Consider the following 144,179-nt stretch of genomic DNA (forward strand, 5'->3'; position numbering starts at 1 on the left):
CCAGTTAGTTTGGAGGGGTCTATTTTATGTGCTCGAAGTCCGAGAATATCGAATACGATATTCTCGACTCGAGTACACCGAAAGCACAAAACATCGAAAATGTAAACTGAAATCTCCATAGGTGGAGATTTCCATTTACTTCAATGTAGTGCGATCTCGGAGTTGGTATATTTAAGTAGTGGGGGGTGTGGGGGGTACTGCCCTTCACATGGGGGGTGCAAGAAGGCTTGCCCCCCTGCCTACATTAGTTTAAATTTTTTTTGTGAATTTTTTTTTTTTGGACTTCGATTGTTTAATAGTTTGATGCATATGGTTCGATCCATATGCATTCGAGCTATTAAACTTTCTAGGTCCTAAAGTAGACCCAGTTTGGAGGTATGTTTTTAGAACCTTCCTAAACTGGGCTAGAGATATTGTGGCTGAAATATTAGTGGGCAGAGTGTTCCATTTCTTGGCTACAAAATTTGAATATAGAGAGGCTCCTCCAGAGTTGTTGGGTTTAGTGACTTGAAGGAGAGGTTTGCTGTTAGAGCGCAGAACTCTAGTACTGGAGTAAGGATGTATTAGGTTTTGTAATGCAGGAGTTTTACCTGGGTAGTAGAGAATCTTATGTTTTAGTATAAGCTGGTTATAAAGGAGAAAATGGAGAAGTTCAAGTCAGTTGAGTTGTTTAAGGGGTGAGCAGTGGTGTGTTTGATGTGGACTATTGCTGGAAAACCTTGCAATTTTGTTGTAGCAGGCCTCAAATTTAGATAAGTATGATTTTCTAAAATTGGTGAGAATTGGGGAAGCATAAAGAAGTGTAGAGATGACATGTGTTTGTGCTACTTTAGCCCTGGTGGTGTTTGTGAGGAATTATTTATTTCTATATAGTGCCCACAGCTTTTCATGAACTTTCTTTATGGTGAGTGAAATGTGGATGTCAAATTTCATATAACAGTCGATTTCAACTCCTAGGAGTTTGGTGGGAGTAATTGGCGAGATAGTTGTCTTATTGTTAGAGGTGATAGAAAAAGTGGGCATGGACGTCAAGGTAATCTTAACTGCTTTTCTTTTTCTGCGTGTGACATTACTGTTAGGACTAAACTCCAGATTTTTCTAAAATCTGCTATTCAAAAGAAGTCTGATTAAAAACCATTTGAGACTTACTGTTTAATTTTCTAACTACTGAAGTACTATGCATGTAAACTTTATTACACTTATTAGGTAACTCAGTCTGTAGCCAATGAGGATTTGGTCAAAGGAATATTTTTTAAACTTTGGGTAAAAACTGATGAAGCTGTAGCTGTTGGAACAGCTTATATGAATGATATAAATCCTGTTTTTCTCATGGAGGTTTATACAGTCTACCGGCATGTTTTGGTGTTGCAGAATGAGAATCAGGAGAACAGTATTCTGCCTTCAGCACATCTGAGAATGAGTAGTGACGTGAAGGGACGACTGTTCAGTTTGCACCTGAAAGTCTCAGCATTGCTCTTTGGTGCTGTCATGAGGAAGAATTAGTTACAGGCCAATCAAAATATCCTTGCATAAGATGTACAGCTTCCTTGCCAACAGAGAGAGGGAGGCTAAGCCCTGAAAGGGCAAAACAAGGAACAACAAAAAATAAATGTCCACACCCTGGCATAAAAAGCACACCAAAAAATAAACGAGTTGGAAGGGGAAGCAGCAACTGCAGCAATGATCATTTGAAGATCTAATGTTATGGTAAGTTTACTTACACAACTGTACAATGGTCTTCATATTGATCAATGCTGCAGTAGCCTTATGCTATTTGGGTATATTACTATAGCTAACTACATTTGAGAGGTGGAAGAAGAAGAGCCCAGGAGCCCCTGGAGAATGGTCCTAGCAAAATACAATCTGTACCTAGAGAAGCAATAAAGCTTAGAATAGATTCTGCACTGACTGGAAATATGCATTTGTTAAAGTAAGGAGATGATAGTATATTGGGATTTCTTTTTCTTTTCTTTTGGTTCAACACACAGTCAGTCTGAAAGAGGCAAACTTCAGAGGTGGGGGGTCTATTCTAGGATCTGCTACTTTTACTTTTATATGTACAGAGGACCAAGTAGCAGCTCCAAGAATACTTCTAAAATCCAACCCTTTCCAAAAAGTCACAGATGAAGCCAACGCCCTGGTAGAGCGGCCTTTGACCCTACCTGCAATAGCTTTGTTGTGATGAGTATAACAAACGTTAAAGGAGAACCACACCCACAGACTCAAAAAACATGTTTATTTCATCACGGTTTGGTGTGTACTACAGATTTTTAAATATTTTATACATAATTTCTGAGTCTGACCACATAGGGTCTGTCATCTTGAAGTAATTCTGATTATTTAGTCTGCCTCTATGTATCTCACAATGCAGTGCTTGTCTGTAAAAAATTTACATCACGCAGGCCTCTTTCTTCATAAATCTCCTGTCACTGCATTGACTTTACATGCATACACTGCTGTCTTTCACTCAGTTTTAAGTAACATTTCATGCTGTTCAGTGACTACTTAAAACACAAACAGTGCAAATGCCACAGAACAGACTTTCAAAGTGCTTTTACTGCTGCTGCTTTTTAGAATGGCTAAATTGCAGATTTTTGTGAAGCCAGAATTTTACTACTTTGACTCATCTCCCATCCCCCTTCACACTTAACTTCCCTAGCTGTCAAAGTGCTAAGGGTGATTTGAGCTGTTACCTGCTGTGATTGACAGTTCACAGCAGGAGACTTGACTCATGTACTGTTTCCTTGTTCTAGCCTTTACTTTCTGTATGGGTAGGGGAAGGACCAGGGAGCTGTGACATCATAGCATGGGTGGGTTTTTAGGACGGTCATAATGATGTCAGTTTGGGGAGGTAATTGGCCACAAAACTAGCTGAATACATTAGCCTTAATGACATCAATGAATTGGAGACTGCAGCAAGCTTTTCCAGGGTAGGATAAAAGTTTTGTGAAAATAAAACCAACACTGTACGGTAAGGTACTGTTCTAGTGGAGAGAAACAGTTGATTTAAAATATTTTAAATGCTGCATTGTTGTTTATTCATATCAGGGACTGTAAACAGGGAGAAAAAAGGACAGAGAAGTTGAGTATTTAATAATAGAAGCCTGTTGCTGTCCTTTAATAGCCTTAGGCAACCATTTGGAAATAGTCTGTTTTGACAAATGTCCCTTCTTACCTTCACAAGAACTTAACAACTGATCCGAAGATCTGAAGATATACATCTGTCAAGATAGTACCTGAGATGTCTGTGGGTATCCAAGGTATGGTGTTTCCTTTCTCATTTTTAGGTTCAGAAAAGAAAACAGGGAGATGTATAGTTTGGAATAAAGTAAACTTGCACAAACTTAAGGCATGAAAGAAGGATTAGTTCTCATAGAAACCCTGTCCTATAGAGAATGAGATAGGGTTGACTCACCACAACATCTTGCAACTCAGATATCCTTAATGCAGAGGACAGAACAATCAGTAAAACTGTTTTCCGTGTTAGGAACCTCAAGTCAGCCACATTAGCTGGTTTAAATAGAGCAAATGTTAGCTTCTCTAACACAAAAGTAAGATCTCAAGGGGGGGCACTAGTTTTCTTTGAGGCATCTTATGCAAAATCCCTTTCAAAAAATGTTGGCATGAGACTGCACTGAAAGAGTAGAATCCATTGGTAGGCATGCTGGAATGTTTGAAATATGAACTTTAAAAGAGGAATAAAAAACACAACAGGATAGTAATTCATACAAATATTGTAAAACCGGAGAACAAATAATCCTGAATGGGTGCTGGTTATGTTGCTGGTACCAACTAGAAAACCTTTTCCATTTCTTAATATATGGTTTTCTAGTAGCAGGCTTTGTTGCTTCCATCAGTACCTGTTGTATGTCCTCAGTAAACAGGTGCCTAAAAGGAATTAAGACCCTATCATCAAGGCAGTCAATTGATGTTGACTGATGTCGGGGTGTATCAAAAACCCCTGTTCTGATGTGAGTACATCCAGTCTTTGAGGAAGTTTATGGTAATTGCCCTTGGCCATTTCCAAAAGAAGGGAGAACCACAGCTGCCTGGGCCAGAAGGAAGTCACCATAATGATCCTGGAGAATACCTTCAGAATCTTCAGAATTACTTTGGATATTAACGGAAATGGTGGAAAAGCATACAGGAACATTTCTGTCCAAGGAAAGAAAAGGCATCTGTCTTCCAGGCCTTGTTGCAATGAGTCCTGGAATAGAATCTTGCCAGTTGATTGTTCAGAGAAGGAAAAGAGGTCTACTTGAGGAACTCCTTACAGATGGAGCAAATCTTGAAAGACGCCCCTGATTTAGTTTCCATTCGTGAGAGCCTGCCCTTGTCCTGCTCAGCTTGTCTGCCACACAGTTTTGCTCTGACAGCATGTAGGATGCCTGTAGAGTACGACTGTGCTGTGAAGTCATATCCCAAGCTAACAAGACTAGTCTGCAAGGGGGGAATGACCTGGTTCCGCCTTCCTTGTTGATGTACCCTATGACTGCGGTATTGTCTTTAACCTCTTTGTGAACACTCTTGGTGCAGTGGCTAGGCAGCTAGTCCAAAGGGTAAGGCAGAGAACTGATAATGTGATCCAGACAAACAAAGCCTTAAGAAATACCTGAAGTCTGGATAAATAAGAATGGGATGATAATCACCTTTTAAATCTAGCATTGCCAGTAAACATGAAAGAGGAAGAAGTGACAGGCTGTGAAGTAACATCATTTTGAATTGGGGCACTATCACAAACAGGTTTAGGAAAGAAATGAACTCCAAACATCCTTGAATAAAAAGCCCTTCCATATCTGGGAAGACAAAACTGGTTTTATCACTCCTTCAAATGGCATTTGATGAAGAACTGGTGAAAACAAAAGACTCTGATCTGGAGGATGCGGAATAACCCCTAGAAAGGAGGAATTTCCTCCCACTTGAATTTGTAACCTGGATGAATGATTTTCAGAACCCATTTGTATGAATTTATCTGCTGCCAAAGAGAAAAATGGAGATTTAGACTTTCAGGGAGAAAAACAGGGCTAGGGTGGGACAGGGTCACAATGTCTCTTGAACAGTCATTCAGACTTGTTGGATTGTCCTTGGTTTTAGTAAGTTTAAGACTTCTTTTTGGACCCCCCACTGCCATTTCTTCTTACTGCCTTGCCATTTATTCTTAAATGTTTGTTTACCTGTATTTTATTAGGGCTGTTTATTCTACTTTTTGTCAAAACTGGATGAGGAGATGGAAAATTCCTCTGAAAATTTGGAAAAGGAGGGCTCAAAAAAATTTAGCTTCCCTAGATAAAGTTGCCCCTTTCACCACACTATTTGATCATTTCTGCAGCAGAGGGGCCAAACAGTGAAAATCTATCCAAGGGTGGATTTAACATCTCATTTTAACATCATCTGGGAGATTCTGAGAAAGCAGCCATGCAAACCTCCTCAAAACAGTACCAGTGGCCAGATGAAGTATCAACAGAGTCATATACACGTAAACAATGAGTAGTGACCTGTGCAATAGAACAAAGTAAGTTATTTAAAGCAAATTTTTCCTCACAAGAACAACTACAGATAAAACATTCTTCATACTTTCACAATTAGTCACAAAAAACTTTAACACATGAGCCTAACAATTCAAAATTCTGAAAATCAAAGTTGCAGAAGTATATACTTTTTCTCCATTCCTACCAATAATGTTCCCATCCTTATCAGAAAGAGTAGGAATAGAATTGACTAGGTGCTTAGCAGCAGTGGGATCAACTAAAGCTATGGCTGCTGGCTCAGGTTTGGGAATAGTGTATAAAAACTTAAAAGACTAAGGAACTTTATACATTCTATCTGCCTATATAGGGACAGCTGCCTGACTTATCATGAAAATTGCTGGCAGTAACACACAAATCCACTAAAGTAGACAGAAGAGGAGACATGGGTGTAAGATCTGAAAAATCCTTCTGTGACAGTATTTTCTAGGACACTGAGAAACCTCAGTGTTCTCTCACTGATAACACTGGCAGATTCAAACAACAGTCTCAGAGAAACATAAACCCCCACAGGGAGAATCAGAAATTGAGCTCTCCTCTGAGTCTGAACCAGAAATCCTGCATCTTTTGCTGCATCTTCCTGGTCAGATTCAAAGTCTTGCATTTAGTCAGGAAAAAGGTACTCCTCTTTCTTTTACTAGAGACTACTTTACAAAAAGGATCAATAGACTGATTTAAACCCTGAACCAGGCCCAGTAAACTACTCCTATCTGAAGAACACCGAGGAGGAATCGATACATGCATATGCATATATGCAACATACAGATGTTCTGTTTCTTTTTGACAGAAAAAAAACAGGGCCAACAATGTTACTAATGATAGCAGCAGCTTCCCCAGGGATGGGCACAGCATTCTGACTCAACAGGGGATATCTTCCCTTTTCCCTGTCCCAGGACCAACAAGAGTGTCTCTCCCTTGCCCACTGGAAGACCACACCAGCTGGAGAGGACTTGGCTAACCCCAGTCCAAAGTGGCTGTTAGTGCTACACCAGAGGAATCTGGGTAAAATATATGTGGTCTCAGATACAAACAGCCCAAGCAGAGTCACCCATCTACGTCTAAGCAAAACTGCTAACCTGCTGTGGTGGCAAAGGCTGTTTGCTTATTTTTTTCTTTTTGTGGCTGGAGGAAGGACCAACCATGGGACTGGTAGCATGCTGGTCTATGGTCAAGCCAAAACTGGTTCCTCTTGCCATGGAAGGCAAACAGCAAATGCTGGTAAACACTACCAGTTTGCAAAAGTTACTTTTTTGACAGAAAAACACATTAAAAAGTAATTTAAAACACTATGCCAGCTCCACAAAAATAAAATAAATCAATTTCTCCACAGAAAAAAAAAATTTCAGTCATTTTACACCCCTTTTAAAGTGACAGAAAAAACTAGCACTCCATTTAAGAGTATGTTACAGTCTCCTGTCAGTCTGTTGAAACACACCTCTCACAGCTTTAAAAGAACTTTCCTGAAGGGGAAAGTGATAAAACATAATACAAATAAGAAAATGGAAGTTTTTTGCCCCCAAAGGCAACTTATCTTCTCAAAGGAACAGCACAAGCCCATCGTCGTTCCTCAGAAGCCTCAGAGGAGCGTATTTTTTTTGTGGCAGTAAAGCTTATAAGAGCTTGGTGCCCAAACTTGTCTTTTAGTTAGCTCAGCTCAAATTGCTTGACAGTTTGGGCATATAAAAGTTACACTCTGATTCCTTGGAGGCTGGCCTGCTGTTATACCCTTGGCAGGGCATAAGCCATATAGGTAAGGCTCCAGCAGAAGTGATCAATATGATGAATATTATAATTTCACATTTTTCAAGTTTGCCTCTTTCACACTGACTGTGTCTTGAACCAAAAAAAAAAAAACAAGAAATCCCAATATACTATCATCTCCTTTAACAAATGCATATGCCCTGTCAATGCAGAATCTACTCTTTCTCTGGAGATACATTTAAGGTCCTATTCAGCCAGTGATCTAGCCCCCTACCAGTTTTAATTCTTTCTGTTAAAATAATAATTTTCTATGTTTTTTTTTTTACTTACAAATGCCATTTATTTAAGTGATGGTTGGCATGTATGTACAAATCAACACAGAAAACGGCACACAGTTTAAAGACAGAGTACTTAAAAAATTTGGTTATTCTCAAATAGATTTGCTGTTTCAAAGTTTCTGAGACACAAGGAAGGCACTTTCTCTGGGAGTGGGGAGAGGCTGTGCATTAAATGGAGAAAAGAAAAAAATATTAAAAACCCAAATGAGAAAATTAATTAAGTCAAGTAAACAGGCATTACACTGTGAAAACCAAATGTGTTTGTTATAATATATCATCACCACGTTAACAGCAGCATGAAACTTGGTCGTGAAATGACTTATTATTTTAACTTAAAAATATAAAGTCTAAATTCCTTTACTGGCTTTTAATACTGGAAATAAATATAAAGCCAGATGTTTAACTTCAGAATACATATTTTAAAATAAAAGCAAAAAAATTTCATTTTAGCATATGACTTCTGCAAGCAATTATTCATGTATGGCAGTAAAGAGCAAATCAGAAATGCAGCTTGATATTTTCTATGTAATATTTAAAAATCTTGAGAACAAATTGCAATACAGAAAATGGCTGATCTTCCTTCCAGGTCTGAAATATTTAATTACATTTGCAAATATGTCTTTTCCATAAAGGTAAATTATTTCCATCATGCTTGTTTTCATGTTATCAGCTTTCATATTCTATGTCTTTGATGTTATAACAACATCCCATGAATTCTGGTTTACATGTTATGTTCACTCCAAGCATGATGAATGTGTTATATGGAAGTTTAATGTACGATCCACTCACAGCAATGTTTGTAAATAACACTGGGCTGATTCATATGATTACTGTCTTTGGTCTGTGAACCAACCTACCACCTTATTTAACAAAACAAATAACAGCAATCCATCTACTTATTTAGTATATGTTAGCTATAACATACAGAAATAGAGAAAATATAGAATGAAAAATAATTTATAGATTTCTTATTGCAGGTTGGATAACTCCCACACTGTGTGGTTAAAGCTGTCTTCAGCCATTATTAATTCAGTAAATGCATGTCTTACCAATACTACCTAAACATACACTGACCTATGAAGCCCTTTGATGTTATGCTTCATAGCTTCTTCCTCTACAAATTTTAGGAATCTCATTGTGAATTTACCTTTCTTCTATGGTTCTGAAGTTGTTTATCTGTTTTCCTAATAATGTGTGAAGTGGGCAGGTTTGTTTCTTCTCTGCTCTGTACCCTTCAGAGCATACCACAAATATAAGTGTAGGGTCTATAGTTCTTTTCTGTTTATTACTGAACATTTTTCAGTACTAGTGATTCTCTGCTTCATTGGACATTGATGTTGTTATATTATATTATATTATATATTATGTTATGTTATATTATATTATATTACATTATGTTATATTATATTGTATTATATTACATTATGTTATATTATATTACATTATGTTATATTATATTATATTATACTATATTATATTATATTACATTACATTATATTGAATTATATTCAAGCAACCTTACAGTGAGATGGCTATGCCTCTTCCACTATCTATATTTCGAATTCCAAGCGCTTGAAACTTGTCTCATCCAGAAATGTCTTTTCTTGCTGAAAAAAAAGAAATCCCAGAATATATTCTTGCATACTTACTCTCTGCAAACTGAAACACGCAAGCGTTAAAGAATGTACCTTCCATCTTCATTAAGGTTCTAGATCAGTTGGGGGAGTCATCACTAAATCAAACGAGAATTTGCTATTAAGCTTTCTGTCTAGATTAGTTCAATGAGATGCAATGGTTAAAATGATATTTTATATACCATAATGAGCAGGGTTGCTGTGCATCTGCAGTAATACCAAAGCATCATATCAGAGGGCATGGAAATTCAGTGCCATGTAGTATTCTAGACATCACTTTTATTATTTACATTTTATAAAAAAATGTTGTATTGATTGTGCATTAAGAATTAACAAATAGCAAAGCAAAGGCATCACATTTCCAAAAATGATGAGTACATTGTTAATTTCTAATCCACTGCTAAACTGAATCAGCTGGGATTTGCTACATAAATTAATGCACATAAAATAACAATAGCAACAAGGGTAGCTGATCACCAGAATGAACAATATGCTGTCCAATCATAATGACAGCTGCAATTACCTAAATCTCATGTACACATCCAAGACTAGAATATTTACAGAAAATAATTCATTCTACAATTATATGAAGGCATGGAAGGAGGTTTTAGCATTTTGCATTTGAGTAGACACATTGTAGCTTTTCAGCTTTATCTGGTTTTACAGCAGTATTCTTTTTGTAGAAATAGGAGGAATGATTAGAGCATGAAGGAATACTATTCCTGAGTACCGCATGACTGAGTAACAGAAATATATAATGAAAGAGTAGAGGTGAGTGATTTAAAGTGCAACCCCAACATAACAGCCCTAATTATTAGACTATTATCAGAACACATAATGGACTGGGTGATCTGGGAATGGGACTATATTCTAGTGAATGAGACTAGAATTTCAGTTGTACCTAACCCCACATAGGCAGATGACATCAGGAATGAAATCAGATAGATGCTGGCGGTATGGATGTATGGAGCATATAATATCCATATGTTCTGGAGCTGCTCAAAAAGAAAAATCCACTGGGCAGCCATAATCCAAAAAATGGAAGAAGCCTTTCAGGTAACAATACCATTAGACTGGAAGTTTTTAATTTTTGGTGTAGTGATTAAGGTTCAGTCCAGTATGCTTTTCCAATTAAAGGTCTATTGTGCCTTGGTTAACATAGTAAAGCTTCTGTGTGATAAGCAGTGGAAATAGTCAGGTGTAGTGCTGACCGAGAATTTTGGCTACTTGATGTGCAAACATCTAGACAATATTCTGCACTTCTTAAAGCTAATGGGTAAAAGAGTTTTGTATCTCAGCACTGGCAAATATTTCTTAATAGATATAGCCATTTAAGAAGCCCCATTGGTTCTTTGTGGTGGGCCAAATAGTGGTTATCTTATCTTTGGATTTACCTGTTTTGTATCAGTTACAAATGAATAACTAATGGGAGAGATGTTCATGGAAGGGAAAATAATACAATATGTGGTCAACAGGTGAGACGTGTATAATGCATTTACTTCTGGTTTCTGTTAGTTTGTAAATGTTCTTTCGGTACTTACGTATTATCGCAACCAGATTTTTTTACATTCTGTAATTCATAACGTTTTCGAGAAATGAGTTCAGCTGTAAGTACAATGACTGCCCATACTCCAAATTACTATTTTACCACATCGCTTTGGAAACAGGAGCAGGAACAAGACACGCTAGCCGGAGGTTGTCAACTAACTGCTAGCGGACAGAATTCCTCAGTCAGCACGCTTTTAAAACAACGGAGCCTACAACCGTTCTGTGTACTATTACATTGATCAGAAAAGCAGGAGAAGTGTGAACCTGTAAGTGTTTTACTTCTCTGTACTACTGTTGAAAAGCACTTCCTACATCAACACTGCCTTTTTGTAGTACTAACTGTAGTTAACATGTGCCATCTTAACTTTGCATATTTGAGACACCCTTTCAATACAGAACTGCCATGACCATGGACTTTTTATCCATCGCTCAAGTCCAATTTAGAAATTAGATTTGCAGTGTTGCATTTAATTAGGTATTGCTGTTTATAGCAGGTGTTTAGATTTTAGATATTCAGGACTAGTTGGTCATTAAACACCATTGGGAATGCAGCCGGAGATTTGAATGCGTCGTTTGATGGATGTTATCATTGATGCTTGCGACGTGTGTTCCAAAAGCAAATCAACTAACTGCTTTACATAACCTACAAAATAGAGTAAAAAATGCGTTGGAAAACAGAAGGGATGTGGGAAATCAGATCACGAGTAGTGAGGGCCACTGCAAAGACCTAATGATACAACTTCTGCCATTTTTTTACCGAAAATTTGCAGAATTACAGGATGTAAAAAATATGGTTGCGATAATACGTAAGTACCGTTCTTTCCTAACTGTTCATATACTTATGTTCGTTCTTTTGTTCATAGGTTCATAGGTTTAAGGCTAGCCATGCATACAAAATCTCTGACAATTTCTGATACCCGTGATAAGTGTAAGCATGGGCCTGGGAGATAAACCATTTACAGGTTACCTGTTTGCACCAGAGACATAGGTGCCAAACCAGGGATGAATTTCTGGTTTCCCATAAAATTGTCCAAGTTGCACTTGAATTGGATTAGGGAGGAACTCTGCTTCACATGGCTGGGGAGCCAGTTCCATAGATGGGGTAGTCTCTGGGATACATACCTATCTCTCCAGCAGGTCCTACTTATATCACAGGCAAGGTTTAAGTCTTTAGAACAGGTAATTCTGGTACTGTTTGTTTTGTGGATATGCAGGAGGTCCATCAGAGTGGGGTCTGACAATGGCCTGTATGCCAGGCATAGATCTTACCTCAAAAGCCTGTAGGAGACAGAATACAGGGATAGGGCCTTGAGGCAGTCTACATAGGACATATTACTTGCACCCTGTATTCTTTTAGTGTGGAACCTTTGTGGACATTCCAGTTGTTGGATATACCTGGTTAGGTACATACCAAAGGGGGCATTGTACTCAATGTTAGGTCTGATTAATGCCAAATACAGTGGAACAATGACTTCCTTGGACTTAAATGCCATATCTTTGTTTATAAGTTGCGCAACATAGAATGATTTCCTCACCACTGTAGACACGTGATGATCAAAGATTAGATTACTATCTATGTGTGTCCCTAAGTCCCTGACTACTCGGTCAACTCTAAGGGGTGTGTTGTCAATATGTTAGTTACCAGGGATGGATGACTTTCCAAGGGACACTATTATGCATTTCTTGGCATTTAGTTTTAGTCAATGACTCTGACATCAGTTGATTGTGTCAGCCACTCCTGAAGAACAATTGTGTCAGTGTGAGATTCAATGACAGCTCCTAATTTGCAATCATCTGCAGATTTAGTCAGCCAGAGACCATTGACATTGGCCTTGACTTCAGAGAAGTAAATGCCAAAAAGGAGCAGTCCAAGGACTGATCCCTGAGGGACTCCACTTGTGACTGGCCTCTTTGTAGAGGTGGACTCCCCAATTCTAATTTCCTGAGTCCTGTCTGTGAGCCACTTGGCTATCCACCGGGTGACATACGGGTTTGTACATAACCTCTTGAGTTTGTCAACAATACCTGAAAGGGGTATTGTGTCAAATGCCTTGGTCAGGTCAAGGTAGGCAGTGTGAACAATTTTGTCCTCATCCATTGCTTTGGTAACCTTCTCAAAAAAGTCCACCAGGTTGGGTAGGCATGATCTGGCCTTGACAAAACCAAACTGGGTTGGGTGCAACGTCTGGAGGTTTACTATATCTCTAGTGATAATCTCCATGATATTTTTTTCCATGGCTTTACATACAAGACTAGTGAGACGTATGGGTCTTTAGATGCCCACCTTTGAGCAGAGGGATGACTGTCGCCTTTCTCCATTCATGAGGCACAAAGCCTGTTTGGAGGCTACAGTTAAATAGTAATTCAAGAAGCCCTGATAGGTCATGTTTCATGCTATTTAGAAGGCATCCTGGGAAATTATCTGGGCCCATTGATGCAGTGTTCTTGGTCTTAGAGAGAGCATTAAGGATCTGTTCCCTAGTGATAGTAGGGGAAGTTATATTTGATGATATTTCCTGAAGGAAGGTTGAGGGGGAGACAGGAGTAACGCTGGAGCTGAATTTATCAGCCAGTAGGTTTTCTATATCTTCTGGCTCAGTGCAGGTGGCTGCACTTACAATGAGCTCTGCACACAATTGTGTATTGCCTTTGAGGTTGCTTTGTGGTTGTCCATGGCCTGGGAGGCCAAAAGTACCTCAAATTTGGCTTTGGTAGACTTTATTTCTACTCTGAGTTGTTTGTTTAGTTTGATGAGAGTGCTTTTATCCTGCTGGATGCTGCACCTCCTAATTTGTGCCATGATTTTCTTCCTCCTGTTATACATCTAACTGATTTTGTGATTCCACAAGGGTGGCTTGTTTTTTGAGTTAGTTCTGTACTTCTTCCTGGTGGGTACAGCTGCCTCTATGCAGCTATTATCATGCTTGTACACGGTTTCTGTGAACAGTTCTGCATAGGCAGAAGTGTTCTTAGGGTTTATAGGGGCTTGAAATGTTGCCAGTTTCTCACTTAACAGCAGGAGGTTAGCCTTGGAATAGTTCCTGAATATTCCCAGTTCAGCTGGGGGTCCAGGTTTTATTTTTACTTCAAAAGAGACCATTTTGTGGTCTGACCTTACTAGGAAAGGCATTGCAGTAGGGGGTTTGCAGCACTCTCCCATATTAGTGAGGATCAGATCCAGTATGGCTGCACCCCTGGTTGGTGTATTGACTATCTGGTCCAGGGAGTTTGTCTTTACAAAATCCAGGAATCTCTATACATGTATGTTTGATGTTGCATAGGATTCCCAGTTAATAGTGAATATGGTATTGGGTTGGATGTTTAGTCTTTCTAATAAGTGTAAATACATGGTATGGGTTTCCTGGGTCACAGAGGGGGACCTATAGCTTGCAAGGAAGTGGTACTGGATTTTATCTATGGTGATTTGAACATGGAGCAGCTCAAGTGCATTGTCCTGTTTGACCATCCTTGAAGTATATTTATTTGTGATGTAAATAGAGATACCTCCACCGTTAGTCCCTGCCTGTGAAGTAGCTGGTATAAATGTGAGGAAGACATTATAACCCTGCACTGTTGATGTGCTATCCACAACTTTAAACCACGTCTCAGAGACCACACAGACATCAGCATTCTCTAGGGTAAAGAGATCATTCAGGGAGTGGAGTTTTTTTGTTTAGGCTCCTAGCATTGAGCAGTAATATCTTTAGACTTTCTTGGTTTTGATTTACTATGTTGGAAGTACTTTCAGTTTGGCATTGCCTAAAAAAGGCAATATGGGGGAAGAGGGTCTATATTATAAAGTTCGAAGATTGAAAACTTTGAATCCATTGACCTGAGTGCATGTGTAATGTGGCGGATCCCAGCCCCTGATAAGCAACTGACCGCAACTTTCTCCTTAATCAGCCTGGTGAGAGGGACACACTGGGACATCAGTGTGTCTCACAATGGAGTCTCCAATAACTAGCCTGTTGGATTGTGTATTGGCTTGCCTTATGGGCTTAGAGGTATAGGCTTCATGAGATGTAGCTCTATGTATTGATGTGGGTGTTGTTTAGAAAGAGTGCGTTTGGGGATGCTGAGGGTATTTCTTATGTGTACATTGTCTAGGAGGTCTTTGTGGTCTAGAAAGGTTACATGTAAATGCCTCAGTATATGTGGGTCTATATGTCTGCTTTGAATTTTGCGTGATGGGTGCAGCATGTGCACTACTGACAACCTTATTGACATTAAGAGTACTTTTATGTGAGAGCTTTGCCTCCAGTGACATCTCTCACATATGGTACCATATCAGTTTGTTTGAGAATTAACTGGTTATCAGTAAACATGAGGCAACTTCTATATTGCCTCAGGATGCCCATATCCACCAAGCCAGTAATGGAGACAGTAGGAAAGTTCATATCCATGGCAACAGACCCTTTTTTATTGATTAGACTGTTGGGGTGAGAATATCAATCACTGTCAGGAGTATACGGTTTGCAACTATATGGACAGTGCTTGTCACTGCAAACTAGATGTCCCGTGTACAACTAGATATTGGAGAAATTTTAATTGTGCTTTTACAGGAAAAATGTCACTCAAGGTGTCTTGAGTCTGTACAGAGCACTGCCAAACACTTGAATGGAAACAAATACGTAGACCCTAAAAATTTAAGGATGAAGTACTTAGGCAGATATTCTGAAGTTAGAAACAAATCAAGCAGTATTTACTGAAAACAAAGAATCAGCTTGTCAAGAATGATGAAAAGAGGGGAGTCACATGAATGGCCACTGCCAGGCTATTACTAATGCTGGTCTCAGCACAGCTTCACAGCTTGTGTATGAGTGTTAACAGCAATAAACACAGTTTAAAAATAATGACGGCAATAATCATAACTACTCTGAGTGAAAGAAAACTCAGAACATTTTGTTCTACTATCATGTTGTTCAACAGCTTTATCCCACCACATGGGTCCATCATTAATTTTTAGAGACAGAGCATAGCTGCTTGAGATAACTGTATTTCAAAAAGTTTTCAGTTTCTTCTGCAAAAGTCATCCTGAAAGCATTCTACAGCTCAACAAATGAACCATTTTAGGCAACATTTGCACCTCAATTTACAGCAAACCAAACCTAAAACAAAGATAATCTATTTATTTCTAACAAGGGACCATGCACCTTTGTCAAAGAAATGTTCACTGGCTTATAAACAGGTGTGATCAAAGTGATGGGGTGTGGTAAAGACGGTGATAGAAGAAACTACATCTTCTGAACTCATACATAAACAAAATGTATCTGTAAAACATGCTTTTTCTCAAATGACAAAAATCTGGCACTGAAAAATGGTGTTAGACTCCTGTGGCAGGATGTGTTAATGTGTTTCATAAACTAAGAGCATTTAAAAGAGAGCTCAGAATGTAGATGGTATGTGTTAAAAGAAGGGCAGACAAATTCAGAGTTGAAGAAAGAGGTACTCTGGTATGCTTGTCAGCAAAGAACCACAGGTTATGTATTGCTAAGAGTCTTGACTAAGCCTTGCTGGAGTCACAGAAAACCCCACAAGAAACCACACATTCTAGAGAACAGAACTAAGGGAATGAAACTCGATGACACTACATAGAAGGGTATTTATGGCCCAGACTTGATTTATTCATGAGCTATTTGTTATTAGTAGCAGCTAATCTGAAGGAGCATGCCCCTTTGGAAATGGAAAGACCTCACACAATCCATGTTAATGCAGAAGTACGTTGCAACCAGAAGCCTCATTCAGTAATAGTGCTATTCTATTCACAAGAAAAAGAAAGCAGTGATTAAGAATCCTATGGGCCAAGGTGGATGCACTCCTTCATGGAGACTTAAATGCATGTCGAAAATTATCATGTGCTTTCAGTATCTGAAAAGTTGACTCAGGCCATACCTTTGAAAAAGCTGCCTGCACCAAAAGAGAGGGATGTTTCCTTTTCCAGTGAAAACTGTGAGAAGTCACATTGCTTTATACAAGGATCTTCAAATGGGATATTCTGGTTATGATTTGTATGCGTCGGGAAACAGACGTCAATATTCCGTGATGAAGAAGGCATCTGCTAGTAGTAATCACTATGCACTTTGACAAAGTAGCAGTAAAGTTTCCTGTATCAGTGGCATGTTTGGTCAATCTGAGCACTGCATGCTCATCCCAGAAAGACACCACTACCTTTTTTCATTTATCATGTCTCAGCCAGACTAACCATGTTATTTTTTGTATAAGTTACTGTTTATCCTTCCTTGGTTCCCTTTTGTTGTAACTGACGAATGTGTCAGGACCATATCTAGGATCCTTGTACCTATGAAACTAAGGTCCAAGTTTGCAGTACTTAAGCATTTATTCTGAGGTACAGAGATGTTGGACTTATAAAATAAGTAGCAGAGGTATGGGGGGATGCAACTCCCATGTTGGGGGGTGCAGGATAGAACAGCAACCAGCATTAGGAGATACAGATGGATAAGCCCCCTCCCCCGAGAAAAATGCTTTAATGGCATTACATTGCATTTTGAGATTCACTGCACTTCCTTTACATTTGCAACTTTTTTCATAGTTGCAGGACTCACAGTTAGGGGTCTTTTACTTTCTACACAAAACCTCATATGCTAACATCAAGCATTTTGTAGTGTATCGTAGCTCAGCTACTAACATCAATTAAATATCCTTATGAGGCATTCCTGTTCCTTACATTTCATCTTTTTTTTTCAGAGATTGAAAGTTCCAACAAGCAACTATAACCTAGTCTGATGTGTTTTATACCATTATTGTGCTTTAAAATGGTGGAAGTATACAGGGGACTTTATTTTTGGTGTTTACGATAGCTTGAGAGAAACAAAAACTAAAGGGCATGCTGCAGTAACTAGTTATGTTCTTTCAGCAATCTGACACAAGTCAATTAAGATGTATTTAAGCATTAAAGAATGGACACTTTCACAAACCAAGAACAAATAGAATTAAATATACAGCCCACAAATAAACTTAAAACATCTTAATGTAGTTTGTCAATGTTTTATATACCAAATGAATACATTTTCTGAAGCAATTACTACCAGTGCCAATAACTAGAAACATTAAAATAGCACATAGGTTTAATGGCTAAGATTTTTACCTTAGCAGGTTTAGAGTTCAGTTTGTTAAGTACTGACCTCTTTGCACTCTCAGTGTGCATGTTCTGCCTGTTCTATGTTCTAGGTTCTGTTCTAGGTGCTCTTATTTCCTTCTAACCTTGATAATATGCAGACTGAACAGAAAAAAGATCTATAATGCACTACTTCAGTTTAACTGGCATACAAAATAAATAAAAGTGAAAAATGATACATCTTAATGTACTTTTACAATCAGCAAACCAAGAGAAACATTCACTAAATGGATTTGGGTTTAGCTCAGTGAAGTGGAAATGGGAATTTTATACAGACCAAACATGGCATAATCTCCACTTATATATAGTTATGCATTTTGCAACCATTGTCAAGTTGACACTGATTCATAAAAACTGTGTTCTCTGTAGTTTTACACAGCTCCTTGCTTTAACATTTCAAGAAGTTCCAACAAATGCAGCACACTGTTATCCGAATAGAATAAAATAAAATAAATATAGATGTCCTTCCACATCACTGTTGCAGTATACTTCACCAAGGGGTTCTCTGCCAAGGGTAGCACAAAGTCTAGCCAGTATACCCAAGCCTTTTGATTTGGTAGATGTTGTACATCACAGATATGCTCCCCTCTCAAGGCATATGGCATAAAGGTGACGTATGAATGTACATACCTCACAACATCTTTGCACCAGTCTGAACACCATTGATTGTCGGTCTGAACACTCCTTCTTCTTTACTGGTTACAGAGCCACGTTTCAGATAATTGCCCCATTGGGGTCTCTTCTTATCTTTTTCTCTTTTTTTTAATTTTGTGGGTTTACATGTCACCCAGAAAGGGAAAATGTCTGTGGGAGCCAGATTCCCCATAAGGATCATCACTAGCAGTGTCTCTTCTGCTTGTGTGCTTCTGATGACCAAACAAAGTGTTCCATCTGCCAAGTGTTACTCCCCAACACCCTACATAGTCTCTCTCCTCCTTGTTCATTTACTTGGAGAACCAGCATCTTAAGTTGCTGGCACATGGGGCTATGGCAGAATCTTCCCATCCCGAAGGTCAGCCACCCCCAAGAGAAAGGCTAAGAAACTCATGTCTGATTCGGCTGCTGTACTTCCTCCTCCAGACATCTCTCTTGAGGTTGGTGAAAGCCTATAGGATCACCCAGTTATTGTGTCAGAGTCCACTGCTGCGACCCTATCAGAGGCCAGCATGGATCCAGCTTCTTGCATGTCCTCAGAGGCTCTCAAACGTCCTCTCCGGATGTTCAGGGGGAACCTGAGCTGATTATTTCAGAGGGACTGAGGGGGATACTACAGATACTTGATTCCTACAACATTGGTTGAGTGTACGCAAGATTCTGAACCTCCTAAGATGTTTAGGGCAGATGTTCCTCAAAAGAAAAAGCAAAAAAACAAGCATATTTCCACTGCTGCTAAGCATCCTTAGTGTGATTGGCAGGATTTTACCCAGGGCTTATTTAATTCATTGATGGCCCTAATGCTTCCCAAAGGAGTTTCTGTGTCTGATCCCCCTCCCCCCAGTTATCTACCTCACTCCAGAGGCTTCGATTCTGAGAAAGAATCTTTGGCATATTCCTCTCAGATCCCTTCTCCCTTGGATTATGACTCTGAAGAGGAGGAGGATTCTATTAGCTCAGATTCTCACTTGGAAGAACTTTCCTTTGGGGATACTATTTGTCGTATGATGGAATATTTAAATGGGAGTGTTCTCAGGTTTCTGACTTTCAAATGAGGTATTACGAGCTCCTCCAGATGGAGCCCACTAAGCCTTCCACTGTCCCTCCAGTCTTGATTGCCTTCCAGATATCTTTTCAGCAGCCTCTGTGGCCCCAAATTCTCAACATCCAGGCCCTAAGAAACCTGATAGATTTTACAAGGTGCCTAATGAGTGTAAGTTCCTATACAAATGTCCTTCTACTCACCTTCCTGTAATGTCTGTCTCTTCTGAAAATCTCTCTAATCTTTTGCCTTCTGCTAAACTACTTCTTTCAGACAAGGTCAGTAGAGCTATGGAACAGTTAGGCAAAAAGGTGTATACTGATGCCATCTTGGCCTTTCAGGCTATTAATTACCAGACCCATATGAGCAGGTATGTTTTATCCCTTCCTTCTCAGGCTTCTCAGGTTATCTCACATCTCCTCGATTCTGAAGGGAAGGCCTCAGCCCTCTCTTTATTGGGCTCTACTTCTCAGGTAGCTCACCACTCTATTAAATGTAGTAATGATACAGCTGATGCCACCTCCAGGTCAGCTGCTTTTGGTTCTGTTCTGAGGCATTACTCTTGGCTTTATATTCAGTGTTTGATAGTAAGGCTAAATTGTTGGATGTTCTCTTGACAATAAGAACCTGACTGGTTCTGTGGCTGCTGAGCTTTTTAAGTCTCTTCAGGATAAAGGTAAGGCCTTGCAAGAAGTGAAACATATTTTGTGTTTCCTATCCCTAAGTTCCAGAGGAATTATCATCCATTTTCATCTGCTTTTGTTTGCAGGCAGCCTCACTCTCCACCCAAAGGTAAGACGGGTTCTAGGTGGGTTCTTCCTGTTAAATCTACTCAAACTCCTGCTTCTCAGAAACCCAGTTTTCAAAACAAGTCAAGTTCTATCTGACTCTTTGCTTCCCCTATTTTTGAGTCAGGTTCCCTTATCTCTTTGTCTTTCCCTGTCACTTCCCTATTGGTTAAGGGTCATTCAAGACCCCTGGGTTCTGTCCATCAACCATTGGGGATACTTCATGGTATAGAAATTCCTTCCTCCTTTTCTGGGCATCCATCAACCTCCTCAGGAGCAGCTTCCTTTCTTCCCAGAACTGCTTGGGCCTTTTGGAAAAAGGCACCATTCAAGTTGTGCCCCCTTCCCAAGAGGGGAAGGGGTTTTATTTCATAATGTTTTTGGTTTCCAGGAAGGAAGGTACCTGGAGACTCCTTCTGGACCTTTCTCAGCTCAACACCTTTCTGAAGGTGCCTTCCTCTTGGATGTTGTCCCTTCAAACTCTGTTTCCTCTTCTTCTCCCTCAGGCTTTCTAGGTGCTTATCTTTACTTCCCAATTCATCCACTTTTCAGGAAGCTTTTGTGTTTCTCTGTCTCTTCCTTGCATTTTCAGTTCTATGCTTTGCCCTTTGGTCTTTCTACTGCTCCAAGGGTTTTCACCAATACCATGCTCCTGTGATTGCCTTTTCCAGGATGACAGGGTTTCAAATGTTTCCTTATCTGGACAAACTGCCCTTTCAAGCCTCCTCCACTGCTATCTTGCTTCAGCAACTCTAGTTTTCTACTTTTCTTACAAAGCCTGAGGTTTACAATAAACTTCCAGAAATCTGTCCTGTTTCCTTCTCAGGAGCATGTATTTCTCTGTTGCAGGCCATTCCTATGCTGGCTTCTCTTCCTCCTCCCAAGCACTTTCTCTAATCACCTTTTTTCAATCCCTTCTTCCTCTGGTTTCTATTACAGACAGGGAATTTTTCAGTATTCTAGGATTCATGACCTTCCGCGTTCCTATGCTACCTCTAGCCATACTTTATATGAGAAAACTACAGTGGTTCCTAAAGTCAGTCTGGCTCCAACACTGTCATCCTTTCTATTTTCTAGTCCCTCTTTTCCCAGGCCTCAAACTCGAGCTTCAGTGGTGGATTCATCAGCTGTCTCTCAACCCGGGATTTCCTTTTCAGCCCCCAGTCCCCCCCTCTCAGGAACTTTTCTCAGATGCCCCAGACACAGGGCAAAGAGTCTCTTTCAGTTTCCTCAAGGTCCAGGGTCTCTAGCCTCCTCATCAGAGGTCAGACCACGTCAACATAAAGGAGATGAGAGCTCTCTTTTCGGCCTTAGACCTTTCACTCCCTCTTTCTTCCAGGGCCTCTTACAGTTTTCACAGACAATACCACAGTGACGTGGTATATCAACAAGCAAAGGGGGGCAGAGTCCTACCTTCTTTGAAGACTAGCTCTTCAAGTTTGGGATCTGGCTGTCCAGTATCAAGTGAATTTTCCGGCTGTATACCATCCTTCTGAGTAAAATACAGTGGCAGACTCTTTGTGCAGGTCCAAAACACAGGCTCACAAATAGATTCTTCACAGAGATGTGTTTCTGGACATTGTCCATCAGTAGGATACTCCTAAGGCAGATCTTTTTGCCTCACTTTGAACAGACAACTGCCTCTTTTTTGCACCAGAGTCCCAAGTCTTCTGGCTTGATAGGCGGATGCCCTTTTTTTTCCTTGGAAGGAGATGTTTCTCTACTCCTTCCTTCCCCTTCCTCTGAGTCCAAGGGCCCTGCTCAAGATAGAGCAGGACTCTGGGCTCCCCGAAAATCTTGTTGGTGACACCCTTTTCTGCCAGACCCCATTGGTTACTCCTTCTATTTCACCTAGCCAGGGGCAATCACCACAAGTTACTTCACAGGATGAACTTACTCACACAAGACAAAGGGTCTCTTATCCATCCTCACTTATCCACTCTTCATTGTGGGTGATACGATTTTGATCCCTTTTAGAAGCCTTTTTTTCTGAGGATCTGTTTAACTTTCTGTAGGAGGCCAGAAACCTACTACCAGGTAATCCTTTGTGTCCAAATGGAAGAGATTTTCTGTTTGGTGCCTTGCTCATAACCAGGTTTAACTTCTGGGGTGATCCCTCTGGTTCTGTCTTATTTGTGCAATTTGTTCCATGCTGGGTTAGCATATTCTTCTGTTAAAGCTCACCTCTCAGCTATTTCTGCTCGTCTGCCATTAATTCCTCCTATGGCCTCTAGGTTTGAGGTCAAGCAATTTCTTAAAGGTGCCCTTCATCCCTAATACACCTTCATGGCACCTTAATTTTATACTTGCAAAACTGACTTAGGCTCCTTTTGAGCCTGCAGCTTCAGTTCCTTACAACACTGTACATGGAAGAGTGTTTTTCTTTTGGTCCTTACTTCAGCTAAGAGAATACCTGAACGCTAGGCTCTTATGGCTGTTCCTCCTTTTTTGCTTTTTTATAGGGACAGGGTGTCTCTTCGTATGAATCCTTCTTTTATGTCCAAAGTGGTTAACACATTGTCTTTTAATCAGTTTATTAATTTCCGCTTCTTTTTTCCTTCTCCACAGTCTGCTCGTGATAACGTTCTTCACATTTTGAATTTGCATAGACACTCAGGTATTATTTAGATAAGACTAAGACCATTCTCAAGTCTGAGCAACTTTTTATTTCTTTCCATCCCAGATTTTTAGATTTGGCTGTTTCTAAACAAACCACATCCTCACAGATCTCTAAGGCAATTTCTTTGTTACTCCTTTCATGGAAAATGCCTTTCTGCCTTGGTAAAGGTTCATTCTACCAGGGCTGTGGTTTCCTCTGGTGCCTTTTTCAAAGGACTGGCTACCAGTTCCATCCTTGAGGCTGCTACGTGGACCTCTCTCCATACTTTCACTAAGCATTACATACAGACTGGATGTTGTTTACATAGCAAGAGCTACTTTTGCCAGTGCTATCCTGAATGGGTTTCTTGAGGGCTCTTCTGGGCCTTCCTCCTCCCAAGTTTCCTCTTGAGCTTTTGTACTTTGCTTTTGGTAAAGAACACTGCAACAGTGATATGGAAGGACACAGTACACTTGTATAAAATCTTACTATAACAGTAGATGGCCTTCTCTTCACTGTCACAGTAATCACTCCCTCCCTCCTCCCTCTTCTGCTCTGTTCTTTTTTTTTTTATCTCCTTCTGGATGTACATGTTTCTCCTAATTTCTTGGACTGTTGGGGCTTTTCATTTCTGAGGTATGTATGTCTGCATGCCACCTTTACACCCTATGCTTTGAGCAGGGATCATATGTGTGACATACAATGTCTATAGAATCATAAAGCTATGGTATACTGGTCGGACGTTGGACTACCTTTGGCAGGGATTCCCTTAGTAAAGAATACTACAACAGTGATGACAAGGACATCTACCGATATGGGAAGATTTTACACAACTGTACTTTGTTTAGCTATGGTTTGTCAGACCTGTCTAGGACTTCACATAGTCCACATGTAATGTACTAAATAGTTTACTTTTTCTACAACCACTATTGTCTTAAGTATGAAATTATGAAAAGGAATACTGCATCCAGGAATGCAATAGCATTTTCCTGACTGGCAATGCTGCTATAGTTGTTTCAGGAATAAACTGGGTCATGAGATGCTGACTGAGGGACAGCACCATTCCGCTCTGCTGGAGTAGTAGCCAGTTCTCTACTGTAAACTATCTGACTACATGTACAGAGATAGATAACTATAGTGAGAGCTACTGCTGATGCAGTATCGCAGGCATGTAGAGTAACTCCAGAATAAATATGTCACCGCTCATCTCCATTGTTAGCTAGGCAACTTATCCAAGAAGTGTAACGAATCAGCTTATATACCCGATAAAAGCAGTGTGTGACTGTGTCTGTGTGTGTGTGCCTGTGTGTGCATGTTCATGTGCATGTGTGCATATGCATATGTGTGTGCATGTGTATATGTGTGTGCATTTGAGGTTCATACATTCATAGGTTCATAGGTAGGTATTAGGCTATCAACCCTAGGGCCTCTACAAGCCCAGCTATAACGATTCTCTGGCTATTGCTTCCCACAAATAGTTACTTTCCTGGACCCCTGTCTAGCAAGGCTACTGATGTGATCCCCGGGGTGAATTTCCTATCTTCCTTACTGCAGTAAAAGGAAGGTCCCAGTAGCCAAGCACAAGCCCACAAAAAGCCAAGGTGTAGTTAGTAGCTAAGTCCACAATACGAACACTTCTTTATTTAAAATGTTATTTTTGCTGTTTGCTGTTTTTAAATAAAGAAGTGTTCGCATTGTGGACTTAGCTACTAACTACGCCTTGGCTTTTTGTGGGCTTGTGCTTGGCTGCTGGGACCTTCCTTTTACTGCAGTAAGGAGTTTTTGGTTTGGCTTGTGCTTTTACCCTGAATTTCCTATCTCACATCCAGTCATCAAGGTTCCTCTTGAAGAGGGCCATTGAGGAGCTCTGCCTGACAAGTATGGGCAGCCTATTCCAGAGTATGGGGAGTCTCTGGGTCAGGAACCTATCCCTCCAGCATGTTATATTCATCATGATGACAAGGTTAAGTTCCCTGGAGCATGTGGCTCAGAGGGATTGGGATTTCTTTAAGTGTAGCATGTCCAACAACTCTGAGTTTGACATGGCCTTGTATGTTAGGCCGAGATCACCCCTGAGTAGGCGATATGCGACAGAGTATAGTTGGAGTTTCTTTAGACAGTCAGCATAAGGTATCTGCTTTAGGCCTGTGATTCTTTTTGTGAGGTATTTCTGTGGTCTTTCTAGTTGTTGCAGATGTCTTGTGAGGTACATACCAAACGGGGCATTGTATTCTACAGTGGGTGTAATGAGGGATGAGTACAGAGGGACAATGACCTCCTTTTTTCTAGATAAAAAAGCCCTTAGTGATGAAGTGTGCCACGTAGAAGGATTTTCTAACTATTGTGGCTATGTGGTTATCAAAGGTGAGACCACTGTCCACCTATGTCCTTAGGTCTCTTATCACACTTTCGGTGTTTAGTGTACTGCCACCTATGTGGTAGTTCACAGGTATGTGGTTTTTCCCAAAGGGGACAACTATACATTTTTTGGCATTTAGCTTGAGTCCATGGCTCTGGCACCAGGCATCTGTTTCAGTAAGGCCCTTTTGTAGTATATCCACATCATTTGGGGATTCAGTAATGGCTCCCAGCTTCTAGTCATCTGCGAACTTTGTAAGCCAGAGTCCCTTAGTGTTGGCCTGTACTTCAGAGAAGTAGATCTCAAACAAGAGTGGTCCCTGGACAGAACCCTTGGTACACCACTTATCACTTGTCTGGAGCTGGATTTGGAGTCGGCTACTTTTACAGTGTGTGTTCTGTCAGTAAGCCAGTTTGCAACCCATCGAGTGACGTAGGGATTAATGCCCAGCTTATTTATTTATTTATTTGTTTGTTTATTTATTTAATTATTTTATTTTACATTTGTTGACTGGGCTAGTCTAACTGGATACATGTCCATTTTCATTAGTGGCCCGGGGAGATAAGTTCCAACATTAAGGTAATGTAACAGGACTACAAATGAAAATAAATCGAAAACAGTAAATTATTACAAAGAATGAATACAGTTTCAGCTAATGGTGTAGTCTAATGTACTCAAATAGCTTCAAACAGCAAAGATTAAAAGTGGTAAAAAATTAAAATCAAAGTAAGTTTAGGTTAGGATAGAAGGAACAAACAACAAAAGGGAAGGGTAAGTGAGGGCGTTGACTAAGCAGTAGTGTGAGTAATATATACAAGAGGTATGACGTTTGGCAATAGTTAGACAAAAATAGTGAGGAAGCGGTGACGGTATTTATCTAGTTGTTATGTTAGAAAAGGTTTGCGTGTAATGTCATAGGTAGCATAAGTATTAGCAGTGACATAGAACAATATCAGGAAGTGTGAAATGTCATAGGTAGCACAAGTATTAACACTGACATAGAACAATATCAGGAAGAGGTGAGGGATTTTAGAAAAGTGAAGAGTAAGTTTCATGAAGTTAGAAGGAAATAAGAAAAACTACAGTACTGAATATGAATAGGATGTGTTTGCACCCTAGTGGGTAGTAGAGGGGGGGGGGAGTATGCTAGATGGTTGGTGTTAATCTGGGTTAGTACATGGGCATAACCAATGTTCTTTAATTTAGCTGGTGTTTGAAAAGTGATAAGGATGAAAGTAATTGTAGGCTGCTGGGGAGTTTGTTCCAACTCTTACCCACAGAATTTGAAAAGAGGAAGTCCCCGGCTTTATTAAGGGATTTCTGGGTGGTTACTTGTAATTTATTTGCTGAGTGTAGGGTAGTAAGATTTCTATAAGGAGTGGCAATGATACAAAGAATAGGAGTCCTATCGGTGTGAAAGAGAATCTTATGGGTAATTGTAAGTTGCTGAAATAGTAGCTGGTTTTGGAGTTCAAGCCAGCCTAGTTGTTTGAGGTTTAAACAATGATGGGTTCTATATGGTGAACATGTAGCAAATCTGGCAATGTTGTTGTAGGAGGTTGCTAGTTTGTTTAGGTTAGTTTTGGAAAGATTTGTATAGATAGATGAAGTATAGAGGAGAATAGACATCAGGTGAGTATGGGCAATGGTGGTTTTGGCTTCAGGGCTGAGGAAGGACTTTATGTTATACAGTGAGCCCAGTTTTCTGTTAACAGTTTTAACTGTAGTGTTAATATGTGTGTCAAAGTTGAGATTGTGATCTATTGTTACTCCTAAGAGCTTGGTGGTTGGATCAGGTGTAATTATAGTACCATTGCTGGATTTGACAGTTAGATATATTGGAGGGGACTTCTGTGTAGGAGTGAAAACAAGTAACTTGTTTTTTTGGCGTTTAGTGGGAGGCAACCTTGCAAAAAAGATTTTTCAACTGAGTTAAATACTGACTGGGTGATAGTTTGGAGCTCGGATGCTGAGGTGGCAGAACACACTAGTGTGGAATCATCTGCATATTGTATGCAGGTAGATTGTGGAATATTTAACTGTAGGTCGTTGATAAAGATAGAGAAGAGGAGAGGTCCCAGGATGGAGCCTTGTGGGACCCCAAGAGTAATAGGAAGAAGAGTAGAGAGGTTGTTGTCCCAGAGAACAGCTTGCTGTCTGTTTTCTAGGTAGGACTTGAACCACTGTAATGTCTTTGTGCTGAGTGAGTATTGTTCTAGTATTTGTAGTAGTGATTGATGGTTCACCATATTAAAGGCTTTTGATATGTCTATAAACAGAGCAGTAGAAAGCCTATTATTGTTACGATGCTTGTTGATGCAATCAGTGAAAGCTAGTAGGGCAGTAGTAGTACTGTGGTATGGCCTAAAACCATGCGACAGTCTGCTAGAAGGTTATATCGGAGAAGATGATCAAGTAGCTGGTGGTGGATACATTTTTCCATTATTCTGGCTAGAGGGGAGAGCAGAGCTATGGGGCGATAGTTAGATATTTCGGTTGAGTTACCACCCTTATGAAGAAGAATTATATGTGGAATTTTCCAGAGAGATGGGATAGAACCTTCAGTAATAGTTCTATTGATTAGTATGGAATTAGGATAGGAGCTTTAGCTGCAATTTGCAGATACTCCGCTGGTAAGAGATCAGCAGATGGGTTACATGGTTTAAGGTTCGTAAGTAAGGTGTGGATGAAAGATGTAGAGACTGGATTTAGTTGAAAGGTAGGCGGTTTGCTAGTCAAGGAGAATGGGAGGGTTGGGGTAACAAGAGGTAAGGAATTTGCGAGAGACTGTGCAGTTTCTCTAATGGAGGTATTGAAGATGTCAGCAATCTCCTTAGGTCTGCTAAGGGAAAGTGATGTAGGAGTTGGAGTCTTGGAGTGTCCTGGGTGTAAAAGTCTGTTAATAGCTGTCCAAAATGTTTGGGGGGGGGGGGGTTTGTTGATGCCTGTCTTGGAGTTTAAGGTAGTAGTTTTTTTTTTTTTTTTTTATCAAGGAGTATAGATTTCTTTGTGGTGTTTCTATGCTGTTTGAAGTTCTGGTGATCAGTTGGGCTTTTAGTACATCTCCATTTAGACCAGATCTTATTTCTTACTACGATTTTTTGCCTTGTCTCTTTAGAGAGCCAAGGTGCTGCTTTGCATCTGGTTCTAATGGAACGACTAGGGGCATGGTATTCCAGTATTTGTAAGAATTTGGAGTTAAAATAGGATACTGCTTCATCAAGGGAGAGTTGTTTTAAGGGAGACCAGTCACAGGCTTCTAGCTCTTTTTGGAAATTTATAGCATTAAAGTGTTTTCTGTTTCTTACAGTTTTAAAGATAGGTTGTTTAGAGAAGAGGGTTTTATGCCTAATTATATAAGTGAGTAAATGGTCGCTAATATCATCAGGTAGGGTGTCTGCTATATAAATGAGGGGATGGTTTCTTACTAGGATCCAGTCTAAGGTACTCTCTTTGTTAGTAGGCTTATGGATTCTTGTTGGGGAGGTGATAAATTGAGAAAAGCCATACAAGTTTATATGGATTGAAGGTTGATTGGAAGTACAGCAGTTCAGTACAGAGCTTCGGGAGTTTGAAGAGATTATATAGTGATCTTCTGGTTTGTTGGAGATTAATGTGGGCTAGCCTATGATACTTTGGGGAGAGGTAGGTTGAGGTAGAGGTGATGTTTGCATGGTTGTGGGTAGTAGGTAGAATGGTAGCTGATATTTGTTTTAGATGATAGAAGGGGTGCAGTGATGTGTGAGTTTTCATACCATGTAAGTATGAGTGGAATGAGTAGTATGTGTATTGCTGTAAGAGAGAGGAGTAAGTTTTTAAGTTTAGGTTGATATGATGCAGGCATGGTGGTATGGGGAGTGATGTAAGTAAAGTAGTAATAGGATAGATAAGAAAGCCAGGAAGGATAGAGATAGTTTAATAGTGGAAGTAGTGAGGAGGGTAATGTGAGAAAGGGAGTGTCTGTATCTAGTTTGTAGGTAAAGGTAATGGGCTAATTGGATAATTAGGGGAAGGCGAGTGTCCAATGAGGTATAAATCTAGGAGCACTGGGGGGGAGTGGGCTTAGTAAGTTTATCTATGATTCCAGAGTGGGGGATAGTGTCAAAAGCATTGGCAATGTCCATGTAGGCTGTGTGAACCACCTTACCCTTGTCCACAGCTTTGGAGACTGATTTGAAGAAGTCGATCAGGTTCAGGAGGCAAGATCGGCCCTTAATGAACCCAAACTGGGTGGGATCCAGTGTTTGAAGGCTGCCAATGTCTTTGTTTATATGTTACATGATAATATGTTCCATGGCCTTGCAGATCAGACTCGTCAGACTGATGGGACGGTAGTTCCTGGGATCCAAAGTGGATCCTCCCTTATGGAGTGGGATGACTGTAGCTGTGCGACACTCTGTGGGCATGAAGCCTGAGGTGAGGCTATGATTAAACATGACAGAGAGGTGAGGTGCTAGTTCATTTTATAGTTCATACAGTACACAGCCCAGGATGTTGTCTTTGTCCCATGTATGCTGTATTCCTGGCTTTGGAGAGTGCAGTTTTTACGTGAGTGGTCATGATTACTGGAATTTGGCAATCGTTCGGTATTGAGATGGGTCCTTTAGGGGTGAGGGGGAGTGAAGTTGGCACTGAATCTATCTGCCAGGATATTGGCAATATCCTTGGGATCAGTATATCTAGTGCCATTCTGCTGTAGCTCAGAGCAGATCTGAGCATTGCCATTTAGATTCTTGACATAGCTATAGAATGCCTTGTGGTTGTCTTTGGAATCTTTGACAATTTTGTTTTTGTAACTAGCTTTGGAAGATTTTATGAGGGATCTCAGCTTTCTACTGCGGCTGGTGAGGGAGTTTTTTGAATCCTGGGTTCTTCCTCTTTTCTGCAACAGTTTCTTCCTTCTGTTGTACAGCTTGTTTATGGCAGGGGACCACCAGATTGGCTTCCTTTTTTAGAGGACACCGTCTTGATTCTATTTGGGATGGCTCGGTCCATGCATGAGTGAATGTCCTCGCACAGCACCTTAGTGTAGGATTCAGCAGTTGAACTTCCAGTTCCCATCTGCATGGGTGCCATGAATTTGTTACTTCTGACTTGAGAAGCATGAAGTTGGCTTTGGAGAAGTTTTTAATGAGTGTGACTGCAGGGAGATGATGAATACACTGAATGTGAAGGGGGTTACTGAGATTAAGAGGCGCTCTGCTGGGGGCTGCCCATAAAAACTTGTGTAGGTAAACATTAATTTATTTTTGGGGTTTATTTATTTAATGCCTTTTAAAGCCTAAATTAAAAAGGTAACCTATTTATGAGTATCACAGTTGCTAAACCCATGTAACTGAGCTTGTATAAGACAACAGCAAACACTAATGAAGACAACACTGAGTGAGTCATGGCAGGCTGGCTCAAAATTAAATTAAATAAAACTACAGAACTAATTTATATGATTTTTTAAGATAATACACATAGCTGATCAACACTCTTGTTTATGCTTTCTTTAGAAATACACTCCTGAAATGAATCTACACACTAAATTCTTCAGCAAATACATTCCTGCGTTTAGCTTCTATAGCACAAATGCTCTATTTGCAGTCGATAACTTAGAAGAACTGCACTTTCACAGCTGCGTGACTCCAGGACTTCATAAACTGATAACACAAGCACAAAACCCTTATTATTAGGGTTATTTGTGGGGAGTCAAACACAGTACATATCAGAAGTCAGAACAGCAGAAATAGGAATGTGGTGGTAGTGCCTTGTGGCTATTCTGAGCTTTGCAGACCTGATAACTGTTCCTCAGGTGCTGTGTGTGTGTGTGTGTGTGTGTGTGTGTGTGTGTGTGTGTGTGTGTGTGTGTGTGTGTGTGTGTGTGTGTGTGTATGTATGTGTGCACATGTGAAGCCTTAGGCACAAGGCACAAGGCTTCATAACTGGCTCTACAGGAATTTATGGATACATTTAATTATGGCATGTTATCTTTAAGCAGTTTGTACCTTGATAAATGTAACACGATCCTAACTGACTTTTTTTTTGATAGTTTCTCTTTTGTAGGAAGTTGGGTTTGCCATGCCTGATATTCTATCAGCCTGCTGGGCTAATAGGTCCTTCTCTGTGGCATGAGTGTGGTTTTGGCTTTGCATACTGTTATTTGTGCTTTCAGCTGTGTCGCATCTTGCAAGCTTCATTAAACCATAGTGATGCCTATGGCCATTTCTTCTAAGACCTTCGCAGTGGCACTTCAAGGTGTCAAATCTTGTTTGCTGATAATGTACATTAATATCTTTAAAGGCATGCTACATAAAACCAATGAAATATTTAATCTTAAAGCTTACATGACAGACCAGACAACTGCATTTATAAGTGATCTCTGTTTAGTGCAGCTAAGGAGATATTAAATATTCTTCATATACTATTTATTTATATTGTCATAATACTTATATTACTCTTAATATTTCAACACCATAGCAACAAAGGCAGAACTGCTTAGTCCACAGGAAAGCTCACAGCTGGACTGACAAAATGCTGTTGACAGTAGCTTGAGTGGTTACTGAGATACTGTAAGTTGTTCAGAAAACTTTATAAAAATATCTGTGGTGTTTATGTTGACTTACTTCAGGTTTAAAACCTAGAATGTAATGAATGCAAGATTAGTTTCTGCTGAATAGTTTGCCATATACATTTCTTTAGTAACACTGCTGGTTCTAGAAACCAGAAGATTTGCTTGAACTGTGAGAATATAACTTGATTTTGTAAAAAGACTCAGGATGTAACTACTGGAAGTTAACGAACTTCCACAGCTCCACTAGTGGGAATGAGTTAATTAGTGGTTACACAAACAAAACAGGTCACGTAAAGCTTTAAGATGTACTGCACCATTTTGTATTTCTGCTTGTTTTCTTTTCCATTTATAACACAAAAGGAAGAGTTTAATTTTCATACGTGTCTCTCAACTTTTTCTCTTTCATCACATTGAAATGTACAACTGCATACTTTATTAGCACTTTAAAGTAAGGGTTTTAATAAAGACATATGTTGTCTGTGCTGCTGTTTAGCCATTCATTTAATAAGAACCCTTTTATGTAAGAGAGCAGTTTATTAGTGGTTTAATTACCTTCAGAGAATGCGCAAACTGTACATCTTCAACCTGATTGGAGAACGAACATTCTCCAGCAGGGTATTAATGTACAAGTAATGGCTGCTGAAAAACCATTCTGCTGCTTCATGGCAACATATCAAGCTGCTATGAAGCTCAGACTGAGAAAATTGAATGCCCGCCATTATTTTACGATTGCTAAGCAGCACTTTTTTTGTGTAGCAAGTTTAAAATGTGAAAAAAGAAGACAAATTAAAAAAAGAGTGTGTGTGTGTGTGTGTGTGTGTGTGTGTGTGTGTGTGTGTGTGTGTGTGTGTGTGTTTATGCCTGTGTGTGAGTATTTGTGTGCATGTCAGTGAAACTGAGAGCCAGCGAGCCGTTATTTTACACTTGCTAAGCAGCACTTTTGCTGTTTAGTGAGTGTAAAATAAGAACAGCAACAAATTTAAAATAAACTGCATGTGTGAGAGTGTATGCGAAACAGAAAAAAATGTGTGTGCATGTGTGTTTGTTTCTGTCTGCATGTGAGTGAATGCATGTATGAAAGCAGAAGAGACTGTGTGTGTGTGTGTGTGTGTGTGTGTGTGTGCGTGTGTGTGTGTGTGTGTGTGTGTGAAACAGAGAGTAAAGTGTGAAAGTGATCCAGAGATCCCCTGGCAGTGGCAGCAACATTGTTTGCATACCTCTCCACCTCAGACATATTTTTCAGCCTATTAACACAAGAAATCTGGACAAAGCCTGATATAATTGGGAGACAAATGCTAAGAAATAGGGACACATTTTAAATATTGCTCTTATAAACTCAGAAAATTGTTAGAATAACAGGATTTGTGTTAGCATCTATTTTCTGAAGGATATGAAATCTGAAACTCAAATGCATGTTATTATTTAGCAACTTTAATCTTTAGATCATCCCAGTAGTTTGTCAAAAACATATTTTTTATGAGGAACAGACCAAAAATAAGAGGCAAAATTCTGGGCATTCTGCAAAAATATGTACAGTTGAGAGCTACATCAAGGTATCTGGATGAGCTTAAAATAAACAGGACAAAGGCATTAATTACATATTAACTTAAAGTCAGATATGCCCGCTGAATCACACAACTATGCCTGTTGATTCATGTGAATCCATCAATAAAGTGAGTGAACACATTTACTGCAATTACATCCAAAGCCATAGCTCAGGCTAGTTAGGCTGATGGGTCTATAATTTCCCGGATCGGTGGACACTCCACGTTTGTGTAAGAGTGGGGGACAGCCACTGTCATCCCTTTACACAAAAGTGGAGTGTCCACCAATATGGGAAATTATAGACCCATCAGCCTAACTAGCCTGTTCTGAAAGGCCATGGAAAGGATTATCATGGACCGAATTAACAAGAACATTGGCAACCTCCAAACACTTGATCCCCACACAGTTTGGCTTCGTCAAGTGGAGGTCATGTCTGCTAAATTTGGTTGACTTCTTTGAGTCAGTCACCAAAGCCATGGATGAGGGGAAGATGGTGCACACCACCTACCTTGACCTGGCCATAGTCTTTGACACTATTCACCACTTGGGCATAATAGATAAACTCTCTCAACTAGGCATCAGTCCATATGTTACCAGATGGGTAGCAAACTGGCTCACTGATAGAACCCATGTAGTGAAAATAGGAAAAGCCACCTCAAGCAATATACAAGGAGGTCATAACATTCCTGTATTTTTCCCTAATAAGGTCCATTATTGAGTACAATGCCCCTTTCGACATGTACCTCACAAAGCACATGCAGCAGCTGGAGAGACCACAGAAGTTCCTCACCAGGAGAATCCAGGGCCTCAAATATCTACCATACACAGATAGGATAAAAGCCCTATCCCTCTACTCAGTTTCATACAGACTCCTCAGAGGTGACCTCTGTCTGGCTTACAAGGTGATCACGGACCCCACCTTGATGGGACTGCTGCATATCCGCAAGCCAAACTCCACTCGAGCAACCTGCATGCATAGCCTCAACCTGGTCTGTGACATCAACAAGACTTGTTGGCAGGTCAGATTTGTGTTCCAGAGACTCCCCCATCTATGGAATAGACTCCCTCTCCACATCAAGCAGAGTACCTCTTTACCCCTTTTTAAACACAACCTGGATAACTGGACAGGAAACAGAAAACATACCCCTGGGATTCCACCCATGTCCCTGCTGGACAGGGGCATCGGGTGCTGAGTTGTCTAAACATGTGCTAAACTCTTGGCTAGGCTTATAAGGGCCTCAAGACCAATAGACTATTAACCTCCTATGATTCTATGAAAAGTAAGATGTAATGAGAAAAGGGAAGACAAAAAACTATTATGAATTACGAGAAGGTCCAAGACAACTTATGTAGTGGGGGGGCAGCGGCTAGCCCTATGTTCACCTAAGGCAATCAGGAAGGCCAAATCTGAAGATTACATTTTCACTTCCTTATAATAACGGTTCAGAAAACTTCTTCATGCTTAACCCCTCAAAATCTAAAAGTCTCCATCAGCTGCAAGACAGACAGGGATACAGTTATGACTACAACCCAGACAACCAAGGTTCTGTTAGTAATCCCAGTGTTAGAGAAGCTGACTGGAGGTAGGATGGGAGAGAAGTGAAGCAGCTTTACCTGTTCAGCTCTCTCCGGATGAGAGAAGGAATACATGTCTAGGTAAGTGCAATTCATCTCAGTTTCTCGATGCAGACCAGAGAATCAGTGGAGACTTTTACTTCTAGGGGTAGGGGTGGGGGTTACAAGTAACTGCAAGATTATGTCACTTGTGGGGAGGATATCTGCAGGATTTTGTCACATGTGGAAGTTAAGTGATAATTATGTGCTATGCCAATTGCATAGTTGACCCTACTACTAGTTCTGCATAGGGAGCTAGGTCTTAATAATTGAAAAATCTCCTGACAGTTGCCTGGATCCCAACTTCCCCATTATGAAATAGATAGGGATAAGGTGCCCCCTTCAGAAAAACAAATCTAAATATATATCAACAGTAGCAATAGCTGACCATTCCTAATAGCTGCAAATATACACAGATTATAGTATAAAAGATGGGTCAGTTAGAAACAATAAAAATCTTAGAGTAATTCTAGTCAAAGAACTTGGCTTCAAAGACCATATTCATTCTTGCATCACAAATCCAAAGAAAATGATAGTTTTTCTCTAGTTTGCCATATAATTTCACCCTTCTGATCCAAGTCCCACCATACCTAGTACCTAAATACCCTTTGGGGCACAAGCTAATGACCATTTTCTCATCATTCACCTTACAAAATGAAAAGGTAACCTACCATAAAACTGCTAGATTTATAGCGACTGCTTTGGTAGGATGATCTGGTCTTCACTCTAATATCGTGTTTATTTAATTTCTCAGCTGTTCAAATAATTCTTTACATTGCATTTCCCACCATTCAGTGTCTGATAATACAGAGAATGCCAAGAAGAAACCAAGATTCATCTCATTCAGACTTGTACAGTGTGTAAGTCAGTGCATTTGTAAGGTGATGCTGCTTTCTTCTATTGCATGTGTGAATTCTGGTATTCACTGCTTAACAGACACCAGAAACTGCACTCATCTTCCTACATTTAAGACACTAAGAATTCATTATTGACTTTAGACAGTTGCAGATGTGGAAATCCATAGTTTCTCCCTTATACCTCAACAATCACATTCATAAACTTATTTAGTCTCATGCCTTTTCAGTAGCTCTGTTCACATAAGTAACATTCTCTTCTCCTCAGCTCAGTCACCACTGTACTTATTACTGTCTCTTAGACTAATAACATTTACTGTTTCATATCTAACTACTTTCCTTCTGTCCTCCCACCCTGTCCACTGAAGCTCTTTTCCTCTCCAGGCATGTCATTGACAAGAATTTGCTTCTCAAGGAACTGTTAACTGCAATAACATTGCAAACTTCCTATAAATCTAAGAATAAGTTTTATTATATCTACATCAATTCTGAAATTTATAGGTTCATAGGTATATACTACAGTAATGACCACTATGGCCCTTATAAGCTTAGCTGTGCAACCCAAATATAACCCACAATTTTGGTTTTTATAGGTGTGATTTACTGACTGCACCAGACCAGGGATGAATTTCTGATTACCTATTTATTGGTCCAAGCCACACTTAAATAGAGGAACTCTGGTTCAATGGATGGGAGCCTATTCTTGGTAACAGGAATTCTTTGAGAAACATATCTGCCTCTCCAACATGTCCTATTTATACTGTAAGCAAAATTTAGATATTTTAATCTAGTAGTTCTGAGGCTGTTTGTTTTTCAGATGTGCAAAAGGTGCATCAAAACAGAGCCCAGGGATGCCTTGTATGACAGGCAAAGATCACCTTTCAGAAGTCTGTATGATACCCAGTAAAGAGACAGGGCTTTAAGGTTATCAGTGTAGGACATTGTTTTTACTCCCTGTATTCTTTCTGTAAGGAACCTTTGTGGACATTCTAGTGGCTGCATGTGTCTGGTCAGATACATACCATAGGGGGCATTATACGCTATAATGGGTCTGATTATGGCTGAGTACAATGGTATGATGACCTCTCTGAACCTAGATGCCATGCCCTTGCTTATAATTTGAGCAATGTAGAAGGAATTTCTTACTACCTTGGACACATGTTGGTCAAAGGCTAGGTTACTATCTATATATGTTCCCAGATCCCTGACTAGTGAATCAGCTTTAGGGGTGTTTTATTGATGAAGCAGTTACCCAAGGTGGCTGACTTCACAAAAGGCTCTATAATGTCTTTCTTGGTATTGAGTTTTAAGCCATGGTTTTGGCACCAAGACTTGTCTGTGTTAGGCCTTCCTGAAAGGTTTCTCATCTTGGGGAGATTCTATGACTGCTCCTAGTTTGCAGTGAACGTGGTTATCCATAGGCCTTTGACATCTGAGTAGTAGATGCCAATGAGGAGTGGGCCTAGTGAGATTCCACTGGTGACTGGCCTCTTTGCGGAGATGGCCTCACTGATCTTAACCTCCTGGGTCCTATCACTAAGCCAGCTATCTAGCCAGCATTTTATAAAGGGGTTTATAACAAATTCCGTTTATTGACAATGCCCATGTGGAGTATTGTATCATATGCTTTAGCCAGCTCAAGGTAGGTAGTATGCACTGCTTTCCCCTCATCTATTTCCTTAGTAACTTCAGCCCTCTTAGTTGCCTGTTTAGTTTGATGAGAGAATTTTTATCTTTATGAGAGTTACCCTTCATAATTTTTTGCCATATTTTTTCCTTTTGTTGTATAACCTGTTAATTTGGTATGCCACCATGGCTGTTTGTTTCTGTGGATAGCCCTGGGCTTACTTCTGGTAAGTAAAGCAGCCTCTGTGCTTTCACTGACATGGTTTACAGAGTTGCTGAGAGCAATTTGGCACAGGCTGCTGTGTTCTCAGGGTTTTGAGGGGTATTTAATTTTGACAAGCTATCACTAAGTAAAAGGGAATTTGTTTTGGGATAGTTCCTAACTGCTATTAGTTTTAATGGGATTATGGAGTAGATTTTAATTTTGAAAGAGACAGCTTTATGGTCGGATGTTACTATGGAGGACAAGACACGGGGGGGGGGGGGTGCAGAGTTCTCCCATATTTTTTTTTTACTCAGGTGATTTTTATTTTAAATTTGCCATAAACGATAAATGAAAACTTATCACGGTTTACAATCAAGTTAGATAATTATTAACTATATACAAATTTACATTTAGCCTGACATTTTAAAACTTGGGTGATAACAAATTGCACAGATATAGTTTAATTAAAGTTAAATAGTACTTGCTTCATGAGGAGGTTAGATCCATTTGCAAAGTATCAATCAAAGTTAGAACTTTTTTTCCCAAGGGTTTTTAGCTAATGGTCTAGGAAACAGTCTTAATTTTTTGGTTTTTATTTTCATTAAGGCTGTCCTCTTCAATAGACATATGAAATCTTCTTTGCTAGGAGCTGTGGTAGAATTCCATCTCTTTGTTATGCATTTCTTAGCTATAGCTAGTATAGTCCAAAGTAAATGAAGGTCAGTCTTATTTGAAGAATAAGCATTATCAGTTATATTCAGTAATAACAAAGCCTTGGTCATAACAAAATTATCTGTATAAATCGCCTGCAAGAAATTGTTAATACTTTCCCAAAAGGGATTAATTGTTATACAATCGTAGAAAATGTGAGACCAATCAGCTTTATTATACTGTTGACATCTCCAGCATAACCAGTCATTAGAAGGATTGATTTTTGAAACTTTATCAGGGGTTAAAAAGGATCTATGAAGGAATTTCCAGGTAAATATTCTCCAATAATGAGAACAAGAAGTTAATTTTACTGAGAGAAGTAAATTAGATTTATTTTTTGAGGTTAACTGAATGATATATCCTTTAGTAATATATTGCCAATATGCTGGTTTAGGTTGTGTTTTGTAATTGTTTATTAGATTATATAAATATGAAGTACCATTTTCCAATTTCTTCTTATTATATAAAATTTCAAACAGTCTGGATATAAAATTTGGTGTATTTGAAAAAGAAGAATTATTTATTATCCTACATAGATCCTTGGAGTATGTCAATATATTCTGAAGCATTAACCATTCATGAGAATTCACTTTGTAAGTTGACATCATATATTGTAAATCCCATACTTGCTGATTTTTTTAGACAGTGTAACCAACAGATTAGATTTTTCTGTTCCCAAGAGAGGAATATATCTCTATGAATTCTATGAAAGTAAAGTTGCTCTTATATAAGATTCAATATCTGGGAAATGTATTCCTCCCTGGTCCCATTGTCTGATATGATGGGTATATGCAATTTTGTTTCTTTTAGGAAACCAGAGAAATTTTAGCAATATTGATGTTATTTTCTTAAGGTGAGTTTTCTCAGGAATAACAAAGTGGCTTGTACAACATACGACATTTTAGGGAGAAGAATCATTTTAATTAACTGTAATCTATCTTCAAAAACTATAAATAACATATTATATTTACCCACTAAAGAGTCTATTGTAGCTATGATCCTTCTATAATTAATATTCAATATATCTTGAATATTTTCACACAAGTCTATCCCTAAGTATTTTATTGCTGAGACATGTTCTCCTATGATATGATTCTTATCTATTTGAAAATCCTTTTTTTATTTAATAATAAGTATTTAGACTTTTGTTTATTAAATTGGAGTCCTGAGATCTTATGAAATTTCATTATCAGATTATCTAATTCATCTAATGTTTCTTTTGAATTCAATAGTGTAAGAAGTATGTCATCAGCAAAGAGCATGATCTTAGAATTATATTGACCAAATATATTTATTCCTTTTATCTTTGGATTATTTTGTATTAATATTGCCAATAGTTCTATAGCTAATGCAAATAAAATGGGTGACATATGGCAACCTTGTTTAGTGCCTCTCGTAACTTGTATAGCTTCTGAGGTAAAGGGTCCTAATTTAACATAGGTTAAATTGTTTTCATAAACCTTTTTAATAAATGTAATGAAAGAGATGGGAAATTTATAAGCTTCTAAGATTTTAATTAAATAATCCCAGTTCAAGGAATCAAAAGCTTTCTCAATATCTAGTCCAATTATTAAGGTTTCTATATTTTCTTTGTTTAAATAATCAATTAATGTCAATATTCTTTTAATGTTACCATGTGGATGTCTAATTTGAATAAACCCAGTTTGTTCATAGTTGATAATTACTTTCATATGATTTTTTTATTTTTTTAATCAATATAGACATAAATATTTTATAATCATTATTTAATCATGAAATTGGCCTATATGCGCTGCATTGACTATCATCCTTGTTTTCTTTTAAAATGGGTATGATTAAGGAGCATCTCCATGAAGGAGGAATTAATGCATGAGTTTGAATTTCAATAAATGTTTTATGTAGTAATCAGGTTATATTTTTGGGGAAAAGTTTGTAAATTTCTGTGATTAAGCCATCCATTCCAGTAGATTTACTAGTTTTACTTTTTTTGATTGTATCTATGACTTCTTTGTGCGCAATGGATTTTTGTAATTCATTTTGTAAACTTTCAGGGATTGGTTTAATAACTGAAAACACATTTTCTAAAAGGGGATGTTCTGGCAAATTATTGTTATTTTTAAAATTATTTTTGAAATGACACCTGAAAGCATCTAGAATATCTCCTCTTTCCGAAACTTGCTTACCTTTTTCTTCATGTAGTATATTACCAATAGTATTAGCTTTAGATTGCATTTTAACTTTAACAGATAAGTTATGTAAGTGTTTTGGAGAGGTGGCATAATAATTTATTTTTAACCTCTCCATGGCTAAATTAGTTTTGTGATTTAAGATTTCAATATATCTTTTATTTAAGTCTTCTATTGTCTCCTTATTCTCTAATAAATTAGGAGATTTTTTTAGATTTAAATAATGTGAGCTTCCTTTGTAGTTCTTGAAGTTCTGATTCCCATTCCTTGATTTTATTTTTATACCAAGCAATTGTTTTTCCATAGATATAAGCTTTTAATGAATCCCATACCATTACTATATTCACTTCCGAGTTGTAGTTTACATCTACAAAGAAAGTGAGTTCATTCACTAAGCATTGCTTAAATTCTTTAATTTTTGTAATATATGAAGGAATTCTAGTAAGAAAAGCAAGTGATTTAAAATTTATTTGCGCTTTTAGAACTAGAGAATTATGATCTGAGAGGGGGCAAGGAATTATTGTAAAGGAAATAATTTTTGTTTGAAGATCCTGGGAAATATATATCTTATCAATTCTGGTTTGGGTACCATATCTATAATCTTGATGGGAGAATACCAAGGAATTAGTATCTATAACATTAATGGTACCTTTTAATTTGAAGGATTCAGTCCATTTTTTTAGTAATTTTGCAGTAGCTGTTAGACGTGGAGATTTTTTATTAGTAGTTTCAGACATATCTGTAATACAATTAAAGTCCCCCCCTATTATTAAATTACCTTTAAATATACTTGTAATTTGATCTAAATCCTTTTTGACTGTCCGCATCCCAATACCCGGAAACCAATATAGGTTTACTAGTGTCCACAACCTGTTACTAAACTTCAGAATGACTATAGTTATAAGGCTCTCATTATCTATATATTTATGTATTATTTCAGGATTTAATAAATTGTTTCTCCATAGAATTATTACCTCCCTCTTCTTTGTTTTAAAATTGGAACATGCTAAGGTCTTGAACTCACTTGGGTTCCATGTGAAATTATCATTGCTCTTGAAATGTGTTTCCTGTAAAAAAATTATTTGCGATCTATTTAAGTTTAGATATCTTAGTAAGTTAGATCTTTTATTTGGACTATTTAGACCATTAATGTTTAACGATAATATAGAAAGGTCCATATCAAATTATTTTGAGGAAATATTTAAAGGTGTCATTGACTTTACCTGAAATCATCCCCTCCTTAAAAAATAAAGTATTATTGATTAGTACATAATCAATTATCTCAGTGAAGCATGCTATCACTAAGTTACTCAATAAGTATACATCAGCCTTGGTAAAAATAATGAACAATTTAAAAACTAAAATAAATACTGAAGTTAAAGTAGTTAGCTCATTAATCCCTACCCACCATGGAATGAAATACATTCCTAGTCCAACAGATTGAAACATCTGGTGAACTATCACTCTAACTTCCTTTTCCCATTCCTTTGAGCTCCATATATACTGTAAATAATCAAGAAGTCTAATAAACAACTATTATTGTGATTTAAAAACATTTGGTTGTAGAAGGCATTGTTTAAAATGAATTAACTACTATATCATTACCATTTAAACATAGAAAAAAATGCAGTTGAATTATACTAATTATTAACTTATTCAGCTCATTGTATCAACATAACTTTCCATATTGGATATGAATTCACTTGTTTAAACACACAGACACTTTAATCCTTAATCACAAGGCTTGCAAGCAATAACATAAATTAAAAAAGAATATCACATCTTATAATATATAAACATATGCTTTCAAGAACTGTTCATCAGATTTAAAAGAGACTATATAATTACCTTATAATCTGAATATAGGCTTAACCTTATTATATTTCAGCTAATAGTTATAGTAATGCTTTAGAAAGGCAGTCAAAAAATGCATATGTTTAAATGATCTAAGTGGAGTAAAGCATAGTAGTTTCTATGAATGTGTTGATCAGGTACTTATATCATTTTAGTTGCTTGGTTTACTTTAATAATGGTTTTGTTAAAATATGGTTCAAACAACAATCAGATTTAATTTTATATTCTCTTGTACAGGGTGTAACTAGATAAGGGAAATCTAGCTTGTTTCTTAAAGTGTGTTGTTCATAGGTTCATAGATTATTACTAGGCTAACTGCCCTTGTGGGTCATTTTAAGCCTAGCCAACTACCCCATGTGAGAATCAAACCCTGCACCTTGTGTTTGCAAGGTAAACACCTTAAACATTATGCTAATCTTGTGCTTCTGTAGGGTACGAGTATACCAACAGCCAATCAAAACCTTATCTACTCATTGTTATGACAACATTAAACTACTCTGCAATTGTAAAGATAGGAGAAAACATTTTCCCTAGCTCGTGCAAACTGCAGTCTAAATAGACCTTTATAAAACTTCACGAGCACTTATTTCCTGCTCAAACAACTGCCATAAAAACGGAAGAAAAAAAAAAAAAAAAAACGGCTCAAAACGCTGACACACTCCCTCGCAAGGAGCACACCACTCCTGACCCAAAGACACCAGGGTCAGCTCACATCATGTCCATTGCACCTTTAACCCCACTCTCTGCATACTATCTGACCTCAAACAACACCAATTCACTCGACCGACAGTGCTTCTCCAATCTGACCCGACACAACTGTACATCAGTTCCACATAATCTGCAACTACAACCAACAAAAAACGCACCATTCATTATCAGTTCAGAAGGCAAAGCAGTACATCACCAGAATTACAACAGATCACGGCCTCTATTCCACAGAGAAATCCCACCAATTATCCTCGACAAGTAGAGATCGCCAGATACTTCAACAAACCCTGCCCAGAAAATCAATCTACTGTCAGCCAACTTCCTGAAATAGGAACAATCACCAAGCCATTCCAAGTAACAACTATTTCAGTAATGCAGCCATCTAAGAAACCCAAACCCTACTTTCAGTAACAATTTTTTCCTCTAGCTGCAACAATAGTCCCAGTCCTTGCAGCAAGCACACAATGACAGACCGGACAAGATTTCAAATAGGGCATAACCCTGATGTACAACCTTTCTTCTTCAGTGCATCTGAGGCAAGAAGCAAAAAAAATGTTTTTCACCATAATACCAACAGCGATGATTACGGCAATACTCTCCAGAAGCATACACACTGCTTAAGGCCATTGCAAAGACCCCAGCTAATTATCAGTGACTGCAATGTATATATTATGCAATAGGCTGTGGGTAATATAACAAAGGTCAAAATAAATAGGTATGCAATAATTGTCATTTATGCCAGGGAAGGAAGTTAATGTTTTAATACTGTAATTAATATAAATTAATGTGTAGTCTGTGTGTTTCCAGGTCGTTAGATCACCTCTTCCATACATTACTCTAATGCATCGTCCAAAAGCAGGACATTCATTTTCACTTAATTCAAATAATTCTGTACTGTTCCCGATCACAGTATGTTAGTTACTAATCGATCTAACATTTTAACATGGAATGAAATTTAGGTAGCATATTTAAAATGTAAAAACAAAAATAGAGAAAAAAAAAATGTTTTATACGCATCTAGATTGATAACCACACACCAGTTTGGAACAATCAAAGCCAATCAAATAAAACATATATATATTTACTCTACCATTACAAAATGATAAGCAAGGTAAACTCCAGATTTATATTATAGACAATTTACTGCATGTAATAACTGCAACTCAAAACGAGTCTCTTTCTTAACATCCTCATTCACATCAGCAATGAGGAAATACCTTCTTGTTACTTTAATTTTAACTGACAGATCTCAATAGTGTTTCTCCATTTAAAAATGGGAACGTTCCGTAGCTATGAGGAACATTTCATTAATACAGTCTAACAAGCCTATAAGTGCTACTGTATGAGACTCAGACTGAAAATAACAATAAACATTTTAATAAAGGAAAATTAATTAATTAAATAATAGACATGACACTAGTAGGCTGAAAAACAGTTATAAAACATAATAATTTAACTTTGATATTACTAGATTAGATAAATAGCTATATTAAGTAGTAGACATTTTTAACATTTATTTATTAAAACAAAGAGAAGAAAAAGTTAATAGGATGATAAGACATGTATAAATAGTTATAGGAAACATACCTTTTCTTGTATATATATATATGTTGTGAATAACTGCATGAGATTAAAGGTATTAATACATAGTGAGACCATTTAGATGCTTTTAATAGTTAGGTTGCAGTTGACACTTTGAGAGATTTCACAGAAGTTGGTACGTTGGATTCAGTTTTCTGTTTCTTTTTTTTTTTTAACATCAGTCCAGCCATTTTTGTCAGTGGTTCTCTTCTGGGATGGGGAAGCCCATTCCATATCTTCAGAAATGGTTATAATGCTATTGTTTTGAATGAAATGCATGGCTTCTTCCAGAGTGTTGATGGTTCTCATCTCACTTAGGTGCATTCTTTTAATTTTTGCAGGGAAGTCTATTTGAGCTTTAATATTATTTTGTTTTAGAGTTTTTATTAGAGGCCATACCTTTTTTCTCTGTTCCAGCACTTTAGTGGAGTAGTCGTTGTCAAATCTTATTATGTTCTGGTTATATTTTATAGGACTTTTCCTCCAAGCTGTTTTTAACACCAGTTCTTTGTCCATAAAAGATAAGAATTTTACTATAATTGATGTTAGTGGTATGATGGATGTTGATGAAGTTGTTGCTCAAGTTCTATTCCCCAGACCATGATGGGCCCTTTCTATTCCAAAGGAAAAAACCTTCTTTAAGATTTAGAACCTCTGGTATCCAAGAGTTTAGGAAAGATATAGTATCCCCTCCTTCTGTTTTCTCAGGTAAACCAAAAATCCTGATGCTTGACCTTCTCTCTCTACTTTCAAGATCATCTAGTTTGTTAGATAACCAAGTATTTTGCTTCAAGAGAAACTCTGTTTGTGTTTCCTCCTCTTTGAGCCTTTGATCAATATCAGTCAAAGAAGTTTCAATGTTTGTTAACTTTGACTGGTGTTGCTGAAGTATTTCTTTGAAGACTTCTGTTTGCTTCTGTGAGTTCTCTTCTAGGTTCTGTAGATTAATCTTAAAATCATCCATTTTTGTTGATAATTCTTGTAATGTGGTAGTCACCAGTTGTAGTTCCTTTTTTAGTGTCAAGTCAGCATGAGAATTCTTTAGGTTGCTCATCTCTTCAGATGCTGTGTATAGACTTCTAAGTAATTTGACAAGAAATTTATTTTAGAAATCCACCAAAATGTGTATTTAGTTTTCTTAGACTATTAACTAAATATTTGTAGTAGTTTTGTTAGTAATAGTTAATTTAATTTCCTGAATTTAGTACTAATCTATGGAGCTCCAAAAATGCTGCTTTTCAGTTAGCCATTCAGGCTCCACCCCCAAGTTCTCCCATATTTTCGAGGATAAAGTCTGGTATGCTGGAGCATCTTGTGGACATTTTCACTACTTGACCAAGGGTATTTGTATTTAAGAAGTCTAGGAATCTCTGTGCTTGTAGATCCAAGGACATGTAGGATTCCCATTCTATAGAGAAGTAATGAAAGTCTGCCATGAGTAGGGTGTTAGGTTGCATGGCAAGTGTCTCCAGTAGGTCCAAGTATGCATTGTGAGCTTCTTGGAACATGGATTGTATGCACTGTCCTACTTGTCAAACAATTATCTATCTGTTATAAAGTACTACATGGCATATCACAGTACTTTCCGTATCAGTCTTATGTGTCCCTACAAATCGAATTTTAATTAATGTTCTTGCTGTGGAGTTTTCTCCTCAGAGTGCCAGTGAAAGTGACAATGCCCAGTCAGACATTTTCAAGGAAACAAAGCACAAAAATAAAAAAAAATAAAAGGTGAGAATAATGTGGCAGACTACATATCCAAACTTCCACAATAATCAAAAGGAAAGGGGGGGAGATACTCCAGAGCAGCATACATTTACATCAGTGTGAAGCTAGTGTTTTCTACTCCTACAACTCTGATACTAAAGGAGACTAGAAGAAATTGAAAAAAAAACAGGGTATTATATAGTCTTAAAGAATGTTTTATTTTATATTAGTGTTAAAGAAAATAATTAAATGATCCAAATCATAGTTCTCAACCTCTTAGCACAAAAAAAAAATCCAAGCAAAGCCAACAATACTGGGGGGACAAAGCACCCAAATTAGGAACAACTTTTAAATATTGCTCTTATAAACTTAGAAATTTGCTAGAATAAAAGGTCTTGTGTTAAAGATATGAATACTGAAACTCAAATGTCTGTCATTATTGAGTGAATTCAGTCCTTCCTGATTTGCCACAAATATCTAGAAAACCACAAATTTTATGAGGAGCAGGCCAAAAATATGAGGTAAAAATCTGAATATTCTGTGAAAATCTTGACAGTTATTGGGTATGATCCAGATTTCCTGATATACAAAAATATAAAAACTAAAACATTGGCATTGCTATGCCATCTAAAGATATTTACTTAATGTAAGGATGTTTACTGATAGCATAGCTTCTGCTAGTTTGCAGAAATAGTCGTCTGAAAGAATCCAGAAGCCATTCTCGGGTATAATAATCAGAACACCATTAAAGCGCAAACACATTACTGAGTGAAAGATAATTCTAGCTACTTTGAAGAAATGGTCAGTGGAAACAGCTCAAAAATTATATTCAGGCACAGTAAAGAGAAAGGCATTAGTGCAGGAGAATACCTGCTTTTTAGGGGAAAAATCAGTTAAGACAATGTATTTTTAAGTTTTTGTTTATTGGGTTAGGTAAATAAACATGAAAACATAGCTGTCCTCTGCAGATGTTGAAGCAAGCAAATGCAATTTGCTAGAAGCCTGGATCGATTCATTTGGTCCATAAATGGAGCAAAATATTTATTTGTTCTGACTGAGCAATATTTAAAACTTCCGCTGCAAAGACTCTTCTAGTAATGGCCAAGTGACTACTTTATTTGTTAACTGGCTAAGCCCACTATGTATATATGAAGCTTTTCAGGGTGACCCAGCAGCAGTGGCAAATTAATAAAATTTCAGAGTTGCACAGTAGCAAATAACGAATGAGGGAATCCAACCAGAGACTACACAAAACAGTTTGTTAATCTTCTTCTTCTTTTGGCTTTTCCCGGTTAGGGGTCGCCACAGCAGATCACCTGTCCGCTCATGACTGGCAGTTTGTTAATAATTCACAATTTTAATCCTTTGCATAACTGCCAGGCTATTAAAAGTGACAGTGGCCTTTCATTTAATAGTCATTTATCTGACCAGTTTTGTGCACATTTCAGCATAAAACATAGAAAGATAACACCTATGTGGCCACATGTGAATGAACGTGCATCTACCACTGGTAAAACTGTGATTAAATGGGTATCATATAAAGTACAGTGGTATTAGTCAACTTAGCATAAAAATAAATGTTAAACTCAACCCTACCGCAGTAGCCTAAGCCATATGGGTTATATCCTGCATAGGATATAACATGGATAGCTTAGGGTACTGTAGTAGTGATCAATATGAAGAACATAACAATATTCTGCAATGCTGATTGATCTTGGAAGCATACATGTAGTAGAAGAAGTTGCAATAAATTATACAGATGAGATGAAGATAAGAAAAAAGCATGATTACCTCAGAGACAGGAAAAAACATACATACATATATACAATTATCTAAGTATGTTTGAATACAGAGAAAGAAGAAGTAATAAGGTAGAGGAGGTGCTGAAAAAGAAATGTGATAGTAAGAGGAATATTATATGTTAAGAAAGGTCAAAGGACGGTGGAGAAGAGGAGGCTAAAAGAAGATTTAAAGATGATGATATGGAAGAAAATAAGACTAGGTACTAAGAGCAGTAAGGGAGAGAGTGGGTGTACAGTAGACTGCAAGGAGGAAGAAGTATGGAAGAGAAAGGGAAGACAGACAGAGGGTGTAAAATAAAGAATAAAGGAAGTGGAAAATAAAAGGGTAAGTTTAATCTTGAGAAAGGAAAGCACAAATTTTGGAGTTGAGAATGTGTTATTCTAGCGTATGTTTAAAAATGGGACTTGTGTGTGTTGATAAAATGTGCATAGGAATCCTGTTTCAAGTTTTAGTTATTATGGAGAAATATAAACTATGGCCTATGTTTTTTCTGGTTTGTGGGTTTCATCAAGCTGTTTCTCAGGTGAGCAAAGTGGACAGTTAGGAAGGTACTGTTTCAGAATGTTACTGCTGGATGGACAGTGGAATGGGAAGGATCATATATCATTTTGTGGGCAAGCAGAAGTTGAGTCTACTTGAGATAATTGGGCAACTCAAGTCAATTTAATATTTTCAAAGCAGAGCAGTGATGGATGACCTTTATTGACAGATTGGTTGCAAATGTATCTGCTTTGTTATAACACAGTGTGGGATAGCCAGATAGTTTGAGTGGATTTAACACATTTTCGTCTGTTGGGGGCAAGGCTATTTAGAGCATTGAGAAATAGTGATTTGAATTTATACTTAGTAATACTTAGTAATTCTGTACAATTATATATTTTTTATTATTATTTTATTTTACTTAAGACGAGTTTAAGTTCGCTACTTCTACTAATCTGGTCTGATCTCATTAATATACAGTGATTAACTAGAGATATATGGACTGAAAATCTTCCACACAGAGAAGTTTCTTACACTGTTTAGTGATTTGAATTTAAGTACAGCATCATCCAGTGGTAAGGTGTAAAGACTCGATGACTTAAGGGATAGCAATTATTGTAGAGAACATCAAGTTTAAAGTTGGTAAGATTATGGCATTCATTAAGAAGCTGATCTTTGGAGTTTTAGTTTATTAATTTCTGGACATAGATGGGAGAGTGGCCACTGAGCGAGTCTGGGAGGGTTCTCAGAGAGCTGTATTGTTTAGTATCTGAAACAGGGATCTATTCTAAAATGGAGTCACAATTTCAGGTTTTGTTGGGGTCAATATGGGGAGCCGTAAGTTGTGTAAATCTGCACACGTTGATGCTACTTCAGGGATAAACTGTTAAAAGGTGCTGCCAGTCAATGCTGATATTATCAAGAATTGCAGTTTCATAGGATATGGAACTGGATATCTAGTTACAGATGCATTCCAGGATGGGAATATCTTTACCTGGAGGGATATACAGGACAATAATTCATAGATTTTTATGATTGTTTATCTTCAGGTTAGAAATTAGTATCTTATCAGAAGTGAAATGTAGGTGGGACAAAGCATGAGGGAGACAGAGCAAGGTGGTTTGAAAATAGGATGACTGCACCACCAGCTTTTTTGTTTAATCTATCAGCATGTATAATATTATAGTTTTAGGGAAGGATTTCAGAGTCTTTGATGTATGGCTTAAGTCAGGCTTCAGGAGGATGACAATGTCAGAGGAATAATGAGTGATCCAGGAGGGAATTCTGTTAGTTTGTTAACTATACTTTAAACGTTGAATGAAGAGATTTTTTGTGTTTCATGGGGATACAAATGTAGTAGAGGGTGGGGGGTTGGTAGAGATGAGAGGTATCAACAAGGATTAAGGTGTACCTCAAGACACATAGGGAATAATTTGGTTATGTATGTAAAGTAAACGGTACAATGGCAAGTTTGTATTAGGCTTATATTTAAGCATGAAAGAGCAGGTGCTGAAGTAGACAGATATATATTTGTAAAACAGGTAGGCGATAAGTTAAAGAAGTTGAATGCAATCTTGTCTGAGTAGTATTTTTCAGTAATGTGGGTAAAACAGGCAAGAGTATGGGATTTTACAATAACTGAGATATTTGTTATATAACGTGAGGTGTGATAGTAAAAGGAGTAGAGGATTACTTAGATATATGAGCATCATGTTTTGTGGAGGTAATGAAACTTATTAACAGTTATTTCTAGATTATGAAAAGGTGATAAATTGAGGAGGGTGGCAATACAAAGTTAATTAAAAAACAGGAACTGATGATTTCAAGATAAGTCTTGAACTATAGGGAGTTAAGTATAGCAAGTGATGTAGAAGAAAAAGGATCATTAAAGAATTGGATTGGGTATAGAGGCAGGAAGGAGAGGGAGTCTATGTAGTAAAAGCACGGTTTTATGTAGGTATAAATGTAGTTGTAGAGTAGATGGGTGAGAACTGGGGGGTAGGGTAGGGGCAATGAGTGAGCTCATAAGCCTGAAGTGGAGGCCCATGGGAAATATGAAAACAACCCATTAAGGACATATGAGTGTTTCACACATGCCTTTAAAGGGTCATTATAGCAATAACCCACGCCTGGGTATGGGTAATGCTGGATTTACCCACGGTTGGTGTGGTTTGGTCATGAGGGCGAAGCCCGAGTGGCCAAACAAAGACAAATGTGGGTAAATCCAGCATTACCCATACCCAGAAGTGGTTATTTATTATAATGACATTATTTAAGAAAAAAATAATTAATTTTCTTAAATAATGGCATTGTATAATGCCTCCTTGCTGCCCTTCCACAGCTGTCTGGTATTCTGCGGCAGTTCTGATCTTCTGCGCATGTGTATGCTTACGCAGTACATCAGAGCTGTGGGTGGAAGCAATGGAGAAAGCAAGATCTCTGTTGCTTTTTACAAAATGTCTTGCTATGTTAAAGGAGTTTAACCTAGCGAGACAGTGTATAAAAAGCAACGGAGATCTTACATTCTCCGTTGCTGTAAAAAAAGTTATACTAATGGAAAAAGTACGGGTGACCGGACCTTTTTCTATTACTATAACTCTGATTTACAATGTGCATGCTGACCAATCAAAGTGCACATTTTGGAATATTAATGGGGGGTCATTGTATAGTTGTGGAATGATTTTCAGATGCACATCCTTAATTTAAACAAAGAAATGGAAACTAGTTCCCCTGAACTATCAAAAGGAGTGCTGTTCCTGGACAACTCAGTGGTAAGTAAATCCATTAGACCTTTTCCAGTATGAATAAAAACAATCACTGTCTTTTGTGATTGAGGCAGCAATGTGCTAGATATTACAAATGCATTGCAGAAGTTATTGCCATGCAAAAGGATTTTCAATTCCTTAATAATTCATACAGGTGTTAATGATTTTTTGTATCCCTTTGTATCACATGTATAACAGTGTTGAGGATTTTTTTAATATTTGCAAAAGACATATAAGTATGTATATGCTTTAGTAAAATTTTACCACGTATAGCTTTGATAGAATATTAATGTTCCAAAGCATTTTTATTCAACAAATGGTTTGGTAACTTCTTCAACACACACAAACTGAACTTTGAAGTAAGAAAAATGTGTTCATTAAGGAACATTGGGAACTAATTATACTTTTTTGGGACAACACTAATAAAGTAAGAACAGGAGCTGGACTACGTCTGTGAAAAAGGAGATTACCATCTATGGTATGAATGCCTGTAATCTTTGTAATAAGGCAGAAGCAATTGCATGACTAGGTTATGAACCCGTATTTACACTGATTGCTATTACTCAATTTTTGCAGTATGAAGGAATTGTCATCTCTCACTATAAGAGATATGAACATTTGAAAACTCTTCACAGAAGTGGTTGGGTACTTATTTTTGTCATGAATAATATTCCTGCAAGAGTATTACTGGCAGACAATCCTAGGGAAACTCTCCTGCTAGAACTTATGACGCCCAGTGAAAGGAATCTACTTAGACTTATGGTGTGTTATAAAAGTCCACAATTCACAGAAAAAGATCAGTTTGAGTTCATTGATTGCCTTGATAGTAATTTGAATTTTGAAAACTTAATTATATTAGGTAATTTAAATTTCCTAACATAAACTGTCAAAACAATATACAGTACATAGTGTTTGAGGATGAATTTTGTACCATCCCCATTTCAAAAAAAACATTTGTGCAATTAATTGATCTTCCAGCCATACAGAACAGCACACAAAATTTCAGTATTGCCAGCTCAATCCACTGGGGATTCTGATCATTTGATTTCTCCTTTTTGGTGTTGTTTAATTAGTCTGATCATTACTACACTAAAATATCCTATGGTAGAGCCAACATATTTAACTTGGACTTAATAACAAAGATAAAGTAAATTTGGAAGGATTAAGTGAACACTAATATATAAATAGGATCTGGAAAATTTTTTGAAAAAACTGTCATCAACATTTAAACAACAGAGAAAAGGATGCTAGGATTAAAAATAATAAAATCAATCTTCATGGATGGAAACATAGTGACTTAAAATGTTTCAAATCAAAAGAAGGAAATACAGGGCATGTAAGAAATACAATATGCCAGATGCAAAAAGGACATATAGCCTGCCAAGCAAGTATCTGAAAAAATCCTTAAAGCAGGATTGTTTAATCTGTTATTAGCATCTAGTATTGTTTGTCCAAAAATCATGGTGGCTAACCTGGTTCCCATTCATAAACGGATGTTGCTGACAGGATTGAGAACTATATGCCTATCAGTTTAACTTCATTTATTGGTAAATGTTTTGAGACACCTTTCGGATATCAAGAATGAAGGTTCTATATGCCCTCAAATGATCTTTATCAAACTGGATTCACTAAAACAGACTCACTTTTATCAATTTAGTCAAATTTACAATTTTATTAATAAGGCCTTAGATCCTGGAACTGGAATAATGGTTGTGTACCCTGACTTACCAAAAGCCTTTGGACAGTATACCACACCATGTCATTACTGACTCAGTGAAGCAGCTTTCCATTAACCAATAAATAAGTGAACGGGTCACAACTGGCTGAAAGACACATACCAGAGAGTGATGTTCAAAATACTTTTAAGACTGGGAGAAAGTTAGAACTGGAGTTTCTCAAGGATCAGTGGTGTGCCCTGTTTGTCTGATATCATATTCTCTTTATTTTCACAGTCTACCTCCTTCTGGATTTCAAATTAGGCATATGATATTAAAATAGGGGCATACATAACTAAAACTAATGTAGCAGACACTTGGTTCAATAAGTATGGTTTATTTATCAATCAGGACAAATCTGGACTATTGTTCTTTGGTAGACAATTAGCCAGGATCGATATATGTATGGGTTATTCTGAACTAAAAGAAATGAAATGATATAAAGATTAGGCATCGTGATATATATGAATACTAAGTCTAGCATCCAAGTTCAAGCAATCAGTGGCAAGACCATGGAATTGTGTGATTAATATTTAAAACTTTATGACAAGAGACAGTGTGGTCTTTGTACAATTATTTTTTTCACATATAAGGTCAGTAAGAGATATAAGTCCTTGTTTTGCCACTACACTATGTGTGACATGCTATCGCTGAAATCCATTCAGAGGAAGTACACCAAGATAATTTCATTTTACAGTAATTTTTCTTATACTTTTCGATTACAACTACTAGGCCTTTTTGTCATTAGTTACAGACAGTTATGGGGTAGAGTATGTCTCATTTAAGACAATTCATGATGAAGACATTCATGCTCTTATGAATACTGAACTACTTCAAACTAGATTTCTCTCTATAAATGGTGGTTTTGCATTCAGAATTGAATAATGTAATAGTCTATTAAGAACACTGTTTATTTCACATTCGAATCTATGTATATATATATATATATATATATATATATATATATATATATATATATATATATATATAATAAGCTCACTTTATGTGTAAGACAATATGGTTTATTATCTGTTTCAAAAAACCTGAAACAAAAATGGATCAGATGGTTCACTCTAAGAATGCAGAGCTTGTGTGTTTTGATTGTCCCTATGTACTTTTAACTATGAAGTGCCTAGCAAAGTTGGGTACATTGTCAGTCTGTATTCCCGAATACTACACCTCCTTCAGGAGTTCACAATATGCAGTAATCTTATCCACAGTGCTATCAACCAAGACACCTTTATACAATAATAATCATGAAGAATTTTATTAACAAACCTAAAAAGTTGTCTACTATTATCAATACATTTATTTTTAAGGTTTAGTGCCATGTTCTCCCTTTCCTGTCTTGCAGCTGTCCAAACCTGCTTGCAACAGACAGTTATATGCTCAACCTTATAACTAACTTTCTTACATGTTTTCTATCTTTTGCAGGCATTCTTCCTCAGATTTACTAAATGTTTAGTGCTGGATGTTAATCTAAACTTAAAGCCCTTAAAAATGTTTCTTGTAACCATTATATTTTTTACAGTCCAGTAATTTCTGTTTAATAATTTGTTACATTTCTCGGCACCAAAGCCATCTAATTTTTCCAGTACTAGTCACTAAAAATTCCTTAAGCATGACATAGTCAGTCTTGAAAATTGCTAAAGTCTTTCAGATCCTTTTCTACCAACTGTAGGCTGTTAACAGTTAAGGCTTAATTCACAAAGAATAACTACATACTCACAGCAGGGCAGCAGAGACTCGGAATCAACTACATAATCTACAAATTGTTTCCTTAAACAAACATATCCAGAACATTTAGTTGGCTAATATAAAATTTGAGATAAATATTTATCTTTCAGATAGAAATATGCCTCTGGAACATAAATACCCACTGTTGTTATCACAACAGATATTTAATATACTGAGATTCTCCAAACATACTACACTGTAACAGTCCTTTTGTTGTAGAACCTCTTCTATCATAGATATGTCTTTGATACAATTGTTGGTGGGTCTTCTCTACACATACAAGTTTACTGTAAAACTTATCAATTTTATTTAATGCATTTTGAATATTCCCTGCTCAATTTTGTGTAGAGAAATACTTCATGATATGCCTCCCACCTATTTTCAGTATGAGTCCTATGAATGAAATAAGAGTCACACCCCTGACTAGAATCATGCCAGTTCTCTAACTTAAACTAAGTCTATGATACCACCCCAATGTCACAGTTATTTTGGAAGACTGCATCTTTTTTTTTTTTTCAAAATTGGATTATTTGACAATAAACTTCTGGTATCAGTATATAGCATTCTAATCAATTCAAAAGTTATGAAGTAGTATCTGCAACAATAGTAGTCTGAAAAATTTGCATAAACTGAGTTAAAAACGTTTACTGAGAAGTAGAAAAGATGTTGCAAGAAGTATGTGACCTACATAAGGTAAATGCCATCCGTCTTGGTATAAGCAAAAACTGTTATCAGCACATGCTGCATAGAAAGTCCAGTTGCTTATTTTACATTCTTTCCATACATGAATTTATCTTAGCAATTGGTTTGTCAGGTATCCAGCGACTTCTCAATCAAATAGCTGCAAAAATGTGATGTATTCCTTTCTTCTTGGTGTACATTAACAGGGCCACAGTTTTGTGTGAAATATGTAACTAAGCATTGTCTGCAACATTGTCTGTGCCAGTATGAACTGTAACGTTGCCATACTTGTTTGAAAATTCTCAGTTTAACCAAAGCCTCATGGATGCCAATAATTCTTGCACCAGGAAGGCACATGACAAAATGCTGCTCATTTTTGCAACGACATAAAAAAATGTTAGTTCTCTTAATTAATGAGTCACCATTAGACAGAAAATATTTTCACTCCGATATTTCAGCTGTATCTGTTTTTACTGAATGTATAGATTTCTTTATCTGATCATCTTTTTGACTAGAAACTGTAGCTAGGTTTACACCTGTACCAGACCTAAAGACAGACTGTTATTTGGTGTCTTAGCTACTTGTGTATGCTACTGTAGCAGCATTTATTTAATATTCACCTGCTGCTAACCTTTTAGTTACTTAGTTACTTTGTCAGTTAATTAGTTATTTTGCATTTGTTAACTGGGTAGATGCACTACTCCAAAGTTCCTTTTCTAGCACGTCCTAGGCCTTTAGAGTTTGATAAAGCGGCAGTCATAAGCCAAGTACAGTAATAAGTACAGTGTATATAGAGGTAAAAATTGAATAACCATAAGTTGAATAAAAATCTATGCTAGTTGCATGAATACTTGATTAAATGGGTAAACAATTGCAGCTCTCAAAGAAAAGAGACAATGACTGAACCTGATTCACAGCATGCATTCCACTAAAGAAAAAGTTTGAATAGGACAGAATCCCTAATAGTTGAGAGGTGTTGATATTACCATTTGAACAACTTACAAAATAGCAGCATCTCTTCTGACACATTACTATGTACATATTCACAATAGTTTCAAGTACATAGCATAATTATGCGTCTGTGGGTAAACATGCATCATCACCTGGACTTACTGAAATATGCACAATTATACAACGACCCCCCATTAATATTCAAAAACTTGCATGCTGATTGGTCAGCGTGCACATTGTAAATCAGTCATAGTAATAGAAAAAAGGTCCGGTCACCCAGACTTTTTCCATTACTATAACTCTTTTTTTAAGCAACGGAGAATGCAAGATCTCCGTTGCTTCATACTGTCTCGCTATGTTAAATGAGTTTGACATAGCGAGACAGCTTTAAAAAAAGCGAGACAGCTTTAAAAAAAGCTATGTCAAACTCCTTTAACATAGCAAGACAGTTTGTAAAAAGCAACGGAGATCTTGCTTTCTCTGTTGCTTTTTTCAAAACTGGCTCGCTATGTTAAATGGGTTTAACATAGCGAGACAGCTTTTAAAAAGTAACAGAGATTCTCTGTTGCTTTTTTTAAAGCTGTCTCGCTATGTTAAACCCATTTAACATTGCGAAACAGTTTGTAAAAAGCAATGGAGATCTTGCTTTCTCCGTTGCTTTTGTCCACAGCTCTGATGTACTGCGTAGGCATATGCATGCGCAGCACATCAGAACTGCCGCAGAATACCAGACAGCTGCGGAAGGGCAGCAAGGAGGCATTATACAATGCCATTATTTAAGAAAAGTAATTATTTTTTTTCTTAAATAATGTCACTGTATAATAGCAATAAACCACTTCTGGGTGTGGGTAATGCTGGATTTACCCACGGTTGGCTTTGTTTGGCCACTCGGGCTTCGCCCTCATGACCAAACCACGCCAACCGTGGGTAAATCCATCATTACCTACACCCAGGCGTGGGTTATTGCTATATTATTTCATTTCACTAGGTGTTCTTGAAGGTGCATTTTGAGCATGGCTAAATTGTTTATGCTTTTAATTTCATTCTATAAGCTATTCCATGATGCAGCAAATTTTGAAAATGCTCTCTTAACGTCTGCAAATGAAAATAGGTTCATAGGTTCATAGATTAGTACTAAGCTAACTGCCCTTGTGAGCCATTTTAAGCCTAGCCAATTATCCCTTGTGAGACTCGAACCCCGCACCTTGTGTTTGTAAGGCAAACACCTTAACCATTAGGCCATCCTCCCAATGGAGTTTAGTGTAAAGGTGTAGAGCTCTGGCTTCAGAGTATAAGCTATCCTTTACTTGATGCTTTTAATAGCTAGCCTTCATATATTAGTTAGCATATTCAGAATGTACATCTCAACTGTCCATGATTTTTCCTCATTTTTTGTCCTGTCCATTATAAAGTACTTGATTTTCTGGTAAAGCACCAAGGATTATAATAAGTAGGTAATACTAGACATTACAGCTCCATCATTTCTACTCTTCAGAAACTGCATGTTGATGCAAAACCTTTTCTATTAACCTTCTAACTGAATTTGAATAATTGTCCCTGATTTGGAGTCTTTGCCTCCCCCTTATTTCTGGCTTTATGCAGTATAGTTGGGCAAATAAGTTGACAAATGATGTTCAGAAGAAACATATCTCTGCCAGTAATTGTTAGCCAGTTGGCCTTTCTAAGAGTTGAGTTGTGGTGTTTGTTCTTAGGATTCGTGTGCATAAATTTTAGGATTTTGTTTCCTGTTTTCAGTAGAATAGATGAGTTTTGTGTTGAAAGTAGGAGAGTAAGTAGTAGGAGTATGCTAACCATAGCAAAAGTATACTGATTGCTATAGCCTACCTGGCTTTCCAGGTAATTAAGTGATATTCTTTGTAAACACCATTGCATTGGACTACCATCTTTTACAATTACGATTCAATATGGAATTGGAAGGTTAAGTTCTGATTTAATATTATGCCTAAATACTTTTGCTTCTTGATTACAGAAAGATATTGTCCTAATGGGTATTTTAAAGTTATGAGTGAGCTTGAGCAAGTCTTTGGGATTTACAAAGGTGCATAACTGTAGACATTTGGGTGTTTATACAAACAATTGCTCTTTTTAAACTTGTTCTAAAGTGTTCTAAAATCTTTTTGTAGCATGGTGTTTAATTTGGATAAGGTCCTGCTTCTTCCAGGGAGAACTATATCATCAGTAGAAAGAACAACATTTAAGACGGAATGTCAGTGGCACAACGGCTCTGTTGCAGAAGGCTGTGAGTTCTGTTCCCACACCAAGTAGATGAACTCCTGATGCTGTATAGCAGTATAAGTGGGTGGTGCACTCCTGTGAGTATGCTGTCTTTTGGATGAGGCATTAAACCAAGGTCCCATCTGCTTGAGTTGGTGGTAGCTTGGGTGGATGTAAAAGCTCCCACTGCTGCTATCAAAAAGAGTAGGGGTGATTTATTTATATACAAAAATAATTCTTATTTACAAAGTATTTACATATTTACAATATATATATATATATATATATATATATATATATATCTACACACACACACACACACACACACACACACAAATATGTTTACACAAGCATGTTACATGTTCATCCTTGTTAGACTCCCACTCCTTTTTCCATAACCACCATCTGATTTTACTTAATATTGTTGCTAAAATCCATTCACCATTAAACATAATTTCATTTATTCTTTCATTCCATATAACAGAAATATTGGTTTATCTATTCATGTAACATATTATTTACTTCTATTCTTATAATATCCATATTTAATCACATCCATATTTATTTTATCCACTTCTTTTATATCTTCAAAAAAAATGTACATAGTTTTCCCCATAGCATTTTTACTCCTTTACATTTCAAAAGCACATGTCCCATAAGTTTCTTCCTCTTCTTGACAATGTAAACATATTCTAGCACTTCTCTTCTTATATGGCATATTTCCTGTTCTTTTTACTGGCAATTTATCTATTATCAGTCTCCACAAAAAAATATTGACATTTTACTTTCTGATCACACAGTTTGCTTCTTATTTTTATAGCTTTAATTTTTTCCATCTGTTAGAATTTACCATGGTTTTACATAGTAATGCTTCATAATTACATTCTTATACCATACTTTGCTATCTTTCTCTTTATCGTCTACTTTTATTTTTCACAGAAATATTTTTCTTGTTAATATTTTATTTCCTCATTCATACACTCTTTTTCTCCTCTTCTCTTTTTTACCATACCCCAAAATTTATCATACTACAATCTAACTACTAATCTCTCATCTTTTCCATTTATTCACTTTAACACTTTGTACAAATGTAATGAAGCAGAGTGTACCACTGGGTTAATTGACCCTAAACCAACTCCTTCTTTATTTACATACAAAATTCCTCTTTTTGTTGGGTTTAATCTAGAACCCCATATAAATGAAAAAACAGTATCTGCAATAGTTCCTTTTCAAATACTGATGACAACAAATATATATGCTACATATGCTATTTTCCCATCAGTACTGAATGATAATTTAGATGTTCTCCACAAAAGACAGGTTTGTTCTATTTCTTCTATTCTTTTCTCACTGAATTCAACTTACATCTTTATTCCCAAATTTTATACCTAACACAGAAATTGCATTCATTGTAAAATACATACCCCCAATCTTTACTACATCATCTAAGGCATAACTTTTATCTTTATTTAAAGCCACTCCTATCATCTCTAGATATGCATTTTTTTGCAAATTATTACTTCTTTTATCCAAATTTTGTTTTTTTTTAATTATTATAATGTCATCTGTGCATGTTAATAGAACTGGAATTTTTAATCCTACATGTGTTATATCCCCTGCTTCCTTCATTTTGTAATTTATTTCACATGTTAGAACACTCATAACTAATGAAAAGAGTATACATCTCATTGGACATCCGTGTCTGACCCCACTCTTCATAAGTACATCTTGGCTTAACTAGCCATTTACAAATATGTTTACTTTATTATTATTACTACACACTGACATATATAATTTCCTAACTTTCTCACTTGTATTATACTCTTTCAATATTACTGAGAAGATTACATGATCAGTTGTGTCAAATGTCTTATTGGGGTTCCTATCACATAGTTGAAGTTGTACAAATTCGAACCTTATATGGTCGAGACCATAAGTTCAAACATGTACAAGTTTGAGAGTTTCAATGTAAATCTACGTAAGGGGAGATTTCCTTTCTGTTGGTATATTTAAGTAGCAGGGGGTGCAGGGAGGCTTGCCCCCCTGCTTACAACAGTTTATTTTGTTTTTCCTTCTTTTTTTTTTTTTTTATTCATAGTCAAAGTTTTGTAACTTCGAATGGAATGGTTCATACATTTCGTGTTCAAAGTTATAAAACTTCGACTATGTGATATAGACCCGTCTTATTAAGGTCTCCTATCATGATTTTCACTTCTTTTCTGTTCATAATATCGTCTACAATTTCTCTGACTATCATTAATAATTCTTGAAGCCCTTCCCCTTTATACCATATATGCTATCTTCCACAATATTTTCCATTTTAGTTTCAAATCTCTTTTGTATTATTTTCATAAAAATCTTATAATCATTATTATTCAATACTACTGATCTCCAGTTTTTTAATTGTCTTCTATCCTCCTTCTAACATATACATTTAAGTATTCCACTACATAATTATTTATACATAAAACCTTCATTTAACCATTCATTCAAAATCTTTAAAAAATTATTTTCCAATTTTTTAATGTTTTATACATTTCATAGTCCATTCCATCTGGTCCTACAGCCAAATCTATATTTACTTGTCCAAACACTTTATCTAGCTCATTTAAAGAGATTTCCTTTTTTGAACTCTATTCTCTTTTTCAATTAACTTTTTTACTTTCCATATTTTTCACTATCTTCTTTTTTCTTTAAACATTTATTATACATATTGTACTACACTATTTATAATCTTCTCGAGTTGAGTTCTTTCTATTTCTCCTTTTAAAAATTTTTATTTCTCTCATTACACTACCAACTTCGTTTACTAATCTGCTTAAGTATTTCGATACTTCTCTTTTTCCTTCTAAAAATATATTTGCTTATATAACAATTCTTGTATTTTTTATTGATTTCTTTGATATAATTCTTTTTTTGTCAACATATTTCTTTTATTATGTTCTAAATCTTCCAATGCATCATTATATGTTCTTTTATATTAATTTCCCTACTTTTCTCATGTCATACTGCTACTGTAAAAACATTTTTATATTCTTCCTTAAATATTATACACCTTTCAGACCATTTTTTTTATAAAATGTTCTCATAGTAATGTGATCTTTCCATAACTGCAGTACTAATCTTTTTGCTTCTTCATTCTAAGCTTTCTCATTTATCCTTCGTATTCTTTTGTCTATTTTTATATATTCCTTGTTTTCCTTTATCTCTAGCCATATTGTAAGATGATTGGAAAATCCTCTTTCAACTACCTCTCCTTTTTCTTTAACTAAACCTTCTGATACTACAAAATAATCTATTTCAATTCTATACATACCCTTTTTGTAAGCCCATGAATTTTTGCTCCAAAGTTTTAGCTTACCACATTTTATAACTTCTAACATTTTTCTTATATAATTTCCTTTCTTTTTATGATTGCCTCTCAAATCACAATGTCCCATGTTATTATAATATTCATACTTATCACTACATAGTCAAAAATATGATGAAATAAGCTTTCTTCCCTTTCTTTACAATCAATTTAAGCATATAATATTATAATTCTACATACTTGTTCTTTCCATTTTAAATCTACAATGGTTAGTCTTCCAATTTTTACTAAAGTTACACCTAAAAACTTTACTGTATTTCTACTGAATATGGCTATTCAGAACATTACCATAGCATTCAAAACCTGGCTCCCTCTTCCACCATTATTTCTACATTTTTATTAATTACTACTTTCTTCTACTCAAAATCTTCTACCTATCAGTATCATTAATCATAACAATTTTTCTAGAGTCTTCTAACTTGAAACATCTACTCAACAATATTACTTCTACTATGTGTCATATATGCCCTCCTATACTTAGTTTGGACTTCATAAGGGTTTCTGTTTATACTATGTTGCCAGAACTTAAGTTACTGACATGATTAAATTAGTTACTCTAGCTGTGACATTTTAATTGTGAATCACTACCATATGTCTTATACTGTACTTAAATATTGTATTCTAGCTATTTACTTTGCTCTGTCTACTGTTGCTCATATATTATGTACTCAACTGTGATTCTTTTATTATATTTTTTATTATAAGAATTGTTATGATTAAAGATACTGATAGGTAGACCCGCAACAAGCGACGTATCCCAAGGATCGGTCTTGGGGCCTCTACTGTTTTAGATATACTTTTCTGAGGTGCAAGCCAAAACCAGTGGTCTGAGGCTGCCAAGTTTGCAGATGACTGTAAGCTGGGCACTGTCATAAATTCCCCTACTGATGTGAACATCCTCCCAGAGGGCCTCACACAAACTAATAACTGGTGCCAGAAGCATGGCCTCAAACCAAATGACAAGAAATGCAACATTATCCCCTTTGGGGAAAATGATGCCCCACTAATTATTGCATTAATAACAATGTACTAAGTATGCAATCAGTTGTGAGGGACTTGGGCACCCTGGTTGATAGCAACCTATCTTTTGACCACCACGTTGCCTCCATTGTACGGAAGGCTTTCTACATGGCCCACCTCATAAGTAAGGGTATTTCATCCTGGAAAAAGGAGGTCATAACATCCCTGTACTCCTCCCTTATCAGACCCATTACTGAGTATAATGCTCCCTTCGACATGTACCTTGGCAAGCACATGCAGCAGTTGGAGAGGCCACAGTGGTTCCTGACCAGGACAATCCAGGGTCTCAAACATCTATCCTATACAGATAGGCTAAAAGCCCTGTCCCTCTACTCAGTCTTGTACAGACTGCTTAGAGATTACCTGCATATGGCATACAAGGCCATCTTAGCCTTGATGGTGTTGCTGCACATCCATAAGTGAAACTCCACTCGCGCAACCTGCACACAAGTCCTGAACCTGGTCTGTGATATTAATAGAGCTTGTTGGTAGGATAGATTTGTGTCCTAATGACTCCCCCATCTGTAGAATAGACTCCCTCTCCATGTTAAGCAGAGTACCTCACTAGCCCTCTTTAAGAGAAACCTGGACGACTGGATGAGAAACAGAAAATATACCCCTGTGATCCCAACTGTGTCCTTGCTGGACAGGTAAAACAGGTGCTGACTTTGTGGGAACATGGGTGAAAGTCTTGGTTAGGCTTATATGAGCCTCTGGGACAATAGCCTATTATCGTCCTATGAACCTATATATGTGATTATACATGATTATCTGTTGTGTGTTAGTTAATGTGGAGCTTTTCTCCCTGGGCCTCCACTGAAAATGTGTTCACTATGGCCCTGTGGACCTTCCTGGTAAACAAGTGCAAATAAATAAATAAAATAATATCTCTCATTTCCCAAATACAAGATTATCTTTCCTCAGCATAGTTTCTCTGTTTGTAATCTTTCTTCATTTGTTAAAAATCTTGTGTCTTCTAATATAATTACATCTACATTACATACACTACACCACTCCAAAATTCATATTCTTCTTAATGAAATTATTAATACTATTCACATTTACAAAAGCACTCTAAAATTTTCATTTTCCTTTTCCCTAAAACTCATGGTTTCATAAGCTCATAGCTAATTACTAGGCTTCTCCAATGCGAGAATCAAATACTTGTACCTTGTATCTGTAAGTCAAACACCTTAAGCATTATACAAAACTCCAAACACTATACAAAGCTCCAGTCATTAGCTGTCGATATTCTTTTTCATCCATTCCATTTCTTTTTTGTTTGTATGTATCCCCTTAAATTTTATTTTTCTGTCTGTTACCTTTTTACCAATAGAATTGTTTTTTCCTTTGAACTACCTCTCAGTTTATGTCTTCTTTATCACTTATTTCAGAAACTACTTTAATGTCCTCTTTATTAGTTTTTTCTCATCTAATTTTTATTCTATTTCTACTACTTGTAAAATGTCTTCTCTTTGGTCATTTTCCTCTTTTTCTATTTCGTTTTCCTTACTATTATTTTCATTTTTGCAATCTATCCATAAATGTCCAGTTTTGTTATATTTATGGCATTTCAATTCACATTTTTGCATTCTGTCACATTTCCGCACAAATTTAACATTTCCTTTGGTCAGTTACTTATCAAATGTCCTTCGTTTCCACAAAAAAAAAAAAAAAAAACATTGGCTGTACCCAGTATTTTACAACACCCCTATTCCCCATCCACATTTATCATGCTTGGCATATGTATAATTTTTTCTCTTTCTATTTTTAACACAGTATTATAATCCCAGCCACCAGTCCATAAACCGTTTTTGCCATAAACTTTGCAATGTTCAGTACTTCTTTATATAAAGCTTACATGGATTTTCTTCTTTGTTTCCCTATTAAAGGATTTTATCATATAAATATTCCATGGGGTACAGTCTTTCTTTTGTCATATTTTCCAAGAAAATTTTTCATTGAAGAAACGGTATCAAAATATAATATCATAAAATATTTTTTGTTACTAAGAATAAATCCTCTTACCTTATGTGCTTTTATACTCATCCATTTCGTTGTCTTCTTTAGTTTGAGTTCCTACCATGTACTTCTCTTTTTCAGTTTCTTCTGCCTTCTTTTCTGCTACTCCACTTTAGCCTTTTTTTACTTTCTCTGCATATGCTTTTTTCCCCATCTCACCACTATTCTTCAAGATTGTCTCTGCAGCCTCCTTTTGTATTTTCTCCATAATGTCCCCCCAGAAAACATCTCGTTCATTTTCTGGCTCACTCTGCACCACCATTTCTTTAAGTAAATCATCCTGCAACCCTCCAGACTGGAGTGTATACTTAAACATCCACCATTTGCTGACTTATCTTAATCAAACAGGTTTCTTTGAAATATTTCATCAGAATCCTGCACGCATTCTCTGGTCTCGATATTTTCTTTCTCCTTCCTTACTTTCACCACTCTGTCATTTCCTTCTCTCTCTCCATCTGCCTCCCTTTTCTCTAGACTGCCTCTGTGCCTGGAATGGAAATAGGAAGAGGTCCTCCAAAATGGGTCCCACTCACAACATTGAAGATCAGGGTTTTTTATTTTGTGGATACATATATGTATATATATATATATATATATATATATATATATATATATATATATATATACACACACACACACACACACACACACACACACACACACACACACACACACACACACACACACACACACACACACACACACACACACACACACACACACACACATATATATATATATATATATATATATATATATAGGATCTATATTAGAACATCGAAGTTTCAAAACTTCGAATGTTCTGTTCTAATATCAGACCCTATTCAGCGAAAGCTGAAAATATCGAAGCAACAGAAAAACAAATTTTTTTCCTAGGGAAAGAATTTGGTTGTCCATTTCTGTTGCTTTGGTATTTTCAGCACTATGGTGGAAAGTTACAGGTCGGGTTCAGGTAAGTGTGTGACTGAGTGCGGATTAGGTTAGTTAGGGTTAGGGTGCAGGTTAGGTATGTGTGTGATTGTGTGGACGTGAAGGTTAGGGCGGGTTAGGTGAGTTAGGGTCAGGGTGTGGGTCAGGTAAGTGAGCGATTGTGTGGATGTGAGGGTTAGGGCAGGGTAGGTGAGTTAGGGTTAGGGTTAGGGCGCGGGTGAGGTGAGTGTGCGATAGTGACAGACCTTAGGGTTAGGGTTTGGGTTAAGGTAAGTGGATAGTTAGTGGTGTGTGTATAGTTTAGTGTAGGGTTAGGTGTAAGATTTTAGGTGTATGTGTGTGGATTGCTGTTTGTTTGGTGTGCTTGTGTTGTGTGTTTGTGTTTTGGAACAGCAAATCTTTCCCCTAGAAAAAAATTTGCTGTTCTGTATGTTCGACGTTTTCAGCTTTCGCTGAATAGGGTTCGATATTAGAACATTCGAAGTTCTGAAACTTCGATGTTCTAATATAGACCCTATACATATTTATTTATATATATATATATATATATATATATGTATATATATATATATATATATATATATATATATATATATATACAGATTATTTGCATATTTCATTATTTATAAATAGTTGCATCTCCGTACATTTACTTTACATTTTTAAGTATTTCTCCTCACTCATTTACTTATAACCAAAATTATATCTTCTGCAATATAGTTGCTAAAGTTCATCTCCCATTATATTTAATTTCATTAAATCTTTTATTCCATATTGCCCATGCACCATAAAAATAGTTCTGCCCATCTTCTTTACTTCACCTTGTCTTCTTGCACCATAATAACCATATTTTATCATGCCCATGGTTAACTGTTCATATTTTAAATACTTTTTAACCATATCATGTTTACATATTTCTACCCATAAATTCTTAATTCGGTCACATTTAAAAAAAAATGTTCTGCATTTTCTAATTCCCCACACTTACTAAAAGTTCCATTTTGTTTTCTCTTATACTGCATATTAGTTTTTACAGGCAGTTTACATATGGATAATCTCCACAAAAATCATTACATTCCTTTATTTTTTTGTAATTTTCATATCTCCTTAATATAGCTTTTTTTTTTCTTAACCATTTCAAGGTCTTTCCATGGGTCAACACAAAAAACTTTTTCATTATACTAATATACTATTCCTTTCCATTCTTTTCCATTACATTCTTTCTTATTTTCAGTAATACAATTTTGTTCTGATATTCTTTTATTTCATTATTATTAATACCTTTACTTTTCGTCTTAGCTTACATTCCTTTCCCATACATCTTTATATTTATAATACATTATCATGTCTATAAAATTTCTTTCTTTCTTCATAACACTTTTTAATACTTTGTATAAACTTAACAATGCTGCATTCACAATAGGATTAATTAAACCTAGGCCCCTTGTTCTTCTTTCATATATATAGTTTTCCTCTTTCAACCATGTTCAGTCTAGAACACCAAATAAATGAAAATATTAACATCATTAATTCTTTTTCATATTTTGCAGGTATCATATAAATATTTGCTACACATGCTATTTTATCTAAGATCATACTATTGATTAGATGTGTTTCCTTTCTGTATGAAAACCTATATGTTTTCCAAAACATAAAAATTTCCTTTATTTCTTTCATCATTTTGTCCCATTGTTCCTGTTTGTATTCATTTTTTCCCAAATTTAACTCCTAACACATCTTTATAATTGTCATTAAATTCAACACCTCATATTTTCCCATTAAAACCAAACCCTTTACATTTTTCTTTATTTATATTTGGTTCAGTTCTTTCCAACATTATACCTAATTTTAAGTTTACTCTTTCCAACCATAGTGTATTTTTTGTAATTATTGCAATATCATCTGTATAATGTTATAGCCTCCATTTCTTGACATTTTGTTAATTTCAATGACTATTGTATTCATAACCAATGAAAGAATTAAACTACTTGCTGGACACCCATGTCTTATTCCACTTTCTGTTTTCATTTCTGCTCTTATCCATCCATTCACATTGAGTTTCACATATTTTTTCTCATATACCAATTTAATTACACTTAAAACTTTTCAGTTTACTTATAAAATCTTCCATAATGACTCATGTTGTATGTTATTATAAGCTTTACTTATGTCTCCTTTCTCTTACCTTTTTCTCTCTACTTTTTTATTAATAATGTCATCAATTACCTCTCTTATTATTTATAATAATTCTTGACTTCCCTTATCTTTTCTCCCAAATATATTTTGATCATATACTTTCTCCATCTTACATCGTATTCTTTTTGCAATTATTCTCATACACATTTTGTAATCTGTATTATTCAGTGTTATAGGTCTCCAGTTTTTTATCTCATCTCTGTTCCCTTTTTTAATATAAATTTTATTACTCCAGTACAAATTTCTTTATATTTAAATCCTGTTCCTAGCCATTCAGTCATCACCTCTATAAACATTACTTTTTGCCAATCCTCCATTTCTTTATACATGTTATATTTGATTCCATCTATTCCTATTGCACAGTTCATGTTTATATCTTTCATTCAAGTCATTTATATTTACTTTTTTCTAAATATTCATTATCTTCTTTGTTTAATTTCTTTCATCGTAAATTTTTCCTATGTTCACTTCTTTTTTAATGAATAACTTTAATATATGTTCTTTAACTATTTCATATAGTCCTTCTTGTTGTTTAATTAATTTACCTTCCTTATCTTTCAATTCTCTTATCATTCCTTCTTTCATTTTCTTACAAAAATAAGGTGCTATTTCTTCTTTTTTCCTTGTAACAAATAGTTTTATTTATATAACAGATTATGAATCTTAGTCTGATTCATTTTATATATTTCTTTTTCCTTTTCATAATTTTTTTTCTCTTTTTCTAATACCTCTTTGAATACTTCTTGACATAACACTTTATATTTGTCTTTTACTTTCTTTCTTTCTTTTCTATGCATTCTAAGAATACCTTTTTATATTTTTTCTTTAAAATGCATCCACCATGCCATCCAATTTTCATAAAACTCTTTCATAATTATGTGATGTTTCCAGAGTATAATAGTTATTTTCTTTCTACTAAATCCAAATATTTTTCATTAATTCTTTTAATTCCTTTTCCTATGTGAATATATTCTTCATTTTCTTGTAGTTTAATCCAAATCACTATATGATCAGAAAACCCATTATACTTAATTCCTTTTTTTATAACTTTTACACATTCGGAAATAAAAAAATAGTCTATTTCAGTTTTAGTCTCATTTCTCTTATATGCCCAGTGTTTATTTTTCCATAACTTTAACTTACCACTCCTCATAATGTCAGTTACTATTTTTACATCACAATTATTCTTTTTTTCTCATAGATTACAATTAAAATCCCGTGCTATTATTATATTCATATTTATACATACATAATTAAGTATACTTTTGAACATAATCTCTCTTTGTTTTGTAGTAACATATGCATATAAAGCGACAGTTCTATATACATATTTATTCCATCTTAATTCTAACACTGTTATTCTACCTACTTCAACGACAGTAACATCTTATATCTTAATATCTTTTTGACATAATATACATATGCTGGAACATGTTTCTTTACCGATATTCCAAACAACAGTATCATTCCAAAGTTTTTCTGTTTGTATTCTTTCGTCTTCTGTTAATAGTCTTATGTCCTCTAATATTACTACTTCAGCATCTATTTTAGTGCACCTTTGTAATATACTAATTCTTCTCTTAGTGTTTTTCAAAGAGTGTATATCACATAATCGAAATCCCAAAATATCGAACACCATAAGCTTGAACTTGGAACGTCGAAATGTGATATAATCGAAAGCTCAGAACAGCAAATTTTTTCCCAGGAAAAAAATTCGCTGTTCAGAGAAACACACACACAACACAAGCACACCAAAAAAAGTAATCCACACATATACACTTAAAATCCTACTTCTAACCCTACACTAAACCGTACATACACTACTATCTATCCACTTACCTTAACCCAAACCCTAACCCTAAGGTCCATAACTATCACACACTCACCTTACCGGCTCCCTAACCCTAAGCCCCTAACTATCACGCACTCACCTTACCCGCTCCCTAACCCTAAGGTCCCTAACTATCCCATTCCCACACTCACCTTAACCCGGTTCATTCGCACACTTACCTTAACCCGGTCTGTAACCTTCGAACCGCAGTGGAGAAAATAGGGAAGTGGCAAAAACAGCCTACCAAATTCTTTCCCTAGGAAAGAATTCAATGTTCTAGATTATCGCTATTTTCAGTGTTCGCTGTTTTGGGTTCGATATTATAACATTCAACGTTTTACTACTTCGATGTTATGATATAAACCCTTTTTCAAAGTATTAACATTTAAAGCTAAAATCTCAGCTTTTACAGAACAGTTATTATGATATAATTTCTATCCTTTACCTTTCTTATTTTCTCTAAACATTATGTTTTTACATTTTATTTTATTTATTTATTTATTTGTTTATTTATTTACATTTGTTGACCGGGAGTGACGACTGGACGTAGGTCCATTTTCAGTGGAGGTCCGGGGAGAAAAGCTCCACAGTTAAAATAAGCAGACAGTAGTTACATTGGATTACATAGCGATTAACAATTTGATTAACATAGCAATTAATTACAAACATATTTACAGATGAAGAACATAGTACATCAGTAGACAACTAGATTTTCCTTTCCTTAACTCTTTTTCCTACTGGATTCTTTTTTTCTTTTACTTTGTGCCATTCAGACTCTTCTTCACTTGTCTCATCTGCTACATTTTCTTTTTCTTTATCTTCATGTATAATCTCTACATTGATTTAATTTTGGTGAACTTGTTCTTCTGTCACAATTTCTTTTAGCAATTTCTCCTGTATAACTTCATTTTCACATTCCAACCATAAGTGTCCAGTATTACTACATTTCTTGCATTTTATTTTTGCATTATGTCCTGTATTGCCACATAAATAAAATTTTCTCTTATCACATTCGTTAATCAGATTATCATATTTTCCACAAAAATAACAAGTCTTTGGTTGCCCTCTGTATCTCAAAAAACACTTATTACCATGAACATTAGTAATACTTGGTATATGAATCACATTGTCATTTCCCATCTTTAATATTACTCCACATCACCCAGTCCGAAGTCCCCATTCGTCATCAACTTTTGTCATATCCAACACTTCCTTGCACACAGTCAGTAAATTAATTTTGATATCTATAGGTTCAACTTCTGTTCTAAATTAAACCAATATTTTTTTTTTTTTGTCGGTCTAAAAAAGGTTGAATCACAAATTCAGACCAAGGGTATACATTTTTTATTCACATTTCCCTATGAAATTCTCCATATATTGTCCATTCTCAAATAATAAGTCACAAAAAGCCTCATTATTGATAAGAATAAATGCTCTTACCTCCTTTGCAGTCACACCTAAAGGTGCAATCAAGGAGTCCCACACTTCATACCTTTCTAGTCCATTCTCCTTTTTGCTACTGATATGAACAGTATATCTTCCCAATGAAAAAATTTGCATAAGTGGCCATTCACGATTTTAAGCTTTCGTCATTTAGCTGTCGACATTTCGATGTTTGACAAGCTAAGCGGTCGAGCTTATAATATAGACCCTAAAAAGAGGCCACTAGACCTGTGGGAGTGACTCAGTTAACAAAATAATAAATTAATAAACAAATAAGTTTGATAGGTCCTAGAGTCAATGATTTACAAATAGTGAGAGCAGTAAATGGGTCCAGTACATATTCTTCAGGAACACCAGCATTACAGGAGGCCATGTCAATTTGTATGTTATTAGAAATTATGGTAAAAGTTCTCTTTTGTTAGATCTTTTGTTAGACAGTCTAAGAACCAGTTGCAAACATCAGCAGATAAGCCGTCAGTGTCTAGTATATGAAGTGTGGTTCTATGTTTGACAGTTTTAAAGGATCTTTTCATATCAAAGAATAATGCTGCTGTTAAATGACCCTTTCCGTATTGCCATAAATTTAATTTCTTAGATAGTAAATGTCTGTTAAAGTACTATATTTAAGCCTCAACCCATGTTGCCTATTGGATAGAATATCATATTTCTGAATGTATTCAATAATTTTGTTCTGGACATTTTTTTTTTGTAAGATTCTTTGCTCTTAAATCAGTGTTACCTATTGGGTGAAGGCTATTTGCTGACTTAAATATTTGTGGGAATGTTTTTGCTTGGAGTATACATAGTTTTTCTTGCTTGGATCAAAGGAACATAGGACATACAAATCAACTGAGTCACAAGACTATTTACATCTTGCCAATATCCACCCTCATTCTACACTCTGATTTTCAAGAATGGCAAAGTAGGTCAGTCCTGGAATAAATTTATTGGTACCCATCCAATTATACAGGTTTAATTTGTAAGATGCTAGAATGTCATTTTGTTTAACTTGCAGTGGAAGTTTGTTCCAGAGATAGGGTAGGAGTCAGATAATAAATTTGACTCTTCAGAATGTTTTATTTCTGTGTTACTGGAGATTTAAGTCCTTATTTCTTGTAATAATGAAGCTATCTGACATGCAAAGATAAGGGAACTTAAGGAGGATGGCGTCGCTAACTATGCAGAGCATAAGACATAGATCACCCTGGAAGAATCTCTATGAAACCAAGTAAAGGGATAACACTTTAAGCATTTCCTGGTCGCTCAGGAATATTGAGCCAGCAATATTCTCAGTTAGGAATCTCTGGGGCCTTTCCATCTGCTTAAAATGTCCCATATGGGCAATATACTCAATAACTGGTCTAATTATGGCTGCATAAAGAGGGATGATATATATATTTTTTGACACTGAAGATATGCTTTTAGACATTATTTGTGCTAAATAGGGTGATTTTCTGACTACTGTTGCTACATGATGATCAAAGAAGAGGGAACTGTCAAACCAAATTCCAAGTTCCCTAACTACATTTTCATTCTGGAGTTGGATATTGGCTATGGTGTATGTTGAGGGAGAGAGCAGTTTACCAAATATGACAATACTACACTTTTTCATAGGTTCATAACATACAGTCCAGGATACCATTAAGGAGCCTATCTCAAATTCCCAATTGTCTCAAAGCACTGCCTGGTTATGTGACTTGCTGAAGGTCACACAGCAGGCAAATAAAGGTGGAAAGAATCAAACGCTGTACCCTTAGTACAGGAAGCAACTTACTAACAAGTCAGAGCTTCAGTCCTCTCTGGTAACTGGCAGACAAAACTCCTTTACATGTATTAAAGAAGTTAAACCACAATGCGATTCACAATCAACATAGTCTTGAATTCATTGCCTTATGTTTATAAAAACAGCACCGTAACCACCGCCCACGGAGCCTAAATTTTGTTTTTTTGTCCCAGATGCCTTAAACTCATGTACTTGTATTTGGGAGTCTGGTGCTTTATCACTGCACCACACCGACCCAATTATAGTCCCTTTTCAATACACCATATGCTAACTTGGGTTAATTTCTGCTACAATGAATGAGAGGGAGATTTGATAATAATGTCTAGTTTGCAATCATATGCAAACTTAGCATCTTAAAGCCAATCTCCAGTTCAAAGAAGTAGCTGATGAAAAGGAAGAGTCCCAGATCTGAGCTTTTGGAACACCTCTAGTTATCTTCATATTTTCCAAGGGGGTGGCTGCCACCTTAACTATGTGGGCTCTATCTTTCAGCCATTTGGCTATTCACCTCAATGTGCAGGGATCCAGTTTTAAGACACTTAGCTTATTTGTGATGTCAGCACTGGGTATAGTGTCTAAATAAGGCTACAGTCTGTGTGATCTTCTTGAAGAAATTAACTAAACCAAATATGCAGTATTTCTCTTAAAAGCTAAATTAACAAAGGTGTAGCCTGATAAGATTTTTGGTATTATAGCATTTAAGGTGACATATAATGCATTCCATGAGTTTGCAAATGGAAGTCAGGCTAATTGATTTATAGCTTTCCAGGTCTGAGGTATGGTTACCCTTGTACAGGGGGATCACCGCTGCAATTCACAATAGTTCAGGGATGAATCCTGTAGCTAAACACGTTAAACAATTTAAAGTGGGTCTCCAGAAGGTCATTTTAATATATTTATTAGTAAATTATCAAGTGCCATGGAAGCATTATTTTGGGTTTTATAAAGAACCTTCCATACATGTTCCTTTGTGATATTAGGATATGTAAGAGATTTGTGAATTTATGGAATTAAAATAGTTGCTTCAGGTGCAAGGTTGGCAATACATTTGTCCAGTAGTATATTTGCTGTGTCTACTAAGTCTAAGTGAAAGGTGACATTTTGGATAAGTTCTGAACAATGTAATGTGTTATTTCTTAGTTTCTTAATGTAACTAAAGAAGGAAATACATGTATCTTTGGCTTCAGAAGCTAATTTAAGTTCACGATTTGCCTTGCGAGCTCTAATAGTAGCTTTTAGTTCCTTACTTATGTTTGATGCAATCTTTACTCTGAGGAATTTTTAATCTCTTGCATGATTTAAGACTTTTTTTGTTATTTCTCTTACTTTAGAATTTAAGCTGGTGGACTACATGGTTGGTTTATTCTTAAACTCTTGTTCTTAAGTTCTAGTAACAGCAGCCAAATCTAGACCCTAATAAAAGTGGGAATATAACTCCTTTGTATAAATAGCTTTGTATCAGTGCTGGGTCTGATGATATCACAAGTGAATTTGGATAGCTGATCATACAGTTTAAGGAGGTTTGTCTATTTGGAATATTTGATTTCAGAAAGTTTTGACTGCAGGGGTTTTAAGGGATTTTGAAAGAGAAGGTTGCAAGTTTATGGTCCAACTTAACCAAGGATGGAGAAACTAGAGGGTGGTACATATAGAAACCCTATTATTTAGGACCACGTTGAGAATATTATGTTGGGAGCTGGAATCTAGTAGAGAAAATTAGCAAAGGTACTGATAGCAAGTAAGTAGACATGGGAACGGTAGAATGAGGCTAAGCAGCGGTTTGGACTGCAGGTTAGAGTTTGCCTTTCCTCCTGGAAATGAATAGTGCAGGCAAAAAGAAGGGGCTAGAGGAATGTTAAGTGAAAAATCAGCTGTGGTGGAGATTTTAGATGAGTCTGGAACAGAAACTGTTGCTAAAAAAGGGATAATTAACAGGTTGTATAAAATATTGCATAACTATAATAACCAAACAGAGGAGGTTTGAAATGATTGAGAAGAGAGACTGGAATGGTTCATAGGTAGGTACTAGGCTATTGGCCCTAGGGCCTATATAAGCCTAGCCAAAAATGTGCCCTGGCTTTCGTCACCCAAGAAAATTATTTTCCTGTGCCACCGTCAAGCAGAGCCACATAGGTGATCCCTGGGGTGAATTTCCTATCTCCCATCCAATCATCAAGATTTTTCTTGAAGAGTGTTAATGAGGAGCTTTGTTTGATATAGATAGGTAGCCTGTTCCAGAGTATGGGAAGTCTCTGCGACAGGAATCTATCCCTCCAACATGTTCTGTTTATTGTGGTGACAAGGTTTAGGTCTCTAGAGCATGTAGCCCAGAGGGACTGGGATTTCTTTAAGTGGAGCATGTCCAACAGCTCTGGGTTTGACATAGCTTTGTATGTTAGGCAGAGATTGCCTCTGAGTAGGCGGTATGCGATGGAGTAAAGCTGGAATTTTTTGAGACAGTATGTGTAGGGCATCTATTTGAGGCCAGTAATCCTCTTTGTGAGGTATTTCTGTGGCCTTTCCAGTTGTTGTAGATGTCTTGTGAGGTACATACCAAAAGGGGTGCTGTACTCTATAATGGGTCTAATGAGTGATGGGTAGAGGGGAACAATGACCTCTTTTTTCCTGGATGAGAAACCTTTTGTGATGAGGTATGCCATGTAGAAGGCTTTCCTGACTACTGTAGCAATGTGATTATCAAAGGAGAGACTACTGTCCACCTGTGTCCCAAGGTCTCTTATCACACTTTCGATGTTAAGTAGACTACCACCTATGTGGTAGCTCATGGGTACAGAGTTTTTATCAAAGGAGATGACAATGCACTGAGCTTGAGGCCATTGCTTTGACATCAGGCATTTGTATCAATGAGGCCCTTTTGTAGGATGTCCACATCTTTAAGGAGTTTCGATTATGGCTCCTAGTTTGCAGTCATCTGTGAACGTCATTTGCCAAAGACCTTCTGTGTTAGCCTGTACTTCAGAAAAGTAGATACCAAACAGGAGAGGACCCAGGACTGAACCCTGTGGTACTCCACTTGTCACTGGTCTGAAGTCAGATTTGGAGTCTGCTACATTCACAGTGTGGGTTCTGTCAGTGAGTTCTGTCAGTGAGCCAGTTGGCAATCCATCTTGTGACATAGGGATTTATACCTAGTTTAGTGAGTTTATCTATAATTCCAGAGTGGGGGATGGTGTCAAAAGCCTTGGCGAGATCTAGATAGGCAGTGTGAACCACCTTAACTTCGTCTATGGCTTTGGTGACTTCTTCAAAGAAGTCTATCAGGTTTAGGAGACATGATCTGCCTTTTACAAACCCGAACTGGGTGGGGTCCAGAGTTTGGAGATTACCAATGTCTTTGTTTATAAGTTCCATGATGATACATTCCATGGCCTTGCAGACCAGGCTCACTAGGCTAATGGGGCAGTAGTTCCTGGGGTCCATGGTGGCTCCTCCATTGTGGAGTTGGATAACCCAAACTGTGAGCCATTCAGTGGGCACAAAGGCTGAGATGATGTTATGATTGAATATAGTGCTTAGGTGGGATGTCAGTTCATTCTGTATTTCATGTACAACGCAGCCTGGGATGTTGTCAGGTCCCATGGATGGTCTGTTCTTGGCTTTGGAGAGTGTGGTTTTTACCTGTGCAGCCATGATTACAGGAACTTTGCATTCTTCTGGTATAGAGATGGGCCATTTAGGGGGTGAGAGGGGGGTAAAGTTAGCACTGACCCTATCTGTTAGGATGCTGGCAATATCAGTTGGTTCTGTATATTTAGTGCCATTGTGCTGTAACTCAGAGCAGATCTGAGTGTTGCCATTGAGATTCTTGACATAGGTATAGAATGCTTTGCGGCTGTCTTTAGAATCAGTGACAATTTTTTTTCGCAACTAGCTTTGGAGGATTTTATGAGGGATCTCTGCTTCTTACTGAGGCTGATCAGGGAGTTCCTCCAATCATGGGATTTTACTCTTTTTTGCAACAGTTTCTTTCTTCTGTTGTAGAGTTTGTTTATGGCAGAGGACCACCAGATTGGCTTCCTTTTTTTGGAAAATAGCATCTTAGTTCTGTTAGGGATAGCACGATCCATGCACTCGTGTAAGTGCTTATAAAGTGCATTTGTGTAGGATTCAGCAGTCGTACCTCTATTGTCCATCTGCATGGGTATCATAAAGTTTGCCACTTCTGTCTTAAGAAGCATGACGTTGGCTTTGGAGAATTTTTTTACGGTGGTTTCCCTAATGGGGGTGGGGTGGGGGCAGGATGTGGATGTCTAGGGTGATTAGCTTGTGGTGGGAACTGACCAACTAAGAATTGACCGCTGGTGTGGGACACCAGTCACCCATGTTAGTAATGACCAGGGCTAGGATATTGCTGCTGCTGGTGGGGGTGTGGATAAGTTGATCCAAGGCATTGGAATTTATGAATTCCAGAAAACGTTGAGCAAAAGAGTTGGTACATGAGTAGTTTTCCCAGTTAATGGTGGGGTAGTTGAAATTGCCCATTATTAGGGTGTTGGGTTGTACCCTAATATTTTCCAGTGTATCAAGAAATAAGGAGTGGGAATCCTGGGGCATGTTGGGGGATCTGTAGCAAGTTACAATTTGTTTTGCGGTCCTGCCCAGAGTTAGTTGCACTTGGATAATCTCGGATGCATTATGCAGAGCAACTAGCCTGGAGGTGTGGATATCCTTAATGAATATGGACACACCTCTGCCTTTAGTGTTTTGGTCCAGGTTAGGTGGCCGAAAGGTGTGGTATGAATTATAGCCTGGTAATGCAGGGGTGCTCTCTGCAGCCTTGAAGTAGATATCTGTCACTGCACAGATGTCGATGTTCTCCATTTTAAGGAGTGCCTCGAGTGAATGCATTTTGAGGTTTAGACTTCTAGCATTGAGTAGTATTACCCTCAGATTTTGCTTGCTTGTACCTCTTATGGTGGTGAATTTGTCATTTTAACCTTGCCTAAAAAAGGCATTATAGGGGTGGCAAGAGCCTTAACCAGTATCCAGAATCCCAAGGACGACAGATGCAGGCCATCTATGGCAAAGCATCGTGGTCTGTTGATCATGTCATCCCAGGCAGACAGATACTGTATCCCCTTAGAATGACACCAGAAGCTTAGCCAATTGTTGAAGTCAATCATTTTTTCCTTGTACTGTGATATCATTCTGGGTGATGGCAGGATGCTACTCAGGGCTAGGGTCATACCTGCCGGGGCTACAAGATCAGAGAGCTCCTCTATGTCTCTTTTCATGTAGTCCGGGGAGGTACATCTCAGGTAATTCACACCAACGTGGACAATGACAGAGTCATACTTGTACTTATTGTGGAGTGACCTGAGTGCGTGCATTATGTGGCGGATCCTGGTACCTGACAGGCAGTTGACAGTAACTTTCTCCTTGTTTAGCCTGGTGAGTGGAACATCAGTGTGCCTGAATATAGAGTCACTTATGACTAGAGTGTTGAGTAAGTTGTTATGCCTTATGGGCTGTGGTTGAGTGGCACACTGAGTTTGTGGGCTATGTGTCATTTGGGTTGTGTTAGGGGGTGGAGGTTGCTTGCGTTTCTGCTTTGGAGGTCTCTGTTGCTTGAGCAGATTTTTATTGAGAGCCTCCGCGAATGTAGGTGTGTGTTTTGTGTTGCTATGTGTGTGTTTTAGTGGTGTAGGTTTTGAGGGAATATGTGATGAGTGTGGTGTGGTGCAAGTGTTTATCTTCTCCTCTTGACTGTCTAGTCCAGTCTTGGGTAAAGACAGCATTGCTTCCAGTTTGGCTATATAAGTGCATCTCTCACAGGTTGTAGTATTGGGTGGTAGGAGGAGAGGGTTGTCTGTGTACATGAGGCAATTGCTGCATTGCCCCAAGATGCCCAGATTCATCAGGTAGACAGAAGAAAACACCAGGAGCTGACCCTTAGACATGCCTGGATAGGTGCTTATTTATTAAGTACTAAAAACTGTTTTCCTCTAGAAAGGGGAGGAAAGTTGAGTGCTGTAGTAATTTGTAGCTTATTTAGGGCTTACAACGAGTTCTGAACAAGTGCTGAGCTCAAAGAAACAGATTTGAGTGCTAAAACTAAAAAACTGGCTAGTTCTAAGGGAAATTTTGAAGAGCAGACTTTATGGTGCTGGGAATAGTATAACCCTAGCTAAACAGTATTGCATAAAGTGTATTTTTTAATATAACAGTAGCAAATGAGCAAACTGGTTTAAACAAATTAACCAATTAATCCATAAAAAGCTAAAAACTGAGCCTCGTTCCAGCAGTCTTCGATCAGACAAGTTCTAACTGCACACTCCTGCCACTAGGGTGGAGGGGAACCTTCTCCAAAAAAAGATGGTCTGTATTAGTGCTCCAGTTATACAAAGCTAGATTCAGCAGGTCTGAATTTAGTCTATGCTACAGCAAACAAGGCATACCAATTTCAGAAAGCAACAGTTCAAATAAGCAGGCACAATAAGCCTTTAACCAGAAACTCCCAGCTCAGAAGGGCAGAATCTACCCTCTCCTCCCACAAGAGTGCAGACCACACCTTCTTAATGTAAAATAACTGGCCCAAAGCCCAAGTGCTTAAACCAGAACTAATACACTTTTAGAATAGCAGACACTAAGCCTTCAATCAGCAACTCCCAACTTAGAAGGATATAAGCCACCAGTCCTGCCACAACAGTGCAGACCACAAACCTTCTTAATGTAAAACAACTGGTCTGAGCCCAAGTGCTTAAACCAAAAGGCTTAGAATAACAGTTACAATTTAATCAGGCCAAGCAGTAATAAATGCAGCAGAATACATACAAGTGAGTACTTTTAAGAAGAGGCAAAAGCAAAATAAAGTGCAATTTTATTTTTAGTAAAGTGCAAGGAGAGAGGAGGGAGAAGCAGAAGAAAAATTCAAGGTTAAGAACCTAAGTAGGTTGCCCTTCTCAAATGTTCTCTCTGTATTACGTAGAGTGAACACCAGACTGGGAGGGGTGTACCAAAGAACAATTGCAGGATACGTGTATTGCTTCTAAGCATGCAACAAAGTCCCAAAGGATTAAGATTTTTGCTTGGAAGTATTTACATAGGCATTTTATGTCCCAAGTAGGCATCAGAGAATTTTCCTTCAGGTAGACAGCAAATGCTGGAGATGTGACAGGAAAAGAGATGTAATTAGAAACATGTTTTTGGAGAATAACACGGTAGATTTTAAGAACTTACTACACAGTACTTTGCTAGAAATGACGGGGAAACAAATAGTTATAACTCAGGAAATTACTCTTTTGAGCTGGTTCACAGGATGTAAATTGCCTAGGCATAGTAAGACCTTACTAAGTTTAACAACATTGGCTACCAAAAAAGCAATTACTAGAAAGTGGAAATCAATATCTAAACCAACTGCAAGTAAAGTACTGAATACAGCAATGGAGATGAAATAACTGGAGGTGGGATCATAAGAAAAGTGAAAGAGCAATTTATAAAGAAATAAATGGAATTTGTGGGAACACCCTATGCTGAATAATGTTCAACAGGAGGACTGAATTTTAAGGGATGACTGGAACTGACAAATTTATGTAATGTTGGAGTGAATGCTAATAGTTAAAAAACATACAGTATATGTGTATTGCAGGGAAACAATGACAAATATCACTATGATTATGTTTTCTTTTCTGTTAGTGTATATGTACCCATGTCATCACTGCAATTGTGATGTAATAGACATTTAAACAATAATATTTATATCCTCTGCCTGTTTTGCTATCTGTTCCAGGAATTTTTTATTATTATTTCTGAGAATCTCTAGGCATTCCTGATTTTGCAGGTATAGTTGCTCCAGCTTCTCAAGAGATAGTGGAAAATTCACATTATAAAGGCATTTTGGTAATAGGGCATAGTTTCTCAAATACATTTAGGAATCTTACATGGTCATCAGGGGACATGCAAGGTGTCCTGTAGCAAGCTACAAGTCGATACTTTGTCTTGTTCAGGGTAAGTTGAAACTCAATGAGTTAAGTTTATGGACTGATGGCAATCTATCTTGGGTTGAGATGGCTCTTTACAAATATGAAAACAGCACTGCAGTTTCCATCAGATCTGAATGCATAGTAAGTGTAAAATCCAAGTAAGAAGGAAGTGTTATCTTTACATTGAAGCCAAGTTTCAGTAACTGCACAATCGTGTACATGTTCAGGTTGTAAGACAGCCTCAAATCAGGTATTTTTAAAAACTTTTGGTGTTGAGAAGTCTGACCTTGATATGCTCAATTTAGGATTGGAAATGGAAACATCTTCTACTTCCAGATGTCCATTAGCCAGATGCTGCCTAAAAAAAGCACTTATAGGGGTAGCAAGATCTTTAGGCAGTATGCAGAATGTGTGGAGCAAGAGATACATGCCATCCTTGGTAAAGCAAATTGGACTGTCAGTGGTACCATCCCATGCTGAAACATACTGGACTCCTCAGGAATAACAACTACTAAGCTAATTGATGAAGCTAAATCATCATTCCTTTGTATGTAGGCATCATTCTAGGTAAAGGAAGGATTCCACAAACACCAGTGTATTACCTGCACTGGACCCTCTAACATGTCTTCCTGTATGCCCTTCATGTTTATGCATCTCAAGTCATTTACACCCATATGGCCTACCACTAGGTCATGACCATATCTGTCCAGAGAGAGGGACACTAAAGCCACTGTTATGTCATGGGACCCTAGCACAAAGAAAGATAAAGTACAGTTGAATGAATGAAAATTACTATAACAGTAGATGCTCAGATGATTACTGCTGCGATAGCTTTAGCTATATGGCTAATATCCTGCCAAGGGTATAACAGCTGGCCAGCTTCCAAAGCATCAGGGCACCTACCATATGCAAAAAACTGTCAAGCAGCTTGAGATGAGATTACTAAAAGACAACTATGGCCATGAAGACATTCAGAGCCTTAATGCTGCCAGTAAGAGGGAGGCTGATCCATGAAAGGACAATCATAGGAATAACAATAAATAAATGCCCACACCCTGGCATAAAAACATACCAAAAACCAAGAAGGTGGAGGGAGACAGTGGTTAATGCAGCAGTGACCATTTAAACATCTAATGTTACGGCAGGTTTCACTTACACAACTGCACAATGGTTATATTGATCACTGCTACAGTAGCCTTAGATTTATGTGTAGATTACCACAGCTAAGTACATTTGGGAGGTGAATGAGAAGAATCCAGGATCACCTGGAGAATGGTCCTAGCAAAGCTTGATATGGACCTAGAAAATAATTCAAACTTAAGGTGCTTTGTAAACCAATGTACAGAGGACCAAACAGCAGCTTCTAAAATACTTCTAGAATCTAACCCCTTCCAAAAAGCCATAGATGAAGCTAAGGCCCTAGTAAAGTGGGCCTTGACCCAGTATGAAATAGTGGTCTTACGGTGAGTATTTTGATGATTGGGGAGAGATGGGCGAAGGCTGCCAGCCAAGTCAAATAGAATTTGATATATAATTCTGGCATTTGTAAATAAATGTAAAATACAGGCATATTTTCTTGAGTGTAAAGGAATACTGTGAAATGTGGAACTGCAAAATATCTGACAACATTGCACTCTACTGGCCCAGTGAAGCATGTTGTGACCCTTTCATGTTAGAATTCAGCTCCAGTGAGTCTGGATGAAGGTTTCATGCCCATTGTTTTAAGGCTAAAGTTTATGACCAGAATTTAAATGTGGATGGTGCTTTATTGTTCTGGTTTCTGCTAGAATGTATATGTGAAATGCCTTGTATTGTTGTAGTTTTCTGAGCAGGTGTTAGATTGCTAAATAATGCAGTTTGTGGCCTGAGAACTCAGGCCAGGTGTCAAGATAATGCAATATGAATACTGGGAAAACCTAAGTGTCAAAATTATGTAATCTGGGAGGGCCTCAGCAGAACTGTTGGTTAGTGTTTAAAAACTACTGCACAACAAGAGACTGGGGGGCATTTTGATCTTGGATATCTAACTCAGCACTCTGCCTAAGCTCACATGTAAATTTCTAGAACTGAGATTTCTTGTAGGAATAGTTAAAGCTAGTAAAGATTAATTAGGTATTTTCTTTGAAATCAGACCTGTCCTACTGTATTATTTTAAGTTTCTGTGTGATCTCTGAACTCTTAGATATCTCTGTGGTGTAGTAGTTTTGTCTTGTGTTTTAATTATTTATTACTAAATATTTTTAAAACCTTCTACCTGTGGCTGGTTTATGTAGAAATAAATTATGCTTTAGAGTACATTATATATTTATAGAGTTTACTGTCTAAGCCCTTCCAATAAGCCTAGACTGAATAGTCATATTACTATTGGATAATTATATTGCACAGTAATAATTGGACACCCTTTTAAGGGCCTTTTAGTAGTTGATATTATTAGCTGGGTGGTGGCAGGGATTACTACCATATGGTCTGGGTAAAGGGGCACAGCTGGAGAATCTGTGTCAGCCTTACTAAGGAATGCCTGTGAAGTTGTATAAATACTTATCTCAAAGTGTGTGTGTGTTGTGTCAGCTACTTGGGTAGGGACATGAAGCACTGGTTGGACAGAGAGGGCACTGGAGGTTTTAGCTTGCCCAACTAGGCTTAGACCTGGACCCTATAGCTGTGACAGTGGGGAGTCTTTTTGGGGACCTACTGAGCAAGGGAGCAACCAGCCGCAGACTGACTGTGATCTCTGTGTGCACTTAAGGGAAATTTTACTTTACTGTGTGTATTAGTTATCCTTCCCTCTCTTCTATGAGACAACCTCCCTGGTGTTAGTGGTGAGGATTGAGGCTCCTTGATTGCTGGGCCAGGGCACGGTCATCACAAGTGTTTTTCAGTGGTGGGATGTACTTCACATACTAATTGGCTTGTAGTGGTGTGGGTAGAGCAAATTCCTGTAGCTTATGTACAGTGATCTCTAGAAGTGTTTTGTGCACTAAAACAGCCATGCAGTGTATACTCAGAGTTCAGATCACAATTGTTTTATTTCTTTTGTTAGCTTAGTGTTAGTCAGGGTAAGCAGGCAGCATGTCAGCAGAAGAGTATGGAAAGCTGATAAGGAGCCAGCTGGCGGAGATGTGCCGGGCTAGGGGGCTGGTGCATGGAAACCTGACTGCAGCCTTGGTTACAGCTGCATCAGAAAACAGCAGCTTGGAGGACAATCAGACTGACAGTGGAGATACAATATCCTCGGAGAATGAAAAGCTCAATCTTTCTGCAATGGACTTAAAAATCCAGCTGGAGCTAAAGAGACTTGAGTTGGAACTAGAAGCAGCTGAGAAAATGAGGAGTCTACAAGCTGAGGAAAATGAATGGCAGAGGAAGCATGAGAGGGAAATGCTGACTCTTCACCTGAGTCATGGAGGTAATGGGGAAGGTAGTAACTGGATCCCAGAAGCACAAAAGGTCAGTAAATTTCTTCCACAGTTTAAAGAGGGGGATCATTTTGATAGCTTCATTCATATGTTTGAGCAGGTATGTAAACAGTATGAAGTTGACCAAAGGCTCTGGGTACGGTTCCTGACCCCCTTACTCCATGGTAAAGTAGTAACTTCTTTAGCAAAAATGCATGACACTGACTGTTTTAATTACACTGCTGTAAAAATACATTTATTAGAATGTTTTAAGCTAACACCTGAAATGTATAGGACACAAGGCAGCTGAAAATCTATGTGAATATGTTGTTGAACTGAGCACTTATTTTCATAGCTGGGTGAGTGGATGTCAGGTCACCACTTCTGAAGGGCTGGCAGACATTTTGGTAAAGGAACAAGCCCTTAGCACTTTGCTGAGTACATGAGGATCTGGTTAGCTGATAAACAGAGTGCTACTTCAGAAGAGTTGGGGTAGAAGGGAGACCTATACCTAGCAAGCAGGGCAGCCCTGCACAGGAAAGGGACCCCCAGTACTGCTCATGGGTCTAAAGGAGCCCATGGTGGGCAGCACAGACTGCCCCAACAGAATCTGCTAGTAACAGGGGAAGCCACTAGACGAAGTACACATCCAGGACCTAAGGTGAAATGTTTTGAATGCAAAGAGTGGGGCCATGTGGCATACAGGTGTCCACGGAGGCAAGGTGGGGAACCAAAGGTGAGAGAGCCAGTAAGTGGTAAAGACAAAATGCCAATAGTATGTTGTCTTGAGACAACAGGGGTATGGAACTACCATCCTGCAGATGTCTTGAGAGGGAAGGATTTGGATGAGGCAATAACATGTACTTATGCAGTTAAAAGCAGTGAGGCTAGGAGACAAGCATGTGGGTCTGGTAGCCTAGGGAAGACCCAGACAGACTGCATACTTGCAGCCAGGACTGCTATGGTGGTTACTTTAAGGAGTGAGCTACACTGTAGCAGTGACACTGAATGTGAGCCACAGCTGCTTGTGGGTACTGATGTTCCCTTGGACAGGGTAACTGCAAAGGTAGAGGTGAGCAGTAGTACCCAGGCTGACAGTGAAGCACTGCTGTCACAGGATGCCAGACTTCCTGTGGAAGGGGAGCTGGGAAGCGTTACAAGGAGAGACTTGAGACAGGCTCAGCTCTCAGACCCTACATTGCAAGGCCTGAGGCAGGTAGCTAGGGAGGCATCTGATTCTCAAGGGATGGGGGAATCTGTATACTGGAACAAAGGTTTACTGTACAGAGAGTGGACCCGTAAGGGAGGGGTAGAAGGTGAGAGAGTACAGCAGTTGTTAGTGCCTAGACTTTACCGTCTGGCACTTCTAGCCATAGCCCATGATATCCCTTTGCAGGTCATATGGGCATAAAACATACAAAGAGGCGTATTATGCAAAACTTCTATTGGTCTGGAATTTCCAGAGATGGAACAGGGTACTGCAGGACCAGTGAACAGTGTCAAAAGGTAGGCAAGGCAGGAGACAAGGTGAGAGCTTCTTTTATGACTTCGCCTGTGATTCAGGAGCCATTTCAGAGGGTAGCAATGGATATTGTGGGTCCTCTGAGTACCCCAAGTTCCACAGGGAAAAGTATATCCTAGTGATTGTAGATTATGCTACACAATACCCCAAGGCAGTGGCTTTGTCGTCCATTCAGGCAGAGAAGGTGGCAAATGCTTTCCCAAAGGAAATACTGTCTGACAGAGGTGCCAATTTTATGTCAGACCTGCTGGCTTGTCTGTGGAAGTCCTGTAGGGTGAAGCACATAAAGACCACCCCCTACCATCCCCAGACTAATCGTCTTGTTGAGAGGTTAAACTCTACAATCAAGTCCATGCTACGGGCATTTACAGATCAGTTTAAGAGGGAGTGGGACAAATATTTGCCCCATCTGTTGTTTGCTTACAGAGAGGTTCCCCACGAATCCACAGGTTTTTCACCCTTTGAGTTGCTGTATGGGCATAGGGTAAGGGGACCTCTAGATTTAATTTGAGATGTGTGGGAAGGTGAGTGTGAGTCTCACAAGGAGTCTGTTGTGGCATATGTCCTAAATCTCAGGACAAGGCTCAGGGAAATCATAGGCCTGGCCCAGGAGAACCTGGCAGAAGCCCAACAACAGAAAAAGGTGTGGTATGACAGGAATGCTCGAGCTAGAGAATATGCTGTGGGGCAGCAGGTAATGGTTCTCATTCCTGTCAGACACAACAAGTTGCAGGCGGCTTGGGAGGGACCCAACAAGGTGGTAAGAAAGGTAAGTGATGTTAACTACATGGTGGAAGTGCTAGGCAGATAGCAGGGGCACAGATTGTACCATGTTAACATAATGAAACCTTACCATGATAGGGAGGCCCTTGTGCTGAGCATTTACAGTGGATTGCAGGAGGAGTCTGAGAGAGATCTTGTGACTGATCTCAGTGAGGCTCGGGCTGACATCTCAGTGGAAGGGGTAGCAATGTCCCAGCAGCTATCTCCTACCCAGGTTCGAGAAATCTGAGCAGTGTTGCAGGAATTTGGGGGCATGTTCTCCGGGAAACCAGGGAGCACCCACCTGGTGCAGCACCAGGTGGATACAGGACCCCAAAGGCCTATTAGGCAGGCCCCTCATAAGGTTCCTGAGACAGTCAAACAGACTCTGAGGGAAGAGGTACAGTAGATGTTGGAACTAGGGATGATTCAAGAGTCCAACAGTCCCTGGGCCTCGCCAGTGGTACTGGTGCCTAAGAAGGATGACAGCACCAGGTTCTGTGTAGATTACAGGAAATTAAATAGTCACACAGAGTCAGATGTTTACCCCATGCCTAGGATAGATGAGGCCCTAGAGCAGCTAGGTGGGGCTAAGTATCTTACAACCATTGATCTTATCAAGGGTTACTGGCAGGTGCCCCTGGCTCCCAGTGCCAGAGAGAGAAGCCAGCCTTTGTGACTCCTTTAGGCTTGTACGAGTTCACAAAGATGCCCTTTGGGATGAAGAATGCCACAGCGACTTTCCAGAGACTGGTGGATAATATCCCATCAGGAGCAGGAGGGTTTGCTCTTGCTTACATAGATGATATTGCTATCTACAGCCATTCCTGGCAAGAGCACCTTCAGCATGTCAGGGAGGTGCTGGGCAGACTACAGAGGGCAGGGTTGACAATTAAGCCGAGCAAATGTCAGGTGGGAATGGCAGAGGTCTCCTACCTAGGACATAGAGTGGGGAGTGGTAAGATAAGGCCAGAACCTGCTAAAATGGAAGCTATTCAGGCATGGCCTGCACCTGTTACCAAAAAGCAGGTGAGGGCATTCTTTGGGACAGCGGGGTACTACAGAAAGTTCGTTCCCAATTATAGTACCATAGCTGCTCCCCTCACAGACCTGACAAGGAAGAACAGGCCAGATAAGGTAGTGTGGACCCCAGCATGTGAGCAGGCATTTCAGAAGCTTAAGGAAGCTTTGGGAGGACCTCCTGTGTTAGCCAGTCCAGACTACAGCAAAGGATTTGTTGTGTAGGTGAATGCTTCAACCTATGGGATGGGGGCTGTACTTAGCCAGATTTCTTCAGAGGGAGAAGAGCACCCAGTGGTTTACCTCAGTCATAGGCTCCAATCCAGGGAGGAATGCTATGCAGCGGTAGAAAAGGAATGTCTAGCCATAGTGTGGGCACTACAAAAACTTCAGCCTTACCTCTATGGAAAAAAATTCACTGTGATGACAGATCATAACCCTCTAACATGGTTAAACAGAGCCAGTCAGCAAAATGCCAAGTTGCTAAGATGGAGTCTGGGGTTGCAAGCATATGATATGTCAGTGCAGCACCGCAGTGGGAGTAGCAATGCCAATGCAGTTGGGCTCTCAAGACAGGGAATAGGGTGAGGTACACCCAGATAGACCTGACGCTCTCAAGCGATGTTTTTCAAGGGGCACTTGAAAAGCTTGCTTGAGTTCCCCGGGGGGGAAGAGATGTGATGATTGGGGAGTGATGGGCGAAGGCTGACAGCCTATTCAAATAGAATTTGATATATAATTCTGGCATTTGTAAATAAATGTAAAATACAGGCATGTTTTCTTGAGTGTAAAAGAATACTGTGAAATGTGGAACTGCAAAATATCTCAAAACATTGCACTCTACTGGCCCAGTGAAGCATATTGTGACCCTTTCATGTTAGAATTCAGCTCCAGTGAGTCTGGATGAAGGTTTCATGCCCATTGTTTTAAGGCTAAAGTTTATGACCAGAATTGACATGTGGATGATGCTTTATTGCTCTGGTTTCTGCTAGAATGTATATGTGAAATGCCTTGTATTGTTGTAGTTTTCTGAGCAGGTATTAGATTTCTAAATAATGCAGTTTGTGGCCTGAGAACTCAGACCAGGTGTCAAGATAATGCAATATGAATACTGGGAAAACCTAAGTGTCAAAATGATGTAATTTGGGAGGGCCTCAGCAGAGCTGTTGGTTAGTGTTTAAAAACTATTGTTCAACAAGAGACTGTGGGGCATTTTGATCTTGGATATCTAACTCAGCACTCTACCTAAGCTCACATGTAAGTTTCTAGCACTGTGATTTCTTGTAGGAATAGTTAAAGCTAGTAAAGATTAATTAGGTATTTTTCTTTGAAATCAGACCTGTCCTACTGTATTATTTTAAGTTTCTCTGAAGACTTAGATATCTCTGTGGTGTAGTAGTTTTGTCTTGTGTTTTAATTATATATTATTAAATATTTTAAAACCTTCTACCCGTGGCTGGTTTATATAGAGATAAATTATGCTTTAGAGTACATTATATATTTATAGAGTTTAATGTCTAAGCCCTTCCAATAAGCCTAGACTGAATAGTCACATTACCATTGGATAATAATATTGCACAGTAATAATTGGACACCCTTTTAAGGGCCTTTTAGTAGCTGATATTATTAGCTGGGTGGTGGCAGGGATTACTACTGTATGGACTGGGTAAAGAGGCACAGCTGGAGAATCTGTGTCAGCCTTTCCCAGGAGTCTCTGTGAAGTTGTATAAACACTTATCTCAAAGTGTGTGTGTGTGTGTGTGTGTGTGTGTGTGTGTGTGTGTGTGTGTTGTGTCAGCTACTTGGGCAGGGACACAAAGCACTGGTTGAACAGAGGGGTAATGGAGGTTTTAGCTTGCCCAGCTAGGCTGAGACCTGGACCCTATAGCTGTGCCAGTGGGGAGTCTTATTGGGGACCTGGTGAGCAAGGGAGCAACCTGCCCCATACTGACCGTGATCTCTGTGTGCACTTAAGGGAAATTGTACTTTACTGCGTGTATTAGTTATTCTTACCTCTCTTCTATGAGACAACCGCACTGGTGTTAATGATGAGGATTGAGGCTCCTTGATTGCTAGGCTAGGGCACGGTCATCACAAGTATATCAAAAGGTAATAGCCTTAGACAACCATTTGGAAACAGTCTTTTTTGATAAAGGTTGTCCCTTCTTCTTAACTTCACAAGAAATGAGCAATTGAGCCAAAGATATGAAAAATTTAGTTCTGTCCAGATATACCTGAGTTTTCTGTGGACATTCAAGGTATGGAATATCCTTTCTCCCTCATTTTTAAGTTGAGGGAAGAAAACAGTGAGATGGATAGTTTGGCTTAAAGTAAACCGATACCACTTTAAGCACAAAAAGGATTAGTTCTCAAAGATTTGTCGCTATGGAAAATGAGATAGGATTGACTCACCATAAGAGCTTGCACCTCAGATACCCTTCTTGCAGACATCAGAGCAATCAATAAAACTGTCTTCCATATCAAGAACCTCAAGTCAAGTAGATGAGATGGTTTAAATGGAGCAAGTATTAGCTTCTCTGACACAAATCTAAGCTCCCAAGGAGGGGCCACTGCTTTTCTTGGAGGCCTGATATGCAAAACCCCTTTCAAGACCATTTTCATGTGAGACTGCATTGCAAAAGGAGGATCCATGGGCAGAAATGCTGAAATGGCTGAGAAATAAACCTTGATAGAGAAATAAGAAAGGCCATAGGATACTAGCTCATACAAATATTGTAAACCCAAAGAACAACTAGCCCTGAACGGATGCTGATTATGTTGTTGGCACCAACTAGAAAACATTTACTATTTGCTAATATACGATTTTCTAGTAGCAGCTTTTTCTTGCTTCCATAGTACCTACTGCATATCTTTAGTAAAAAGGTGCCTAGAATAACTGAGACCCTATCATCCAGTCCATCAATTGAAGATAATTGATGTTGGGGTATATCAAACACACTTGTTCGTCTCTGAGGAAGCTTGTAGTAATTGCCACTGGCCATTTCCAAAAGAAAGAAGAGCCCTGGCTGCCTGGGGAAAAAAAAGGAGTCACCATAATGAACTCTGGGGGATTCCATCTGAATCTTCAGAAGTACCCTGGATATTAGTTGAAAGGGTAGAAAAGCACACAGGAACATTCATGTCCAAGAAAAAGAAAAGACAACTGTCTTCATAGGTTCATAGGCTGATACTAGGCTATCTGCCCTAGGGCATTTATAAGCCTAGCCAGAGTATGTTTGGCTTTCGCCACCATTTTAGATTAGTTGACTGTGCCTTTGTATAGTAGGACACAGAAGCTAGCCCTTTTAAGGTTTGTTTACTGTACCTCTGTGAAGCAGCGACACAGAAGAGATCCCAGGGGTAAACTTACGATCTCCCATCCATTCGTCGAGATTTCTCTTGAAGAGGGTCAGTGAGGGGCTCTGCCTGACATGGATTGGGATTTTGTTCCAGAGTGAGGGGAGCCTCTGGGATATGAATCTGTCCCTCCAGCATGTCCTATTTATTTCTGTGCTGAGGTTCAGGTCCCTGGAGCGTGTAGCTCTAAAGGATTTAGATTTCCTGAGGTGAAGCATGTCCATTAATTCTGGGTTGGACATGGCTTTATACGTCAGACACAGATCGCCTCTGAGTAGGCAGTACGCAACTGAGTAGAGCTGGAGTTTCTTTAGCTGAACTGCATAGGGCATCTGTTTGAGCCCCTTGATCCTCTTGGTGAGATACTTTTGGGGTCTTTCCAGTTGCTGAAGATGTCGGGTAAGGTACATCCCAAACGGGGCATTGTACTCAATTATGGGCCTGATAAGTGATGAGTAGAGGGGCACAACGACCTCTCTTGCTCTAGATGTGAACCCTTTCATGATAAGGTGGGCTATATAGGTCTTTCTAACCACTTTGGCAACGTGATTGTCAAAGGAGAGATTGCTATCTACTTGGGTCCCCAAGTCCCTAATTATTTCTTCCGTACTTAATGGATTACCACCTATGTGGTAATTTGTGGGCACTTTGTTTTTTCCAAAGGGGATGACTATGCACTTTTTGGCATTTAGCTTTAGGCCATAGCTCTGGCACCAGTTATCCATCTCTGTGAGACCCTTTTGGAGGATGCTTGTGTCAGTCGGAGAGTCGATTATAGCACCCAGTTTGCAGTCATCTGCGAACTTGGTCAGCCATAGTCCACCCGTGTTAGCCTGTACCTCGGAGAAATATATACAGAACAAGAGAGGTCCCAGGACTGAGCCTTGTGGGACACCACTTGTAACTGGTTTAGAGTCTGACATGGCACCTGCTATTCTGACCATGTGGGTTCTATCCCTGTGACAGTTTGCAACCCATCTTGTGACATAGGGGTTGATATTTAAGCTGGTGAGCTTATTTATGATGCTCGAGTGGGCTATTGTGTCAAAGGCCTTTGCGAGGTCCAGGTAGGCTGTGTGGACTACCTTCCCTTCATCTATGGCTTTGGTAACTGCTTCAAAGAAGTTGACCATGTTCAAGAGGCAAGATCTGCCCTTAACGAAGCCGAATTGGGTAGGATCCAGTGTCTGGAGGTTCCCAATAACTTTGTTTATGATTTCCATGATGATATGTTCCATAGCTTTGCAGACCAGGCTAGTCAGGCTTATAGGGCAATAGTTTCCGGGGTCTGTTGTGGCACTACCTTTGTGGAGTGGGACCACTGTTGCTGTACGCCATTCCTTGGGAACATATCCTGAAGTAAGGCTGAGATTGAACAGTGACTTTATATGAGGGTTTAGTTCTTCCTGGAGCTCGTGTAAGACGCAGCCCGGGACACCATCTGGTCCCATTGATGCTGTGTTTTTAGCTTTGGAGAGGGCAGCTCTTACCTGTGCATCTGTGATCTCAGGAAGGCTACATTCTGTTGGGATAAACATTTGCTCTTTTGGGGGGGGGGGGTTGCACTGAACCTTTCTGCCAGGATGTTGGCAATGTCTGTGGGTTCAGTGAATTTTTTGCCATTTTGCACTAACTCAGAGCATATCTGGGAGTTGCCCCCCAGGTTTCTGACATAATTAAAGAAGGCCTTGTGATTATCTTTAGTGTCTTGTGCAATTTTTCTTTCAAATCTGGCCTTAGAAGATTTTATGAGGGATTGTAGTTTCTTGCTAGTACTGATCAGTGACACCTTCCCTTTTTGGGATTTTACTCTGTCATGTAGTAGCTTTCTCCTTCTGTTGTATAGCTTATTTATGGCCGGGGTCCACCAGACAGGTCTCCTACCTTTGGAGGAGTGAGTCTTGGTTTTATTTGGGATAGCATGCTCCATGCATTCCTGTAGGTGTCCATAGAATGCTTTTGTAAAGGATTCTGCATTTTGGGCCGTATTGTCCACTGGCCCGGGGGCTTTGAAGGATTCCACCTCAGTTTTGAGAAGTGTGAAGTTTGCTTTTGAGAAGTTCTTCACCGTGGTTTCCTTGGCTGGGGGTGGGGACAGAATATGGATGTCCAGTGAGATTTATTTATGGTCTTATCTTACCAATGAGGGGTATACCTCTGGTGTGGAACATAGAGACCCCATGTTGGTGATGACCAGATCCAGTATGTTTTCCCCTCTTGTGGGAGTGGTGACCAGTTGTTCCATAGCATTTGAGTTTATAAATTCTAGGAACCATTGGGCTAGGGTGTTTGGGCTTGAATAGTTTTCCCAGTCGATGTTTGGGTAGTTGAAGTCATCCAATATAATAGTGTTTGGAGAGACCTTCATATTCTCCAGTGTTCTCAGGAAAGCCGAGTGAGGTTCCTGTGTTTGGGAGGGTGGTCTGTAGAAGGCTACAAACTGAAAGGCGGTTTTGCCCACTGTTAGTTGCACATGGATGGTCTCCGAAGCTTTGTGCAGTGCCACTAGCCTGGAGGTGTGGGTATCTTTGATAAATATGGATACTTCCCCTCCTTTTGTAGTTCGGTCTGAGTTTTGGGGCCGGAAAGCATGGTATGAAGTATAGCCTGGTAGTGCTGGGGTGCTCTCGGGAGCCTTGAACCAGGTTTCTGTTACTGCACACATATCGATATTCTCCATACTGAGGAGAGTCTCGAGTGCGTGTATCTTGAGGTTTAGACTTCTGGCATTGAGCAGCATGACCCTTAGTTTTTTTTTTCTTTGTGTTGTCTATGGGGGTGGGTTTGTGTTTTGAGCCTTGCCTAAAAAAGGCACTATGGGGGAGGCAACAGCCTTAGCCAGTATTCAAAAACCCAGGGGTGACAAGTGCAAGCCGTCCCTAGCGAAGTAACGTGGCTTGTCAAGCATGTCATCCCAGGCTGACAGACACTGGTGGATCCCCTTTGAATGACACCAATACTTTAGCCACTTGTTAAAATTGATAATTTTGTCTTTATACTGTGGCATCATTCTTGGTGAGGGTAAGATGCTACTCAAGGTCAGGGTCATACCGACCTGGACTACATGATCAAAGAGCTCCTGTACATCTTTTTTCATGTAGTCCAGGGAGGTACGTCTCAGGTCATTCACACCAGCATGGACAATGACGGAGTCATACTTGTACTTGCTTTGGAGTGACCCGAGTGCTTGTGTTATGTGGCGGATCCTGGCACCCGACAGGCAGCTTACAGTGACCTTCTCCTTGTTCAGCCTGGTGAGTGGGACGTCAGTGTGTCTGACAATAGAGTCACCTATTACAAGTGTATTTGGTGTGTTGTTTAGCCTTAAGGGCTGTGACTGTGTGGCACACTGACTTTGTGAGCTATGTGCTACGTGGATATTGTTTCGTGGTAGGTGTTGCTTGGATGTCTGCTTTGGAGGTCTCTGCTGCTTAGGCAGATTTTTATTTAGAGCCTCTGAGTATGTTTTTGTGTGCATATGTGTTTGGTTTGCTGATGCGATAGGTCTATGTGAGACTGGATTTGTGGTGTGTGTGGTTACCTTCTCCTCCTGACAGGCTGTGCCAGTACTGGGTTGAGAGAGCTTAGCCTCCAGTTTGGCTATATAGTTGCATCTCTCACATATATTTGAGCTTGTTGGGAGGAGGAGAGGGTGGTCTGTATACATAAGGCAGTTGTAACATTGCCTCAAGATTCCCAGATTCACCAGCTGGACTGGAGAGTAAACTCAAAACTGACCTTTGGACATGTCTGAATAATATAGGGAACTACTTATTGACTGATCAGAAAGAACCAATAGGGAGCAAGTGCTTTGAAGGAGTATAAGAGGATGTAGTGCTTTAGTTTGTGTTTACCTATGAGATTACTTATACAAGCAAGTGCAGGGCTTTAGAATGAGAATAGAGTGCTTAATTTGAGATTTAGAGCAGTTCTAAGGGAAAAAGTGAAGAGGAGACTTTGTGGAGCCGGGAATAGTTTATTGTTTAAGTGGCGCTGCTCTGTGCGCAAGACCGCGCTAAAAGAGGGTTGCAAGGTTTTAAGAGCTAGAGATCAAGGAGATTAGAAGTGGCCCAAAATGGCCAATAAAACTACAGCTTCTAGGCAGTAACCACTCCTACAGGGACAGGCAGGCTGTTAGTGTTAACCACTGTCGCTGGTGAACACAGAGACTTCCCTTTAGTCCAAGCAAGCACTGGCCTCCAAGAAACTTACAAACAGTTCAGAACAGCAGATCTGTAACTGAACTTTCTTAAATTTCAGAAAGTGGGAAAAAAGCAAGATTTTTTTTTTCTTTTTTGTTTTAGTTTAAAGGTAGCAGAGACACACAAGTAGCAAAATAATCACAACAGTGTAATAAATGACCCCACACTTGAGTGCTAGGCCATAGTCAGGTAAAATGCAGTTTTAAGAGAAAAAAACGATTTTAAATTAAGTGAAACACAGACATTCTTGCATGGAGTCCAGGAACAGAATCTCGTCAGTTGATTGTTCAGAGAGGAGGCAAAAAGGTCTGCTTGAGGAACTCCCCACAGATGGATAAAATATCGGAATGACCCCATGATGTAGCTTCCATTTGTGAGGCTCCATTCTATTACTGCTTAGCTTGTCAGCCATACAGTTTTGCTCTGACAGAATGTAGGCTGCCTGTAGAGTAAGACTGTGCTGTGAAGCTATATCCCAAGCTAACATGGCTGGTCTGCAATGGATGTACAACCTGGATTCCCCTTACTTGTTGATGTACCAAATGAATGTTCTATTGTCTGTAATCACTTGAAGAGGTCCAGAGGACTAAAAATTATTACCTACCGACTACCTTCAGTTTCTTGATATTTAAGTGCTTGCATCTGCCTTTGGTGTCCCACATGCCCTGCACTTTCATTCCTCCTGAAACTGCTCCCCAAGTAAACTCATTAGAATCTGTGCTGACTACTTTGGACCAGAAGGTAGAGAAGGAGAGACCTGGACTGATAGATATCGGTTGTCTCCACCAAAATATTTCTCTTCTGACAAACCACAGGACTGGGATTTTCAAAGATAAAGGGTGTTGTTGCTGGGACCAAAGAGATTTATGCATGTATTTATTTACTTGACATTTCAGATACCACTGTTCCTTTCTCCTGTACCATCTTGCCAGGGGTATCATGAGAATCACATATGCCATGAAACCTAAAATCCTGAGGTATTCCCTAGCAGGGACTGAAGTCTAAGTGGAAAACTTTAGAAACAGATCTAAATTAAAATCTATTTTTTCCAGTGGAAGAAAAGATCTTTGAACTGAGGTGTCTAGTTGTCATCCCAGGAATACAATCCTGTGTGAAGGAGTCAAGAAAGACTTTTGAATGTTCTCTTGGAATCGCAGCTTGTGTAAGAGATCTCTCACCCAACAGACAGATTCCTGATACTTTAAAAAAAATATTCTGCAAAGTTAAAAAAATATGGAAAAATGTGGAAAAATGTAGATGCCAAACACTACATCTCTATCCAAGGGAGAACTTAAATTTCATTTTTAACATCATCTGGGAGGTTCTGAGAATACAGTCATGCAAACCTCTGCAAAACGGTACCAGTGGCCATAGCCCTGGTAGAATTAACGGGTCTATATTAGATCACCGACCACTTAAAAAAGCGAACGGTGATTAATCGACCCTATGTAAGTGAAAACTTACAATTTCGAACTGTCAGAACAGCAAATTTTTTCCTAGGGAAAAAAAATTGCTGTTCCAAAACACATACACACAACACAAGCACACCAAACAAACAGCAATCCACACACATACACCTAAAATCTTACACCTAACCCTACACTAAACTATACACACACCACTAACTATCCACTTACCTTAACCTAAACCCTAACCCTAAGGTCCGTCACTATCGCACACTCACCTCACCTGCTCCTTAACCCTAACTCACCTAATCTGCCCTAACCCTCACATCCACACAATCGCACACATACCTAACCCACCCTAACCCTCACATCCACACAATCGCACACTTACCTGAACCCAACCCGTAACTTTCCACCACAGCGCTGAAAATATCGAAGCAACAGAAACGGACAACCAAATTCTTTCCCTAGGAAAAATTTGGTTTTCTGTTGCTTTGATATTTTAAGCTTTCACTGCATATGGTTCGATATTAGAACATTTGAAGGTTTGAAACCTCTATGTTCTAATATAGACCCGAATTAACAACAGAATCATACACACACTACAAATAATGAGTAGGGCCCTGTGCAATAGAAAAAGAAAGTTATTTAAAGTACATTTTTCCTGACAAGAAGATACTACAGATAAGATTCCTCATACTTTCACAATTTCTCAGAACAAGCTTTTTCTTACATATGAGCCTGACATTTCAAAATTCTCAAATCAAAGTTGCAAAAGTATACACTTTTTTCATACCTATCAATAATTTTCCTATCCTTATTAAAAACAGACTGGAATTAACTAAGTGCTTAGCAGCTAAAGCTATAGCTGTTGGGTCAGGTTTGAGAATAGTGTATAAAAATTTAGAACAGTGAGGAGTTTTATACATCCTATCTGCCTTTTTAGGAGCAGCTGACTGACTATCAGGAAAACTGCAAGCAGTAACACAGACATTCTCTAAAGCAGACAGAACAGAAGGCCTGGATGTAGGTTCTGGAAAATCTCTCTGTAACAACAGTATTTTCTGAAGTACTGAGAATCTTCAGTGTTCCCCGACTGAAAAAACTGACACACCACAGCAATGGAAGGAGAAGCCCCCACAATGAGAATCAGAAACTGAGCTCTCCTCTGAGTCTGAATCAGAAATTTGAGGAAAAAAAAACAGTATCTGTCCCTGCATCTCCCTGTCCAGATTCAGAATCTTGAATCTCTTTAGGAAAATAGGAATCCCTCTTTCTTCTACCAGAAAGTAGTTTACAAGAAGGATCAATAGCCTGAATTAAACCCTGAGCCAGACCCAGTAAACTACTCCTTTTGAAAGAAATTTGAGGAGGAGTAGATGCATGCTTGGTTTTCTAATGGGGCCAACTGTATTAATAATGGCAGCAGCTGCTACCCCAGATATGAGCACAGCATTCTGATACAGCAGGGAAACCCAGGACTGACAAAATTGGCTCTTCCTGAGGGGATCCTAACAGTTGCAGAGGACATGGCTAACCCTCGATCCATAGTGGTTGTAGGTGCTACACCAGATGGATCTGGTGTAAAAGATGAGTGACCTCCATAGCAGAGTCATCCACCTGCGACTGAGGGAAATTGCTAGCCTGCTATGGTGGCAAATGCTCTTTGCTTAACTATTTCTTTTTGTTGGTGGATGAAGGACTGACCATAAGACCATTTATCTGTTCCATGATTAAACCAAAAATGGTGCCTCTTTCCCTGAGGAAGAGAAGCAGCAAACGCTGGCACACACTACCAGTCCAGAAAAGTTACTTTTTGACAGAAAAAAACACAGTAACAAGCACTTTAAATACATTATGCCAGCCTCAAAAAATAAAAATAAAACTCAATTTCCCCATGGAAAAAAAAATGTTTTCAGTTACTTTACAGTACTTTTAAACTGACAGAAATAAACAAGTGCTCCATTTAAAAGTATGTTACAGTATCAATGCAATCCTTTAAAACACAACACTCCTAGCTTTAAAATAACTTTTCTGAAGAGTAAAGTAACAAAACTTCAACAAAAAAAAAAAAAAAAAAAAAAAAAATATATATATATATATTTATTTTTTTTTTACCCAAAGGGAACTTATCTGACCAGCAAAGGAAAGCAGAAGCCGACCGTTGATCCTAGAAGGACTCAGAAAAGCATATACTTTGGAAGCAGTAAAGCTCTAAAGGGCTTCACTCCCACACTTGTTTTTAGTTTACACAGCTCGAGCTGCTTGACAATTTGTGTGCATGTAAGGCACCCTGAAGCTCTGAAAACTGGCCAGCTCTTATATACTTTGCAGGATATAACCCATACAGCCAGGGCCGGCCTTCGGTCAACTGGTGCCCTAGGCAAAAGGGCTCCACAGCACCCCTCCCACACCATTCAGTGCCCCCATCCTGTTCTACCTACACCATCCAAATTATATTTTTTCTTCCTTTTTCTCACAGTGTATCTTACTCTTCAGTTTTTCCTGTATCCACTCAACATATTTTAAAGAAACCATTTCTTTACTACAAAAAATGAACAAATAAATAGTGGAAAAGTGCCCCTGCGGCACCCTAGGTGGCCACTTCATTGACCTATGACTAAGGCCAGCTATGTTTATAGCTAAGGCTACTGCAGCAGTGATCAGTATGATGAACATCTAACTGGAGTTTTCTCATTGTCTAGTCTTGTGAATGTGGAGGCAGTGTGCTTGACAAAAGAGTCACCAATTACCAAGACGTTATGTTTTCTACTCATGGAATTTCAGGTACTAGATGGTTTGTGGTCTACCTCCTGGTGAGCCTTGACTAGAAACCATTTTGCACAAACACATGCAGCTTTCAGCAATGCATCTATGTTAACAAGCTCAATCAGTATGTCAGCAAATGATCAAATACATCTGTGAGTTCTTCCCATCATAGCGGTAACTAGTGAAAAGGCTTAGCCAGCGACTCTGTAGCATCAGCTACAGAGACAAGGTGTGGAGTGCCTTTGCACACAAACCAGCACAACATACAAAATACAGAAAGTTGAGAGGGCTAATTGGAATAAAACTTGCTACAAGGCTAGTAGTATTTTGAACTCCCAGAACAACAGCAAATCACCCTGTCTCTCACATGATAATAACTAGCAAGGTTCCAACATGGCTCCCAAACACTGTCAAAGTAATTTGTACTCAATTAGCAATATGCACTGCAATTTACAAAATAATGTTTTCAGATGTTAAATGGCAATTTAAGTAATTAAAATGCATGTCTTTGATGTTTGAGGGGACTAAAGAAATGAATCAAATCCATTAAAACACTCAAATCCAGTTCAAGCAAGAACACAGTTCTCAGTACTCCAGACAAAGGAGAGTAAGGCCACAAGTTATGTAATACATATATTTATACAATATAGAAACAGCCAATCAGAATACACCTTGATACCAGGTCAGCAGTAATTTGAACTTCCAGAACAAGAGCAAATTGCCCTCTCTCACAAGATAATCACCTGCAATGCTCCACGATGGACCCTAAACACTGGCAAACTAAGTTGCACTCAATTAGCAATATGCACTGAAATCAGAAAAAAAATTGTTGTCTCAGATCAGATGTTAAATGATAGTTTGTGATTAAAACCATACCTCTCAAATATGTAGAATTACACAGAATGCCCAGATTTTTCTTTATATATTTTGGACTGTTACTCATAAAATTTGTGATTTTTTTTTTATATATATTTTCATTTAACCCAGGGTAGGTAGTGGCGTTCGCAATTGCCACTGAAGATCCTTGTATTCAAGGTAGTCATCTGTGGGTCCATCTCTCTGCCCTCCGAAGAATTGTCTAAAGAGCAGAATTCATCAACACAATTATGACATTGCGAAGAATGAAATGAACAATGCACTATCACTGCACATTCAGAAGTTCACTGATCATTTTTTCAAATTTATTATTGACCAGGTGGACGGGGGGCAGAGAGGTGGACCCACAGATGACTACCTTGAATACAAAGAGCTTCAGTGGCAATTGCGAACAAATGCTACCCCCTACCCTGGTTTAAATGAGAATATATCAATCAGTTCTGTCCTAAGACTAAAAGCAGCCTTAGTTTTATAAGTATTTCATGGTTTTAATGATTTGGCATGGTGAAACAAATGTTTGTGTATATATGTGGAACATTTGGGACATAGCCCTTTAAAATGTTCATTTTTTTAACTGTTTAATTAACATCAACAGCATGCTGGGTATAAAAGATGGAGCTGTGTGTGTTTTCAGTATTCTGATGAAGTTCTCTTACTAAGGATGAAAACGCTAAATAAATGGATTTTCTACAAAATGGTCTGCTGCCTCCTTTCATCCTGGTGGTATTCTTTACAAGTTTGTGGTTCCTGTTTTTTACTAACTTTCTAAGTTTATAAGATCAATATTTAAAATCTGGCACGGATGTTAATCTTTGTCCCCCCATTTGTCTGGCTTTGTCCAAAACTTTTTCACTAAGAGGTTGATTAAAACAAACTTCCCTGGTATTTGAAGAGACTGAAATAACCTGTCAAACCCAATAAAAACAGGCCAACCCCACTTAGAACTGTGATGCACAGCTCACTGAGCTCAAAGCACACCAGACAAAAGACCCAGTCTAAAATTTGTAAGGTGAAAAATGTATAGATGTTGATTGTACTGTGTTTGAAGTTTTCTGTTGTTAATAACACCAAATTCTGCACTTCAAGGGTTAGTTACAAGACAGGAGTATTCAGAGCTAACTCCTGATCAGTCCTAGTGTGCTTAATATTTGTTTCATAGTTTCATAGTTTCATAGTTTAGTACTAGGCTATCTGCCCTGGGGCATTTATAAGCCTAGTCATAGTGATGTGGCTTTCGCCACGCCATGTAATGGTACAAAGGTGTACAGAATAGATGTAGAATACTGTGCCTCTGTCTAGTAGTGACACAGTGAAGACCCCCTTACATAATAGAATTAGTTTACTGTGCCTCTGTCTAGTAGTGACACAGAGATGACCCCCGGGGTAAACCTACGATCTCCCATCCACTCGTCAAGATTTCTCTTGAAGGGAGTTAGTGAGGGGCTCTGCCTAACATGAACTGGGATTCTGTTCCAGAGTATGGGAAGTCTCTGAGTTATGAATCTGTCCCACCAGCATGTCCTATTCATATTTGTGCTGAGGTTTAAATCTTTAGCTCTCGTGGTTCTGATGGATTTGGATTTTTTGAGGTGGAGCATGTCCATCAATTCCTGATTGGACATGGCCTTGTACGTCAGGCACAGATCACCTCTGAGTAGGCGGTATGCTACTGAATAGAGCTGGAGTTTCTTTAGTCTGGCAGCATATGACATATGTTGGAGACCCTTGATCCTCTTGGTGAGGTACTTTTGGGGTCTCTCCAGCTGTTGCAAGTGCCGGGTGAGGTACATACCAAATGGGGCATTGTACTCAATCATGGGCCTGATAAGGGAGGAGTATAGGGGTACAATGACCTCCTTTGATCTGGATGTGAATCCCTTCATGATAAGGTGGGCAAGGTAGAAAGTCTTTCTAACCACATTGGCAACGTGGGTGTCAAATGAGAGGTCACTATCGACTTGGGTCCCCAGGTCTCTGATTACTTTTTCCGTACTCAGTGGGTTACTGTCTATGTGATAATTTGTGGGTACTTTGTTTTTCCCAAAGGGGATGACTATACATTTTTTGGCATTTAGTTTAAGGCCATGACTCCGGCACCAGTTGTCCGTTTCAGTGAGGCTTTTCTGTAGGATGTATGTGTCAGGATGGTGTATCGACTATGGCGCCTAGTTTGCAGTCATCTGCAAACTTTGTCAGCCACAACCCTCCCATGTTTGCTTTCACATCTGAGAAATAAATGCCGAACAAGAGGGGTCCCAGGACAGAGCCCTGTGGGACACCACTTGTGACTGGCTTTGAGTCTGACATGGCTTCAGCGATTTTGACTTTATGGGTTCCATCCTTTAGCCAGTTTGCAACCCATCTTGTGACATATGGATTTACATTTAAGCTGTTGAGCTTGTCTACGATGCCTGAGTGGGGTATTGTGTCGAAAGCTTTAGCCAAGTCCAGGTAGGCTCTATGGACTGCTTTGCCCTCGTCAATGGCTCTAGTGACTGTTTCGAAAAAGTCAACCAGGTTCAAAAGGCAGGATCTGCCCTTTACAAAGCCAAACTGGGTGGGATCAAGTGTCTGTAGGTCCCCAATGTCTCTGTTTATGAGTTCCATAATGATTCTTTCCATAGCTTTGCAGACCAGGCTGGTTAAGCTTATGGGGCGGTAGTTACCAGGGTCTGTAGAGGTGCCTCCTTTGTGGAGTGGGACCACTGTTGCTGTATGCCAGTGTTCAGGTACATATCCTGTAGTAAGGCTAAGGTTAAATAGCATTTTTATGTGCGGGTTTAGCTCCTCTTGGAGTTCACGTAGCACGCAACCTGGGATACCGTCAGGTCCCATTGATGCTGTGTTTTTAGCTTTGCTGAGGGCGGTTCTCACCTGGACATCTGAGATGACAGGGAGGTTACATTCAGCTGGGATAAGTATTCCTTTTTTGGGGGTGAGGGAGGGAGGGGAGAAATTTGCATTGAACCTGTCTGCCAGAATGTTGGCAATATCTGTGGGTTCAGTGTATTTTTTGTCATTGTGAACTAACTCTGAGCATATCTGAGGTTTTCCGCCCAGGTTTCTAACATAGCAGAAGAAGGCCTTGTGGTTATCTTTAGTGTCCATAGCGATTTTTCTCTCAAAGTTGGCCTTGGATGTTTTTATGAGAGAACGTAGCTTTCTACTAGTGCTGATCAGAGATGCCTTATCTTTATGGGATTTTGCTCTGTCGTGCAGTAGCTTCCTTCTTTTGTTATACAATTTGTTTATGGCTGGGGTCCACCAGACAGGACGCCCGCCCTTGGTGGAGAGGGTCTTGGTTTTATTTGCGATTGCATGATCCATGCATTCTTGGAGATGTCCGTAGAAAGCATTTGTGAAGGATTCAGCATTGTGGGATGTGGTTTCCACTGGCCCAGTGGGCTTAAAGGATACCATCTCAGTCTTAAGAAGTGTAAAGTCGGCTTTTGAGAAGTTTTTCACTGTAATCTTTTGTGTTGGGGATGGAGGTGGGATATGTATATCCAGGGTGATTAGTATGTGGTCAGATCTCACTAGTGAGGGGTATACTTCCGGTGTGGAGCACTTTGTCCCCATGTTTGTGATGATCAGGTCTAGTATATTATCTCCCCTTGTGGGAGAGGTGACTAGCTGTTCCATTGCATTTTAATTTATGAATTTTAGGAACCTTTGGGCTAGGGTGTTAGGGCTAGAATAATGCACCCAGTCTATGTTAGGGTAGTTGAAGTCTCCCAATATGATGGTGTTTGGTGAGACATTCATATCCTCCAATGTCTTCAGGAAGGCTGAATGGGGTTCCTGAGATTGGGAGGGTGGTCTGTAACATGCTACCAGTTGTATAGCAATTTTGCCTACGGTTAGTTGCACCTGGATGGTCTCTGATGCTTCATGTGTTGCCACTAACCTGGAGGTGTGGGTGTCCTTGATGAATATGAACACTCCCCCTCCCTTTTTGGTTTGGCCCGAGTTTTGGGGCCGAAAAGCATTATACGAGGTATAGCCTGGTCGTGCTGGGGTGCTCTCAGGAGCCTTGAACCAGGTTTCAGTTACTGCACAGACATCGATGTTCTCCATACTGAGGAGTGCTTCGAGAGCCTGCATCTTGAGATTTAGACTGCTGGCGTTGAGCAGCATTACCCTTAATTTTTTTCCATTTTTGTTTTCTAAGGAGGTGGGTTTGTCTTTTGAGCCTTTCCTAAAAAAGGCACTATGGGGGTGGCAAGAGCCTTAGCCAATATCCGGAAGCCCAGTGGTGGCAGATGCAAGCTGTCCCTTGCGAAGCAGCGTGGCTTGTCCAGCATTTCATCCCAAGCAGACAGACATTGGATCCCCCTAGAATGACACCAGTAATTGAGCCAATTATTAAAGCTGATCATCTTGTATTTGTATTGTGGCATCATTCTTGGTGAGGGCAAGATGCTGCTCAGGGTCAGGGTCATACCAGCCTGGGCTACATAATCAGAGAGCTCCTCTATGTCTCTTTTCATGTAGTCCAGGGAGGTACGTCTCAGGTCATTCACGCCGGCATGGACAATGACGGAGTCATATTTGTACTTGCTTTGCAGTGACCTGAGTGCGTGTGTTATGTGGCAGATCCTAGCTCCCGATAGGCAGCTCACCGTTACCCTCTCCTTGTTCAGCCTGGTAAGCGGCCAGTGTGTCTGACTATAGAGTCACCTATTACTAGTGTATCAGGCATGGTGTTTGGCCTTAAGGGCTGTGATTGTTTGACACACTGATTTATTGAAGTATGTGTTGCATGTGTTATGTTTTGATGAGGTGGTTTTTTGGGTGTCTGCTTTGGGAGCCTCTGTTGTTTTGGTAAGTTTTTTGTTAGAGCCTCCGAGTATGTCTTTGTGTTATTATGTGTTTGGTTTGCAGTTGTGGTAGGTCTATGTGGGACTGGGTTTGCTGTGTGTGTGGTTACCTTCTCCTCCTGTCTGGTCTTGCCAGTCCTGAGTTGAGAGAGTTCAGCCTCCAGTTTGGCTATATAGTTGCATCTCTCACATGTATTTGTGTTTGTTGGGAGGAGCAGAGGGTTATCTGTGTACATGAGACAATTGTAGCATTGTCTCAAGATTCCCAGATTAATCAGCTGAACCGGAGAGGATGTTAGTAATCTACCACTCAACATGCTAGATAAGGGAGTGCTGTGCCTTTAAGGGAAGTGGGTACTCACAGGGGTGGTAGGTGGATGTAGTGCTTACTTTAGTTTGAGAGTGCTTACTTAGAAGAGAGGTTTTGAGAAAAAGTGCTAGGCTTATAATAAAGCGAGTAGACTGATTATTATAAGAGTAGAGCTTTCTTAAGGGAAAATTTGAAGAGCAGACTTGGCGGAGCCAGAAAAAGTTTAACCTTGTTTAACCGGCGATGCACTATGCGCACAATCATGCAAATGCGGATTTTAAACAGGGAACTTCAAAAGAGCTAGAAATGGTCCAAAACAACCAATTACTACAAGCTCTTGTACTAAGGTCACTCGTTCAGGGACAGATAGGCTGCTCAAGGCTCCCCACTCCCAATGGTGAGCAAAGAAACTTCCTTCTATCCAAGTAAGGCAATGGACAACACAGGAACTACACCACAGCCCAGAATACAGCAAAGCCTGTATACTGGTCTAAACTAGTCGAGGAGAGGCGGGAAAACAAGGATAATTTTTTTGTTTTTTTTTGTTTTTGAGATAGAAAGCACACAGAAATGCAGGAAACAGTAATAAATCAGTTACACAGGATAGCACACTTTAGTGGGCAGCCTCAACAGTTAAATTTAACAAACAAACAAACAAACTTACAACCAATTTTCGACCAAATGTAACTTTAAGTGCAGATAATATATAATGCAACAAACAGCTAAAAAACAGTTTAGGCTTGTTCAAAGTAAGCAAGAGAAGGTATTTTAGGTAAAAACAGCAAAAATACTTAAATCAGGAAAGTAGTCACTTTTCTCAGTTCTCTGCTGCTAGGACCACTCTGCAGGACCACAAGGAGCTGTTTCTGAGTAGTATAGCCAGAGAAAAACGCTCAGAGGCGGATTTTAAACAGGGAACTTCAAAAGAGCTAGAAATGGTCCAAAACAACCAACTACTACAAGCTATTGTGCTGAGGTCACTCCTTCAGGGACGGATAGGCTGCTCCAGGCTCCCCACTCCCACTGGTGAGCAAAGAAACTTCCTTCTATCCAAGTAAGGCAATGGACAACACAGGAACTACACCACAGCCCAGAATACAGCAAAGCCTGTATACTGGTCTAAACTAGTCGAGGAGAGGCAGGAAAACAAGGATATTTTTTTGGGGTTTTTTTGTTTTTAAGATAGAAAGCACACAGCAATGCAGGAAACAGTAATAAATCAGTTACACAGGCTAGCACACTTTAGTGGGCAGCCTCAACAGTTAAATTTAACAAACAAACAAACTTTCGACCAATTTTCGACCAGATGTAACTTTAAGTGCAGATAATATATAATGCAACAAACAGCTAAAAAAACAGTTTAAGCTTGTTCAAAGTAAGCAAGAGAAGGTATTTTAGGTAAAAAAAAACAGCAAAAAATACTTAAATCAGGAAAGTAGTCACTTTTCTCAGTTCTCTGCTGCTAGGACCACTCTGCAGGACCACGAGGAGCTGACTTTTTTCTCCTACATATCCACCTAGTAGCTGTCTTTTTCTTATTGTGAATATTACCACCACTGCAAACAGATCCAGTTTTACTGTCTACCAAGGACTCCCCAGAAATAATTTAATCCATTGTGATGATGGATTCAAAAAAAGGACTGCGGCAAGTAACTGAAGTGAGGTGATGGTCATGCTTATCTCCAGAAATACATGTTTGGCTGTACAACAGTCTGTAAGCTACTCCTGAGAAAATCAGAAAGTAAGGTAACTAAATAGCTGTACTGGTGGCAGACTTCATTATCTAGGAAACTCTTTTCCTTCTAAAATAACAAGGAATTTGTGACATTTGTAACATCAGTACAGATATTATTTTGCAAGAAAGTTCATTTCGTGCTACACATGCCACACCTTTTTACTTGTCACTAAAATAAAGTCTGTTTTGATAAACACTCTGCATGAATTGCACAGCTTCGGTGCATTCAGTGATACACCACTGCTGTGTACATGCTTCACTGGAATATCTGGAACCTTGTTATTCTTCATCTCTTCTGCCTATGTTGTGAACTTGCCTCTGAATAGTTTGCTTTGTAACAATGTTTATTTAGTAAAATGAAGTTTATATCATTCCTTTGAATAAAAGCACTTGAGTCTGAATACTGGCTATTTATTATTTTGATCTGTTCAGCTAACAAGGCCAATAACAGACACAAACAGCTGTTTTCTTCCCTCAGTTCAGAGAACTTCAGACTGAGTTTTTTTTTTTTTTTTGACAGTAGGAAAGGTGCTGTGCTTCAGTTTTGTTTCCTAGGCACCCCCCCAACCCCTCCCCACTCAAACACGCTGTCTCGTATACATAAAGGCAAAATGTTCAAGGAAAGTAACAGAGCCACAAATATATTTTATCTGAAAACGTAATTGATTATTCTCATTTCAGACACGTACACAGAGAATGATGTTAGATCAAAAAGGTAGTAAATGTCATGTTTGCAGAATTCAATTACTGATAATTTGCACTACAAAGTTATTAAATCTTGTTTCAACTAATACTTGTAAGTGGGAGCTAGTCATGTTCTTGGACAAGCCATGTGGGAGTTATCACATCTACAAGTCTATTATGTCAACCTAATCACTTCCAGTTTGTTTCTTTATACTGCACTACAGCTGCCCACAAGGTAACATGCCAGTAAGGCTTCTTGTTTATTTTCCCTTCTCAAAATGTTCCATTCAGTTTTGTTTTCCATTTGGCTCTGTGTTTTTAATGACAGCCAGGCCTGCTGGTGAAGACATCCATTATGCTCTATCGGGTGGCATTGTGCATTCATTCAGTTGCTGTTTATGTCTGTATGCCAGATATATGACAGTATAGCTTCAGTTCAAAGTAAAACAGTCAGGAGATGTTAACTTGGCCCTGTGTCAGATTTCAGACTAAAACAAACACTATAGCTTTATACTTTTTATTTTTTTCTGTTAGTTTGAGATTTATAAATTAGGAAGAATTTGTACCGACTGACCTTTCCTGAGATGCACAAACCTTCAACTGGGAAGCACCAGTCTTTATTTTCATCTATGCTTACATTTACTACCATCAAGCAGCAAAGGTGGGTAAGTATAATTATAAGTGATGGCTGCCTAGTGTGAAATATATTGTGATATTATAGTTCAGAATATAAGATTCTGTTAAGAAAAAATGTGTTATCGCAGTTACTCTATGATCATCAATATGTCTTTTTTTCTTCCTATTCCCTGTTTTCTTTGTCTTCTTACCAACCTCATCACTAATATACTTTCCCTCTTTCTTTTTTCACTTTAGCCACTATGTTACTATAACTTTTTTCCGCACCACATCTCCATTTTACAGTTTTCCTTCTCTTACCTTTTTGGTTAATACCTAAATGCCTTAACACCCCCTTACTTTTCTTTTTCTATTTTCTGTTGCACAACTACCTCCCTCCTCCTCCTTCTCTCAAACATTTACAATTCGATTATTCCTATCTACATTATCAATTCAAAAGTTCTTTTTGAATACACCTTGATAAATCATATGACGTTTTAGCACATCGTGCCTAGTATATGCATTATATGGATATAGAAACTCTGTCAATTGTATTAACACCTGTTGTACTAGTTAACTGATATAACTGGCTTTGTTAAAAATGTTTAATGGCTTTAACTATGTATATCTTTTAGTAGTGGAGCTTTTTTCCCTGGGCCTCCACTGAAAATGGGTTCCTGACCCAGTACTTTCCCGGTCAGCAAATGACAATCAATCAATAAATAAATAAATGAATGTCAGGCCATGAACTATTCTATATTACAGGGATCTGCCCTTTTTTCCTCTTTTACCACAGCATGTTTTTTTTTTCCAACAGATAGGCTTACAAGATGACGAGAAGCTAATATGCAGATCAAATGATGCCCAGTGAAGTCTGTTTATCATTTTAGTCTTAGTACATTAAAGTTCAGAAGTCATAAAAAAACAGAGTGATCTGCCATTAATTCATACTTTAAAGACAGAGGAACTGCCAGGAGGCTTTTGAATATTTTCTGTTGTTCCTCATGGTTTAAGCTGATCATCACTTGGAAATGTAAGCATCACTTCTTTTGTGCTTACCCAGTTGTATGCAGTAGACTGACGTTTGACACTTTAGGGCAGTATAAGGGGGGTGCTCCGCTCCTGTGCGTGTTATCCTTTGGATCAGATATTAAAATGAGATTCCATCTGCCTGAGTTGGTGGTAGCCAGGTGGATGCAGAAGATCCCATAGCACCTATCAAAAAGAATAAGGGAAGTTCCCTGATACCCTGGCCAAATTTCCCCTACAAGTATAAATGCCACCTTGGATCTTCTTGAAAAGAAGCTATGAGCCTAGTGGGACTAACTTGGTTAACAAAGAATGGATGGCTACACAGACAGATAGATAGATAGATAGATAGATAGATAGATAGATAGATAGATAGATAGATAAAGAAATCAATGAAAATACAAATCATAAAAAAAAAAAAAAAAAAAAAAAAAAAAAAGGAATGCTGTGTTCTTACCATAACAAAAGATCTTTAGCAGTAAGTTCATCCTGCATAATCTTTACAACTAAGGCCACAAGCTTTACGACAATTCATCATTTCATACTTTTCCAAGTTAATGTATACCTTCCCCTAATGCTTTGTGTCAGTTTTCCCTCTCCAGATCTGATTTAACCATGCTAAGTCAAAAGCTCTAAGATCAAGGAACCAGGACCCATCTCAGACAATGCAGGTGATGAAAAGCTTGGGCATTGTAGGGAAAGGATTCACAAAAATGGGACTGTCATCATGGTAAGTACATAACGTTTTTGATCCAAACACTTTTATTTCAAAAACATCAACATACAACATAATAATCAAACAACCTTCATGTAAATTAAATAAAAATGGATACAACTGGTAAAGAAAAAAAAATTTACAATTTAACCAGAGTCAAAAAACACAGTACTATTCATATTATCAACTGCATGCACTTCAAACAGAGACAAACCCTGACACAGAACAAGCAATCACGTTAACTATAAATACACTTAACAAACAGCAGAACTGAAGTACAATGTTATGAAAAGTTTGCATGATTCAGCATAGATAAAGAAAAGACATATATATAATACTCTTCAATCCTTACAGCAGTTTTGCCCACATTTTGCCCAGCAGAATGCCTCAGGGGGAGCTCCAGGAGCTAGCAACACAGGAAGGTATACATCTCATACTGTACTTTCCTTATGGTCTTCTTACTGCAGCCAGGAAGCCCATTTGGCATGCATAAATTCCCTTATGTATTAGTTCGAGATGCTGGATTTCATATTGCACAAATCCTAGAGTATATGAAAAAGTCCTAACATGGCAGTGAAGTCCTCAGCCTCCTGGACCTGGTGATAATGTTTTTGCCTAATAACATCATCAACTGAAGCAAAGTACCTTGTGGCCTGTCCAGTTGCTTTGAAGGACTGAAACCCAAAATAAATAGGCCCTGGTAAAAGCCACCTTCCCCAGCCAAATCTTAATAAACCAGTGTTCAGTCTTCCTCTTCGGGTTATCTAGAAATAGACACCACAAAAGATATGCTCCCAATCTCTCAGAGTATTGATATCACATCTCCAGAAATATTATGATGGTGTACCTGGGAATAAATGGTTCACTTATCTAATCAAAGGAAGGCCATACATCCAGTAGTATTCCACCCTGCCTGCTTCTTCAGCACCCTTGCAATTTTTTTCTTGCTAATAACTGCTACTAAAACTTCCATCTGTGTCGGGTTTACAGTGCCTAAATCCAGATTAGGCACAGAGTCATTCAGAGTAAATATGCCAGGTATTCAGAACACTGTCTGCACAATTAACATCAGTTTCTCCTGCCAGCCTGGTTGACATGGGTTACTGAGACAATGTAGCAACTGCCACATGTTCATTGGCAGCTCTCTTCTCCTAGCACATCATTTTTCTACTTGTAAGAAATGCATCTACATTAGTAACCTGGAATCCATGCTCTTTCGCGCAACAGTCGGTTCTCCTGACAAAGAGGAGATTGCCAGCACAAACACCACACCACCCACACATCACATAGCCAAGCACTACATACACCCACCTATGCAGAGGTCCTCAATAAATACTTACCTAAACAGCAGAGACCTCCAAAACACACTCACAAACATTCCATTCACAACACCAAACAGCAGAGACATCCAAAACACACTCACAAACATTTCGCACACAACACCAAACACATTACACACAGCAGACAACAAACCAGTGTCTCACAAACACAGCACATAAGGCATAACAATAAACCAAAGCAGCCCATAAGGCATAACAATAAACAAAGCATACTAGTCATTGGCAACTCAATTATGAGACACACCAATGTCCCCCTCCAGGCTCGACAAGGAGAAGGTCGCAGTCATTTGTTTGTCAGGTGCCAGAATCCACCACATCAAGCACACACTTAAGTCTCTTCACAACAAGTACAAGTATTACTCTGTCATTGTCCACGTTAGTGTGAATGACTTGAGACGTACCTCCTGGACTACATGGAGAGAGACATGATTGAGCTCTCATAGTATGTGTCCCAGGCAGGTATGACCCTAGCCCTAAGCAGCATCCTACCTTCACCAAGAATGATACCTCAATACCAACAAAAAATAATTGACTTCAACAATTGGCTTAGTTTCTGGTGTCTTTCCAAGGGGATCCAGTATTTGTCTGCCTGGGATGACATGGTTTACAGGCCTCAATGCTTTGCCAGACATGGCCTCGATCTAGGATTCCAGATCCTGGCCAAGGCTCTTGCCTCCCCATTGTGTCTTTTGTAGGCTATGTCCCAAAGACATCTCCCAACATAAAAGATCTGTCAAAAAGCAAATTGAAGGTCATGCTGCTTAATGCTAGGAGCCTTAATCTGAAAATGCACTCACTGGAGACTCTCCTCACATTGGAAGATGCCAATGTCTGTAAGGACTAAGGCTGGTGGAATCTGTATCTTCATTATGGACAGGCACACTTCCAGACTGGTTTGCCAGCATGACATACTGGAATCATTCCAGGTGCAACTGACAGTTGGCTAGACACCCATCCAAGTTATAGCCAGCTATAGAACCCCCTCCATAACTCAGAACACTCACTTCTCCTACCTGGACCTACTTGACGCAATCAAGGTACCCCCTAACACCCTGATCCTTGGTGACTTCAACTACCCCACCATAAACTGGGTGAACTATTCCAGCACTAATTCACTCACCCAACGATTCCTTGACTTCATCAATTCTAACACACTAGACCAGCTCATCTCATCCCCCACAAGGGGAGATAACATTCTGGACTTAGTTCTCATCAACATGGGCGACCGCTGCACCACTCCCATAGTATGTCCTTCCCTGGTGAGATCAGATTGTCAATGTATCTCATGCGAAGTTTCTATCCCACCCAACCCCCACCCCCAGTCGTAACCAGGCTAAAAAACTTCTCAAAAGCTCACTACAACCTCCTAAGGGAGGGTATCAGTAGCTTCACACCACCGCCCCCTCCCCCTCAGAGGATACACAGTACACTAATACAATACACAAGTACCTGTACAACTGCATGGACTCAGCCATACCCAAATGAACTAAAACCTGCTCCTCAAGGAAACACAAACCTGTCTGGTGGACATCCTCTGTCAACAGGCTTTACAACAAAAGGAAGAAACTGTTGTCCAAGGGTAAAAAGGAGCAAATTCCAAATTGGCAAAACTCCCTCCTCCACCTCAACAAGTAAATTAGATCACTAGTGAAAACCTCCAAAGCCAATTATGACTTGAAACTAGCCTCCAAAAAAAGGGAAACCACAAAGCCTTCTTCACTTACGTCAGGAACCTCCATGGCAAAGCCCAAGTTTGTTCCAAATTAGTACTTAATGGCATCACTTACACTGAGCCTGTTGACTTAGCTAACCTGCTAGCAGACAGGTTCAGCACAAACTTCACCACCCTATCCCCTCAAGGCCCATTCAACATCCCTGATACTTGTCCCATAGCTCACATCTCCATAGATCAAGTGTTAAAGGCCCTAACCAAGGCAAAGAACACAGCTTCCATGGGACTTGATAGTATCCCAGGTAGTATTCTGCACCATCCCCAGCAAGAACTAGCTTCACCACTGAGCACCCTATTCAACCACAGCCAAGGTACAGGCTTCATTGCAGCAGAGTGGAGAACTGCCATTGTTATCCCCTTGCACCAAGGTGGTGCCACTACTGACCCTGGAAACTATTGCCCAATTAGCTTGACAAGTCTGATCGGTAAAGACATGGAGCATATTATTATGGATCTCATAAACAAAGACATAGGCAATCTCCAAGCACATGACCCCCCTCGAGTTCGGACTGGTTAAGGGCAGATCTTGCCTGTTGAACCTGGTTGACTACTTTGAGACTGTTACCAAGGCCCTGAATGAGGGAAAGTCAGTACATATAGCTTAGCTTGACTTGGCCAAGGCCTTTGACACAATCTCTCACTCAAGCATCATCAATAATTTAATGCAACTTGATGTAAATCCCTGTCTCATCAGGTGGGTGGCCAACTGTCTCACCAATAGGACTCACAAGGTCAAAATAGGTGCCTCCACCTCAGACAGCAGACCTGTCACTATTGGTGTTCCTCAGGGATCCTGGGACCCCTATTATTTGGCATCTACTTCTCAGAGGTCCAGGCAAAGACAAAAGGCCTGTGGCTGACCAACTTTGTGGATGACTGTAAGTTGGGTGCTGTCATTGACTCCCCAAATGATGTTAACATACTGCAAGAGGGTTTCACAGCAACAATTGACTGATGCCAAAGTCGTGGCCTTAACTTAAATGCAAAAAATGTATTATCATACCATTCAGCAAAAACATGGCCCCTACTGATTACCACATCAATGGCAACCCCCTAAGCACACAACCTGTGGTGAGAGACCTGGGTACCCAGATTGACAACAATCTCACATTTGACCATCATGTAGTGGCAGTGGTTAGAAAAGCCTTTTACTTGGTTCAGCTCATACATAAAGGGATTGAATTCAGAAAAAATAAGAAGTTATGTCTTACCATAACGATCCATGTGAATTGTTCATCTCGCCTTTGTTCTTACACACGGGTTCGGAGCCGATCCTCGGCTCCGACTCGGCCGCATCACTAGCTCACATCTTCGAGAAAGCTCGAGGCACAGTAATATCCCATGATCCTCCGGTGCTAACCCACAGATCTAGTTTGCTATACCAGAAGAATCCCTCTTAGAAATGTGTCTAAAACACTTATGAACAAATACTACAAATTGTCTGAAACCCTACTGCCAGGTAGAGGATAAAAGATGCCATTACTGATGTTAATAACATGTCAACCATACCTAGAAAAGGCTGAAAAGGAATCTAATCGAAAACCGTTCTCCCAGACCGTAGGACGGGGGATGGAGGGGGGGAATGTAAGAACAAAGGCGAGATGAACAATTCACATGGATCGTTATGGTAAGACATAACTTCCTAATGTGAAATTGTTCAATTTTGCCGTTTGTTTTTACACACGGGTAGCGTCCCTAGCTCCTTTTTCCCGGGTGGCTCAAGGGAGAACATTCCTGAGTACAGTGGAACCAAATGTCGCCCTGTCCCTGGAGCTCTTGTCTAGCTTGTAGTGGGCGATAAAGGTATGTGGTTTTGCCCAAGTTGCCGCTGCACAAATGGTATCTAAAGGCAAACGAGCGGTATGGGCTGAAGAGGTAGCAATCGCCCTTGTAGAATGAGCTCTGGGTTTGAAAGGGAGTTGTTGTTTGGATTCAGCATATACGAAATTTATGCAATCTGAGAGCCATTTGGATAAGGTAACCTTCGTTACTGCCTGTCCTTTTCTTTGGTCAGCATATGAGACAAATAGTTGATCTGACTTTCTGTACTCTTTTGTCCTATGTAAGTAAAATCTTAGTTGTCTGTGAACGTCCAATTTGTGCAATGTTGTGCAATGTGTATTCCAGCTTATTGGAATGATTTTTAAAGATGGTAGGCAGTTCAATAGATTGATTGATATTCTGAACCGAACAAACCTTCGGAAGAAAGGATGGATTGGTGCACAAGGTTACTCTATCCGGATGAAAAATCATGTACGGGGGTCGGATAGATAGAGCCTGTAACTCTGAAACTCTTCTGGCTGAAGTGATGGCAACCAGGAAAAGTGTTTTCCATGAAAGCAATTTTAACGGAGTTGTGGTTGCTGGTTCAAAAGGGGGCAACATGAGTTGTGACAGCATGAGATTAAGATTCCAAGGTGCTATTGGATTACGAAAAGGGGGACGGAGATGAAAAGTACCTTTCATGAAGGCTTTACAAAGCCTGTGGGACATGAGAACCATCCTTACGGCCAATATGAAAATTGGATATAGCGGCCAGTTGAACCCTTATAGTGGATGTTGATGCTCCTTCTTGAAAAAGTGAGGAAAGGAAATCTAGTATCTTGTGTACTGGGGCCCTGAATGGATCTATACCTTGTTTGGAGGCCCAGTGCGGAAAACGGTTCCATTTGCTGATGTACAATTTTCTTGTAGATGGTTTGTGAGAAGATACAATAATTTGTTGTACTGCAGGAGATAGTAACTCCGACCTGGCTAAGATGGGAAGTGGAGCAGCCAAGCTGTCAGTTTGAGGGACTTGAGGAAGGTGTGAGGAACTCCCGACGAGTGTGTCAACAGATCTGGCTCCGGGTCCAGAATCCATGGTTCCTCCACTTGATGGGATTGAAGAAATGAAACCAGATTTGTCGAGGCCAGAATGGGGCTATCAGTATTATGGTCCTGTCCAGACGTTTGGCTTTCTGCAAAAACCTGGGAATTAGTGGAACAGGAGGAAAAACATAAAGGAGACCCGGGGCCAATCAGATACCAGTGCGTCCCTGGGGACACCCCTGGGGTAACAGGGCAAAATAGCTTCTGCATTTGGCATTTAAAGGGGATGCAAACAGGTCGCAGCAAGGCTGGCCCCATCTGCGGAAGATCTCTTCCACCACTTGAGGTTTGAGGGACCACTCGTGAGGGAACAGGATGGCTCTGCTCAACCTGTCCGCGATTACGTTGGAATTCCCCGGGATGTGCGTTGCTATCAGAAAGCGTCCAGTGGACTTTGCCCATTGCCAAATTCTGAGGGCCTCTCTGCATAACGGGTAAGATCTGGTTCCCCCTTGCTTGTTTATGTACCGGACCACTGACATGTTGTCTGTCTGAACTGTCACTGTTCCCCGAGGTAAGGACTTGTGAAAGTGTTGCAACGCTAGAAACACTGCCCTCATCTCTAGAACACTGATGTGCAGATTGTACTCCATGTTGGACCATTGACCTTGGACTGTTTGTCCCTGAAAGAATCCCCCCCACCCTATCAGGGAAGCGTCCGTGGTTAGAGTTGCTACCGGACTGGGTAATACAAAGGGTCGTCCTAGTGTTAGCTCTTGACTGTGTATCCACCACAAGAGATCCTTCTTGCAATAATTCGTGATCAAGATTTCGTGAGATAGTGGAAGCTGTAGATACAACCACTGGGCGAATAGCATCCATTGAAGGATCCTCATGTGCATCCTGCCTAAAGGAACTACAAGAAGGGATGCTGCCATCAAGCCTAGCACTCTTAATACTTGTCGTGCAGAGACTCTGTTGTTGTGAAGAAGGAGCGAAATTTGGTGCCTGAGGTCTGACACTCTTGATGGGGGGAGAGTAACTTGAGCCAGGGAAGTGTCTAGCTGTGCTCCTATAAATAAGATACGCTGTGATGGCGATAAGACAGATTTTCCAAAATTCACCGTTATGCCTAGTGAAGAGCAAAGACTGATGGTGTAGTCCCTGGCTTGTAGAAGACGACACTTGGTGGTGGCGGAAAGGAGCCAGTCGTCTAGATAAGGAAAGACCCGGAATCCCTTTCTTCTCAAGTGAGACGCTACTACTGCCATGCATTTGGTGAACACCCTGGGGGCTGAGGTGAGACCAAAGGGCAGAGCGCGAAACTGGAAATGACTGGCTCCCAGCCGGAAGCGCAAGTGATCTCTGGACGCCCTGGCCATTTTGATATGGTTGTATGCGTCTTTGAGATCTATAGAGCACATCCAGTCGCCCTTTTGCAGAAAAGGGAGGATTGACTGAAGCGTGACCATCCAGAACTTTTCCTTTTTCACAAAGGTATTTAACTTGCTGAGGTCTAAAATTGGCCTCCAGTCCCCTGTTTTCTTTGGAACTAAAAAGAACCTTGAGTAAGTTCCGGATCCTATTTGGTCCGCTGGGACTGGTTGGATGACTCTGTTTTCGAGCAACCTTCTTATCTCTATGGTTGCTTGGTCTCGCAGACTGGGTGGAACATCTGGGAGTTTTTTGGAGTTTGGTGGTATTTTTATGAAGGGAATGTTGTAGCCTCTGGTAACTATGCTTTTTACCCAGTAATCTGATGTAAGATTTAGCCAGGCCTCTGGGTATAAAGCCAAGCGACCCCTGACTGCCTCCAGAGTAGGACAGCCGGGCCTGCACTCAGGAGTGCTGGAAGGGTTTTCCAGAGAAGGTCTCTGTCACCCTGATTTTGCGGACCCCCTCTGCCGGCTGGGCGGCATCTTCCATTTCTTCCCCCTCCTCTGCCTCTGGAGGGGGCGTCACTTTGGGTGTGTTGAAAAGATCCCCGAGTCTTTCAGAACCACATCTTTCCTCCTCATTGCCCTTTAGGGTAGGGTCTAGATGGAATGGAAAAATGGACCCCTACGGCAGACAGGGTCTTCCCTTCTTGTTCACACCTCGTGAGAGTCTCCTTTACTTTGGGCCCAAACAGGGAGGCACCATCAAAGGGGGCACTGGAAAAGGAAGACTTAAAGGCTTCCGCAAAGGAGCATAAGCGCAACCAGGATTGTCTTCTCAGGGCAATCGCTGAAGCTGCCGCTCTACTCGATCCTTCGGCTGCGTATGAAATCAGCCTCATGGACGAGTTGACTATGGAATTTAGGGTGTTAAGTTGCGCTGTCACTTTCTCGGCGACAGCAGCATCTGTGTGTCCCTGAAGAGTATCTCCTAATTCCTTAATGAGATCTCTTTGTAAACGCATGAAATGCATAAGGTAGTTGAGCGATCGGATGGAAAAAGTTGCCGAACTAAATATGCGCTTCCCCTATCTGTCCATTGTCCTAGAATCCTTATTAGGAGGATGGACAGAGGAAGATGATTCAGACATCTCTTTCTTAGTGGCCGCCGCCACCACCATAGTGTCTACGGGAACTCCTTTTGTAAGATAGGCTTTATCTTGGGGAGCTGTCATGTATTTGTTGGGTTTACGAGGGACTGGTTCCACTGTATCAGGTGTTTCCCAAGCCCTCCGAGCTACTAGATCCATGAGATAGTCAAAGGGAGGAGTCACCCAGGAGGTAGAAGGTTGAGTCCCAAATGCCTTCAGTAAAACCGATTCATCCGCAGAAGGGGTAAGGGTTTGCCAGTCCCCTCTTTGCTTCAGGATTTCCAAAATGTCTGCAAAAGAGCATCCTCAGAGGTGGACCATGGGGACCCTTCTGTTTCATCTAAATCAGTATCAGATGTAAGAGATTCCTGTGGGGAATCTATGTGCCTCCTCTTGCACAGTCGTTTCCTCTGAACATCCTCAGTGGGAGCTTCTGGGGATGCATCTGAGGAACCAGAGTCTCCCTGTGGGGACTTCTGAGTCATTGGGTCTCGACGCTTGGTAGGTACCGAAGGCACAGAAGCAGAACGCGGACCTTTTGGGGAAGGAGGTAAAGATACCGATGAAGTATGTGTCTGATCCGACAAGACCTTCCTCATGATGTCAAAGGCACCGGTGCCCCGACCCGAAGATCCGACCCGATCCGAAGAAGGAGGTCGTTTCTCCGGAATCGGAACCACGGGCTCCGACACCGAGGATGGATCCGAACTGATCTGAGCCGAGGCACCGAGAGGAAGAGTCGGAACTGAAATCTCGGTTCGACTATCCCCCCCGGAACCCAGGAAAGATGTTCGGCTCCGAGACTCTCCGGCTGGTTCCGAAGGAGTCGAGGTCAACAGAGCCGATAGCACTACTGGAGGCTTTGGCACCAAGGGCTCTACAATCATCGGTTCTTTGACTCCTAACACCGATGACTCGACGGGTCTCGGAGGAGGAAGTGTCAAGGGAACTGGAATAGCTTCGAGTTTCGAAACCAGCTGGGACGAAACCTCGATTAATTTTGACAAAGCCGAGTTCTCCATAAGCTTCTGTACCACTCGGTCCACATCGGAGTCGGAAAGTGGCCTCGAAGAACGGGTCGAAGGGATCGAAGCCGTCACCGGGCGAAGGATAGTAGACGATGGTACCTCTGATACCGGCTCCAAGACCTGAGCCTCGTGCAGAGATAAGGTCTCGACACCCGGCACCGAAGTCATAGGAGCCGGTGTCCGAATTTGAAAAGAGGTGCTCGGAGCCGATGACTTGGACTCCGACACTCTTGAAGACTTCGACCCCTTCGAAGACTTCGAAACCTGTTTAGCCTTGTCCAGGGCCTCTTGAAACTCAGGTTTGATCAAACCTCTGTCCACCAACTTCCTGTGTCTTTCCAGCATGACCCTCCCACTAAAGGAATGACAGATGGAACAGTCTTCCTGCACGTGGAGAGGGCCAATACAGTAGATGCAGGATGAATGGTTGTCAGTAATGGACATCTTCTGTCCACACTGACACCTTTTAAATCCACTTTTAGTCTTTTCTGACATTTTACTAGAAAAAAAGCACTATATTGAAAAATTTCTAACTACAATATAAGAGATATATGTATATATATATATATATATATATATATATATATATATATATATAAATGTAAAAAAACACACCACAGCACACTAAGATATATATATATTTTTTTGAAAGAAAAAATAAAATAGAAAAAGTTAACTTTCTTTTAAATACTGTAAATTCTATTACAGACAAAAAACGGCCTAAGGCCCTTACTAAGAATTTTAAGGTAACAAACTACCTAAACTAGTCACACAACTACTATATGCATAAAGCTATCAAATGCTAAGATAAAGATTATAAGAAATATAAAAAATTATCCATAATTAACAAGAAAAAATAGTAAAAATTGTACTGGCCCGAGCCTCTCGATGCGATCTGCTGCTAGCAGTAAACTAGATCTGAGGGTTACCACCGGAGGATCATGGGATATCACTGTGCCTCGAGCTTTCTCGAAGATGCGAGCTAGTGATGCGGCCGACTCGGAGCCGAGGATCGGCTCTGAACCCGTGTGTAAGAACAAACGGTGAGATTGAACAATTTCACATAGGAGGTTATTACCTCTGTGTACTCCTCCTTCATCAGGCCAATAATTGAGTATAACGCCCCATTTGGTATGTATGTCTCCAAGCACCTGCACCAACTGCAAAGGCCACAAAAATACCTCAAAGAGAATCCATGGCCTCCAACATCTGTCCTATGCAGTCAGGCTCAAATCACTATCACTCTACTCGGTATTGTACAGATTGCTCAGAGGTGATCTGTGTCTTGCCTACAAGGCAATATCGAATGCTGCCCTTCTAGAGATGCTCCATATCTGTAAGTCTAACTCCTCATGCATTACTCTCTCAAAAGGCCTAAATCTAATATGTGACATCAACAAAACCTGCTGGAGGGGCAGGTTTGTCTCCCAGAGGCTGCCCCGTCTCTGGAATAGACTTCTCATACATGTCAAACAGAGTACCTTGCTGACCCTCTTCAAGTGCAGCCTTGACGAGTGGATGGGAAACCACAAATTTGTCCCAGGGGTTTCACCTGTGTCCTTCACTGACAGGGGCAACAGGTGCTGACTAAAGTTTCTTTTTTGGGGATATACTCTTGGCTAGGCTTGTAAGGGCCCCAGGAATATTAGCCTAGAAACCTCCTATGATCCTATATCGTCCAGATTAACCTAGGATATTTGTTCTAAGCATTAAAGCTCAGCAAAAAACAGAAAAAAATACAAATTTTCCTCAGGAGTTTCCACAAAGTTGCCAGAGAAACAGGACCTTATTTTGTTAACATGTCCATCCAACTCCTGCTGCCTAAGTTTATTGGCAAGGTTTTTCACTACCTTAGGCATGAAGTTAAGCTAAGAGCTCTGTCCACCCTTCTGAGAAGGTACTGACACATAGCATCTTGCACTTCCCTGAGTTTCTCTTCAACACAAATGGACTCATTCTTTGCTTGTAGGACATTCATCTGAGCCTCCACAAAATTTGGCTGAAAATTTTCCCTTCTTCCATCTTGTTTGAAACCACTTTTTTTAACCTGATCCCAGTTTAGCTGATAGGGCAGGTAGTATTCCCTGTCACCTAAAAGATTTGTTTGAAATAAGTTTTCAGTTGGGTTCGGAAAGATCTTCCCTTTACAAAAATATATTTTTACCTTCCAGTCCCTTTAGAATGTGTCACTCTTCCAGCAGGTATATTACTTTTCTGCGTGATCCCTTGTAACAAAGTCCCAAGCTTTCAATGATGGGAGATTCTAATCAACTATACCAAGGATCACAGCAAAGCCAAAGATTAATCAAGACCTAGAAGCTACATCCAGTTTGTAACACTTTACAAATAGGTTCATAGATGGTTACTGGGCTACTGACTTGAAGGTCTTTATAAGGCTAGCCGTGTGTACCCAATATCAAGTATCTTACCTAAACTCAAGATCTTAATTAGCAAATACTGCCTATATCTACGAGGGTCATAGGTGAAATTCCTGGCAGGAATTTATGGTTTCCCATCCAGTTATCTAGGCTACGCTTATTGAGGGTGATAGCTGGGTTTTGTTTTATGTGAATTGGTAGCATATTCCAGAGGAGTGGCAACCTCTAAGAGACATAGCTGTCTCTCCAGCAGGTTCAATTCATGCTGCAGGTCAGGTTACGGTTCCTGGATCGGGTGACTCTTGTCCCATTTAACATGGGGATGAGCAGCATTTCCACTAGGTTTGGATCTGAAATTGCTCTGTAGGCCAAGCACAAGTCTCCACTAAGTAGTCTGTATGCTACTGAGTGACTTCAGTCTGTCAATGTATGATGTGCTGGAGACCCTGAATTTTCTTGGTTAGAAATCTCTGAGGTCTCTCAATTTGCTTCAGGTGCCTGGTAAGGTACATACCAAAGGAAACATTGTACTCAATTATTGACACGATGAGGATTGAGTACAGGGGTGTTATGACCCTTTCACTCTTAAGGCAATGCCTTTGCTAAAGAGGTGTGCACCATAGAATGCTTTCCTTACTGCAGTAAACACATGGTGTTCAAAGTTTAGGTTGCAGTCAACTTGCATTTCTAAGTCTCTCACTACTGTGTTGATACTTAGGCAATTATTATTTATATGATAGTTAGCAGGGATATCGTTTTTAATGTAGTGGATGATAATGCATTTTTAGCATTTAGTTTGAGTCCATGGCTTTGGCACCAATCAATGGTTTGTGTAAGATGATGGGCACCTAATTTCAGCAAATTTAGTCAGCCACAGCCCATCTGTTTTGGCCTGAACTTCTGAGAAGTATATTCCAGACACTAGGGGGCCCAGCATTGACCTCCCTGTGGAACCCCAGTGGTGACAAGTCTGCTGGTTGAGGTAAAGTCCCCAACTCTGACTGAGTGTGATCTATCTGTAAGCCAGTTAGCAACCTACCTGACAACATAAGGGCTGATATTCAACTGGGAGAGTTTATAAATGATGCCTGAATGTGGGATTGTGTCGAAGGCCTTGGCTAAGTCAAGGTAGGCTGTACGCACAGATTTGCATTAATTTATGGCTCTGGTGACATTTTTGAAGACATGCAAGGTGGGGAAGATGTAGAATGCTTTGTGGAAAGTTTGGTGTGGACAGGGGGGTAAAATTTTCCCAAAACCTGTCGGCTAATAGGTTAAATAGTTTTGCAGGATCAGTGTGTGTGATGCCAACCACAGCTAGTTCAGCACATGTCTGAGTCCTACCTTTTATGTTACGGATATATCTAAAGAATGCCTTATGGTTATCCTTAGCTATGGTTGCTTTTCGAAGCTGCCGTTAGAGGATTTTACAAGTTGTCTTATTTGTTTGTCCAAACAGAGGAGGGAGTTCTTCCAGTGCTGGGACCTTTCTTTTTTTATACTTAGACAGCAACTTCTTCCTCTTGTGGTATAAATTATTAATAGTAGATGTCCACTAGGGAGGCTTGTTTTTATCTTGAGGATCCTGTTTTGATCCTATCAGGTACAGTTGTGTCAATACGTTTGTGGAAGTGCTTATACAGGGCATTTGTGTATACCTTAGTATAGTTGTCAATGCCATCTGTGGGAACAGGAGCTTGGAAATTATTTATGCCATCCCTTAGGAGGGTTTAATTAGCTTTGGTGAATTTTTTTGCCTGATTTCACCTAAGAGGTGTTCAGGTGTTAAAGGTACTTCAAATGTGACTGATTTGTGATTAGATTTAACCAGTGAGGGTCCTATACTTGTGGTAATGCAATGGTCACCCATGAAGGGGAGGACCAGGTCAAGAATATTTGAGCTCCTTGTAAGGGGTTGCATATTATTGCTCCCAAGGCATTACAATTAAGAAAGTCCAAGAACCTTTGTGCAAGCATGTTGGTACTCATGTAAGTTTCCCAGTCAGTGGTGGAATAGTTAAAATTGCCCATGACTACAGTGTTTGGTTGTAATTTGACTGATTCAAATAGGTCCAAATAAGCAGTGTGGGTATTTTGGCTCACTGAAGGGGGCCTATGGCTAACAATGATTTGAAGGGGAGTCTTACCCGCAGTTAGTTGAACTTGGAGTAACTCTATGGAGGTTTCCAGTCTAACCAGTTTAGAGGTGTACTTATCTTTGATGAAGAGAGATACTCTTCTTTCTTTGGTTCTCACATAATCATTTTGTGGTATGAAAGTGTGGAAGGCATTGTAGCCTTGCAAGGCCGGAGTACTCTTTGCACCCCTGTGAAACAAGTTTCTGTGACTGAAAAGATGTCAACATCCTCCAGGGGAGAGGAGTGCTTCCACAGACTACAATTCCTGATTTAAACTCCTAGTGTTTAAGCAGCATAATTTATGTGTGAGTGATATTTTCACATCGGAAATTTTGTTCTTGAGACCTTGCCTAAAAAAGGCATTATGGGGGAGGCAAGTGCCTTAGCCAGAAACCAAAAGCCTAGACTTGACAGGTGAAGACCATCTCTGGCAAAGCAGCGTGGTCTCTCAACCATGTCATCCCCGGCTGATAGGAACTGGATCCCCTTAGAATGACAATCAATTTTTGTTTATATTGTGGTATCAACCTAGGTGAGGGTAGAATGATGCTCAAGGCTTGGGACATGCCTATTTGGGACACATATTCATAGAGCTCAATCATATCTCTCTTCATACAGTCCAGCCAGGTATGTGTCAAGTCATTCACATCAACATGAACCATGATGGAGTTATAACAGTAATTAGTGTTGACAGATTTCCATGTGTATGTGATCTGATGGATCCTGACACCCAACAGAGAGCTGACAGTAACCTTCTCCTTGTCCAGTCTTGTGAGTGGGACATCTGTGTATCTCACAATGGAGTCATCTATTACTAAAAAAATTGGTTTAGATGTGCTTTGCCTTAGGGGCTTATATGGTGTCTATAACTGCTAATAATTATCACTACTGTGCGGTACACCGCGATGGTGCATGAAGGTGCACTATGGGTAAACAGATGAATACAGCAGAGTAGCTGCTGGTCATCTAACTCTGTGAAGTTGTGTTAAAACCAGGGCAGCCTTGTGCAAAAGCGGGGCTTGTGTAGCAACAGTGAGCAAACTGAATTAAAGAATTTAACCAATAAAAAAGGGCAGAACTCAGCCCTGTGCCAGCAACTTTCAATTAGATGAGTCCTAATTGTACTCTTCTGCCACAAGGGTACAGGGGGGCCTGCTCCAACAAAAGATAGCCTGGTTTAGTGCTCATTTTAACAAACAGAACCAGATTCAGCAGGTCTATGCTACAGCAGACAAAAAGTGCAACAAATCAGCAACACTGTTAAAAAATCAGCAATAGGGCAAAATTACAGTTTAAAGTGCAAAAACAATACAAAATTGTGCTGCATTTAGGGAAGACCAAGCTTCAACAGCACAGATGCAATCCATTGAAGCATGTCTTACAAAGGACAAGGATGTAGGCATAGCCTTAGTGGAATCTGCCTTAGGACCACCAAGTAACTGTTTGCTGCCCCCCCCACACACACACACACATACATATGCATTCTAAGATAACTATACCTTAAAGAAAAGGGAATATTCTGGGAAATGGCAATTTGGACTAAGTATATATAAGTCCAGATTTTCAGCCAGTCTTCGACATTACAGGACTCTGCATTGTTAATCCTGATCGTTCAAATTTTTAACCAGTTTTTGACAGAAGAGTAGCTTAAAACAGAATCAACAATACCAACCAGGTAGTCCAGCATGGCCAGGAGTGGGGCAGAAAAGCCCTCCTTGTTTATGTATGTTTTCCAAGAATTGGGCATCTGAAACAGATACAGAACACACTGCACAACTGCAAAAACCATACAACATGTCCTATGTGTGAGAAAATATGGTCTAGACTAATCTCAAGAAAATTGTTGTCTACAAAAAACAATGCAGATGAATAGGGAGCCAAACCTGCTGGAGTCAGTAAGCAACTATGAGGATGGCCTGGTCTCTGACAAGCTTTACCTTGTAAATTAATTTTGTCATAAAAGGAAATGGTAAAAAAGCAAATAAAATCAGTTTTGGCCACAAATTGTCCCTTGGAAGTCACCCAGTGATGGGACTAAGTAGGAGAAGAACCTGCAACTGAAGATGGTCAGAGACATGAAGAAGTCATGACAGGGCGTGTCCTACTTGTAGAAGATTTTCCTCACCACAGAGCAGCTGAAGGCACCTGCTCAGTCTGCCCACCAATGAACTGGACTCACTAATGATATATACTGTCAGAAGAAAATGGCTGGTTGACATGACTCATTCTCAAACTCTCTTAGCTTCCCAGCACAGAAGATGTGACATAGTTTCCACCTCTTTGCTGCTGTACCATACAACATCCTGCCAGGTTGTATGGATGAACACCTGGACAACAGGAAACTCTGGAAGGCCTAAATGAAAAGAAAAACTGCAATCATCTTTAGTATGTTGATGAGACATAACAGCTCCAAGAAAAACCATATTACTTGGACTTATTGAAAATCCACTTCCAGCTCTTGGCTAATATATCCATCATGAATGTTGCCTATGATGAGCGAAGGTGAAAAGTATTGCCCAAGATAAGAATGCTGACATCCAGTCACCAAGACAAGTGTCATTTGCAAACATGAAAAAAGTAGATGTCATGCTCCATTGTGCCTGCATATTTCAACAAATGAACTTGAAGGGTTCACTGAAAAACTCTCATATAATATTCTCATTAAGGGGATCATAGGATGGCTGCCATCAGCAGATGCAGCACATGGAGGGAGAGATAGATAAAGAGTTGATGACAACAGCAATGTTGCAAATTAGTATCTTAAATAGATAAAGGGGTGATGACAGCAGCAACTTGGGAAATTAGTACATTAACTATGTCTACAGGGAGCCTCCCCTTGCAAGTAATGGGGTCCAGTTTATGTGCCATGAAAAGCAATTACTGTGACAGCTGAAAATGACATTTCAGTAAGTTCAGAGTGATGCTCAGGTAATGAGAGAAACTCATTAGAGGCACCTTGACAGATCTCCTACTTCATCAGAAAAAATGGCAAAGCAAAATATGCTTTATCCTCCAGTAAACTGATCTTAGGAAGGTGTAAAAAGTAGTATGTCATCCAGGTAGGGAAATACATCAGTTCTTTGTAGTTACAAATGTACTGTTAACACTGAATCACAATTGGAAAACAACATGGAGCAGAGCTCTGACCAAATGGAACTTTCTGGGACTGATTTTGGCTGACCTTCACTCAGAAGTGCAGAAACCTTCTGGACAACTTTTAGATGCTTCCTTGTCTAGCCAAAAGGGATTGGATGTGCTCATTAGACCATGAGGATGACTACATCCGATGTCTTTTGGCTAGACATGGAAGGATCGCTTGCACCAAGACCATGCAAAATGTGTCCTTGGGAAGTCATTTAGGTTTCTTAAGGCAAAAGTGAGACAGAGATTCCTATTTTTTTACATCAAAAAGAATCTATAGTAAAATCCTAACCCTCTCTGGTCAGATGGGATTTTCTGGATGGTCAATTTCTTAAGTGATGAAGCACCTCTTTTTTATCACTTTTTCTGATGGAGTGGAACATATTGCAAGGGTAGGGGTGGAGCTGGGGTTGAAACAAATGTATTCCATAAATTCTGGAAATTAAAGATTGTACCCTTTTATCAGCAGCAATGGAAGGCTACACTGCCAGGTGGGGGGACAACTGACACGTAAGTGCCTCCAGGGGGAAATCAGTCAGGGAAGTCCTCAGGGTTGGTGCAGTCACCCTGTAGAGACAGAATGTGGCTGGCCAACAAATGTTGTAAAAACTGACCATAGCCATTGTGGCCTCTTTGGGACAAGCCCAAAAAGTTGGACCCCTTAACTGAGTCTTGATTTTTTTTTTTATGTCTACAATACTAAATCCAAGAGCCAGGAACCTCAAGTACGGCAGGTGCAAAGGCCAACCAACATAACTCAAAAAACAAAAAATGGCGAGCACCAACTAGTGAAACAAAAATATTTTTATTGTGACAGCTCCGTAGTTGTAGTGTGTGTGTGTGTGTGTGTGTGTGTGTGTGTGTGTGTGTGTGTGTGTGTGTGTATATATATATATATATATATATATATAAAACACACACACACAAACACAAGATTAAAATCAGACCAGTTTCGGCATCAACATGCCTTCATCAGTGAGATTAGCAAGTAAATGAAATGCACAAAAGCATTAAATACATAATTAATACATACCACCACTTCCTATTGGCTAATCATAATTGCTCATTAAGTCCAGGTTTAAACAATCCCCCTAGCCTAATGATCCAACTTTTCTTTATTATTTAAAATGGAATGCCTACCCATTTTATTCAACCTATTTCCCTCTACATAATCAATGATAATAAATTTAAACTGTGCTGTGACATGATGAATGTTATGTTTATATTGGGAGCTAGACATCCTTTTGTTCCTGATGTCACTAAGGTGCTCTGAAATGTGAATCTGGAAAGATCTGGAGGTTTGGCCTATATAGAAAGCAGAATAGGAACAACTGGCTAGATATACAAGCCAATCTGTGCTGTGCTGCAATTCCCAAAAAAAAGTAATATCATAAACCTTAGGGGTATTTGCACTCGCAAACTGTTTGGACTTAGTACATGGCTGCAAAAGGAACAATGACCACAAGGTGTACAACCAATTAACTTGCCCCAAATAAAGTGGCCTGTTGCTTAACAACTTAAGTAATATGTTTGTAGTGATTGAAATGTGACCCTAATGTCGGTCCCCGACGAAAGGAAAATAAACATTTGGAAGTCAAAAATTCAGAATGTTTGTCATCAGACCGTAAGATGCCCCACTACTGATCAACAATATCCCTAAGGACATTGGTGTTACGTCCAAAAGTCATAACAAACCTAATTGTAACATCTTCATCCAAATCCCTATGCTTATATTTCAACAGTGCAGATCTCTGCTGTTTTGAGGTCCAATCACTGGGGGTCATAACATTATTGAATTCATAACCCCTATTTTGAAACCTACCTATAAGGTCCCGTTGATAATGTTGATATGAGTTTTCAGAGGAACATATACGTCTAATTCTATGGAATTGTGACTTAGGAATATTTTTGATGGTATGTCTGGGGTGAAAGCTAGAGGCATGAAGTAATGTGTTGTACTGAGGATGTTTACGAAAGACCTTAGTACTTAATGTATGATCAGGTTCTCTGGTAATGGTAACATCCAAATAATTAATCTCCATAGCATGGCAGTTAACTGTAAACTCAATACCCAATTTGTACTCATTTAAATATAAATGCTTGCAAATTCTTGCAAATATGTGTTATCTGCTCTCCACACCATCCAGCAATTATCCAGATAGCATCTCCAGATATCAATCTCATGTAAATATAGATTGTGACTGCTATCATAAATCAATTGTTCCTCCAAAAAACCTATGAACAAGTCTGCATAAATGGGAGCAAAAGATGCTCCCATAGCAGTACCCTTGACTTGCCAGTAACATTTACCATGCAAATAGAACACATTCTTGCTGAGAACATGTTCCATCAAACAAATCAATAGTGTACTGAAACCAGGTCAATACATATTGACCCTATTCAGCCAATACTGAATAGCTTCAAGACTAGCCCAGTGAGGAATGCTGGTGTATAAAGCAGTAACATCTAATGTACATCTAAGCCAGTCACGATCCAACTGTGTGTCTGAAATAATTTGGAAGAATTGTGTAGTATCTTGAATTATTGACCCAACATGACGTGACATAATAATAGTTTCAGATACTTGGTCACGAAAGCTGACAAAGGCTCAGTAAGTGAATCTTTGCCAGATACAATAGGCCTTCCTGGAGGCTTCTGTGAATCTTTGTGAATTTTAGGCAACAAATACAAATATTGTTGCTTAAGATCGGGGACTGTGAGATAAAATGATACATTTTTAGTAATGAGTCCTTCTGCCACCGCCAACCCAAGGAAATCATCAATTTCCTTCTTAAACCTAACTGTAGGGTCCAAGGGCATGTGCATGTAGAATCTACCATCTGAAAGTTGTCTATTAGCCTCTGCCAAATACATTGACCAGTCCATCACAACCACAGTCCCACTCTTATCCACTGGTAAAATCACCAGCTCTTTCTTCTGCTTAAGATTTAATAAAACCTGTTGTTCATGCTTGGTGAGATTAGATCTTTAAAAGTGTGATTCACAAAGATTCACAGAAGCCTCTGGGAAGGCCTATTGTATCTGGCAAAGGTTCACTTACTGAGCCTTTGTCTGCTTTCTTGACTAAGATGCATATCTTCTACATTAGATGGATAAGAGGTTGCGACCACAGAAAGTGGCAGAAAGAATGTGGTTTAAGGCTCAAATAGCACTCAGACCAATATAGAAGAGAAACTAAGTGTGGAGAGGTAGCAGACTATGGAAGATGAACATGAATTTAAACAAGTAGCACAAGAAATGGAAGCAGGGAGAGGAAAACTGATACCAATAAGTACTAGCTGGCAGTAGGCAGGAGATCCTGATCCAAAGATAGATGCACCCACAGAACTATAAAAGTTAACATGATCTGTCCAAGACCCAGGCATCTCAAACCAGGATGACAAAGCCAAAGAAGGAAAAGACAAAGCAGTGACAGCACCACAAGTCAAAAGATCAGAGTTATATGACAATCAACACATGTCATAAAAGGCAGCACAAGGTGCAAAATAATAAAGGCAGGATGGCGCAGACACACTTTGGACAGAGAAGACTGTAGGTAGATACCTAGGAAATGCATTGTAACAGAACATGATGACATATAAAAAGGAAGCTGCTGTATGTCAGGAACATCACTTAGTCTTCCAGCTAGTAACAGCTGCTTCAATGCAGGAGGCACAGAGATGTTTTGCATCATTCTGCTGGTCAGTGCTTGGAAACATCTAAAGAGGATACTCATACTGCTGGTGCTGTTGCAGTATCTTCTTCACCCTAGGAAGCCACCACCCAGTGTTCTCTGGACTCCAACACACATCTGAGTACGCACTGTCCACAATGCATGAGCAGAACCAAAAGACGTATTCCCCATAATGTAGAAAAGTCCAGAGCAGCAGCAGACATTCTTCACATTCTTCATTTGTACACCAACTTTGTCAAGCAGCAAGCTCTTAAGCAATGGGGATGTTACTTAGTGGAGGCAATGCATGGGCTTCACATGCATTTTTAATGCAAGGGATTCAACATGGTCATAAATAGCAGCATGGGAATGCTGCTCAGCAGTCTGTCAGATGTAGCAGATGAGATGGAAATAACATCCCTTCTGCTGTGAGTTTAAAAATCCTTGCACTGTTGACTCAAACTCTCCAATGACCAGTGTAGGCTTAGCAAATGTATAATGGTAATCCATTTGTGGAAAGCTGAATACACAGGATTCTATACCTACTTAGATGGGTCACACATCGGAACTTGGGTTATAGATATAATGTGTGGTCTGTCATCATACTAATTACACTATGGAAGGACTTCAGCCACCCACAGATGTGTAACACTGTCAAAAATGTCCAGTTCTTTAATAAATATGCTTACAGGTTATGGCCAGGATTCTGCAATCCAAGCAGCAAAGTGTAAGCAGGAAGGCCCTGTCATTATGCTGAAGGTATCAGAAGTCTCTTCTTGTTGTATGGATGGAGATTTTCACCCACAGTATATAGGAAAACTGACATGTATAAAGTTCAGGACTTAGCTACATGAAAATTTTAATCTAAAATTTCATAAAGGTCATATAATCCCATCACACTTGGTCCCAGCTGAAACTGGAGTTACAGAAATTGAAAAATACTGAAATATTGTCCAAGATAGAACTCAGTCTGCCAACCACATCTACAGATTTATTAAAAATAGGCAAAGTAGGATGTTCATATTTGTGGGTATTTCCAAACTTTCCATTAACACACTGTTACATGCTATGCAGTACCATTTGCCAAGAACTTTAAAATTACTTAATTGTATGAAAATACTAGAATGCAGTGGGAATGTCATACATTTATTGGACCATCTCCTGATGAAGGACTTTTATTAGTCTGAATGTTTCACTAACTATACTGTAAACTAGTGTGCTGATGCAGTAAATGTTTTGACATCATCTCTGTGTTACAGTATTTTTTGTCAGCATACTATTACAGTCCCTCCCCTTCACATACTTTTTTTTTTGGTAGGCATGAGTGACAGTATGATACCAGGTAGTGCCTGTTACGACACAAAGATGCAAAGACACATCTTCATATCTGTTGCATGTTTGGGCCTATTCATGCAAGGGCAGTGGGAAGGAGACATAATTTGCAATAAAAATTAATTTATTTAGCAGTGCTAAATGTTGATATTTGTCATTGTAAGTAAGTGGAGTGGAATTCATTTCTTTTCTACCAATTCAGATAGTGAAGGACTGTTGCTGCACACAAATTATAGTATATAATAATCATTTTAGTATATGACCTACAGCAGCACAACAGGCACAAGTAAAACTGAATTTACATGTCCTTCAGTATTCTGGCTATCACTGCAGCAACAATGTTTTAGGAAAAGCAGGCACAAATTTAGGTACACTAACTTTCTGCTGTCTGAGATAAAATTCTACAGAAGTGATGGAGTGCATTCAGTACCCAGAAGATGAACTTAATTCTGGGAGTTGGTATCAATAGTAAATGTATTTCTTAACCTGGTTTAATAAATTAATAAAGTATGGCTGTAGAGCAATTCAGGCAGTAGCCAGTAATGTCTTGTGAGTATTGATAAACACTCGAGTGAAAATTTAATTACTTTTCATTGAAATCTTAAGGATTAGCAATGTTATTTTTTTTTTCAAAAATGTTTTTATTCATTTTATAACAACAGTGTAGTAACAAGAAAAACAAACTATATACAATGTCCATAATAACTAAAAAAGCAATATACATAGGAAAATACTTAATATTTCTCTTACCAGATTAGACAATTGTGTCCAATCAATTAAATGATGAATTGTGTTGTTAGTCCTTGCTTTTATAATACTGACCTCATTCTTCCAAATGTATTTCACAAGATGAATAAAGTCAGCTTTTAAGACAGGAATAGATTGGGAGTTCCAATTTTTAGTAACAATTTCCCTTGCTATAGAGAGGATAGAGCATAGTAAAACTGTTTGGTTTTTAGGAATGACTTCAGGAACAGGAACATTGAAAAGGATAAGGGAGTCAGAAATTATACAGTTGTCATTCCATAGAACTTTACAATGATATTTAAAGTCTAACCAAAATGAGCAATTTTATTTTTTAATACTGTTGTACCAATATGCAGTTTCCTGTTTGCTGTCTCTAATTAGGCATCATTATGACTCAGTGGTTATGATATCTGGTTCATGACCCAATGTTTTGAGGTGTGATCCTGACTTTTGGTCTCTGTGCAGGGTGTGTATGGTTTCCCCATGTCCATGGGAGGCTTTTCTGAATATTTTGTATTTGTCCCACCTTCCAAACACATGTTGCATGACCTGCTACTCTAAATTGTGTATATATTGCACTACATTTGCCTTTGCTCTTGAAGCCTATGTTTTGACTAAAAGCGGTCTAAGAAAATAGCTCAGTTTTCAAACAAATAAATAAACTTAGTACTGTGGTTCAGATTAGCTCTTTCCGTCTCACGGCACCAATATACATTGCAGAGCATTGACTTGCCACAAGTTATTACAGAACAAATACTCATTTAATGGTTAGAAACTATTTGTTTTAGTTCTTTACAATAAAATTACTGTAGGACAGAGAACTCATTTTATTTGAGACATATATTAATATAAGGTACTTGGCAGTATCAATTTGATATGTGTTATCTCAAGAGACTGTTTTTTCCTCAACAAAGAAGGCAGTAGGCTACAGTATATTACTTTTTATATCAGTAAGTCTTAAATGGAAGACGTTTTACAGTAAGTCTCGATTTGTATTTACTTTCCTGGGAAGAATTGTTTCTCACATATTACTTTAAGTGTTCTTCTTTTGTGAAGTATTAACTGTTTGAAATTTGCAGGTACTTAAGAGAAGCATTTCTTGGCAGACATATCTAGTGTGCTAAAGTCCCAAGTTCACAAAGAGTTGTAGTTGGCTAAATGGGTCTATATCACTTAATCGAATGATCATTATGTCGAATACCTAATGATCAAACCTTAATTATCGAAATTGCTATTTGTCGAAGTACCTAAATATCAAAAAAATGTTGTTGAAAAGTTTTAGTTGGCCATCTTAAAATGCTAGGTTTGTATCAGTGTATAATTTGCAGGATTTGTAGTAGAAACTCCCACTTAAACCCTGCCTATTATCCAACAACTGGGTAAAATAAAGTAATATTCATACCGATGATGGCATAAATATTCATTGTGTGTTCTTTGTTGACCCTTTTACTCAATACAGTGTGATCTCGGAATTGATATATTTAATTTGGAGGGGCTGTGGGGGTTGCAAGGGGACTTGCGCCCCTGCAAAAACGAAGAAAAGAAAGTGCAGTGCTTATTTTAAAAGTCAGTAATGCTCGTTTTAGTTGTTTGTAAGGCTATGCCCACTTTTGTGGAGATTGGCTTTCTAGGTTATTTAGTTATTGAAAGTGGGGGTTTTTTGTAATTTAATTTTACTTATGAAGTATGGTTTGTTTATTAAAGTTGAAAATACTTTTGTGTTAGTTGTGTTTAGTACATTTTTATACGTTCTGGACGTTTATATTTTAAAGTTTATTACTTTATCATGTTGCAATGTATAGTGTTGGCCAATAAAAATATTTCATTAACTTTTTGTTCTCTGTTTAGGTACTTTGATGTATAGTGACTTTGACAATTAGGGTTCGATCATTAGGTATTCGATGTAATTATCATTCGATTAAGTGATATAGACCCGGTTAAATCACAAATCAACAACAATCTCCTTGAAGGAATACAATGTTATACTAACTGATTTGTAAATTGTTGTAGTAATGGATTATTTTCAATCATATGCCTTGGTAGATCTCATAAAAATGAATATCTGCTGAAATGAAATGCTGAGGGTCATACTGCTCAATGCTAGAAGTCTAAATCTCAAGATGCACTCGCTCGAAGTTCACCTGAAAATGGAGAATGTCAACATCTGTGCTGTAACGGAGACCTGGTTTAATGAGGCACAAATCACCCCCTGTGCTCCCAGGCTACAACTCATTCCATACCATTCATTCCCAGAATACAGCTAGAAGCTCCAAAGGTGGTGGTGTCTCCATATTCTTAAAGGATGCGCACATCTCTAATCTGGTAGCCTAGCACAATGCATCTGAGATGCTTCAGGTACAACTAACACAGGGTAAGATGGCAATACAAGTCATAGCCTGCTAGAGAACCCCAAACATGTCCCCAGACTCTCACTCCAACTTCCTAAGCACCCTGGAATCTATCAAGTTCCAACCCAATACTCTCATACTGGGTGTCTTCAACTACCCTTCCATCAACTAGGAAAACTTTTCCAAGTACCAATGTACAGGCCCAATACTTCCTGGAATTTATCGATTCCAATGCCCTGGACCAGCTCATTCTGACCCCCACTAGAGGAAGCAACATCCTCGACCTGGTTATCACCGACATGGGAGACCGTTGCTCCAAACCTATAGTCAATTCTTCCCTAGTTAAATCTGACCACTAACTGATCACCACGGAAATCTCCATCTCACCTACACTCCCCTGTTAAGGTGACCACCCTGAAAAACTTCTGTAAAGCCGACTTTGGGCTCCTAAAACAGAGGTGGCTAACTTCTCAGCACCCATGCCAATGGAAAATAGCTGCATGACTGCTGAATCATACACCAATGCACTGTACAAGCATGTACACAAATGCATGGACCTTGCCATACCAAACAGAACTAAGATGCTCTCCTCCAAAAAAAGAAAACCAATCTGTGGTCCCCAGCCATCAATAATCTCTACAACAGAAGGAAGAAACTGTTGCAGAAAAAAATGAAGTCACAAGACTGGAAAACCTCCCTTATCAGTCTCAACAAAAAGCTGAGATCCCTTATCAAATCCTCTATAGCCAGCTATGGAGGCAGAATTGCAGCCGACACCAAAAACAACCACAAAGCCTTCTATAGCTATATCAAAAACCTCAAAGGCAATACCCAGATTTGCTCTGAGTTATTGCACAATGGCACCTCCTATACTGAGCCAACAGATATAGCCAACATACTGGCTGACAGATTCAGTGCCAACTGTACCCCCGCCAAGGGCCCTATCATAATACCAGAAGAAAGCCTGGTACCCACCATTTCTGCGGCACAGGTAAAAGCTGCATTGTCCAAAGCCAAGAATAATCCATGGGACCTGATAATATCCCTGGCTGTGTCCTACATGAGCTATAAAATGAACTTGCACCACATCAGAGTGCCCTGTTCAATCACAAGCTAACCTCAGGCTATGTCCCTAATGAATGGCACACTGCTACAGTCATCCTGCTCCATAAAGGGGGAGCAACTACAGACCCTGGGAACTATCTCCCCATTAGCCTGACGAGTCTGGTATGCAAAGCTATGGAGCGCATCATCATGGACCTAACTAACAAAAATATAGACAATCTCGAAACTCTTGACCCCACACAGTTTGGCTTTGTCCAGGGGAGATCCTGTCTGCTGAACCTGGTTGACTTCTTCAAGCCAGTCACCAAGGCTGTGGATGAAGGTAAGGCAGTGCATACAGCCTACCTCAACCTGGCCAAGGCCTTTGATACCATTCCCCATTTAGGTAACATTGATAAACTCACCAAACTAGGCATCAATCCTTACATCACTAGGTGGGTTGCAAATTGTCTCACAGACAGGACCCACAGAGTGAAAGTTGCAGACTCCAAGTCAGACTGCCAATCAGTCACGAGTGGAGTTCCACAGGGCTCAGTCCTGGGCCCGCTCCTATTTGGCATCTACTTCTCAGAAGTCCAGGCCAATACAGACGGACTCTGGCTGACCAAGTTCGCTGATGATTGCAAGCTAGGAGTCATTATCAACTCCCCAAGTGATGCAGACATCCTACAAAAGGGCCTCTCTGAGACCAATGACTGGTGTCGGAACCATGGCCTGAAGCTTAATATCAAAAAATGCATTATCATCCCCTTTGGAAAAAACTCAGTTCCCACGAATTACCATGTTGATGGGAGCCCACTGAACACTGAAGGGGCCATGAGAGATCTGGGCACCCACCTCACCTTTGATCACCACACTGCCACTGTGGTCAGAAAGTCCTTCTATGTGGCACATCTTATAACCAAAGGTTTCGCATCCAGGAAGAAAGAGGTCATCATCCCTCTCAAGTCATTCCTCATTAGACCAATCATCAAATATAATGCCCCGTTTGGCATGTACCTGACCAGACACCTACAACAGCTGGAAAGGCGACAAAAGTACCTCACAAAAAGAATCCTGGGCCTTAAACACGTCTTACATGGACAGACTCAAGAAACTTCAGCTGCTGTCAGTCTCTTATCGTCTACTTAGAGGTGATCTTTGCTTGACTTACAAAGCCATGTCTGACTCAGCCCTACTTGAAATGCTACACCTAAAGAAATCCCAATACCCCCATGCCACATGCTCCAGAGACCACAACCTCATTACCACAACTAACAGAACATGCTGGAAGGACAGGCTCATCACCCAAAGACTGCCCATACTCTGGAATAAACATCCTATTCATGTCAAGCAGAGCACCTTGCTGGCCCTCTTCAAGAGAAATCTTGACGAGTGGATGGGTAACAGAAAGTTCACTCCAGGGATCATTCCAGTTGCCCTACTGGATATGGGCACTGTGAACTAACATCGGGTGGCACAGTGCCTGGGCAATTTTTTTTTGGGTAAGCTTGTAAAGGCTCCAGGGCCATTAGTGTGGTACACACCTATGAACCTATCAAACATTATATTTGTTAACTATAGATAAATGTTTTTCTTTTAAAGAAAATCTTTTAGACTAAAAAAATCTACCATCGTGTAAAATATAATAAATATATATAAAAATTCAGATTCTGGTAATAACAGTAACATTTTAGACATATAGTCAGTCTTGTTTAAGACTGGAATTATAATATTAACTAGATCATACATTACTGCATAATTAGGTTAGATTGGATCCACTGCAGCCAAAATAGCAGTTGATCCATTAAGACAGGTGCACTTGGGGTGAAAAATTGCAATATCAGTGAGGGGCAGGAATCTCTCAGGAAAGTAACAAAACACCTGCAGAACGGTTACAAAAGTCTATCTGTGTTTTAAATGGGGAAGATGATTGCTTAGGATCACAGTCATTAATAACAGTGACATCAGCAAGACTTGATGATAGGTGTCACATGCAAGGTATATGATGTACTGTAGTTCTAGATATAACACAGGTAGTCTGGGTTATGAGTCATGTGACTGGGCAAGGTCTACAAGTAAAGGCTTATGTTAGAAACATCTCCTTGAGTGAGTGTATGTATTTAGTGCCTGCATGTGTCATTCCAAATTGTTAAGTAACTGTCTTCTTCCACTCCAGATCCAACCTGGTGTCAGAGTGAAAATGCTTCATAAGCCTTTCTCCTCTTTTCCTGTCAAGTATGAAAAATTGCAACTTAATTTTCAGTCATTTCCTGGACTAACTGTATTTTAGCCAATATCTTTTTGGTAAATGTGCCATTGTAAAGGGTAAAAAAAAAAAAAAAAAAAAAAAAAAAAAAAACTGGGGCATGTAGTCTTATTTCCTCAAAGTCCTTTTTTTCAAATTTAAGTTTCTCATATTTACACAGAAACACTCAATTTGTGCTTCGCTGGGCCATTAAATTAACTTTGGTATATGTTTTACGTTTTTGGCTCAGAATGATGACTCATCTGCCACCAACGTCCATGAAGTTGTAACATAACATATCAGAAAACTAGAAGTGTGGGATTCAATACCTTGAGTTGTGCATCATTTGAGTGGTCTTGGCGATAAACCAGGAATGATTCAATGTGTCGTGTTCTTTCATATCACAGGTGAGGAAGCCTTTAAGTTATCCAAAAAGTTTGCATTTAAAGAAGAAAAAAAAAAAGAAAAGACAAACTTGCTGACCAAACCAGTCAGTACTGTACCCCATATCAAAATTTACAGTCTGGGATCTAAAGATAAATGAAGCCATAACAACTTTGGCGCTGGCTACATGGTCATACACAATAGGTAAAAATATGATGCATTAGTGGAAATTCTAATGTTTGTTGTTGGAATAAGTTAGGTCTTTAATAAAACAAAAACTGTATAAGGGAAAATGTCAAAAACAGATGCTATGTATAAAATTTAAATTGTGTTTGTTTTTTGTAGTGTATTTTTCTTTCCTTTCTTTTCAAACAGTTGTAGTAATTCAAAAAAATAAACACGATTTGGAAAAACATAGGACTCCTGCCTTCATCCTCCTGTTTTACCACAGCAGCCTCTCAAGTCTCTCTCTCCCAGGACCACTCTGTTTTGGCATCTTTTTCTCAGATATAACAAACTGACTCCAGTCTGGCTTACCAAATATGCAGCTGACAGCAAATGTGGGATTACTGTCCTTATGCCCACTGTTATCGCTTCCCTATATCACTTAACATTACACATGAATAATACAATAGAAATAACCTTCAGTGACAAAAAATGCATCATTCTAGCATTTCAGCAAAAAAAGAAACATAAACTGTAAAACTTTGTATACTATTGATGGGCAATAACTACAAGTTGACAAAATAGTAAAAGAACTTGGAGTCTTTGCAGATGATGACCTTTCATTTAATACCCATTTTGCCACTATTATCCACAAAGCATATGGATTTGTACACTTGCTCCTCCTCCATGTAGTTGACTGCCATACCACAGAGGTGAACAGCTCTCTGTATACAGCTGTTAGAGAGTGGGTGAAGTGTATGTCTTCACCCTAAATGGAGAATATACATTCTCAAACAAGGTGGTAATGTACATCTACTTCATAGCATCACATTAAGGTGCCATGAATCTTGGACAGAAAAAAAAGCATATGGACATTATATTCTTATGCTCACTAAACACTGCATTACTATTTAGTAAGCACGAAATTAAATAAATACAAATCAATGCACGCATGTGTTCATGTGTATGCATCTGTGAATTAGAGACAGAAAGAGAGAAAAAAAGAGACCATCGGTGAGAGAGAGAGAGACAGGGAGTGACGGAGACAGAGTGCATACCAACTTCTTAAGACTATGACAGGCCGTCCATCCACACACATTGCCTTAACAATAAGAAGCATAAAACTGTAATGTCTGGAATTATTGACTAAATTTAATCCTAAATAATTTATTAGCAAATCAAACATTTACCCAGGACAGAGCAGAAGTATGTATCAAAGCTGAGGAGAGTTAAGAGGCATGGGGGTTTGTGATGCCTTACATTCTACTATTCATTTTCATTCATTCGATCACAATGAGACATATTAGGTGCATTCATTTGCTGGGCGTGCATGTGTGTGTATGTGTGTGTGTGTGTGTGTGCGTGTATATGTGTGTGTTTGTGCATGTGAATTCCTTTGTATAATACCAAAATTACTGTGTACCACAAGAAGACTACAAACGAGTTAGCGTAAAAATATTTAATCTCTGCTTTCTTAAAACACTTCCTCAGAACATACACAAACTGAATTTCACACTGCATTTAAATCGTCATGATGGCTCACTTAAATTATAACATCAATTTTAACATCAATTTTAAGTATAGGTACAATTGTGAATCAAAAGGGGTAATCTATCTTGCGTCATGCTCAGCATGTGACTCCTTTTATGTCGGTATGACTACTAGACATTTGTGTGATAGAATAACTTGTAAGAATTTCAACAAGTGGTTTACTATACTGGAACAAGTTAGTGCTGACAAAAGAGGGGGAAATTTTAAGAATCATGTGGAAACTAGGGAAGTGTAATGGCTGATTAAACTGGGGGCAGATAGCTCATCCGGTTTAAATGAACATATAAATATCAAGTGCTTTTTAGAAAACAGGAAATTAAATAGTTAATTTTTAGTATATTGTGTAAATTGGTTCTAATTAATGTTTTAATTGTATTAGATTCATTATTTAAATGCAGTCTGAAATTCAGTTTTTGTATGTTCTGAGGAAGTGTTTTACGAAAGCGGCGATGAAATACTTTTTACGTTAACTCGTTTGTGGTCTTCTTGTGGTACACAGTGAATTTTGGTTTTATACTTTTTTGTTATTTACTCAGCTCTGGTGGTGAATTTTTTGGTTGAATTTCTATGTATATTTGTGAGAACTGGTCTGTCTGCTTCAAAATGTATTTGTGTGTGCACGTTCAGACATTAAATACTTAACATTATGTATACTTTGAAAGTATACATAATTGTTTACTTTACAGACACAAGGCACAGGGTTTGATTCTCACATGGGCAATTGGCTAGACTTAAAATAGCCCACAAGAGCAGTTAGCCTAGTACTAATCTATGAACTATGAAAGAATGATACTGCCTCCAACAGCAACTATGTATGCTACAGCAAGCTTGAATTATTAAGTGAAGGAACTATTTACATCAAAAATATAAAACAAATACAAAACAGTTTGACAGATAATGTCCTTCATGGTGGGTTTTAATTACCTTCCTGTACAGTAGATGTGCATTAATTCATTGGTAACACTCAAACTGCTGGGCATTATTGCTTCCTCATCAGACCCATTACAAAATATATCTGTCTGTTCTGTAATCTAATCATATAACATCTAGTACAGCTGCAGATGGTCCAAAGATTCTGCACAAACAGAATCAAAGAAATTTATATTTTTATAGTCAAAGACTACAGCAAATCTCCCAGTCTTCTTTGTAGCTCCAGTAACATGAACACAAATGGACACTCAGCTACATAGAAATAAATGAATATTAATCATACAGTGAAAATAAACAACTTCATATTGCAAAGACCCACAATTCTATGAAATAAAATCAATCTCTCACTTAACCTCAGGCCATCAATCCATACCTACAAGAAGGAACAAAATGAATGTTCTGGCACCTGCAAGTTCCGACACAGGATCTGGGGAATCAAGTTTTTTTGATGGCCAGTAATCCCTGAGCTTGTTCACCAAATCTATAAAACATGATTCTGATATCCATCCTGATGTAGTCATTGTAATAAAATGATCACACACAATGTTTCTCCTTCCCTTTCAAGACTGATATGACATCTATTCAAAAGTGCACTTATATCTGTCATAATTCATGGTTACAACAACCCATGAATATTTATGTTTATGATTAGAATCCTGAAAAGCATACCAGATTAAGAAAATTAAACATGACTATGAAAAAAGCAACTGTCATACAACATTGCCAAATACTAAACAACCACTGGCTGGAGGCACTGTAGCATCCTTGCATTACATTATACATTAGTGTACTTTCAAAGCCTTATCTTTGCAATACTTAAAAAGGAGAACTTACTACTCATTGCAAACAGATGGAATTTTGCAAAGTAAGCAAATCCTTCAGACTAGTCTTAAGATAAAACTGTTAAGATTAAAATGAATGCTGAAGTACATTATGTCACAGAAATGACAATAAAGTAGCATTGAGTAAGTAAAGCTTACCATAACATGAGATGTTAAAATGATCACTGCTGCAGTAGCCTTAGCTATATGGGTTATATTCTGCCAAGGATATAACAGCCGGCCAGCTTCCAAAGTTTCAGGACACCTTCCACACACCTAAACTGTCAGGCAGCTCAAGCTGAGTTGATTAAAAGACAAGTTTGGGAGCAAAGCCATTCAAAGCCTTCTAGTCAGTAGAGAAGAGGAGGCTCAGCCCTGAAAGGAAAATGCTAGGAACAACAAAAAAAAAATGTCCACACCCTGGCTCTACTACAGCAGTGATCATTCGAACATCTACTGTTATGGAAAATTTTACTTACATAACTGTACTACGTTCATCATATTGATCACTGCCACAGCAGCCTTACTTACATGGCTAGATTAACTCACCTAACTACATTTTGGAGGTAGAAGGTGAAGAGTCCAGGAGTCCTTGGAGGATGATCCTAGTGAAGCCTGATCTGAATCTAGGGAAGGAACCATGCTTATTGTGGTCTGTAAAAGTATGTACATGAGGTCAAGTAGCAGCTTCTATAATACTTCTAGAATCCAACCCTTTCCAAAAATCCATAGATGAAGTCAAGACCCTGATGCAGTAGGCCTTGACCCTGCCTAGAATAGTTTTGTTATGGTGAGTATAACAAAAGTTAAGAGTCTTAGATAGCCATTTGAAAATAGTCTATTATGACACAGGTTGTACCTTCTTCTTACCTTCACAAAGTCTGTGGACATCCAAGGTATGAAGTATTCTTTCTCCTTCATTTTTACGTTCAAGGAAGAACATGAAGAGATGGATAGTCTGGCTTAAAGTCAACTTGGATACCACTAAAAATCCAAGAACAGCATTCTAAAGCACTAAAAAACAAACTAAACGTGCTCAGTCAAAACACAAGAATGGTCAAAAGGATATCATGATCACACAGACTGTATGGTAAGCACTTTCATTCATTTAATAATACGATTTTTATCAGACCAGGGCTAAAAGTAAAAGAACAGTTTAAAAGTTTTCATCATTATCATGTGTAAAAATCCACCAATCATGCCATATGAATAATTACATGATATCACTGAATAATGTATATAAGTGCACACTTAAAGGTATATGAACATA

The sequence above is a fragment of the Protopterus annectens genome, chromosome 1.part2, assembly GCF_019279795.1.
Source record: "Protopterus annectens isolate FY-2018-M chromosome 1.part2, PAN1.0, whole genome shotgun sequence".
Classification (NCBI taxonomy): Eukaryota; Metazoa; Chordata; order Ceratodontiformes; family Protopteridae; genus Protopterus; species Protopterus annectens.